General features: G+C 40.0%; 1 protein-coding gene across 2 annotated transcripts; it reads left to right on the top strand.

Annotated features, from left to right (window-relative positions):
* The first annotated feature begins 44,389 nt into the window (after window positions 1–44,389).
* On the top strand, window positions 44,390–143,581 carry GALNT2 (polypeptide N-acetylgalactosaminyltransferase 2). Of its 2 annotated transcripts, none has more exons than XM_030499789.1 (16): window positions 44,390–44,612; window positions 96,388–96,478; window positions 102,231–102,384; window positions 107,865–107,963; window positions 108,527–108,594; window positions 109,490–109,555; window positions 112,895–113,016; window positions 120,323–120,410; window positions 124,244–124,331; window positions 124,880–124,983; window positions 129,757–129,883; window positions 133,879–133,971; window positions 134,177–134,260; window positions 136,170–136,296; window positions 139,321–139,440; window positions 140,664–143,581. In XM_030499789.1, the coding sequence occupies exons 1-16, from the start codon at window positions 44,493–44,495 to the stop codon at window positions 140,817–140,819; spliced, it is 1,707 nt and encodes a 568-aa protein (XP_030355649.1). In that variant the 5' UTR covers window positions 44,390–44,492; the 3' UTR covers window positions 140,820–143,581. The 2 variants fall into 2 exon arrangements, with proteins under 2 accessions (XP_030355649.1, XP_030355650.1); XM_030499790.1 differs by lacking the exon at window positions 44,390–44,612 and adding an exon at window positions 45,172–45,297.
* The last annotated feature ends 598 nt before the right edge of the window (window positions 143,582–144,179 follow it).

Below are 144,179 nucleotides of genomic sequence, written 5' to 3'. Positions count from 1 at the left end.
GCAAAGGTATGGATCAATGAAGTCATTAACAAAGTGACCTTCTGGATAGGGGGGAGAATGCAGAGGGCCTGTGCGATGATGCCCAAGAGTCTTCTTTAAGAGCAGGCTATACAGTAATGACTGATAATGCGAAGAGGGGCAACATATTAAAGAGGCCCTTTACAGCAAGCCCCCTATAATTGAATTTCCAGGAACAAAAGAACTTTTTTCTCTCTCTCATGCCAAGGGTTGTTTGATCTGATACATTGGCAATGTCAGGAGGCTGATTCAGGGAAGGCAGCCGTATTGCTGTCACCATCAGCCCTGGCCCCCTTTCTTCTCTTGCCCTGGGCACAGCTGCCCCTGCCCTTGCCTCCTGCCAGGCTCGGGGCAGCAGCAGGCTGAGCCTTCCTTGGAGGGCAGGCAGAGAAAGGCAAGCTGCAGGTTCCCAGAGAGGACCCGAAGCTGTAAGTGAGGCTTTATCATCAAGCTGTAAACTGGCCCCCACAACATCACCTGGCTGGCTAATATCACACATAATAAATTGAATGAGCACACAAAAATTTACTGACTTGAGCATCTCTGTCCCTGTTATGAATTTACTAAGTGGAGTGAGGTAGGAACCAAATCTCCGTGAAGCAAAGTAAATAAAATACAATTAAAATATAATTTTCTCTAGATTCCTACAAGCCTTTGGGAGGACAAGAGGATCACGAGTATTTGTTTTCCTATGGATTTCCAGTCATACTTTTGTTACCCCATATTACCTACACATACACAGTGCCTGTTTATTTCTTCCCCATTCCATAAAAAAGGGAAAATAAACTGGGGGAAGTCCAATTGCTGAAACTTAATTAAAACAATTTAAAAATGACTTCAGCAATTATCTAACAAATGATCTTTTTGGTAACAGCTGTATGCAGGCAATTTATTAGTTAGTGAAGCCAACCCTGATTTTTAATATGAACAGACTAATTAATCAGCGGTTAACTCTTGTAATGACCAGCTCTGGCATTTAATTATTGCTGTTGCCATGAAGCATAATAGCCTATTTCCCAGGGTTATTATGCAAATTGCGAACAGTGACCACTCTGTGTGAGGTTTAAAGCACTTTCCATGATTATCTCTCATTTTCACATTCTCATAACTTTCTGGAGCACATGCTTTTCCTGATGTGAAAAGTTTCATGCAGTTTTTCAGCTCAGTAGCAGATTTCTGGGAATACTGGAGCGAAATGCCCCAGTTCTTCCAGGTTTTAATCACTGGAGGGGAAAGGAGGAGGAAAACAATGTTTATTTTCCATATTATAAAACTGTTCTACGCACACCTTTTTGAATGGGGCTGTAGAAAAAGAGACCAAGATCTTTAACAGGCAGATGTTGGAGGTATTTATTTAAGTATTTAACTCAGTTTGGCGGTGAGGTCCTGTGCACCCAGCGAAGAGAGGCAGACCCCTGCAGAGGGGAGCTGAGAGCTCTCCACAGCTCAGCAGAAGGCAGAAGCCTAAGTGCAGGCAGATAAGAAAAAAAGCTGTATGTAAGGCTAACAGGAGCAGGCAAGAAACCTCCTGGAGTCCCTGGAGCTCATGAACAGTGGACTAAGAGTGCTTGTGGTTAGAATAAAGGGAGAAAAAAAACCACAGAGATGAACTATTCCTCACCTTAACCTTGGCCTTTCAAAGGCTTCAGGTCAATGACTTAGATAAGAGTAGTCCATTGAATAATAACACTTAAAAGGAGGCACTAATTAAGACATAAAAATATCTGAGTATGCATATCTAGAATATGTATCCATGGATATGGCAAATACACATGGGCAGGTATGCATGTGTGCCTACGGCCAGCCCGTAAATCACCTCCCTGCCCCTCCTCCTGCTCACCCCCTGGGAATTGCCCCCCAGTATGGTTACTGAACCAGCACAGACTCTGTGCACGGGTACCCCAGGGCCACCCCCTTTGCTCCCCCACTGTTACCCAGCCCTCAGCACATTACAGAGTTAAAATTTTTTTAACAGATTTAATAAACCTGAAATGTCCAGCAGCAGATGCCAAATTTGATCAATCTCACTGGAGCTGACAATAAAGAGGTTCACATAAACGCAATGGGGAGGAAAGCAGAGAGAGCGGAGGAGCTGTTAGAGAAGAGGCTAGCATGAAGCAATTGCAGGCAGCAGTCAGCAGGGCAGTAAAAGCTAATAAAACCTTGATGTACAAACCATACTAATCAAAGAACAGGTCTCATACTCGTACCTCCCATCTCCTTGGCCTTCACACAGCACCTGGTGGGAATAGCTTCATTGGTTTGGTAGATAAAGAGATCCCAAGTAAGCTGTACCTGAGCCCACTGAAGCGCAACAACCCTTCAAATCCCTAAAATGAAGCCATGAAATTCCACGAGTTTTTAAACTGCCAGCTCTTCCCAGCCTTGTAGTAGAGAAAAAGCTCGGGGCTGGCTTTGAAGGTCTGAGTCAGCACAGGGAAGGAAAGAAGGGAGGGAAGGAGGGAGAAAGGGAGGGAGGGAAAAGAGTGGCCTTTTTCTGGAGCCCATTTCTGGCCTGTAGACCACCCATGTTAACCTCATGAATGCAAAGGGAGAACAGGTAGGAGTTGCTGTAATGGACTTAGACTAGACATGAATCTGAATTTTTGCCTACCATAACCACCCCTGCCCTATTCTTAGGATGAAGGCACCCAGTCCTCCCTCCCTATCACACAAATCCTTCCACATCTGCAGCCCTCTGTGAGGTTGGCTCACATGTGGGGAAAAGAGAGATTGTTTTCTTAGAGGGCTCATTACATAGGTTAGTCCCAGTCACGACTAGGATTGAACCCGTTTTGAGAAACTTAGCACTGTTCCACCACTGGTGAAGGCAGAACAGGCAGTTTTAAAGCACTTTAAACCCTGACCATTATTCTTGGCAATGAAACAGTTTTTTAGTGGCTCAGCATTCAGAGCTGGGGTTAACCCAGCTTCCACTTAATTCGAACACCAAACCCAGAAGGAAATAGAAGGGCAGCTTTGCTCTTGGCTGGAAACGCACTGTGGAGACAGTTGTTTTTGTCCTGGCTGCTCACACCGCAATAAAGCAACGTATGGCCTGACAGCATGGGCATTTACTAGCCAGTGCTGCAAGCACACATGGGTTGCAAACAGCTGCACACATGCCAGTAAGTGCTCTCTTTGCTGGGGAAGAATTGAAGGCCAGCCCTTTCATCAAGGTCCATGTCTGCCCTCACACTGTTACTGGAGACGACAAGAGAGACTTCGCTGGCATCAGTGGTTTTCTGCAGGTTCGCAGGTTCAAAGGCAGCCTCCTTCTGCAGGGCAGAAACAGGATCCCACAGTGATGGGTCAGACACCTGAATGCTTCACCTCCCAAACATGAGGAAGCAGCTGTGTGGCCTCTGTGTGCCACCATCCCTGGGGAGCAGAGGAGGCAGCCTGGTGTGCTTGAGTGGCTGAGCTGGGCACTGCCCTCCGCAGGTACTTCTCAGTTACCTCAAAGGTTTTATGACCCAGAAGTTTGTTTTCATGGGTGGGGAGAAAGGAAATGATTGCATTATTTCTTGTTTGCTTACCACGGCGTATCTCCAGGAGCACAGATGCTCTTACAGTTCTTGACACCGACAGAGCAAACATTAGTCTGGTACAAACCGTCACATTTTTACTGAGCATCAGGGGGTACCACTCCCCCCAGGTGCTGGCAGTGCCAAGCAGTATTGTAACTGATGTTCACATCTCCCATGAGAAAACGCATGGAAGTAGGACAGCCATATATTGCCTCCAATTTGGCATTGAACTGAAGGCACAGAACAAGCGTAATTTCCACACCAGGCTGGAGATGTAATAGGGAAGCCGTCTAACAGGTGAAAAATGAAGTGGCCCCTGACACAGTCAGCTACTCCCCCCTGCCTATCACAGCCTTCACCACTGCTCCCTGTCGTCTCTGTGTAATATAAACTGTGCTCATTTTGCAAGCTCACTGCAGGCCAAACGACTGTTAATCGCACTTGACTGTGCTTCTGTAATCATCTGCAGGCATTTGGCTTCTGTGCAGGGTATCTCCACGCTGCAGCTGGAATACAGCATTGAAGTAGGTGTCACAATACCCAGACTGCTTGTAGTTCAGGGTGGGCTGCAAAATCCGATGCTGCAGAAGCACAAGCTTCACTGTGGGTTGTCAGTGTTCGCTGGTGGTCTGGGTACCTCCCTGTGCTTTCACAACTGACCACGACCAGCTCAGTCATGTCTGTATGCATCATGGTTACACCTCCTGGCAGTGGGATGGATGTGCCAGAGACAGCAAACACTTGCAGGGGGACCATCTTTTTGATTCATGGTGATGGTCCAGGTTGCTAGCAGGCCCCTTGGAGTTTGGCCAGGAGGGAGAACTCCCTCCCCTGCTGTGGCCTGGCCTCTTTGCCCAGGAGCTGATGCAGTGGGTGCTGGCTGCAGGATAAGCCCTGCAGATGGAGGTGTGGGCAGCTGTGTGCGCTGGATGGGGAGGCAGATGAGTAGCAAGCAGCTTGGTAAGAAAAGACTTGTTCAATAAGTGCACTGTGTTACACGTTCTTAAAGAACAGACATTTCTTTCCTTTTGCTCTGCCTTCCATTTGTGGTCCAGCATCACAGGCATGACTTACTGGCTTTGTGGTCCTGGAGGAGCCCTCTTCTTTCCATAGTGGACCACTTGCCTCACCACCACCAGGGATGTCTTTCCATGGTCCTAAAATTATTTAGATGGGTTTCATCAGCAAAAGAGGATCTCCTTTGAAAGAGATTTTTTTTCTTTAACAGATGTTCCTCTTTATGGTTACCCTATCTTAATACTCCAGTCTTGTTTTTGTAATATTTAACTGCAACCCAAGTGAGTTGCCTGTGCACTTGTTTCATCTCCCAGTGTGCCGTACCTCCTCCTATGGATATTGACCTACATTAAGTGAAAGCAGTCATTTTTTTAACACCTAGTATCTGGAGTATTTGCTGTTTCGATTACATTAGCCCTTAGAAAGACCTCACTGTACTACCTACTGTATAATTAAATGGCTTGGGAACTTGTTCATTTTCAAAACCAAATGCATCCTTAGACCTAGACCTGAATAACTGATGAGCAAGCTAATGTTTTGACTATGGCTTGATTAGACCTTAGCGTTTGAAATAGGTGAATCTGCTTTAGTGATGCTTACACGTTTTTCCTGCCTACTCCTCAGTAGCCATGACACGGTGGAGCTTGATTAAAGGAACATGGATTTCAAAATCGTGTTCGTACACATGTTCACTCGAACTGAATTTGAAATGTTTAAATATGCCTGTCTGCTTTGCCTTCATGCTAATCAATCACAGAGGTGAATGAGCACATTACCTGTTAGCTAGCCAATTAGGCAGCACAGCTCACAAATTCTAAGTAAAATACTGGGCAAGATAGCTGTCCATCACATCTGAAAAACAGATTTGAGGAGTTAATGGTCTGTTCCCAGATATGTTATGAGCAAAAAATTTGCCTAAATGTATAGAATCAGTTATTCACTGTGAACAATTCTCCCAATTTTTCTCATTCAAAACACAAGATAGTTAAATATGTGCCATTATCCCCACTTTTCTAGATTCATGGATCTTAAGGCCAAGGGGGTAATGAAGATCATCTAGATTGACCTTTAGCTTAATACAGGCTAAAAACTGTCTCTGATTATATCTGCATGGAGACCATAATTTCTGCTTGAGCAACAGCACATCTTTTAAAAAGACAGCTAATTATGATTTGAAAACATCATGTGTTACAGAATCTGGTACAACCCTTTAAGCTGTTTGGATAATTACCCTTGTTGCTAACATTTTTGTCTTGTTTCTAAGCTGAATTTGTCCTGCTTTGGCTTTCAGCTATGAGATCTTACTACACCTTTACACCACCAGATTACAAATCCATCTGCCATCAGAAATCCCTTTCATAATGGTGTGTATAAGTCAGGATCTAGTCACCTTTTATCTTCTCTTGAATAAGCTAGAAGCATTAAGCTTCACTAGTCTTTTACTGTACAGCCAGGCTGTCCCATCTTTGATTATTCTTGCAGCTTCCATCTGAACCTTTCCTGCTTTTTGCTTTTATGAGGCAGAAACAAAATTTCCTTAGAATTGCCAAAACCCATAGCTGGCAGTTTCCTGCCTGGGGACTGCATTCAGCCTTGCATAGCTCCAAATTAGGCATTAACTCAGCAAAAGGGTGCGCTGGGCACAGAGCTGAAACTTGCTGCTTGCTGGAGAACAGTGATGGTGGCTTGAGTGTCTCTATTGTATTCAAAGAAGCTAAAGTCCAAGTCAGTAACATAGAAAAACTCTGTAGTTTAAAAGCCCAGATTCATGAAGTTGAAAACCTTTAAAAGCCAAATCATCCTGGAGAAAAATTTAAAATGCAAGACATCACAGTAATACAATCAGTTTTGTTTCCCTGCATCTCAAAAAAGGTAAAGGAGAAGTAGAAAGGTTCAGAGCAGAACAAGAAGAGTGATCGCAGATACGGTGAAAATAATTTCATTCAAGGAGTGATTAAATAGACTAGGCTTTGTCAGATTGGAAGGAAGTCGATTGAGGAGGGAAGGCGAGAGAATACAACTGAAAATGATGCAGAAAATGTGAATGGCAATGACTGAGTGCGGTGATGAGGAGGCATTGAATGAAAAGACAGAGGGAACAAAAAGAGGCACTTCTTTATCCATCCTCTAATCAAACTCGGATGTTTCCTGTCACGTGGGCTGTGTGGCTGCTGAAAGTCCATGCGGATTCCAAAAGTGACTGGGCAAAGGAAAGGAAGAAAGATCCAGCAAGCCCTGCGGGATTCAAAGGTCTCTGCCACCAGCTCAGACCTCTCTGGGGGACACCTAGGGCCCAGGAGGTGTTGAAGGGGAGCCACTGGCTGTGTTTGTGCTGCTTGGTTGTTTGCACTCCAGGCAAGCTGGCCACTGCTGGAGGGTTGCTAGATGGACCTTTGATCACACCCTGTCCAGATGTTCTCATGGTCTTAAAATGGGAAGTGTCATTGGGAATTTTACACAATCGCTTACCGCATGCCCCAAAGCCACACAGCTGCCCAAGAAAGAGGAAAAAAGGTTGTGCCGGTAAAAAGAACCAGGCTGGCTTTAAACAGGCAAATGTAGCTGAATACAAATGCACACACATGCAGAGGGAAAAGAGGTAGTAATGAATATAAATTAGAAGGGTGGGGAACCAGTAAGTGTCTTAGTGAAGTTACAGGACACAAGAAAAGAACCTAAGGCAAGAGAGTGAATGGCAGTAAACCAAAATTTTTAGTATGCCTCTTAATACAATAAGTCCTAACAATGATACTAGTCTATAAAAATGTGTTTTTAATGTAGAAATGGCAAATAGTTTCAATATATCTTGTTGTTCCAAGCATTTTTTTGAAAAGTCTGCATGAAGAATTCACCGAGGGCGAAGATGAAATCTGTTCTCTTCCAACAGTAACTTGGCAATATGCAAAGCAAGAGCTAATAAGCTGGCTGTTTTTAACCAGTAGATCTGGCTGCAGCAAGAGCTTTAAAGAGCTGGATGAGGAGATGTGTGGGCTATTAAAGTTGGTAAATCATGGGAATGCTAGAAATACTTGTTTGCCTGGAGAAACAGAAGATACAGATATTGGTAATTATAGGCATATCAATCTGACATAGTGAGCCTGAGCAAAATAACGTGATTTCATTAACAACAAGGAAAAAAAAGAACCATACAGTAGAATCATAGAATCATAGAATGGTTTGGGTTGGAAAGGACCTTAAGATCACATAGTTCCAACCCACCTGCATGGGCAGGGACGCCTCATACTAGACCATGTTGCCCAAGGCTCTGTCCAGCCTGGCCTTGAACACTGCCTCGGATAGAGCATTTACCACTTTTTTGGGCAACTTATGCCAGTGCCTCACCATCCTCACAGTAGAGAACTTCTTCCTTATATCTAACCTGAACTTCCACTGTTTAAACCCATTATCCCTTGTCCTGCCACTACAGTCCCTAACGAAGAGTCCCTCCCCTTCATCCTTGTAGGCCCCCTTCAGATACTGGAAGGCTGCTATGAGGTCTCCATGCAGCCTTCTCTTCTCCAGGCTGAACAGCCCCAACTTGCTCAGCCTGTCTTCATACAGGAGGTGCTCCAGCCCCCTTATCATTCTCGTGGCTCTCCTCTGGACCTGCTCCAACAGCTCCATGTCCTTTTTATTTTGAGGACACCAGAACTGTACACAGTACTCCAAGTGGAGTCTCACGAGAGCAGAGTAGAGGGGCAGGATCACCTCCTTTGACCTGCTGGTCACGCTTCTTTTGATGCAGCCCAGGATACGGTTGGCTTTCTGGGCTGCAAGCGCACACGGAAGCCAGCTCATGTTCAGTTTCTCATCAACCAACACCCCCAAGTCCTTCTCTGCAGGGCTGCTCTGAATCTCTTCTCCGCCCAACCTGTAGCTGTGCCTGGGATTGCCCCAACCGAGGTGTAGGACCTTGCATTTCACATTGTTGAAATTCATGAGGTTGGCATTGGCCCACCTCTCAAGTGTGTCAAGGTCCCTCTGGATGGCATCCCTTCCCTCCAGCATATCAGTTTAGGCTTAAAGGAAACAAATTGTTCAACACCATCATGGTACCACTTATATTTGTTTGGTGGCAGAGGTGTTGGGGGTAATGTATTCATATTTCTCTCAGGTATTTGTTACTGTAATGAAACTTTTTTTATTGAGAATTATTCAAAGTAACGTCATTTTAAATGGGATTAAAAATATGTTAGCAAACTGGGCCCGAAACCTGCTGTTAGCTGTGGGGCCATCTTTGGTATGCAACTGCTGGCTTTCTTAGCCCGTGCTCTTTAACCCTTGGCTGTATGAAAGGCCTAAAAGCAAACCTACAATTATTGCCAAAGGTTGTGGAGTGAGGATAATGAAGAAGACACACCACTGAGCTGAATAACGCCTTAAAATGCGAGCCTGCAAATACTGTGTGCTTCAGTACAGCCAAAAGTGAAGTGGTACTTGCAGGGAGAAGATGAATAGGCTGCACTTACAAAAAGGGGGATGCTGCCTTGGGTAACAGCAACCCCAGAAAGGACTTGATTGAAGCCTACGTAGCTACACCAAGAACAGAAATCTGATCCTAGAGGTCTCCTCACCCTACAGGTTTAACAAGATCCAACAGTTTGGAGCTGAAGTTACAAGGCTCCATTTTGAGATAAGGTTCACTCTTTTTAACACTGGGAGTTCTTATCCATCTGTCTGCTTCCTAAGGTTTTTAGCAGACTCTTTATTGCTGTAAATCTTTTGTTTGAGAGAGCACATAAAGGTCTGTTATATAGGAGGTCAAACTGGAACAGCCATTTTCACCTTTTACAGTAAATGGACTTTTAGAAATTTCCATATGCCTACTGCTCTCTTTGTGCTCTTTTACAGACCTTCTAGAAGTAACCCATGGAGACCTCAGGAGTCCAGGTTGGCCTACTGATCCCTTCTGCATACCTAACCAACACATTTATATGTAAATGTCTGAAATGGGCACAGTATTACTGTGATAGTTTCACTGGCTTTATACAGATGATTCCTCCACCTTCTTGATATTTCCTTTTGTCCTCCACATAACTATTGCACCGGATGCTCAGCTGCATGTCCAGGCTGATCACAGCCATCCTTTTGAATATCTTGCCATCCAGCTTTTAACGGTCACCATGTTCTTTGTTCCTACAGACATGATCTGGCCCCTACAAACTGCCCAGACTGGTATGTATAAAATGAGTTCTCTCCCTCAGTACTTCATACTCCCTCATTTTTAAGGTCAGATAAAAACATTGTCTTCGATGATTTTTATAATTTATTTCAGATAAAAGTATTAAACACAGCTAGCTTGCAGACTGATAGTAAGCAGAGATCTTTACCGTCCAGCCTAATTCCTGACCATCTAGGAAAACTCTTTGACTTCTATAGGAGCTGGATTAAGATTTGACCAAGCAAAGTATGTTAGGATTTGGATTACAATTTTGTAATTGGTTTTTCCTGCTTAGACTGCTACACAACACTTCTGTCTCAGTTATTTCTATAACAGCAATAAAGGACAAAGCCAGGATTCAATTAAGTCAAAGAATGAAAGGCAGAAGAAATGCTCTTCGGTGGTGCAGGATTATTTCTTTCTGAAGAAGCAGACAAAGTGCCTGTTTCTTGTGCGTGCCTTTGCCAAGCTGAGAAGTTATAGACAATATTGATTTGGTTTCCCAGCTCTTTGGAAGCAGGCACTGGGTGGAGGCCAAGGCGGCTGAAGTCTAAATGCAAAGTCGGTCAGCCTCAATAGGCTGTTCCTTGAGAGAGGGGTCCCTTCTTTTCAGTGTTTGCACCTGTGCATGTTGTGTGCGTGTGAGCATGGAGCTAACAGGAGGCAGCATTGTACGGAGAGCACAGCAGGGAAGTCAAGGGAAGGACACTCCATGCTAGTTCATGTTTCAAGCTCTCTTGCTGGGGTGGCAGGCAGTCCATGGAAACTCTTCCCTTGCTTAAATTTAAGCACTGTGAAAGGGGGATAACATGATGCATGACATGTTGAAGATGGTTGGAGGCTCTAAGTGAAAGCTGAAAAGTAAACAAATACTAAGTTTCATAATGAAATTTCGTAAACCTTTTTCCTGAATTTTGATGGATATTAGCTTTTCGTACCACTTCATGGCTTTGTAAATCAGGAACCGAGACTTTCTTTCTCCAAACATAAGATGACTTAATCAAAATTGATTTGGTTTTTATTTTTTCAGGTAAGCCCTAGAAAATTCCACAATAATTGCTTGTCAGTGGCTTCACACAGGCAAGAACAAATACAACTTTGCCAGCCCTTCTGTGGAAGGTGAAGTCTCCATAATTGCACAGTTTTCTGCCATTTGAAATGTTTCTGCCATGTTTTCTTACTGCTGGGGGGACTTTGATGACAGATCTGGCATTTCTCTATCATAAAACTGGTTGGAAAATGTGAATCTGAATTCTTTTTTCCTCTTTTATAAACAATACAATTTATATAATAACATTTACAAAGCTTATGACTCTATCTGGTTTTTATGGCCTGTGAATGTGGAAAACATGTGCCAAAGCAGAGCAAAAGCACTCCCAGAAATCAATATAATACGAATGGCCCTGTATAGCCAGCTTGCAAGAAAAATGTGATGGTTGACAAATTATTTGCTCCCCATAGTACTCTGGGTTCTTGGCTAACCTCAAAGGTGCATCAGTTAAAGCTCCATGTGGATGGCAGGATTTTGCTCATATCGGCACTGTCTGACCTCTCCATTTCTGCTGAATATCTGTGTCACCTCCTGATTGCTCTCTATGTAAAATAATCCTCCTTAAATTATTTAGATACATATTCCGCCTTCCCCTCGGCTGGTGTTCTAATTCTGGTGAGTGAAATGACCTCAATTAGAAATTCTTGCTTAAACATGCAACATCACAGAAAGGGTTGCAGTTTGTCTTGTCCCTTCTTGCTTTTCTTCAGCCCCATTTTGTATGGTTTTGTTTGTCTGCAACTCATTAGCTCTTGTCATTACCTTCCCTTAACACAGAACTTACTAGAAGATAATTATTCTGTTGGTAAAAAGGAATTAAAAAATACCATAATTAAGTTTACAGTTTTCCTTTTTATATCCTTGGGGAGAGACTATGTTCTCTAATTACACAATCATACAAAACCAGGCCCCATATACACATATATGCATCAACATTTTGTTTGTTTCTTTGTTTCATTAGAAATACTTCCAGTTTATGGCAGCAAAAGTGAGATTGGTGTTATGGCTATTCCTTTGTAGCTCAGAGACTTTTATTGTTGCTCAGGTTACTATACTAATTAAGATGTACAGCATTGCATGTCTCTTAACCACTCTGTTTTAGTGGTTAGTTAAATGTTAGTGATTAAGAGACATATAATTTCCAAATAAGTTTTGCACATTATTCTTGCATCAGAATCAGTAATAATGTGGCTCCAAAAGTAATTGTTTTCTGACAGACAAAGAGAGAACTTCCGCTTTACCGATTCTTGCAAAGAAAATTGGATTTCACTTCAGCATCCACTTACCTATGAATTGTTTTTGTTTGTTTCTTAGAAACCACTTGGCATTTACTCTGAAATTTAATTCTGTGGCCCACCAAAAATCTTATCACGCTTTTATTATTTAATTCATCCATAGCAAATTTTTGGTGCTTCCTCATTCATTCTGTATTATCCCTGAGAAAATCAGGACCGATAGTATTGAACTCTGACCTTCATGTGAACCAAGGCTCTCTCTGTTGGGACAGGCTTTTAAAGGCACCCCTGGCTGTCTCATCCACATGATTTGAAGTTTACTGAGAATCCAGTTCAATTTTACCTCATCTTTCCAAAAGCAAGTTATTTGCTGAAGAAAACCCACATCTGTCATGATTCGCCTCTCAAAAAAGTCTTCTGACTCACAATTAATAAATAATTCTCTCAGAATGTACAGTTTATGGTCCAACTGTTTGATCCCTAATCTCCAATATTAACTGTGGATTAACTCATACTTTCCTGGCATTTTGTATCTGCATCCTACATGACAGGCTCTTTTGCATTCTTTCATTAATCTCAGTAATCTCCAGTTCGTGCTCATTAATACTCACACATGTCCTCCATGGGTTTATTGTTAATATATTTTCTTAACTAATTCAAAGGCAAGGAAAACATTTAGTTCCTCTGTCACTTTTTTTCCCCAAGAGCTCTATTTATCGACCCATTATTTTTCTGTAGTTTTCATTGCTCCAGTATATTGATGACATTTCCTTTCTTTAAATATTTATATGCTTTCTTCTTGGTTGCTTTTTTTCCCCTTTTTGCTATTCATGTCCTAGTGTTTCTTATGTTTCTTCCCACAAACTCCTAAGATTGCTGTAATGTGTTGGGTTTTTTTTTTTTTTTCCTTACCCTTAGCTAGACCATTGTTTCTTTACTGGAATACTGCAAGTATGGCCAAATTCCACCCCGATAGCATTTGTTGGATTTGGCAGATGAAAATCAAACAAGCCACATCCGGCATCACTGTCATAAAGGGATAGATCGCAAAATTAATCTTATATTTACTTCAAATATTTACTGATGTCAAAAGACACCTTTCTTCTTCCTCGTCCCTTTTCCCCCTCCTTTCCCCCATACATTTTTTCTACTGCACATTGCCACATGCTGCACCACAAATACTGTCACCGATATCTGATTCCAGCTGCCCTTTTGCTCCTAACACCAAATACACCTCTGGCACTCATGTTGAAGGTTGCTAGATGAACATGGAGGGTTGCTGCCTTCCCCTTGAGCCACCAGACAGGAGGAGGAAAAAGAAAGAGGACTGCGCACAGAGCTGCTCAGATCTGCAAAAGGCAAGCAACACATTTTCTTCTTCTGGAAGATGTTCATGCTGCAGCTGTTTTCTCTGCATCATCTGGCATCTCAATGAAAATCTTACAAATGTATCGTTTAATGGGAAAAGGGGGTTGGTTAAGATAAGTGCTTGTGGTAAAATCCAGTAAAACAAAAAGGAGGATTTGAGGAAAAAGAAGAGCTCCATTTCAAACTCAGTCAAATGAGCTCCATTTCAAACTCAGCTTTATTTTGTAAAACAATATCTCTGTTTTTCCATCATTTCTAGCAAGTATTCAGGAAGAGTGATGATGGGAGAAGAGATTTATGAAGGAAAAGTGTAGTTTATAGCCAAAGTAAGGGTAGGCTTCCTCACTGACAGCGGCCTTAGGAAGACATTTGAGATGGTAAGAACCCAGCTGCCTGCAGCCTGTTGAATATAACTGTTGTAGAGGTACCTGGTGGGTTTTTTAATCTGTGTAAATTAATTATGCAGGTAAGTGTAGAGATACCAGACCTGAAGGCTGGGTACACAATTATCCACTACCTTGCTGTCCCCACTGCTGGTTACTATGGCTTGTGAATCTGAAATCTCCTCACTGGCAGCGGCATTGTCAGTCAGTTTTGAGAACCTGTGTGAGAGCAGGAGAGACAAACTACATCAGGCTGGTTACACCTACTGCCAGTTTCAGTGTACTTATCATTTTATCACTTTGATTAGCGACAGCGCTTTGAGCCTCCCACTATGGACTGGAGCTCCACTGTGGTACATGCTGTGTAAGGACAAAACAAAAAGAATACTTTACTTTTTCAAGATAAAAACCCATCCACAGAGCAGAATGAGATAAAGGAACAATAGTTGTCAGAGCAATAGTGAAGTGTCAGGGTTATGGGCTAGGGATGTGGGTCTCTGCAGCAGTAGCCTTATGAAAGCGTGAGGGCAGGATTGCTTTAGTCAAGTCAAAGCCAGAGAAATGGATGTTTCACCAATAGAGCTGTCAGATGATGAGTAACAGTAATATTCTCGCTGGGGGATTGCATCATATTCTGTATAATAAATGATACAGAAAGAAAAGAGGGTGGAAGCAAGGGCAGAGCCTTGAAGCCCCAAAAGCTGAAGGAAGGACACAGAAGACCTCCCAGTTGAAGAGATGGGAAAGAAACATGCATGGGAGACAAAAAGAGTGTGGTTGTTTGCATGGAGAGTGATGGACAGGCCAAGATAAAGGAGGAGGAGAAGGGTGGAGCCCTGCAGTCTGATTTAGAACAGATTATTAAGGACTTGACTGTAAATCCCTTGCCAGCTTCTGTCCCTAGTGAATACTGAAAATGTATAATTTCCATGTCCTTGGTTCCCATGTGTGAAGCAGAAAAGGCTATTCACAGCCAGGTGGAATAAGGAGACATCTGCAAGGAAAACAGTGTCATTGACTGAGTGTTGTGACTGTGCAGGAAAGAGGAAAAGGAGGCATGAGAAGCAGATTATTCCCAGCTGCCCAGTGCAGGAAGGAGGGAGCTGTGGGGAGCTCTCCCAGAAGCCAAAAGCAGTGGAAGCAATTGAAAGAGGAAGTGGTGGGAGTCCAAGCATGATGCTGAGGTCACCAAAAGCACATGGAAGAAGAAACATGAGGAAAACAATTGAGATGCCAAAAATATCATTGGCAAGGTCACTGCTGAAATCCACCAAGAGATCAAGAACATCAGGACAAGGAGGGAGAGGAAACGGCAAAACAAAAGAAAAAGAACAGGATCATGCCAACACACCCCTGTGCGTGTGTGGACAGCAGCCCCTGGCTCCTGTGCTGTCTTCTCCAAGGAGGCTGGGCAGAGCAGATGCTGGACAAAGACGCTGGCTGGGGCCAGAAGCCAGCTGGTGCTGGTGTTCAGCCAAAGGCTTGGTTCTGCTGTGATCTCCTCCCTCTGCTGTTCACGTGCCTTGGCCCCCAAGCACACACAATTTTTCTAGCCATTGTGCTTTTTAACCTCATCCTAGATTTTCCACCCGTGGCTAGTGGCACGGGCCTGGTGACATTTATATCCTTTTTTTCCCTTATCTCTGTTTCTTCACGTTTGGATTTACACCACTGCTTTGTGGTGTGTGAGATGGGGAGAGCCTCTACATAATATATGGCAGGCAATACTTATTAAAAAAAAGAGGGAGAAAACGGGGAAGTGAATGATTTGGTACAGCAACTCAATCAGCCAAAACATATTTTACAAAAAAAAACATTGGCAGTCATGTAGTATAATATCACACACTGAGCAAAATCCGTGGCTGTGCATAAGTTAGTGCAGCACCTTGTCAGATAAATAGATTAATGAAATCTTCCCTCTCTACTCACAGAAAAAACTGCTTCTCACAGACTCCCTTAAATCTCTTGTCATTGCCGAACTACCCTTTCCCTTCTCCATGAACTCAAAGGCTGGGGATGAAAAGGCATAGGGAAATTTTGCCAACCTCCAGCTTCATATTTTCTGGCACCAGCATTTAATTATCTCTGCAGACATGTGGCAGGCAAGTCTGTTGCATTACCTTTTTCGTATACAGAGGATAAAATTTTGTGTGGTGATTAGAAGGTGGTACCTGAGGTAAGGTGAGGAGGCTCATTGGCTTTTAAAATGACTGTCTATGTATCAGCAAAAATGTGTACGGCACTTTACACATAAAATCACAAAATCTAACTCACAATGAGAGCTAAATATCTTAAGCCCCAGCTCTGCATCGATTTACATATGGACTCAACTCACTCTGCCTGTACTGCTGGAGGGGAATGGGAAACCTTGATCCAGTAAGCCCCACATGGATGTTTAGAGGAAATCGAGACGACTTTGACATGCTAGGGCTGCAGCTGGTGGCCTGGAGGGGCCTGGGTCCCTTGGCACCGAAGGGTACTTCAAGTAACACCAGAAAGGACCTGATTCCCATGTGGCCTTTGGAGTCTCGCTGGGTGGTGTTGAGCTCCTGATCAGAGGTTTTAGATGCCCACATGTGCTCAAGGTGGCTGGGCCAGGTGATTGTTGGGGCAGTCAGCAGGTACTTGGCTGGCCAAGAGGGTCAGGCTTTCCTCTGGCACTGCTTTCCCTTCCAGGCCACTTTGTTAGCTCAGGGAACAATGATGGAGAGAGCTGAAAAGTGAACTAGGCACCCATTGCTTTCCCTCAGACAGGACCCAGCTGCAGCCTGTACAGTTGTTTTGTCTGCATTCTGGCTGGTTATACTTTCCTAAGCTTAAGCTGCTCATTATTTTAGGTGTCCTAGGTTGTTTAGACCTTGTCCTCCTTCACAGCTGCCCTTTCAGCAGCTCTATGGATTGGAATTGAATTTTCTTTTCTTTGTTCCCTATGCGAGAATAAAAATTGGAGTGTTGTACAGTTCATTCTCATATTTACAAGACAGATGCATGCTGGCAGAACAAGTACCTACACACCTCATCAAGTCCTCCTTGAGGGCTTCCTACCCCTCCCAGGCCCAGTCCATGGCCTCTGCTCTATCATGTCTTTTTCTATGCGGGTCAAAAGGTGCCTCTTGTGGTGATTGCTGCATCTACCTAGAAGATCTGGCTGATGAATGAGTCTGTGACTACCACGAAGCAGTATCTGTAGTTATTAAGAATGTCACACAGAGCTTTGGCAAACAAATCTCAAAAAGGTTTGGTTGGTTTTTGGGTTTTTTTTCATTTTCTTAAAATTTGGGGTTCAGCTTTATTTGAATGGCATTCCACCAGTAGTCTTTTTCCCCTTCCTTTGGAGGAAAAAAAAATGTGCAAAGAAAAGATGTGAAAATGTAAAATGATGTATTTTTCCCTCATGGAGCAAATCAGACCTGAACATTTTTGACAAATTCCCCAATAAGCGAAGAGTGTAAAAATACTTCACAGGCTCTTGCCTAGACAAATATAAAGCAGTGAGCCCAAAGTTTCCAGCTGGGTGGGTCATGTTGTTATTCTGGTGTCAGGATGGGCTGGATGCCAGCACCAGTTCTCTCTGACTGGATCTCCTGCTCCTGCACCATACAGACTACCGCTGTAGATGACAGCCCCTTGTCAATGTATTGCACAAGCACAGGTCGTTTGCAGTGCTTGTCCCCAACCCCAGCAGTCTGTAAAAGCAGACTGAGTGAACATCCATCAGGATGTCTGTAGGTTTACCATATGGTGAGGCTTGATGGGCTTTATGGCTCTCAGGATCACTTCAGCTGCATGGTTGTGCATGCTGTCCATGATGTTCTTGCTGTTCCTGGGGAGTGGCCATCACCACGACAGTTAATGCTGCCTGGTCCTTGTGAACCAGGTTTGGTGCTTGTGGCCTGTATTTGGCCTATATATGAGCTGTGAGTTTGGTACTCCAGATGTGGATGCCTCAGGACCTCTCCAGGTGACACACTAAGGTGCAAGTAAAAGCAATGCAGAATAATAAAAGTGGAAAGGACCCACAACAGTGAGGCATTTGGAGGAAGACAGACTTTGCTGATGGATGTTAGGGTTTTCTTGCCATTACCCTAGGGAGTTAGCTGAATAAGTAGTAGTGAGGAAGCTTGGTCTGAGCAGTACTTGAATTTGCAGGGTGCTTGGCAAGTGCATACTGTGGTAGCCAGTGAATAGTTTCCATATGCTATTCATGTTCGTATTGTTCTTCTGACAGGTGATACCTTTTTTCCATTGAAATGGTATCCCCTCCTTGGCCAGTGAGGGGGAGACGTGGTCTGTTCGAGTTAATTCTGTAATTGCCATCTAACTGCTGACAGAAAGCATTTGGGAAGCTTCTTAAGCAACCTAATGATTTTAGATTGCGTACACCTAGAGGAGCACTCAGCCTTTCCAGTTCTGTTGGTGCGTTAACATGTCATGTAATGAAACTATTCAGCTGAGATTAGAGGAAAGCTGCAGGGGCAGGCAGCGGGGAACTGGTTAGTCACAACTGTGTCTTCCTGACACTTGTATTGCCAGGGTTGCAGAAACAGGCAGAGTGGAGCATAAAATGAGTACATTGCTGATCATTTATTAAACAAAACAAATTGATATTAAGCCATCTAACACAGAGAGTATGATTCCTTCCAAAAAGCAGCTGTTGCAACACCACTCTCATGTTCCAATGAAACACTTTTTTGCCACAAGATTTCAAAGCACGTCCTGGTCTGAGCATTCTCAGTTTGCAGGTAGGAGTCAGGTTGGCAAGGACCGGTTTCCACTGCCTGTGTCCACAACCTGAGAGCAAAGCTGGGACTTCAGCAGGATTTTTGAGTGCTACTTCAGTGCTGTAACTCAGAGGCCATGCTGCATCACTTGCCAAATGGGCAACAAATCATCTGCTTTAAAGCACCCTCTATTCAATGGTGTCTTTTCATTTTGGACAAGGGTTGGCATTTCTGTACAGCATTCCTCAAAAATGCCTGTAGCTCAATAAACTGCACTGGAATTAGATGGTAATTTCTATTCCACGACAGAAGCTCCCCCATGCCTTGTTATTAATAGTTTTCAAATGTTGAAGTTAAGTCAACAAAATTGCAATTGTTTTTTCCCTAATCTTCTGGCCAAGGGAGGGAGTATTTACGCAGATACTGCTCAGAGTATTTGAGAAAATGTTTGTTTGTGGCTTTGAGTAAAGGACTGCAAACTTCCAGCAGAGCCTCCCATGGGTTATTTCACAGTCCTGTGCTTAGGGTAGAGGAGGACAGCCTTCAGCAGCCCTTGCAAGTGCTGGGCAACTTGTGCTCCTGTGAGTAGCTCCCACTAGGTTCAAGGGACTACTTTTGTAAGCACCACTAAAAATTCACATGGGTTTCAGAATTTGCCCGGGGAAGTTTGATAGGGAAAACTCATCAGAGAGTGGAGTGCTTTCTCAGTGCTCCAAGGAGGAAAAATATTCTTTCTTTTGTTCTTTCCTTCCTCCATTTCTTTCCTTCCCTCTTGCCTTCCCATCCTTCCTTGGCTTGCTTTCCTGTCTTTCTCTTCTTTCTTCTTCTTCTTAACACAGATAATTGAAAAACTGTAATTCTGGAATTCCTTTGTCATTGCAGAAGGCACTGAATAGTGATTCCAAAATAGCCCAGCCTTTTCTTTTAATCCATAATTCATCATCCTAAATTGTTGTTCACTCACTGCAACCCTGAACAAAATGTCACAGTCACAGCATAAAGAAAAGAAATCAAGCAAATGGACAAAAGGAAAAGCAGCAAACCCCAAGGCTGTCTGCAAGGAGAAATAATTTTATCCACAAGGCTTTCATATAGGAAATCTGACTTGTGCCATGTATGTCACCATGTATTAGGGGAATGCAGGAGTAGTCTTATCCTGAGATGTGCTGTAGAGCAACTTATTGGGTGGAATAAAATGGAGACAGGGCAGAGAAAGACACTAGAAAATAACTTTCCCCACCAAGCAGGACTGCAGTGAGAAGCCAGGCCTGGCTCTGTCTAGACTTTCTCCATTCAATTGCAGACTCTTACCCAACTGTGATTTGCTCCAGCTAACACCAAAAACTGGCACTGACTGAGCCTGTTGACTCTGCTCCGATCCCTGCGAAATACAGCAGCAGCCATGCTAATGCTGGGAGGGGGGGACAGAAAAGTGGGATAGGACCCAGTGGGGATGGTGGTAGCATCTTCAGACCTCTGAGACCTGTAGCCAGAGCAAAACTTATCAAGCTTCCTCAACACGCGGGGTATCTCGCAGTGCTGCACATACCAACCTGAATGTCACATTAATATGGGATTTCCAGGAAATGCCTTCATCTGGAAGGAATCCAGGGAGAGAGTTTTGTGCCTTGCAACCTTTAGTCTGTCTTCAGCTCTAAGCACATCAAGCTCCGGCAGTGGTCACCTGGAATCAACTCTCTTCCATACCTCATGCAGTGTCACCAGCTTCAGGGCTGGGAGCAGGCAGTCTGAACAGTGTTGCAAGAGGAGACAGGTAGAAAGCCAGTCAGGCAAGAAAAAATTTCAAAAGCTGGAATAATTGAATTAATATGTACAAGTATTTCTGCTCCCATTGACATCAGTGGGGAATTTTACTGCTGCCTTCAGGGGAAGCAGTATCAGGCTCACTTTTGGTAAGGGCGGATCAAAACCAGGGACAGAGCGCTTGTAAATGTGATTGTCCTGTGATTTAAATCTTGTTTGTTTTCTTCAGATGCTCACGCAAGGGTGGTGGAGAAATCAGATTAGAAGAGAAGATTTTAAGGTCCCCCTGACAAGAGAAATAGAATGGAGAAAGTCAAGGGGTTAGTAAATGCAGTTGTTATCCATTTGTCCCACTTATCCCCTTAGGCTTGTGGCATTCATATTAGAGTTGTCCTTTATATACACTGGTTTAAATACTCTGCTCTAAATAATGCCAGAGAAAAAAATATTGATTAAAAACATATTCAAAGCCTTTTAAAAGCTTGCTCAGCTGTGAGAAAGAGGGGCTAAGTCCTTGATCCAGCAAGGTGTTTGAACATATGCCCTGTTTTAAGCATGTGAGTGGTCCCATTGATTTATACTTAAGAATTCTGCTGAAGACGGGTCTTTGGCCTCTTCTTCAGCAATGCAGTTACACACGTGCTTCACTTTTGGCGTGTGCAGTCCTGTGACTTTCCTGAGGAAAGTCACATGCTTGGCTGGTCTGGGACTGAGGGAGAAGGAGAGTCTTCAGGAGGTGGACAGCATTGCAGCATGGCCATGTCTGTGGCTCCGTCACCACCTTTCTCGTGACTGTTAAACTCTGTTCAACTGCTTGTAGCTTTGGGATAAGCTGTAGTGTTGAGAGCGTTTCTCAGGAAAAAGCAAACTTTCACTCAACATCTTGGCACTTAGAGTTCTGGCCTTCGCCAGACATGGAAAAGTAAAGGTGTAGCCAGAAAGTTTAGAGTCTTGAAGAAAAAGATACTATAAAAGTTTGGTTTTAATCAGAGAGAGTAGTTTTGGAAAGTAGAGAGGAAACAACAATTTGGGTCTAATTCTGTTCCTTCTGGCAAAATACTCCCCCCGACCGCATGAGATCATTAGTGTGGCTTTTCTCCAAGCTGATAACACAAGTGCTTGGCTCGTACGCCTTGCTCACATGCTCAGATAAACCCATTGCCAGTTTTGGGGCTAAAAGGGATTTCTCCTTCAGGTCAGCTGCACCAACTTGTTTTCAGCCCCTTCTGCAGGGAGAGCCTGCAGAAGCAAACTTTCTTGGCACTCTAAGTGCCAAGATGTTGAGTGAAAGTTTGCTCTGCTCCCCCACACCACTTGCAGTGGTCTGCCAGCCCTTCTCCTGGGGCCTTCAGTGGGAACGGCTTTTGGTCTTTTACTATGAGGGCTGAGCTTATAATGGGACATTGGGAAGCATCATAGGGCAAGGTGGATCATCTTTCTGCCCCAGGTCCCACGCTACCTTGCCTGTGATGCTGTGGCCTGGGCTCAGAAGTCCCAGGGTCCTCCCTTACCACCCCATGTCTCTAAAATCCAGCTAGCATGTGCATTGTGGCGAGGGAGACTGATTACAAGCAGTAGCTGCTGGTGTGTTGGCAAGTAAATATTATCCCAGTAAGAGGATAAGGTGGATACATACACAGTGTATGGTTTGTCGATTCATTTTGACAGCTGGAATATCTCCTGACTTGCTGTCAATGCACAACCTTGGCTCTACTTTCAAAGCAGAATGAAACCTCTATGAAGAGCACACCACTAAAACTATAGTGAGAGCTGAGTGGCACAGGCAGCTTAAGCAAGCTACACAGAGAAATAGCTGAGCACACTGGGACGCAGGAATGCTGGGGAAAGGATGATGGAGTTGTCTGGGATTCCAGTTCCTTGGGCCCTGGCCCAAGACTTTACACTTTGTTTATACAATAGTAATCCCGAGCACTTCATGTGTTAGGTCCCTGGCGATACATTTCAGGGGAGTTACACTGATTTACACTGCTTGAGGCCTTGGCCTCTATTTTCCGAAGGGTTTTCCAAACTTTGCTAATGAAAAATACCAGAGTGGTCTGATCAGCAAAGGGTTAGGTTGCCATGGTCTATGGGCTGGGGAGTGCAGGGAGGCCCTCTCCCCAACCTCCCCTGGTGCAATCTCTTCCAGCCAACTGAGGGGTGCGGGATGAGATCTGTAGGTATCAAGACACTTGGAATTTATCTGCTGGCTCTCACCCCTCTCAAACACTGTCTGTAATGCACTCAGCTCTCACTTTCAAAAGCTGTGGGGCACCCCTTGCAGGACATAAAGATTCAGTCTCAACACTGGTTAACTCCTTCAGCCCCAAACAGTACCCCAGAGATATTCTCCTCCCTTTGCCTAAATTCAGCTCTGGGAGTGCCAGAAATGAGCTGACAGTGCATTAAAGCATGCAAAATACCATTCCCCAAATAAGATGAAATAAAAGTTGTGTCTTGACTTATTCTGCCTCTTCCTACTGCTGTACAGCTCAGAAACAGAGCACTGCCCTTGCTAGTGCCTACTGGTGGGAGTCATTTGGCAGGAGATAGGAAGAAGGAGAGCCAGTATGACCAGAGAGGTCAGGAGACACCCTCTGCACTGCTGGAGCCTCAGACCTGTCCCCATACCCTAACAGCCCCAGTAGGTCAGCCACAGGCTCCATCTTGCCCAGGCTCCTGTTTCTAACAGTGGTCCAAGGTGGATGTCATGTGCATGACCCTCATCACCATCTATGTCCTTGTCCACAGGGGCACTGTATTCCTTTGAGGTAAGGACCAGCACAAATGGAGATAGCAACTGAGGATTGCCATCCAGGTAAGTGTAATTGACTCTTGCTGTGTTTATGGATCAATGGAGAAAGGGTGTAGGAGAAGGTCTGATGAGAACACAGTATGCAATCTAACCAGAGAGTTTGTATGTGTAAACCATATTATTCATACCAAAACAAGGCTTGATTTTTAATTTTTTCTTTTTTTTTCTTTGCTTTTTTTTTTTTTTTCATCCCTCCTGTCTTCCTGTTACAGGATTGTAAAACCCATTTCCAAACTGGCTTATTTCTTTCCTGTTACTAATAGCAGTGGAAGTGATTTGTATGCCCACTGGGGGAAGAAGTGTACCTGAAAAGAAAAAACATTCATCCTTTCTTCCACCTGTATCTAAACTTACTCTCTTTTCTTCGTCTTTCCCTTGGGGCTCAGACGATGGAGTTACTGAGGTTTCTGGAGCTGCCATGGAAACTGGAAGTGTGTCCAGGCCCAAGAAGAGCCCAGCTTTGCACTGTTCAAAGCAAAAGGTCCCCCTTCTTGTTTCAGGAGGTGAGAAAGGCTGAGATACCGAGTTAAGAACATAGCTTGTCTACGGGCAATGAGGTTTGGTCTGAAATTCACTGCTCCGGTAAGAATTTGTGTTGTGGGTTTTCACCTGGAATTAATTTTAATGATTACATGATGCAAGCTCTGGCAAAACAGAATTTATAATGGAAACACTGGCTTCACATTAGTGGGAGCAATGAGATGGCAGTAACAACGCCTGTGCTTATTTAAGCTTGGGCTATTTTGGAATTGGAAAGCTGAAAGTCTTCCTCAGAGGCCTCAACTCGGCCTCAGGCTGAATCGTGGTGGCAGGTCCCTGGGTAGTGCCTGTCCCTGTGACACAGCTGCCAGGAAGGGAGGCACAGAGCATGGCTGAAAAGGTCCTGCAAAGCCAGCAGTTTGTCCAAATTCTTTTCTGTGCAACCAGTACAGAAAGCTCACCACTAGCACGGAATCCACACTGTGGGAGAAGGGTCAGACTTAACTGAAAAGGAGTTTCGGAGGTGAAACGAATGGCCAGGGAAGGGCTTTTCCAGGCTGGAATATAAGAAGTTAATAGCAAATACTGCACCTGATTTTGGTGGGAGGATTTTCTATGCAAGGTTGGCAAGGGTATGCTAATGACTATCATTAGAACTGGGTGACAACGTACTTCCATGTAGGGTTGCCCAACTCTCTTGCTGTGCTTTCAAGCTGAACATATGTTTTCAATTATTAACATGATTAATGGCAATGAGGTGACCTGAATCCCAATGAGCTCTATCTTGCTATCACGCGCAAAACCCACAATATGGGAATGCTTATGCAGTGCGGAAGTGCATGATTTCCTTCACCAGCAGAGGTATTACAAGGTCCAGGTATCTAACTCTTAGCAAGTTTATAGATCCACTATTAGAGCCACTTGCTGTGTTAAATCCCTGGGCTCCTGCCCTTGCACCTCCAGAAGCATGGAGTGTGGAAAGTGCTAAGCAGGAGCAAATTCATGCTGTGCTATCCCAGATTGGCATGGGTTTTGGTCAGGACTCTGAGAAGGGCTGGGAAACATGAAACCATCTTCTTCCTATCATCATCTGGAACAACGTCCAGAATGCATAAATCTCTGGTTCAGCTGAGACTCTCCCACTATTTTGTGGGACATTCCTGGTGGACAAATTTTGCTAAGGTGTGCATCATTTTCATCCTGCCCTATGTCTTTGGGAAGGGAATAAGGTTTAGGATTTGGAACAAGAGAAACAGACTTGGAAATTCTTGTAGTACTTAGTTCCTCTCCAGCTGCCAGACCCAGAAATCATCATTATACTTGGACCCTTTTCCCCTCATCAACTAAGTCCTGGTCTAATTCCTTCTAACCTAAGTATATGTCGCTCACTGGAATTCTGAAATCATATCTCTGGAAGTGAGCTGTTCAGCTCCTTAAGAAACAGGAAAATGCTTGGGGGAAGCAAAATCGTACAGAGTGAGTGTATTTGCCAATGGACAGAGGAACAGAGGAACAGAGGAACACCCTCCTTCAGATCAACAGAAACAAAGTAGTGCCATGAGCACTGGAACTACTGAAGCCTGCCTTCCCGTTGCCTAGGGTCTGGTGGTTGAATGAAATTTCCCATTTAAATTTTCCTAGGGTTGCTAGACTTTCAGATTTGCTGTCTCTTTCAGCTTCTGTGGATTAAAGTGAGGGTAAGTTCATATTATAGCCTTTACCTCAGTCATGATACAGATCGAGCCTTTCTCCTCTGGATGCATATTTTCATTCATTCTGTAAGAAATTAGCTGTCTCCAGGTAAGCTTGGAGCTGCTAAAAAGGATTGGGATTTCAAGGAGAGAAAGCAGGCAGAAGGAGAATGATTTCATAAATCATTATTTATTTCCATGGGAAATGTGACTAAAATTGCTATACAGGGCAAGCGCAGATGGTTTTTACAGTACCAGCAGTGTGTGCACATGTGTGTATGCAGAGAGATGTACAGTATCAGATAGCATCAAGAAGCTGTGTGACTAAATCTCGTTTTTAGTTTTGAAATATTCTATATATATGTACATATGTGTATATACACATACATACGAATGTCATCTTCCTTTTTGTCTTCATGCATATACATGTGTGCAGTTTTCTGTTTAAGTGTTCTATATATATTTAGGCAGAGTATACAGCATTGTTGAGTAGGCTGGTATACGATTATTTGTTGTACTGCACTTCAGACTTATTCTTTTCAGATTTACCAAATCAAACAGGTTGCATATAAGGTCTCCTGAATTCAGCCGTGGAAAAGAGGGATGTGTGTTAGTGTATGTGAATATGTTTGTGTAATAGGGATGTGCAGCCATACAAAGGTTGTGTTCACTTAGGTGATAGACAGATACCTAATATAAAAGCAGTAAGGGCACCCCAACTAATCACCTATTGCCACCATGATTGCCACAACTCAAGCCTCTGTATACTAGTGAATGGTCCTAAGTCACCTGTTATCCATCTTTCTATGAGTAATTTTATTGTTATAAAACATGAAAATTCACGTCACAGGAATAATCTGCAAATGGTTACGGGTGGTATTTCCATGTGTGACTGTAGCTGGGATCTGTACAAATAAAAACTTGCCTTGTAATAAGCTATGAGTTCCCAGACTGTAAAATACTTGTAATTGGATCTGCACTGAACTGCTGTTTTGCTTGAATGAGCTGCAGTGAAGGAGAGTGGAGTATTACCAGTTAACTAATGGCACGTTAGCAGAAAGCATGGAATAGGCTCAACATAGTCACTGCTACAGGTGTACAATCACATAGAAGCTGCCATCAAACAGTAACAATTTTTGGTAATTGCCAAGCACAGTGAGAGGCAGCAATCCTCTATATTCCATTACCCATTCTCTCAGACATCCGCTCTTGCTGAGGAAGGGATTTAGAAACAGAACCTATATTTAAGGTCAGTTGAAGTCTGAAGAGATTCCAATTTTTCTTTAAGTTGCCATTATCCAGTAATGCACTGCTGCAAGCATCTGGAAGAAGCAAGGCAGGGGGGTGAGCTGCTCTTGTGCTGGAGCAGGCATCTGAAAGCAGAGCATATGCTTTTTGGTCTAGGCAAGGCTGGCCCAAACCGGGGACCTCAAACGAAAGCAAACTGCTGTTTGTGAGAGAGTGTGCCAGCCTGCGGAGCACTTTCCACACCACAGGATGCTCCGCTGGCATCAGCTGGGCTAAAGAGGTTATTTATGGAAGGTCACATGATTTCAAATGGGAAAGAGAAACTGCTTTAGCAAAGGGTGCTGAGGTGTCTCAGGCTCAAGGGAATGTTTTTATGGCTGCCAAGGAAGGTCCCAAGAGAGACCTTCCCCTCCTGTGTCCTTGGCTGCTTCCATGCGGGAGAAAGACACTCCTGTGTTGTAGCCGGGCCTCATGAAGAGGGCTGACTCCCTCACACTTGTCTTGTTTTTCTGTATGTAGCATGAAGCAAATAAAACATGGCAGCCCGGGTTTTAATAGCAGATGCTCATCATTCCTGGGAGATGGGCACAGTTAAAGGTGAGCAGAAGGAATCCACTGTGGGTGCAGCAGTGTTTGTTAGCTGGCACCTAAACAGGTTGCAGGGTTTGTCACCCTATTTTGGTACCCGTTTTTTGCTGCCAAACTTTCAAGAGCCTTGTGCCTTTAAGCCAAATCTCTGTATTTCATTCTCAACATCAGATTAATCTGGCGGTTGGACTTTCGTTTGACCTTGCCAGAACCTCAGTTCTTGAAATATCTGAAGAGGATGGAGAAAGGAGGATTCCCAAAGAGAGGTTTGGGGACTCACCAGCCAGGCTGGGGCACAGTATGCAGTGGTGGTGGGACCACTGAAACCCCAAACCACCCTACTTAGGACTCAGTATCCTGAGACATGGGCTGTGAGTGATGGCAATGAGGAAGGAATGGAGGCTTGCTTTCTCCCACCCCTCCTTTCTGATCCTTTGTATGGTCTGGCAGCCCCTGCTGAGTGGCTGGGGCAGAGCTGGGGGAGCACGGATGCTGCTGCGCCCGAGCCTGCCTTCCTCGTGCTTCAATCACAGCCCTAATTCACTGCTGGAGTGAATTAAGAAAATCTGAATTAGGGGCTCTCTATTTCCAAATGAATGTGTTTAATCTGTCACTGATTATATGTCTAGCTATAGTATTAATAACAATTACATGATATTTTCTTATCATCACAGCAGGAATTGTATGATCCTGTGGTTTTATCCTGCTCCCAACTGAATTCCGTGGGAAATCACCCTTATCTATGGCAGGAGCAAGCTTGAGTCCATTACAATTGCAAATCGTCAGTATCACCCTTCAAGGTGTATACCAAGGGGCTCAGAGGTCCTGCTAGCTCAGGGCAGAGCTTGGCTGTCTGGATGAATTTGCGGGGTTGTCTTGTGATTTCTGCTCCAGTCACAGCTGGAGACCAGAAGCCGAGCTGGAGGAATAGCCGTTACTTGCTCCAACACAGCAATGTTTCTGGTTGCCCTAGGTCAGGAAGCCACCCTTAGATTTTTGCCTGAAGTGCCTGAATGTGAATAGCTGAGATGTCTATTGACAGCAAGGAGCATCCAATCCAAGATACCAATTTGCAATATGAGATGCAGTTAATACCAGCTTGAACCAGCTGGTGTTCATCTGCTTGTCCATTGCCCTGAATTATTTATCTGTTACCCATTGCACAGCATTTTATTGCTTCAGCTTACTCTTTCGTGCCTTGCACTCATTCTCAAAAGAATAGCACAGATCCACAGAAAAATCCCTCATGTCAGTATTCTGCAACTAGAAATTCCTGGTTTCACTGCAGCAGTTTTGAACAACATGAGAAGAAAGGACAATTTTTGGGTAGATGTTGTTCCATCAACATACACTTTTGTGCCTTCTGCACTCATCCAGCCTTTTCATTTCCCCCCAGTCATCTCTCACAAGTAACAAGTGATGCACCACAGTCTGGAAGGTCATCAAGATGCAAAGGTTGGACAGTATGTTAAGAGAACAATCCAGGTATCTTTAACACTTCAGTTACTCCCAAAACACCATCCTTGTGGTTTATGGACCTGCAATATAATCTGCCTGATAATTTATATGCTATTTGATTTACCACAGTCTCAGATTATTGTTTTTATCACCCTGGAATAACTTGTAAAAAGTAACACCTTACTTTGCTGTAAGCTTCCAATGGAACTTTATCTCCCTGTGCTGCAGGCAATGTGCCATATCTAAGGGAATTCTGCACACGAGTAATTTCTGTATATCCTTTTGGTTATGCTTCAGATTTTGTTATCATTATTTATTTATTGAGCATTGCCAATGAGCTCAGTCATACAGCGTGTAGGAAAAGCATGCAGAGCCTGAATCTCAGCCAAGTTAAACTGGCATGTTATGCTCTGGTGAGTCTGACTTTCACCCCCTTATCTTCAGGGTTTACCATGAAAGAGTTTCACGTGGTACATTAGGTACCAAGCTCTTCTTTGTTTCGTTTGTTAGCTGTACATTCAAACACCTTTGGGGATCTGGCCTTGCTGAGAAACTGGGACTTAAATCAGCTGCAGGGGGAACTCCAGGACCTCATTCCTGAATGACACTGGCTGCTTTTCCTTTTATCCCCCTTCTTGCATGATGAAAAAGTGTTGTATGTTATCGGAAGCAAATGCCACAAGGCTTCTAGCACACAATCAGGTCACTTGATGACGTGAGGTGTTGCACAACCAAAAACTTGCATTAACCTGCATTACCTTCTTCCCTGCTTGCACCCCTATATGTTGCTCACCAAAAGGCTGCAAAAGGTGCCACTCACCTGGGGTAAGACTATTTCCTTGTGAGCTCTGCAGGGAGCTGCCAAAAGGCTGTATTCCTTGGCATTTGGCAAACTCTAGGCATACCTAGAGGTATGCTGGGGTATCATGACCTGTAGGGAAGGGGTACCTAAGGAAAGAGGGGGCAGCTCTTTCCACTGCCATTTCTGGATAGCACCATTTCTCCTGGGAAAGCCTTGGGAACATTCCCTCTGGAACTCAGCAGAGTTTCTGCATTACTCAGAGCGTTCTGGAGCAACACCAAATGGGATAACATACAGATGGCTAAAGGCTGCCATGCCCTGGAGTGCTGCCATGATCATGGAGTTTGTGACCTCCCTGCTCTGCCTCTTACAGCTATTTTACTGTGCAAGGATGTGCTGTCCCAGCATAGACCAGAGTCACAGCTCAGCCCCCATATATTCATTAAGGTCCTGTCCAGACTTTGAAGTTCATAGTAAACCCTGCATAGCTATAGTCCTACTGTTTTTCGTACTGAGCTATCATAATACTCTGTGTTCCATGAGCTGCAATTGGTAGTCTGGCTCGTAGTGTACTCATAGCTGGAGGGGTGAAGTACAAAGACTCACCCTGGCTGCAGGGGACATGAGCCAAAACCAGGAGGTGATGGGAAATGGGGAAAATGTGAGGGCTTCTGTGAGGACAATAGCCAAAAGCAGGAAACATGCAAGTAAATAAATCAGTAGGTGGCTGAGGAAACATATGGGTGTAGCATGAAAAGTAGGTGGAAGAAAATACAGAATTAGAGAAAAGCACTGGAAGAGAAGAAAAGAAACGATGGGGAAAAAAAAGAGAATTTTTCTAGGTGCTCATTTTTCTTAGGAGGAGTTGGAAGAGGGAATTGGGGAATGGGAGGAAAGAATAAAAAAATTAAAAGCTCTGAAAGGAAGGAGAAAAAGGAAGATGCTGAAGGATATAAAAGATATTAAAAATAATATGTTGAATTTATGGGATGGGAAAACATAGGCTGTGAATGGATGTAAAAAGCAAGTAGGATCAGACTTTGCTGTCCTTATGTACAACATCCTCCTGTTCAATGTGAATAAGCCAGTGAACCCAGGGGGATGTTCTGCAGAGCAAAGGGCCTGTCTGCAGGAGAGAAGGGATCAGAATCTGGCAGAAGGGTGAGGTAGATTGAGAATTGGATTGCTGAGAAAGTGCAAGAGGAAAAGAAAATCAATGTTACGTGGAAAGGCTGATGCCAGGATGTTGTGGAAACATATTTTGATTTTTCGCTTTCTGCAGCATGACTGCTGAGAGGCGGGAGGAAAACCGGGCAGGTCTGGTGGTTGCTGAATGCTGTGCACATGAGCCCTGTCTTTTGGGTGCAAGTGTGAATCTCCCTATTTAGAAGTTTTCTTGAGCTTTTCTGAGATGGCTAGAACTCACCTGAGTTCATCCATGCAGTGACTTGGTGCACTGGTATATCAGAAGTCCAACAGCGTGTTAGGAGGAAGTTAAGAGTTTACGAGGAGCCTTCCTTTATTCTGACTTAAAATCTCTTTTGTACGAAGAAAGTCTTCTGAAAATACAGGCAATTGCAATTTTTTTAATACTTTCCAAGAAAAGAACTACTTGCATGAAAGCTTCTACATTTCGCTTTACTGCCTTTTCACACAGGTTTGGTTGTCTGTTGGAGCAGGGGGAGGATATTCTCCAACTGTAATGAAAGCAGTGCAGGGTGATGCAAGGGAGATCTCCAGTCTGTTTACCTGCAAGGTTCTCAACCCTGAGGTTGCCATTCAGCTTTACTCTCTGTGCTAATTGCATTGCTGGGGTTTTTGGACTGTGAACAAAATCATTTGTAAGAGCCACTGTGAAGCAGGGCACATCAGCCTGCATGGTGCCCCATCCTCCTACGGCTAAACCATTTCTTATAATTTGAAGTTATCTACCTCACACACGTTGATACTGCATCACCGTCTGCAGCGCCTAACAGTGCAGAGACCCAGAAACATTGCCCATACTACTCCTCACTAAGGCAGGGAGCAGGTGAAGCTATGGTGATAACTTCATTTTCTTGCTGCACAGATACTCCCTGGTGCTCTATTACAAACCTGCATGGAGGAAAGAGCCTGGTCCTTTCCTCCACATCCCTGGATCATAAAACTGTTGCAGGTCAGCACTGCAGTGGGAGAGGGGGAATTTGTGAGGACTGCTGGGCTTTTAGGCTCTGGCAGAGACCTTTGTTTTACAGAGCTCCTTGTGAAGCAGCATTCAGGGGGCAAACTGGAACAATGCTGTGGATTCCTCATTTTCTGAGCCCTGGCAGGCAGGGATGCAGGACTTACGGCAGTTCAGAGCTCACACAGCACCTGCACAGCAGCCTGCGGCTCACGATGGGAGCTGCAGCATCCCACAGCTCAGGCTTTGCCTTCAGCAGGGTTGATCCTAGGGTACAGATTGGAGCCTGAGGGTCTTCACGGACAGCTGAACCCTGAATAAACCTTCTCTGCTTTCAACCACAGTGAGGGCAAAAATCCAGGGTGACCTAGAAAATATTATGAGTAGAGTCCCATATCAGATCTAGGAGTGACTGGAAAGGGGTATGTGTGACCACTTGTGTGTACCCATGCCTTGTAGCTGGAACTGGGGGTAAAGGGGGAATGCAACCCCCTCAGGACTCTTGCTACTAGAAAACCCACATGTACAAGCAGGGAGCAGAATTAGATGATGATAAGAATCTCCTTTTGGAGCTTCCAGAACGACCAACCTAATTACCTGATCTTTCTCACAGGCTACATTCTCTAAATGCCTTATATTCTTGTTACTCTTTTTAACAGCCACCCAGAACTAGTTCCAATACACTAGCTGTGTCTTCACCAGTGCCTTGCAGAGCTAAGTGATTCCCTGTTGCATATGACACTCCCGTATGAGAGTTGCCTTTCAGGAATTTTACCTGCTTTCCTCGTATTTGCTTTGTGTCATACTGTAGCTCTCACATCCTCTTTTTCTTTTCAGTCTTTCCACTCTTCTGTGATTCCTCATTTTGTATTTGTGCATTTGATCTTTCATCTCTTCATGTAGTGCTTTGTACGCACTGTTACTAAATTCTGTCTTGATAGCTTTACACTGTTTCTCCAACACATTGAGATAATTTTGAATTCTGATCCCATCCTCTGAAGTGCTTCCATCCACTCTCACCTTGGTGTCATCGTCCGCAAATTTTATAAGTGCACTCTCCACTCAATCATCTCTGAGGATGGTAAGGAGGCACTGAGCTTGGTAATAAAACATTTTTTTTAAACCTTGCAAAGATAAATAGTGAGTTAAGCTCTGATAAAGAACTCTTCAGGATGAAATAGGAGTGAATATATCTTAGCTCTAGGACTTCTAATCCTGGTTTGTGTGACTAGTTCGTATGTGCTACATACTTGACTAAAGATTGGAAAAACACAATCCTAATTTTTGTGAGGGGCTTTCTTCCTCGACTAGCCTAACTGCAAATGAAAAAGGACACTGGTAAACTGAAGTATAAAACCAGCCAGATTGTATAGCACAAGATAGTACCAGGAAGAAGTTTAGTATTCAGGGAATGTACAGCACTAAAATACTTGTCAGTGTTGCAGTATTCTGACATATAAGTGGGACACATCCGAAGCCTTATCTTTGCCCTCCATTGCCTAGTGCTAAGAATTGGCACACTGACAGAATTCATCTCGCTCAGGAGTCAAGATGTTATAAGAGCCACCTCTAGCAAGAAAAAAAAAAAGAAAGAAAGAGTAAAAAAAAGGAATGGCAACACCTATAGAAGTTTTACAGCCTTGGGTTGTCAATTGCAGCATCTATACTCCTGACAAGCCTGGGAGGTTTTGTCTGAACTCAGAAACGCTCAATTTGCAAACTTGCTCTCTGAGGAAATGTCAAGAAGCATTGGGCGAAGAGGATGCTTTCCTAAGCCTTTGGGATGTTGCCAGTTCTCCCAAATTGCTGTCAACCTTGCCACTGCTTGTATGATTTTACCATCTGTGTAATCAATTGACAAAATATATCTTTTTGCTTCCAGAAGGTATTCATCTTGCCTTCACTTGAAGCTGTCTTTTTCTACATAGGGTTGCTTTCATGCTTGGAGATCTAACTGGAACAATGAGCTGAAAACACAGGAAATTCCAATTGTATCTGTTCTTTATGATTGGTTGCTTTTAGCAAATTTAATGGTTCTGAATGGTGCCAGGTCAACACCCTCTGTATTGATGTTTGAGCAGGTACAGGATCAGTGCTGGCTTTAGTAAGGCTTCCTTACTGGGGAGTATCTCGGCACAGCAGGACTGAGAGCAGTGTACTGGCTCACTTGTGGCCCCTGCAACAACCCACAGTGCAGGTACCTATTACAAGTGCACACATTGATCATAACCTGGGCTGTGGACTCTGATCCACTCTGAGCGGCCTGAGACCAGGCCATTTCACAGACAGCTATTGAAGAGCCTCAGGGGAGCGAGCAGCCCAGCCAGTTCTCTCTGGTGTAGACTGGGAGCTCTGTGTGCTGTTACCAGCTGCCTGAGGCTGCTGGCTCCCCAGCAGACATGTGGGGAGCCTGCTTGTGGCAAGGCCAGTCTGAATGCTTCTGGGCTTTTCTCAAGGAAGCAGAAGAAAATCTTAGCAAGGAGATTTACATGGGAAGGGGGTGACTGGTTACACACTGAAAAGAGGCCTTGGCTGAGCTGATTTATTTATTCAAAGTTTTCTCAGGTCTAGGTAATGTCATTCCCCACAGGGCATGCAGAATAAAAGCACAGCTCTGGCAGGGTTTCCTATGTTGAAGAAGTTCCTCTCTGAAGACTTTATTCTTTTTGGAAGGTGAAACTTCTCCACCTGGTAAATCACAAATGAAGACCTCTGCTGTATTTGCAAGTGTAAGCCCCTTGGTTCTGTATTTCTTGGGATGTCAGAAGCACCTTGGCTCCTCAATGTATCAGTTGGTGCCTCAAGTTCCCACCAGGACCCTGCTTCCTTGGCTGGTGGGGTGAGAGTCCTGTCAGGGTCTCTTGTGTCTCTTGGAGGCCATTTATTTTAAGTTTTTTTCCTGTGCATCAGCACAGTACAATTTTTCAAGAACTAAAAGAATGACATGTGCAAACTGACCCCGACAAGTGCTTGAGATCTGAATCTATTCAGGTCCTTCAAACAGAACCTCCCAACCTTTTCTCCCTCTCTCTTTTCATGAGCAATGATATGAGATCATGGATGATCAAATTCAGCAGCTGAAGTACCAGTGGGATCCTGAACTAACTTGGTGTCCCATTAAATTCTTTGATACAGCTGTACAACAGCTCAATGTTTTAGTGAGTAGAGGGAAAAAACAGCTCTCCTGGGTGTATTGGGCCTGCTGATGGGTTTTTGGCTTTTAGAACAGAAAATCTAACTAAAATAATATTCTTACAAACTGCCTCATTTTTCCTGTTTATTATTGTTACGCAAGCACATGGTATGACTGAAGGTAACCTAGCCAAGAAAGCAGCATAGACAGCAAGGAAATACTATGAAGAGCCAGCATGGAGCACCATGATCTAACACAGCGAAACTCCAGCTGCCAGTTTAATTATTGTTATTTAGTCACATGCTAGGAAACATGTGATTAGTTGCGGCAAGAAAATGCAGTGCCCTTCATCGAACTTAAAAGAAGTCTGCCTGCCAGGAAGAAAGGTGAAAGCTGTGAAGCTGATAAACTGAAATAGAAGCAGGAAAGAGAAAGGTAAAAGCTAACAGTGGTCCTGCTGCAGGTGAGGCTTCCCATTGCATCCAGCCTCTAGCAGAGTCCCATCGAAAAGCAGGGAAGACCATGACACCCAAGCACAGAGGATGCTGTTTTTGTTCCAGCTGAAATCGTGTACCAGTGGCTTGACAGAGCGATGGGGAAGTGTGGGAGCACAGGGAGATAGTGCTTAAGTACAGGGTTTCTCTAGAGCGGACAGGTGTGTGCCTGGCTAACAAGCAGTGACATGGCTCTCTTCCTGATGTGATCCTTGCCTTCAGCTGCAACGGTGTCTGTAGCGTGGAGCCGCCATCCACCTCACACTCTCCCTCACACTCTCGTCAGCAACAGCTCTGGGTCTCAACTGCTCCAGGGCACGTAGCATGCAGGATCCTGAAAGGGCAGATGACTCAGACAAATAATGATTTAGGTGAGGCACTGCTAGGCTTGGCAGGGCTGTGCTGGTTAGAGGCAGGATTTCTGCTCATGGACTACTAGCGTTTCTGCTGGTGCTCCACATGGTGTATGACTGCCAAGGTCAATATAGTGTGTGCACATTTGTCTCACCACTGTCATGCTGTACCTCTGCGGGTACATCTGTGTCCCTAGGCAAGTATTTAGTGAGTTCTTCTGTAACAAGGACACACAGAGAATAGCTGGTAAATGTTTTCTACTGTCAGTACAGCCAAGGATGTTTGTTCCCGTAAGATTGTCCTGGGACATCCATCTAGAGGGGATGACTAAGTGCAAAAGAAGAATAAGTATGCAGTAGAAATGCTGCTTATAAAGATGCGATACTAGTAACAGTTTTCTTCTTGTTCAGCATCACAGAGTTTTCTATCCCCAACATCACAGCAGGAAGCATTCCCCCTCCTTAACAAGTGACACATGAAAGGCTACAGTGCAAAGGCATGTCCCTCATGCTGGGCTTTGTGACACAACCAGTATATGCCTGTACATAACTAAGCAGAGGGCATGTCCTCTCTTTACTGATTCTCCCCTCCTCTTCCTCTTCTTCCTCTTCTCATGCCTTTCTCACTCTCTCTCCCTTCACAAAAGCCTTTATGCTGGCCCTGTGAGCATTTCCATGCACTAAGTCTGCTGTGGTGACAGCTTTTAGGACTGTTCTGTATGAAGTACATATAGATGTGAAGTGCTCTGTGCAAATACCTTCTTTTCCTCCACCGTATATTGCCATCTTTCAGTGAGAGACAAGGCTGTATGGGAAGCCTGATTCTTTTTTTCAACTTACATCAGTTTTAGCCTTGTAGTAACATGGCCTTCTGCAGAGTTACTCCCATTTTACATCAGTGCATGTGAGATGACAATCGGGCAAAGTATCTCCCTCTCGGACTTATGGAAGGAATGACCTTGCTGGAGAATTAGTGAGTCCAGAAAATGTTATTTCAGTGGGGAAGGGCTCATTTACACCTGTCTGCACTGGAAAAATCTAATTTACAAGTAAAAGTAAAATCATTATGTAACCGTCTCTCCATGAGGTACATGTGTCTCTCAGTTCAGAAATAGTTTTGAAAGCTGAAGAAAACAGTGAGTGATACTCCAGCAGAATGAGAAAGGAAAAAGGACCTTAACCTCAGTTCACAAACCCACAGACCTTCAGCTTACAGAACCAGGAAAGAAAGTTGTTCTATTTGCCATTTGACTTCTTGGAAGAAAACACTTGCTCCTCTACCTGAAACTCTTGAAAGAACAAAGGAGACCCATGGTCCATACATGGTCTCTGCAGGGCAACCCCAGTTCCTCTTTCAAATTATTTTGTTTGCGTGATAGGCACTGGGGACAAGTTCATTGTGGTTCAGACATGTTCCACAGAGGGTTGATCTGGCTAATTTCTGTTGGAAGAGTCACAGTGCAAAACTGATTTCTCCAGGCTTGCTGCTTTTTGCCCTGTTTTCAGAAACAATGTCTTTCACGATTTCAACAAATGATGATAAAGGTTTGAAGCCAAAAGGGTCATGAAGGCTACGAATGGGATCAGTTTCCACCCCCTGTGGTAAGTGAGCCTATTTACTGACTGTTCCAAAGCACTGAAAGATTAAATTTGGGAGAAAGCAATATATGACTTCTAGAGGGTATGTGAACCAAAATAGCTGTGAGCATGTCTTTTCCCTCTTACATGAAATATGCTCTGTAGTGTGATATAGAACACCTGTGTAGTTTGTTATAATGATTGTGGGATCCAAACACCAAATTTTGCAAACTGGTAAATATGCAAATGAACATGATAAAGCAACATATTTATTGATGATGTGTGCTTGTGAAAAGACTACTTTTAATTGCACAGTGCAAAATGTTCTTGAGCAATATCCGGGAGTGCAATCTATAGCGCTGATAAAAATATATCACTGCGGTTTATTTGTTTAGCCATAGTTGTAATGCGAAAAGCAGACATGGTGCTAGGGCAGGTATGTGGGGAGTGGTGTCCTTCACTTGGTGCAGAGGAGTCTCCGGGGATGTACAGCACTGCTGACTGCCAAATTGCACTGTGCATAGGAGGAATTGTGTGAATAGCTTGCTATGGGCAGCACACCACTCTTGAGGCATAGGCTCTGCTGTGTGTGCATCTGAGTGGGAGCCAGCAGTATGAACATGGAGAATGACACTTACAAAAAATAAAAAGTATTAATCAAAGACATCTCAGCTGTATTCAGCCCATCCACCATGGCACCTCTGCAAGTAGCTTGTCATTGCCAGCAATTAGGATGCTTCTCCAGAAAACTGGAGACCTGCTTTCTGTTGTCTCAGACTAAAAATGCTTACTTTAACTCCTACTATAAGGGAAGTGGGGGAATAAGTGAGGAGATGTTTTCCATTATTCAGCTGAAACTAAAATACTGTATAGCAAGGAAAGGCTTTCTCTCTGCCTCTCTGAATCTGAATATATCGCCACTGAAGAGAAGCATTTGCAATACCTAGGTCGAGCACTCACTAAGCATCTGGTTCTCCCTGATGTGTGTATAAGAAGCCAGGGTCTGACACTCTAGGGAGCTGGCGATCTGAATCACTTATCAGTCTTTTCAATTCAGACACTGCAGGGAGAGAGCCTGAATATAGTGCAGTAACTTTGGAAAGGCTGTGTCGTTTCCTCATACTCTCACCTCCCCTCCTACCACACCTCCTTCAGTCCTCTTTACAATTTTTTTCTTTTTCCCTTCTCCCACATTCCCCATGGTGAGCTGATGATGGTGCAATTAGCTAGGAAAGACTTCATTTAAAGAGATAAGCAAACCCTGCTTCTGAAAGAACACTTCAACATGGAGAAACCTTTTTCTTGATCTCCAGGAATCTTATTGCAGGGTAACACAGCTGCATTTTCTATGCTTTGCTGTGGCAAAGCTGTATCATAGACAGCCTCAAATTACTTGGCTGTAGCCTTACTGATTTGGATTATGAGTTTGAATAGACAAAGTACCAGTTGAGATTACAGCACCATTGTGTGATGTGTTCACATTTGTCTTTGTTGCTCAAAAATAGACTTTTGTATTATGCATTAGCACATAGTGCTTAACCCTAGCCTCAAATGACTTACAGTACCACAGCTGCACACCACTGCAATGTAGTCTTGCTCAAGAGGAAAGGATGGAATTTCCTGCCCTGTCTTAGACCGCAGATCATCAGTATTTACCTCTTCTGGCAGCTACAAAGAAACCAGCATGACCCCCAGACTTCAGATAAATGCAGTGAAGGAGGATCAGATTACCTCAATCAAAGGTAGGGTTGTTGTTTCAGCAAGTCTTTCCTCACAGCAGATTCTCTCTTTCATCTATCATCACTCTCCTATGAGAGATGCTTCTGAGCTGTATCATATTTCGATATCCGATCATCAGCCTACAGAATGCTGCAGAGGGTTGTTTTGTGCTGCTGAAGTTCAGTCCAACACACTAAGTGACTCAGCTCAGGAAGAATAGTTGGCAATGGGACTGCAGTTTATACTGGCTTCTGCCATCTTTAGCGGGAGGCCTACCAAAGGCTGAGTTGTTCTTTCTTTGTCTTCACCACCCATAGGAAAAGAATCTGTTTCCTCTCTTTGTAGAACTGAACAACTCCAAGGAATGTTGAACCTTAAACTTTATTTAATAGAGAGGAAGGGCTTCCAGATTTGGATCATTTGCCTTGGAAGAGTGAAGGCTTAAGCTGATACTTCAAATCTCTGTGAGAAAATGCAGAGATTACAATAACTGCATCTCATGATGTAATGTGTTGATCAAACTCTAATGGGGAAACAGCATAAAAATCCCTCTGCTATCAGAGGAAGTAGCCATTTCTTTGTGCTTTAGAAGTGAAGATACTACCTCTCGATATCGAAGTCTAGGATGAGATCTCTGGTTCTAAAAGGCCTCAAGGTATTTGAACCTTGTATGGCAAACCCTGTAGTCAGGCAGGGTGAAACACTGTTTTCAAGGTAAAATGTGCATGATACAATATTTGCTACTTGGGGTTTTAACACCTCAAAAAACATTCTTGGAGGGTAACAAGATTTTCTGGAAGTGAGCCACTTTCGAATGCTATTGCCAGCACGTCTGCCTACTCTGGGTAGCATCAAAAACTGTGCTGAAAAATTAAACAAACATAGTTCTTGGCATCTAAACAGATGGGAAAGGACATGTTGACTCCCAAGTTTTTAGCTGAGGAGGTAGTCTGTTTCTCATTGTTACCACTGTGCAGCGAGGAATTGCAAAACACCCACATAGATTTTCAAACCTGCTATCTGCACTTAACCTTTAATCCTACAAGTACTCAGCCATGAGCATGTAATTTTAAACGTCTGAGTAGTCCAACTGACTCCAGTGGGAATACGCACTGAATGAAGTTAAACATTTGCATAAACGTTTGCAGGATCAGTATCGTTCACTACAAACACAATTCTTGCACTACAAACACAAACTCAGCTTGGGCTGAGTACTCAGCGCAAGCTCTCGGGGCATTAATAAACCTATATCCTGTACAGATGTATTTTAAATTTCACATTAATGTGTGATTTCTATGTTATAAACCAGTTTACGTTAGGCTAATGAGTAACTTTTCTCATGAGAGAGGAGGAGTGATATATGTTCTGAAATAACTGTACATGTTTGAAAGAATGTAATCTGAACTGGATCAGCAACATAATAGCCTCTGTGTATCAAAGAGGTTCAGGCATCTTAATTGGATTTTTGGCCTTTTAAAGTTTTTAAACCTATTTTTTGTGTTTGAGACCTGATCTGAAAAGCCTCCTTCCTGTCTTTGCAAGGACAAGATTGCTTGCATGAGTAAGGGATTGACTCATTCCTAAAGGTGAGTACTGCTTTCCATTTGTACTGTCTGAGGGTTCATTGAACCCTGACTAGTTCATTTTGCTCCAGAAAAGGATGAGCAGCTTTTGTGGTCTTCAGTTACAAGAAGATGAGCATTAACACTCTGAATTAAACTCTAGTTGCAGTTGTGTCAGGTTTTATACTCACTCTCCAATAAATTCAGTCAAATTCCCTCTGGTTTACACCCTACTTAACTAGATCACAATTTGTCCTGCTGAAGCTAGGTGTCTGCGCTATAGATCAAAGGCAAAGTTTTGATGATTCCTTCTGCAAATTTCACTCCTATTTGTACTCTCACATGCTTCGTCTCTCTTGTGTTTAAAGTGCTGTGGTTGATACAGAAGCATTTATATTCTGTGAATCATTCTAGCAACACTGCTTTTAAAATATGATAATATTTTCTTTTGAAATGCATGGGAAAATCAATTAAAAATATCTTACATTTTTCTTGAGTTCCTTGCTTTAATTGAAGTGTCTTCTTTTTTTTTTTCCTCCAGTTTTGCTTTTCTGACTAAACACGTTAGGACTTCTGAGGCAAAGAGGTATGTGCACACAAATGCGTTGTAATGGAACAGGCAGCTTTTCCTAGAGTTAAAGCGATGTAACATTTTCCATTCTAAACCTCTGTGTTTTCTGTGGTCTCTGAGATATAAATGATTCAGGATGAAATCTGCCGGATTGGGACTTTGTCCAAATGTGAATATTTTGGAAAGATTTGAACAAAACTGGTTCAGCCAGTTCAGAATATCATGAGAATGAAAAAAAAACAAAACACCCTACAACTTTTCTTGAGCTAAATAGGATTTTACAGCTTTTTTTGAGCATTTCTGTAACTTTATCAGCAGAAGACTGAAAAATGAACTCTGACATGGAAGTAGCCTTCCTTGAAGTAGACATGTATTTGCTTGTTCAAGAAGAAATTAGTTTTGATTTGACTGAGGTATAAACCTTTGAAAACTGTGATTGAGCATGTGCAGTGGATTATTTTGGTAAGCTTGTGAAGCGTGTGGCTACAGAATGATTTTCTGTACATGCATGGCTGGCTAATTTTGCTGGAAAGGGAAAAATCTATCTAAGCACATTGCTAAAATCAGTGAAAATACCTGGGGCTGTGGCGAGACATTTGGAGACCGTCCCAAGATCTTTTAGGCTATGAAAAGAGCAAGAAAAGATTCTGTAGGTTTTATAAGGAGTTCAAAGAGTAAGTGGCCTGCAGAATGGGATTATGGCTCCAGAACTGAGTGCTTGACACACATAAGTATATGTTTTCTGTGGGGAAGCATGTTATGCAGAGCACCTTCTTCCTCAGCAGATCTGCCCAGTGAAGGAATCCCTCAGTAGCAGGGGAGCCACTTCCTCATCTCATGTCTAGCTGATTGTAGAGCTTAAGCGGCAGGAGTTTATGAGTATGTTCACAAGATAGGGCTGCTGAGAGTGCTCTGAATTCTACAGAAAATCTTGCTAATTAAAATCTAGCCTTTGGGGTAGAGTGTGTGTGTGCGCATGTGTGTGTGTCTTTTAAGACCCAGGCACCACCAGTGCTTTTGCAGGAACTGTTCTCACTTGCATCAAACACACTTTGGATAAATCAAAAACTAATCGAGAACATGTGCATGTCTCCTGGCAGCCCACACTCTCCAGTGTACCTCACTTCAATAGGTGCCAGTTATTTGATTCCAAAACTTGTGCTTTGCACAAAGTGGGTGTCTCTCTCCAGCTCCCTTCAAAACCAAGAATCGTAATGCTGAGGTTACTGAAAAAGTCATTTGCTCTGAAGAAAGAGTCCAGAGGAGGCCATGAAGATGACTGGACGGCTGGAGCACCTCTCCTGTGAAGACAGGTTGAGGGAGTTGGGCTTGTTCAGCCTGGAGAAGAGAATGCTCTGAGGAGACCTGATAGCAGCCTTCCAGTACCTAAAGGGGTCTACAACAAATCTGGAGAGTGACTTCTTACAAGGGCATGTAGTGATAGGACAAGGGGGAGCTGCTTTAAACTGGAAGAGGGTAGGTCTAGATTAGATATCAGGAAGAAACACTTTACTGTGAGGGTGGTGAGGCGCTGGCACAGGTTGCCCAGAGAAACTGTGGCTGCCCCATCCCTGGCAGTGTTCAAGCCCAGGTTGGATGGGGCTTTGAGCAGCCTGGTCTAGTGGAAGGTGTCCCTGCCTGTGGCAGGGGTGAGTTGGAAGTTTAAAGTCCCTTCCAATCTAAACCATTCTATGATTCTATGATCTGTTTATTTTACACTTCCTGGATGAATACTTATTTGTGATTTCTTCTTTTGTCTTTTCACCCACCCTATCTCTCCATCAGGGCTCTGGCAGGTGAGAAGGTAAACAGTTATTCACTGAAATCTTTGCATGCCAGACAACTTCTGCCCAGGCAGTGCCAACACTGACATGAATCACCTTCTTGACAAGACTGTCAGAGGGGTTACTGCACTGGTGAGCAGGTGAGCTTTTCATTGCCGTTTCTTTCAGCTGCTGGATCTTTTCCTGTTCTTGCAACAGAATTTCTGCCAGAACCTTGACACATTCTGGCACAGCTTGGGGAGAAGACTTTTATAGAGCCTTTGTAGCTCTGGGCTGGCAGAGGTCTAACATCAGTATAGACAGAAGGAGGACAGAAATGCGGGGTACAGTCAGGATGTGTTGCAGTAAAACAGCCTATTGATAAACATGGTGAGATGTCAGAAAATCTTTAAAAACCAGTACTGTTCTGCTTTGACTGGATACAATGGCTCTGAAATAGAGGTGCTTTTTAGTTGTTAGAGAATGTCTCTTCCCTTCTTAGTTTTGTGTTCTCATTTCTTGATGTCTCACAGTGGGATGAGATAGCAGCAAATGCCGAACAACAGGAAACTCAGTGGTGTGGAAAAAGAGTAGCATGAGCTGTGCATGCACCAGTCAGTGACCCACAGTGAGAGCCAGCAGCAGTGTGGCATTTGTCCTGAGGTGTTTAAGGGTGGAACTGTGTAAGCAGAAAGAAAGGTAATTTTAGCGGGCAATGACCCCGTATCAACAGAGCAGCCTCTGAGAGTGGAGTCCCATGAGGATGAACCTCCTGTGAAAATCCAGGCAGAGACCCCCGAAGTGTGAGGGGAGTGGATGTGTCATCTTAGTGAGAAAGTGGGGTTGTCAGGATCTTGATGTCTCCCCTGAGGCCACGGAAGAATCTCTTAAATAACATAAGGCAGAGGCTTATCAGATGATATGCAGATACGTGTCACACAGATGACACTGGACATCATCCAACACGACTTTCTCACCTTTGAGCTTTAATGAAGACCTGCCTCAAATGACTTCAAGGGCAGCACCTTCATAAAGCATGTTCTCTGTTCCCTGCTGTTCAGCGGGAACAGCAGGGAGAGAGGCAGACAGACGACTTGTGGTGGTCAGTCTGGAGTTTCTGAGGACCTGGGAGCCTGTATAACCCGCCAACATGGGTGGGAATGGAACAACCCAAAAGAGGAACGACCGACACATCAGTGGTGTACGACGGTGCTCGGACACTGCACTGGATGCGTGTGCAGCCCTCGGCGAGCCGGGACCACTCCTCAAGCCAGAGGTCCCGCCGCCGGCGCTGCCCGTGCCGCAGCTCCGCAGGGAGCCCGCACACAGACCCACGGAGCGCGGGTGCTGCCCCGCCGCCGCTTTCGGCCGGAGGCAGGCGGCGGCCCGGGGCCCAGAGCGCACGGCTCTGAAGGCACTCCGCTGGCACGGACCGCCCGGGGACGGCGCAGCCCCGCCGCTTCACGGAGCGGGAGCGTTGCCCCCGCCGCCGCCTGGCCGTCGGCCCCTCAGGCAGCCGCTGGGGAGCGGGTCCGCAGGGTCCGCAGGGTCCGGCAGCGCAGGGTCGGTCCGTGCGGCCGCGGGGGGCGCGCAGCCCCCGGCCCGTGAGCGAGGAGGCGGCGGCCCGGCGTGCTGCAACCATGGCGACGCCGGTAGTCCCGGCCCGCCCCCCGCGGGGCCGGGCGGCGCGGGATTGGTCGGGGGGCGGGCGTTCGCCCTCTGCCCCCTGACCCTGCGCGGCGGCAGCGGCGGCAGGAGCGGAGGCTGCTGCTGGCCGTTTCCTGGTGGCCTGGCGGCGGCGCGGGAGGGAGGGAGGAAGGGAGGAAGGATGCGGCGCAGGTCTCGGCTGCTGCTCTGCTTCGCCTTCCTCTGGGTGCTGGGCATCGCCTACTACATGTACTCGGGCGGCAGCGCCGCGCTGGCCGGTGGCAGCGGCGGCGGGAGGAAGGTGAGAGCCCAGCCCGGAGCCCGGCGCGGGGCGGGCGGGGAAGGTGTGCTCGATCCGTGCCCCGGCGGCAGGGCGGCTCGCACCGGGCCGGGCGGAGGGCGGCGCTGCCCGGTCCTGCGGCGGGGATATCCCCTCACCCCCGCGGGTGGGGGGGCTCTGGCGCTCAGGCGGGGTGGAACTCCCCCCGGCTTTTCCGTGTCCCCCGCCTGTCCGCCCGTCCTCAGCCCGCTTCTCGGAGGCAGATGGCTTCTTTGTGGACTTCAGACCGGTTGCAGCCTCGTCACGTCGCTCCCTGCCCAACTGCGGCCGGCCACGTCCCGGGCCGGGGGAAGTTGCTGTGGGAGGGGAGAACGGGGCGGGCGGGGGCCGGGACTGCGCTCCGGGGACGGCGGGCCCGCCTCGGCTCCGCTCCGCTCCGATCCCCTCCCGGCAGATAGCTTCTACCCCTTGCTCCCTCCCTTCCCTTCCCCCGCCGGCACCGGAGTCGTTTGGGATCGTGTTCCCACCTCGCGAATACGCGAGGGTCCGAGCTGCAAATGCGTTTCCCCCTTTCTCTTCCCTCTTGGATGCACAGCGGTTTCCTTGCTCCTTAGCGCTACGCCTAGAAGATAGCGTTTTCGGATCGGTTTTGCGATGTTTCAGGGAATAGCTGGATTTGTCACGTTTCATGTCTGTGGTGTGGAAGGTCTGTTTCTTCCTTCTTCTTAACGGCTCAGTTCCTAACGTTCAAGAAGTTGTCTATTGACAGTACAGGAGTAAGCTTTCCTTATTCTGTCCATCAACTTATTAAGTAAATTTTTCCATGCGTTGTAGTAATTCATTGATCAGGAAGGTGGCTGGAAGTTAAGTGCATCATAGTTCATGTTTGTGTCAGTCAAAACAGGGTTTTGTGGCATGATGTGGCAAGTGACAACTTTATCCACTAACTAATTAATTATGAGTAAGTATGCTTTTTCCTTTTGGTGGGCTTTTCTCCCCAAAATTAGCAAAACCAAGAGCTTTATAGAAAACGTTGTTCAAACCTTAGATTTTGACACAGGAAAGGAGATAAAGCATCTCATAATTGCATCTTTTTCAGAAAACCCCAAACAAACCCAGAAATGGGAAGAGGGCAAGTGAGTGAAGTGCATCACAGCTAAACAGTGTTATTTGCTAATTAAATGGCAGTCTCCTGTTAAATGAAAAGTAGTGCTTCTTCGATCTAGCAGTGCATAAGAGGAGGAATCTTTTTACATTGCTTTGATGCGGTTTGGTTCATCAGTGCATGTATTTCCAGTAAAAATCTGCTGATGACTGGTTCCCGTGGCAGGTTGTGAAAGCAAATACTTGCGTGATTACTTACATGAGCAAGGGTCTAGAGAATGAGTCGCTGCTCGTTGATAATTGGCGCTCTGTTCTGATGTGCCCTGTTTTATCTTCTCCCTGTAGCTTAGGAATGTGTTCAACAGCAGCTTTTGACATAATATATTAAAGTAAGTGTTAAGTGTGTATTGCTAAATACAAGCTCTTGGTCCTTCAAAGTAGATGCAGTAGCAGAAATAGATCAAGCATGTGATAAAAAGTAAGGCAGTAGCCTAAAGCCTTTCTTGAAGAACCACCAGAGTGTATTTAGAAAGGAAAAGCAATCTTAGGCTGCTGCTGATGTGTAATGGGATAAAGAAAAGCTATAAAAGGCAAATATATCTGCAGATAGGGAAATGTATTTTTAACTCTTATGTTGTGCTTCATTTGGAGTTTCCAGACAGATTTGCAACTTTGCTCAATTCATTTTTACTGCTGGGGAAGCTGCAATGTGGGGATACTGATTTGCCCAAGGTCACCTAGAAGAGTAGGTGAGAGTAAAATAGAAGAGAAACTCAGTTTTTCTGAGTATGAGGCCGGTACCTAATCTACTGGAACCTGCTGCTGTTTATTATTGATATTAGCAGGAGTTTCTATTATGGTTTTAAAATATACTGATACTTGCTTCAGTAGTACAATTTGTTATAATTCTGTGCAAAATTTAGTAAACCTTGCTGGTCTGGGTAATTGGGAGAGTTTAGGAAAGATAATTTAAAGAAAATAGGACATTTGATAGGCCTGAACTGAAGCACAGTGCTAGGACGAAAAATGTCAAAGTTTAAAGTTAGATGGTGGTAAGGAAGAAAGTAGGTACTGTGACCACAAGAAACAAGTGGGGAAATTAACAATTATACGTGCATTGGTGATTTAGGATTCTATTTTCTGTCAGTGAAGCGTAAAATTTAATCCTGTGCCTCAGCGTAGGTTAACAAATGTAAGTAGAGGAAGATGTGTATAATGTAATAGCTTTTGAATCTCAATAAAAGGCTTATTAACTTAGTGTCAGACCCTGGTATAAAGGAAAAACACAAACTGTCTTAAACTTCGGAACAGAAAGCCTACTGTAGTAAATTTCTTGGTGTGTATGACTTCATGTAGTCCGTGTTACTTGCCCACTATTTCAATATAATGGAAACAGAGTTTGTACAGAAGAACATCACTTTTAGTAAACTGAAGTCTCTGCCGTGTTCAGACTATAAAATCACAAAAGCCAGGAGGGGATAGTTCTTCAATTGTGTAAGCAATTTGCATGTAAATTGCAGACCTGGTTATACAAACAGAGTGTTTTTTCCACGAGGATGATTCTTCCATACATAGAGCTAGAGTGTTATCCAGACATCCTGGATGTGTTTAGTACGGCAGTCAGTCCTGTGATACGATAAGCACCGCCAATTCCCTTTTTCTTCAGTAGAGTTGAAGGTGTTTGCCCTTTGCCAGCATTGCACCTGAGTAAGAGAAGAGTGATTATTATTATTTTTTCCCCCTTGCTTTTGTTACTAGAGTAGTGGCTGTGTTCATGTAAGCTTCTACTTGTTTTGGTTCTCTGTTTACAACCTTTCTAATGAGATGCATGGAGCTATTTGAATGCTGCAGTGTGTGGTACAGCCTTGCCCAATTTTTTGGCCCCTGGCAACAGCGCTGGAATCCACAGCCCTGTGTGCAGTACTCTGGCCTGGTAGGAGCTGAGCTGGCGTGAAAGTGTTTAAAGCACACAAGGTAGAAGCTGTCTCATTGGTAAATGTGTGAATAGTAATAACAAAAACATTAGGAAGGTGCAGTGTTTCTCACTCGGGACCTAGGCATAAAACTGTAGTAGAAAGAAGTGATGTCTTCCATGTCTGGAATTTAGGGTGTAAGAACCTTTTTCTTTTTTACCTTTTTTTTTAGATTTATTTCTTGAAAAGAAGAGGAAGGTAGAGTCGAAGCCTTTCTTTCAAAATGTGCTTCAAGGGGGAAGAAGTGTCTTTTTTTTTACTTTCTTCTCGCCTTCAGTGAATGTCCAACTAAAATGATTGTAAGCATGAGAGAGCCATGTTCAGTTCATTCCTTTTCCAGCCACTGAGTTATAGATTGGAAAGAGTGAGTCTGATTCACTTGTGTAAAGGTTAGAGAAACAGTTTGCAGAAGAGAGGCTGTGACACGTAAGAAAGCAAGTTGCAAGCCCTACAGTTGTGGGAATGAAAGAAAATGTGGGCTACTTTTATGTTCACTTAATGTGTTTTATATTAAAAAGGCTTTGGAGTGGAGACTGGAACTTCCCTTCTTTTTGTGAATGAAGTTCCTCACCCACAGCAAAAGTGGTTTATGCTCTGTGTCCCAGGCTTGCACAAAGTGGAACCACTGGTGAAAGATGGGTAGAAAGCTACTCATACCCTCCCAAGCCAAAGTCATCGTGATGCAATCCCCTCTGAAGAGTGTGGATTTGAATTCGTGTATTCGTCACACAAGTCTGGAGTTCTTTAACCACTAAGCTCTTGCACAATAGAGTGACTGGATTGGGGAAGAAAAACCCTCACGCCAAACCCAACAAACTTGACCCAAAACACCTCTGCCAGCCAAAACCCTCAGCTGTTTTCTAAAGAACTTGCTCTTCTAGGCATTAAGGAAGTAGCCCTGTGTAATTGAGCCCTTCATGCAGGACAGAGGAATGTCTGCATCTTGTTGAAAGCACCATATGCTTCACTGCTGCCAAGAGTGAAATCTTCCTAGTTGTACCCTGGAGGGAGACCTGTAGGCAGCAAGGGCATTTACTGTTGAAAGCTAAGGCATCAAGAAAGGCCTGCTAGGTTAAGCCGCAGCTGAGCCAAGGTTTGGACCCTTCTGGATTTAGGTGCCAGAGTACTGACAAGCTTTTGTTGCCATGTAAAGAATGTCAGTTGTTTTTAAGTTGGACCTCTGTCCCTTCCCACCCTGTCTTTGCTATCTAGAGGAGGAGGCTAAAAACAATCTTTCAGTAACAAGAGATGGGTAACTTTTGCCAGTGTTTCTTAAAATTAGAAACTTATCTCTTTTTCATCAACTCTCTCTCCCCCTTTTCCCTCTCCCCCTCGAAAAAAAGAACCCCCCCCCAAACCAACAAAATCAACCCCCAAATCACCTTGAACTGGAAGCTTGTTACTCTCACCAGAGAGTAACTGGGTATAATGGAATGGAGAAATCTGAATAACGGTTAGTTGAGCCACAAGGAGGCAGGCTTTTCCTTTAGAACTGGTTATTGCCCTGTACATAGTGCTTATTTTCCTTTCCGTATTGTGGTTTTGTTTTGGTTTTGTTTGGGGTTTTTTATTATTTTGGAGCAGGCTTTTGATAGGTGGTGTACCATGGAGCTAGCTGAGATGAAATAAAATCAAAAGTAAAAGGTGATACTTTGCCTTTTGTGCATGACTAATTAAAAGTGTCTCCATGACTTTGGGGAAACTAGGGGGAAAAAGAAGCAAGCTTTGTAAGTTCTTGTTCTGCAAGGATAAAACTTTAGAATAACTCCTTCCAGTATATGCAAAGCTTTCTTTTCCTATTTATTGTTTCCTTTTTTTTGAACCCCTAAACTATTTCATTTACTGTTAAATGAGGCTCTTATTGCCATTATACATAATGATGTACATACAGTAAGAGCGCTATGTATGATACAGATTTAGTATTCCTAACCTTCTTTCTAAAGGTTTAAGTAGGAGGAAAAAGGAAATGTCTTTTAACTTCAGATGCATTAGCCTGTTTTTGTCAGAGTATGAAACTGCATAGTGTAACTTCTTATGACTGTTTCTCTCAAGGTGCAGTAAGGCAGTAGAGCTTTTTGGAAGGAGGTTAAAAGTAACCACTCCGATTCTGATTTTTTTTTTTCATCTGAGGAAGGGATTGCCTGGTTTAACTGCTAAATGTTAAGCTTAACTTGCCACATGATTTTAAAATGTAACTTCAGGCCCTTATATGATGTGACATTGGGTGTGATTTCTGATATATTGGTCTTCGGACAAGTGAAAAAAGTTAGCAAAGCTAAAAAAGTCAGATTATCGTGTGTCCTTTCTGTGGCATTCACTTCCTAGAAGGTGCAAGGAGGTAGAAAAGGATGTTCCTCTGTATAACAGGTAACAGTTTCTGCTGATGGATGTTTTTCTTCTCCGCAATTCTACAATAAATGGGAAAGAAATGAAATGCCCAGGCATTTCAATAATAAAGCTGTCCTTCTCTCACTAGGATGTAAATATGAGTCTCCGAAGTTTGTTGTATGTGTATGTTTTTCTTAATATGACATATGTCACTTGACAAAGTGACTGTCTTGGCAATTCAGTCACTTATTTTTGTGGATTACTTAATAAAATTTGAGTATAATGAAAAGACAGTCAGATGCAAATTTTGGGCAGTCTGTTTAGGTCTGTGGTTGTATTGAGCTCTTCTCTTTTAATCTGCTATTTGAAATGCTTCAGTGGGGCTTTTTCCTGTTGATATAGAGGGGCAACGAGAAATTACTTCTTAGCTAGAAGATTGTTGTGTTGTCCCCTGCAACCTGCCAGATTAGAAACTGATTACTCTGGCTTTGGTACAGATGCTATCACTATTGGGTTGCTGTTAGCCAATTTGTTTCATAAATGTAGAAGTAGAGCAGGGCTGTGGTGATGGTAGAAGGGGTTGGGGAAACAAGAATGAATTCTTTGGTAGTTTCATATAAAACATGGTCGTTAACCAGCTTTTCACATGGTTTTTCCCTTTCATGCGGGCATCGTAGTAGCTTGCTGTGCTTTCCCATGTTATTCTGTTGCTGCTGTGGTTTGCTGCTTACTGTGATCTCTGTATACAAAGTTTATAAGCTTTACTGATGTCATTGGACAGAGACAGTTTAAAAATTTACTGCACTAATGAAGCGTGCCATGTACTTACCTGTTCTGTCTTGTTGGTCTGGTGTTTTGAGACATATTGCAAATAAATGCCAGTCATTCTTTCCATGTGTTCTAGATCCTTCCGAAAATACAACATGACAAGTGGTGTAATAGCACTTTTTTCTAATTTAGAAAAGGCACAATATAACCTCATATGAAGTAAAAGACTATTAAAGATCCGTCTCGGTGGTGATTACAGAAATGAAATTATCATCACTTCAGACCAACCTGGGAAAACACCCGCAAAGCTCATTTAAACATATGTTAAGAACTTCAATCTGTTTTCAAAATTACATGGTAATTCCGCATTTTTTTGCTAGAAATCCTGATTATTTTTTCCACTTCAGTCCTTTTAGTCCTTTTCTCTGTGGTTTACAATGTGACGTGTTATCCAAGTGCTTGTGTATAACTGGTACTGTTTTGTTAAGATGGTGGTAGATCAGATGAGATATGCGGTATTGTCTGCTAGAAAACCACTCACAATGACACTCTACTGTAGAATAGAAGAGACACTTTTATATTGGTACTGGGTGTCACAAGAGAATAACCCTAGTTGCAGGCCTAGAAACTGTTTAAAAATAATTCCAGCAGACAGCCTAGGAAATATTTTTGGTTGGCTTTTTGGTGACTACATTAAACTTATAAATAATGTAATATACAGTGTTTTTGGTTAAGTTAAATCTGTTTGAAAAGAAAGCATGAGGACACAGTTGATCCTGTGAAACTTGGGTGATGAGTGTAAGCTGCTCAGAGGAAGTCAATGCAAATGATAAATAAAACTTGTATTTTTGTTTAAGTTGATTTGGCCCACTTAAATCTTTTCTTAATAAAACTCCTCCTTGAGAGTAGTTTAGCTATAGTGGTACAAATCAAGGTATAGCCAGGCATTGTACAAACAGTTTTTCAACTCCCTGGACGTTGATAACCTGTTACTAAATGTGATTTTTATTAGGGCTTGGTGGAAAAGCCATGTATTGCTAATATATTGCCAGCGCCATATGTTTGCAATGCATTGAAATTCTAATAATGAATCTGCAGGAAGCAGTGAGACATTTGCATTTTTTTTTTTGCAGGAAAATGGGGCTGAATGTCATTGCCCGAATATATCGGGATAGTGTGGAAACAGAATATCAGCGTGGGTGTTACAGAAGGAAACACTAAGCAGGTTGTTTTTTGCCATCATGTAATGCAAAGCAGTGGAATCTCTAGTTATATAAATTTTAAAGCCTGGGTTTGTTCTTTCATGCTTTTTATTTTTAAATTATTGCTCATTTTCTTCTCTTCTTTTCCCTTTTATGTAAGCTTTCAAAGTAATAAGGGATGGCTTGAGGAGGGAAGATTGAAGAAAGTTAAATGTCCACATTAAAATGTTTGGTTTATGTGTTTGGGAATTTAAAGACAGAGCATAAAATAGTAGAGAACACTAGATACTGAAGCATTTCATGCTCCCTCTGGGTCTTTAAGGTTCTTTCACAGAAAGCTTCGTATGGTAGACCTCTCCTGCTAAGTGGAAGTGAAGATATTTAAGTGTGTCATTGGTTTTTGTGTGTGTGCTGGGGTTTTTTTTTCCCCCCATTATTTGGACAATGAATTATTTTATGAAACCTGTATGTTGTTGATGTATACCAAGTACTTGCTCACCTGTCATTCTCTAAGTGTTCATTTGCCAAGTAAACTTACCATGAATGAAGCAGCCCTAGACTATTTGTGTCTTGTGGCAGTTGTTAATGATCAAGAAAGTGGAAAAAACCCCTCAGCATCTGTTTTCTTTCTATAAACTGTGACTGATGCATCCCCTGTTGGAATATAGCATATTTTAAACTTCCAAACTTCTGTTGTGGCTTTAAGGTAGGCCTTTTTTTCTTGGTGTATATCAACTTGCATGTTAAAGTTGTTTTTCTTCTGAGGAAAAAAAAATAACTAGTTCATATGATAGCCTTCCACTGTAGCCTGTACAGATTACTATCAGCACTTTCTTTTTTTCCCTGGTTGCCTTGTCATCTAAACTGTTTATTTTCCACACTGTCCCTTTTTTGTACACTGGTTTTGTTTATTGTCACTTACACAAGTTAAAATATGCTAGTCCAAATAGCTCCACCACCTGTCAAAGCACATCTCTCTGAAGGGACTATCCAGGCAGATGTTAGTTTTGAGCTTCACTTACAGAATTCAAATGGGAAAGGCATGAGATAATAAAACAACAGAAAGTCTGAATTTTTAGAGCATTCTGTATATCCCCCAGAACTGCTACATAGTCCATATTAGATGCAATAATTTGGATTTGTCTTCTTTATAACTATGGTCTCTTGTGGAAGTTGTAAAATTGTCATAAAACCTGGGTGCTTTTTTAAAGACAGCAAAGAATACTAGAGATTCTGCTGAGTTCAGGCAGTAGAAAAATGCAATAGGCTGTACTGAGTAACAAATCTGTTCGAAACAAAAAGACTTTATCCAGGCAAAGATTATACAAAGAATTGGCACTGAGCTAATGCTGTTGTGTACAAATTCTCAAAGAACTATGACTTGATGAGCAGAAAATGTTTTCTCCTTGTATACAGTTCCAGATATTAGCCACTCTGGAAATAATCAGCACAGCCAGAATTAGTTTTGATTACTAAAATAAATTTACTCTAGCTGGCCTGTTGGTTTAAGGAGGGTCAATAAATATATCAGTGGATATGGATATATGTTTTAGTGAGATGAAACACTGAGGTTTGTAGATAGCTTGGCTTTTTTTCTTTCTTGCTTCTCTTAAGTGAAATGGAGGACTCTGTTCACTTAAGTACATTTAGGCTCTCTTAAGGCCTTGATAAGGAAAAAGAGAATTTCCTTCTCATTGCTTATTTTGGTAACAAGCTGCTGCTGATCAATTGTGGGCCAGCCTGTATACTTACAGGTCATTGTCCAACCATTTGGAAATGTCTCCATCACAAAACTTTTGCTACAATCGGTGGACCTGCCAGCAATATGGGCTTATTGAATTGCGGTGTATATCTGCTGGAGAGTTTTGCAAAATAAGATTTGCATATGTTGTCCAGACAGTGTAGTAAGTTCTTGTTATGGGTAATGGCACATCATCTGCTACAGGGGAATACACCAGTCCTCCTGGTTACCATAGCAGATCAACCATCAACAGCAACCTTGCTCATTTGCTCCTGTGTTACCTGTTTGGAGCAAATAAGGGGTGTTCTTTAGTCCTCTGACTTGTGTTCTCACAGCACAATGTGTTGCTTTGCCAACAGCCCCCAACATGAAGATGTGCTATGTCCTTTAGCCTCAACAAATGGTGAACTGACTGTTCCACCATGTAGGATAATCATTACCCATATATACTATGTTAGTGAATATTTTTAAAGTTTTAATTAAGGAAGTGTTCCTTCCTGTTCTCCTGACAGAGCATCTAGCTTTTCTGATGGTGAGCAGTAATTGTAGCAAGTGCCATAGGAGCCTGTGAGAGAGCTGGAGCTTGACTCTGTTACTTGGTGCACTTTTAAGAGCCATTCTTAATACCTTTTAGATTGATAGATATCTATTAAAAGCAGTGTCCCCACCCCGCTTAATCTGTGTGCTTTCTGTTAATAAGCACATCTTAAGACCTTGCAGGTCTTGATAGTTAAAAGGCATTTGGAGTCAGAAAGAAGTATTTTAACGAAAAGTAGTGGATAGTGGCCTAGCAAATAGCAGCACTTCTTTGCATCCTTAGGTTTCATACTTAAAGTGCAATTAAATATGGAAAGTTAAGGTGCAGTTGTTCAGTTATTCCCAATACCTTCTGAATATTCTCTAGCAAAAATAAGCAAGAGATTGATCTTGATGTTCACTCTAGCCTAGACCTAAAGTACCTGGCTTCATACACAGCAAAAGCTATTTGCTTAAAAATCCATTTCATTTACCTACTGAGATAACTAATGCAGATCATAGCGGTGTTCTAGGAAGAATACTTCTTACATCTTGGGAACAATAGCTGGAAAATCAACATGATAAAATAGGTCTGCAATCATTTAGTGTTCTCTCGCATGTGTGCTTGCAATCCCAAGAGCCAGAAGCTTAGGTGAAAATTGGTTTTATGCACACGGATGGTCCCAGAGTATGACTTTTTTTAATGTGTTGAGTTTTGTTTTTAAATTTTTCCTTGTTATTCGTTAATGGTTGCAAATGTTTTAAATTGGGCCATGGTTGTGTCTTTATTTAGTGATGTGCGAAAGCAGCTGTGTGGTGGTTTTGGGGTTTCGTGTGGGGTTTTTTTAAGCATGTAGAAATTTTTTTGACAATTTCAACTAGTAAATTTACTAGGTTGGCTGTGTATAGTTTTTTCTTGATAAACTTGGCTGTTGTGGAAAGTCTGGTGAAAAGATGCCACCAGTTGTTCAGGATACTTTTGACTGTTTGTGTTACAGCACTGCTTAGAGTCCTGGTTCTATTATGCAAAAGTTTGTATGGTCTTAACAGGTTATTTCTACACCATGAACTTGGAAAAGGGCTTCCTCCTAGTAGGATTTAGGTATCTGTGAATGTTAGCTGTGGTCTTATGGTGAATTCCCATGTGGTTCTCTCTTGGTGTGGCCTTTCACTCAAAATGAAACCTTTTTGTCTACGTGTAACTCAGTAAGCTCTGTTAGATAATTGGCTTTTATGGATTAAAAATCAGTAATTGAATGGACGTTAAGAAATTATAATATCCCAAGTTATACGTCCTAGGGAAAAGATAGCTCAAGCTTTTCAGTCTTCAGCATTGAAGTGTAATGGGACCTCATTCTGCTAAGCTTAACAGAATGGGGGTCTGGATCTGATAGTAGTCAAGCTATGTAGCGAACCACAGCTAGTGTCTAATCTTAGCGTGGTTGATATTGACCACTTCTAAAAACTCCAGTTCACACATACTCAGTTTTGCTTAAAATTGTGATACTCTGATGTTTGTTTCAAAGAGCAGCTACAGTTCAGATGCAGGGAACAGTTTAGAAATATCATGGCATTTGTTCAGATTAACTGTTATTGTGGCTGTCATCTCGTGATGTTGTTATGCCAGTTACTGAGAAAAGTTTCCAGTGACGGATCTGGATAAGTACGCAAGAAAACTGGTATAAAAACTTTCTGCTACTCACTGAATGTTATGTATCCTGTAATGATAATAAAGGCAGTTTAGGGATGTTGTTAGAGAAGTCTTGGGATATAGGAGAACTTTCGATGTTACTTTCTTTCAGTACTTTACAATGCCTGAACTGATTGCTTTTCAATTGTAAATTGCTCTTTGGTGTGTGTTTTTTAGGGTACTGCTGTTGAAGTGATTTGGTAAAATCTTGTGAAGACTTCTAAAACTGTGTTAAGAAACATTGGGTATTAGTGTACCCATGTACCCAGTTTGTAGTGAAAGCCGGTTCATAATGATGACTAAACAAGGTGTTGGATGTTCGTGGATCTATGTACATGGTAGTCTTCCAAGGTGTTACCTTCTTTTTTAAAAGACATGACTAGCAGAACTTAAGGAGAAACCCTGTACTTAAGATGGCAATTTCTATTAAAATAATCCATAAAAGCACTGAAATTATGGAAATTCTTTGACTCTAAGCACTTGTTTGTGTATGCAGAACAGCTGTAAGCGTCTGCCGTTTGCTTTGATTATTAATACTTTTCAGTTTGAGTGTTGTATGACATCTTATTTTGCTTTTATTCCTAATTCTTGTTAGCTATATGGCTGTATCACTTGCCTCTTGTACTGTCATGATATTTTCCCAGAACATCATGGCACACACTGGTTTTTTTGGTGTGGGGTTTTTTTTTTTTTTAAACTGTATTTCTTAGTTAAGGCAGTTTTTTTAAGTAGAGATCCTATTTTATACAAGTGAGGGTAGATGTAAAACTGGTTTTGGCAAAGCATGTGTGGGTTTTGTTTTTCTTTTGAACTGGAGACAGTGGCCTTTTTGTACATAGTGATACTTTGTTTGCTGCTGTTTCTCATACAAAATTTGAACAAGTCTCACTTTCTTCTTTCTGCCTAGAAGTGTGAGCTTTGCAGTGACGCAGCTAGATATCTGCAGTTTTAAGTGAGTTGAAGACATTTGTCTGCTTTTGTCTTCTGCAGGTTAAAGTACTGCACTCCTTTTCCTGGAGGGAGGTGTCAGAGAGGAAGCATTAAATGATCAGACCGGAAAATGTACTTTCGTGTAAACATCTTATCAGAATAATTAAAAGTTTTGGTTTTTTTCCCTATCTTTTTTTATCAGCTAGCGCTTGCGGATGTCGGTTTTCTAGCTCTGAATTTGTTTAGCTGGCTCTTTTGTCGGCTGAAGGAAGAAGTCTCCAATGGGAGTGTTTTTTTGGAAGTATGTCAGTATAACTGTTCTTCTGGCAACTGCACGATGTTTTCATTTAGACTGTTCTCATGTTCTTACTGACAGCAGGCTGTAGCAGCTGGGATAGCAGCATGTTTGCTTTCTTGTGACATGGTTTAGTTTTCTTTTTCAGGCTTATCAGTTTAAGACAATAATTTTATAGTTTCCATCCCCCTTCACCTCCCCTGTATTTGAATGGCATTTTGCCATTATACAAATAGTGAAGAAAATGGCAATGGAATGATAAGAAGTGCTAGTACTGGCTTCCCTTCTGGTTTTGGAAGTTAGTAGTTGTTTCATGCCTGGATGCTATTTTTTGCCCATAGTTCAATGGTCAAGCAGTCAATTCTCTTATACTCCCTTTGTGAATTCTAGATTTTTGCCAGGAAAACAAAGCTTTTCCCAGCTCAGCCAGTAAACAGCAGTGCTTGCCAGTTAATGCAATGATGTTAGCATTGATAGAACTACTGTTGAGATGGGAATTGTCCCAGTTGTACAGTTTGAATAGGTGGATACCATCGTATGGGCTATATTTTCACTGTTCCTTTGAGTGCTAGCATGTCCAAGTATGTCATCTTAATTTGTCCACATTAACTTTAAGATTAATCCCCTAAATACTTTAGTCGAGAGAATGCTAGTTACTGGCTCATGTCTAGTAAAAATGCAGATGCATCTTTTAGCATGTTATAGTGGGAGTAATTAGTCCCTAACGTGATATTAGTAATCACAGTTTTGGTGTTTACTTATCCTAGTATAATCTATCTCACAGGTAGCACCATGTAGTTTTTCAGCTGTTAACTTCATTCTGCCTTTATTTTTTTTTCTGGAAGTGCACTTCTAGTTCTTATGTCCATTCTGATAATAGTGGTCACTTGTAACATGCGCTGCCCTCTTACTCCTTTGAGGGTTGAAGATGTACAGCAGAAGAGGTATTAGTTCTATCTGCCCAGTTCCTGTGCTGTGCTCTTGGGTTTGTATTTGAATCTCTAGCAGCTGTACTCTTTATATCTTAGTTGAAAAAAAGTACTGTGTAAATAAATGCATGTTCTCTTTTCCCCTGCAACTGTGAAAAGCTACTGATACTGACATGACAGTATTCCTGTGACAGACCACAGAATGTATGGTGAAAACATCTTGGGAAATCTGCTATCTAACCAGGAGCTTATAAAGAGAAAGTTAGATCATCACTTGATTATTTTCCATTAAAACTTTTATGATCCTAGATTTAAGCATTAAATAATTGCATACTGGCAGAATATGGAAAAAAAAGGAGCTCAAACCTTCTGTTTCAGTAAGTAACTTAAACTATCAACTGGCTGCTTCTGTTTCTGATGCCCAACACCGGTGTTTCTGTGGAAGCTGGTCTCCAAGAATCTGATAATTTTCATAGTATCTGGTACACACCAACACGGGTTTTACTTGTGTTCTGCAACAGAAAAGGGAAGTGTAATGATATAGGGTTATACTTAGTTTTAAAAGGCATAGTATCTGTTGTACATAGTTTTCATCAGTCACCAGCAGAGCATCCTGTGTAAGAAAAGGAAGTAATGGGGTGAAGGTAAGCTGTAGGTCAAAAAGCAAAGAAAGGTATGCTATGGAAATGTAGCTGTTTACTTCACTTTTCTCTGTCTCAGAAAATCATCACAAGCCCTAAGAGGACAAATGTGTGTTTTACTAAACTTACCATTAGTATAAAATGTTGCCTGCATTACTTGTTCTCTGCATGAAAGTCAAATCCAGTTGAACTGAAGGAAATCTGGGAACACTACCATGCTGCAGATGTGGTTGATGATATTTATTGTACTAATGGCAACAATGTATAATTTTAGTTATCTTATTAAATTCACTTAGCTTTGAGGCTTACAAAACAATAGTCTCTGCTAGGAATAACCATGAAGTTTTAGACTGAGCTGTTCAGTACACCTGGTTACCAAGTTTACTTGTAGACAAAAACAATTATTTCCTGTTAAGAGCAAACATGAGTGGAATTCTCTTCATGTTTGCTTTGTTGTTTGGGCTGTTGTATCCCCCATGTGACCGTTTAGTTGCTTCTTGACAACTCAGCTGATTTATTGCTTTTTCAGTCATGTTTGGATTTTAATGAAGACAGTTGTGGGTTTTTTTCTTTTTTTTTTTTCTTTTTTTGTAGACTGTGTCTGTTGCCTTCAGATTTGCATTAGCAGAGAAGGAGGCTTCTAGAAATGTAAACCACATCTGTCGTGGTACCACAGTGTCTTTTTTTGGCAGCTATGAAGTATGGTGTGTGTAAAGAAATTAAGTATGTGGTGTAGGAGTGTACAAAACTAAGAAGAAAGATACGACAAAATCATGGTGCTTCATCCTGGGATGCCAGGTGGTTTGGGTTGTACCCACTTTTGGTGGGTACATTTCAAAAAAAAGTTTTACAGAAGTCTGTAAAAATCTGAATTTTATGTGCCACAAACCATGGAAAGATTCAGCCGGGTGGGAGAACCCGCAAGCAAAGTTACTGCTTGAACTGTGGCAAAACTAGGGTACTGAAAATCTTCTAGGAGAAGGGTCAGTTTACTCTGTAACCGTTACCATGACTCCAACTACTGAAATACTGGGTTTAGGTTATCTTTAAAGCTAGAATACATGTCTGAAAGCTAAAATGAACCCGCCTTTTTTTCTGTTGATGGCTGTTTGGGAATTCACAGTAACTTTTGGCAAGTAATAAGTTAGTTCTGGCAAGCATGGGACACCCATGGCTCCCACTGCAGTCAGTGCCTCTCTTCAGTACAAACCAGCTGGTGTTGCTGTGATTTTTTTCAGACTTCCTTTCTTCTCGGGTCATTGCTCCTGCTAGTTATGTGGTACTGGTGCTGGAAATGTCAATTCCTGTCTTAATGTTGCACAACTTTAGTTTATTTCAAAATTGATCAGAAGGTGTTTTGAGAGGAGATCTGCAATTATGAAAGGGAGGTGAAATTGCTAACCTTTTTCCTGTGATTAGGTATCTATAAATTTTAACTTCTTTGCTATTTTACCGTGTGGTTTTCAAACTGTACTTCAATGGTAGGCTCAGGCTGTTGATTGAGAGAGGCTCTGTATTGTGCAACAATGTTCATTTGCCAAAGCTCTGTTTTGCAGCTGCCTTCTTAGAGATGCACTAATTCTGAATGTGTTGCATGTTCAGCATCCCCCTCTGTCTACATTTGTTACTTAAAACAAAACCTGTCTTGTCACGCTGCTGTGAAAGAAATCGGAGTGAAGATTTCTTCTCTTACAACAAGAAATAGGAAGCACCATTTTCCCAAAATATTTTTACCATTTGATGTGTGCTATTTTACTTTATAAACTGTCTGCATTGAGTGCAAGTGGAAAGTATTATGTCTTATAAATCAAAGTTAATTTAATCTGCTTGTGATATTTTTGTCATTGTACTGTTTACTGTCTTTAAGACTTCTTAAATGTGTTGGAACTTGGTTGGTTTTTTTTTTTTTTTGAGGATGGCAAAACGTCTGATTGTCTTTCACATCACCATTTACTCTGTGCTACAGTTTGGATAAGCAGGCATGTCAGAGCCTTCAGTTTTCTGTATAAAGCTGCAGACCAACACCTTTATTTTCTAGATCTCTGGTTACTGGACAGTTGTAGTTGAACATTGTTTCCAAACCAGAGAAATGTTGACCTGAAATGTCACAAAGGTAAGGACATTGTAATAATTTCTTCTATAAAGGACTGATGAAGTAGAGTAAAAGCCATGTGGACAGGACAATTTGTACTTTATTTTTGTCTATAGGAGGAAATGCACTGTTACTGAACTCTCACGCATGATACTATGACCATATGGTCATGATTTATGCATAAGTGTACTGAATTAAAAATTTGAGAGTCTTTTCTCCCCTCCCCCCCCCCACCCCCCCCCCGCTTTCCTCATTGTATAGTGTTAACTAATAGGAATGAAATCTTACTATACGCAATTATTTTCCTTCTTGAGAGTTACAGAAGATGATAACCTTTTGGAGACCATATAGCTCCTTGGAGTCCTTAAAGAAGCATGGTTTTCTTTATAACAAAGGCTGTGTTCTGCAAAGCCTGAACAGCAGCTCCTGCATCAAGTCGTCATAATAAGAAAATCTCAGTGTAAGGTTTAGTAGACTTCCTTTCAATCATTACAGTAGTAGTACAGAGGCTACCAAACTTACAAGTTAAAATTAATGTTCATTTTCAAGATGACAGTGAAAAAAAATCAGCTCTTTGTTCAGAGGGTTAGTTCATTGCTCTACCAAGGAGCTCTGCCCCAGGAAGGGGGCTTTGATTTGGTTTATAAAGATCACAGAATAGGTTCTCATTCTGTGCTGACTGGCTTTCTTTGCATCTGGTAACTTGTTGTCCCTCTGATTTTTCTGTTTTCTCCCTTCGAGCTGATACTTGACTGCTGCAACTAAGTAGCCATGTGGTTCCTGTCTTCATAAATAGTTTTTGGAGTATCTTCCCACAAAGTTATGCTATTTTATTGTTCCAGGTTTTAAAGAATTTGTCTGCTGGTAGGATTATACTGGATTATCTATTTTACAGTAGTGGTTTTTCTGATGCAAACCATACATGTAGGCACTGACGTGGAGGAAAATAGAGTTCTTGCCTGTTGATGTTTTTTGGCCACCAGTGCAGACCAATACCCTTTGGGAGGTAATTATGTAAAACACTATCATAAAACAAGAATAATTTTTTCCCATCTTGCTTAGACAATCCTCGGATTAGTGTGGGAGGGGGAAGTTCAGAAACAAAAAAAATAACATGGTGATTTTCCTGCTGGAGGGAAAGTGTGATACAATGCTGTGCTGATGGTAACCAGAGCCTGAGGAACATAATGGTCTTACAAAAAAACACAGTTCTTCAGAGTGAGAGAGTGTGTGTGCTGGGTGCCGGGAGGGTGGATGGCAACGCTTCAGGCAATTGGATGTTTCAAACTGAACTTAGGTATGAATTTGTATCCAAGATTTTGAATGAAGGTTAACTTGATGTTCACAAGGACATTTTGAAAAACAGTTTCTGCCAGATCTGAATTAGCTGTCATTGTGGACTTTCTTTTTCCAAAGAAATCTGCTCTTGTTAGCAGTCTTGGAGTCTGTGTTTGTGTGGCATGGCTTATCTCCAAAGGCTTGGGAATTTGTTTTTGAAGAGTGGTGATGTAGCTGTTTCTTTATTCTAGCTGATTACAAAATCAACCATCTTTGTTCTGCTCATTCTAATATATTCATTCCATAAAACAGATATAACCCTCAGTATTTTTCCTTGGAGCTTTCCTCGCCTTTGTGACATTTTCAGTTGCTTGACTTGAGGAACTGGTTTTCAAACCCAGGCGTTTGTATTTACTCAGAGGGATATAAAACTTAACGTTTGTGCTTTTCATTTCTGAGATTTGTCCATAGCAGGTACTGAGGACAAGAAAACAGTATGTGAACTGCAGAGAAATGTGCTCTGTTGGTGCAGATTATCAACACAGATGTTATGGGTAGAAATTACCACAATGCAGAAACCCCCTCAAATTTAGCTTCTGATGCTGAAGCTGTACATCAACAGCTAGATTCAGAAGTTGAAACATTACTTGTTACAAGTAGTTGAGAGAGGCTTCTCGATTTTTAAAACCCTATTTAACAACATGGACTGTAAGCTATACCTTTTGTTGTACTTGTGTTCAGTGAAACCAGTCTAAGTATTTGTCTGATGTATGAAAAAAGCAATCTGTTCAGTGACTTTTTTTTTTTTTTTTGAACAGCAACACATAGGAATTCTTGCCTGTCATTTCTCCCTCTGTCCATGTGACTGCTCTGAAGGGTTTTTGCCAATCTGCTGTGGTTTTCCAGTGGAAAGATCAAATTTTTTAAGCAGTCTTTCTTTCCCATTGCCATAATAGTAGTATTGCCGTACTCTTGAGCAGCATGTTTTCTGATCAGAAAGCAAGTCTTACGAAGTACTACATGGGCACTTATCTGTTAAATGGGTGAATAAGTAGTCTCAATTAGTGCAGAAAGCAAATAAACTGACATAATTATTTTGTTAAGAGCCAGATTTTAAATGCACCCAATTCACTGTAATTACTGATTGACTAGTTCAGTAATTGGCCACTTGTGCAGAATGTGCATCTGGTAGCCTCAGATGGCTAGTGGAATGGTTCTCATAGTCCTTGTCTTGAAGTTTTGGGAAATGGGACACTAACTGTCAAGCTGCCACAGACTGACTCCAAAGACAATCATTGTGGAAGTTTCAAAACTAAAGCTTTCTTCCATGGAAGTTTTTTAAAGGAAAAAAGCAGGTGTTCCTTACCCTGTTTCAGAATTTAGTTTCTCAGGAAATACATGTACTGAGGGGAGTGGAATTCTTATATTGAACACAGTATTAGTGCTCTTATGTTCAATAAACTAGTGGTTTTGATAGTTTTACCTGTTATGTTTTTGAAGAATGTGCTTGGAAGAGGTGATTAATTGTTCACAACTGTTATGAGACTGGAAGTTTTCACTAGATATACATTTTTCTTTACTTAATGTTGTCCTTTAAGGGAGTAGGAACAGCTGCTTGTCAGTACAAGATAGGTCTGAATGAAGTCTTTCTTTTAAGTCTCCATATCCAACCCCCAGTATTGTTATTCCCACACCTCCTTCCTCTCATCTAAGGTAGATTGAATTGATTTCTTTTTAACAGATTTTTAGCTATAAATCTTTGTGGTTTTTTTGGGTTTTTTGGTTTTTTTTGGGTTTTTTTGTCATGATGGGAGGAAGAATGTAAGGGGAAGAGAGAGTCTGAAAAGGGATGTTACTGGAATTCAAAGGGAAGTCTGGTGTTGGGCTTTAGATAATTTTCCCAGTGTGTCTTGCTCAGACAATTATGCATGACAGGTATGTTTTTACAAGCAGCTATGAAGTTCTCTTCTTTGGGAGGTGGGAGAGGCTGCATGGATGCATATGTTTTTATTAGTACAATAGTTTGGGGGTTTTGGGTTGGTTTTTTTTGTATTTTTTTTTTTTTTGGTTGGGTTTTTTTTTTTTTTTAATAGAAGTAGTGAATTTCAAAATTCAACGGCTGAATCTCTCAACTAATAGTGAAGATATTTCAGTACTTAAAAGTACAACGGCTTTCCTCCTGGACAATCTAGGTTTCCATTTTCTCCCTGTTTTGGGGGTATGCACTGTGGTAGGTAGCATCTTGTACCTCGTATTTTAGTTTGTCTGGTTAGACTGCAAAGAGCGAGCTGATGAACAACTTCACAGACCCTATGATTTTTGTGTTATGTTGGAAGTTCTTTTTGCTTTGAATCTAAAGAGGCATGTAGTGAAGAGAAAGCCTCACAGCCAGATATCAAATACCCTTTCTTCTTTGGTTTTGCTGTATTGTATGTAATAAGCATAGCCTATAAAAAGCATAAAAGCATTCTGTTATTTTCTTAGCTTCTACGTGCTGTGAAGATCTTTTTCTGGTAATGTGACAATTTTCCTTTCTTATATCCATACTGGGATATGGATAGACTGTGAACTCCCTCTTCCTCATAGCTGGAAATGTCCTAGTGAGTGCCATTGAGAAAGGCTGTTGTAGGTGGAATAAGTCAAAATAATTGCTGTTGCTTGCAAGTTTGGCTGTGCTTTCTGTGAGATTTTGTTGTCGAAAGGACTGTGGGTGAATCCGCAACGACAGTATAGTGCAAGCCCACAGAGCTGCTGCAGCAGACATAGCTAGTACCTTGGATATACAACAACCTGTCTATATTGCAATGGAAATTAAACCTGCTGTTCCTGCTTATGAATGACCGAGTACTGTCAGCCTTGGCTCTGAGGTGAGTAGAATATGTTTTGCTGTTATCTACCACATTAGGGTGGATTACAGTAGGTTTTGGGGATGTAGCTTATGCTGGCAGGAAGACTTGACTCTCTAGTCTGAGATAAAAGACTGCATTTGCATGATAGTACTGCAGAAAAAATACTTAGCAGTAAATGGGAGAAAGGAAATTTTGGAAGCAACAAGGATGTTTGAGGGCTATTAATTTTCAAGTGAAACAAATGACTACAGCTCTTTGTTCAGCTGTGTTAAGTGTGGTGGGTTAACCTTGGCTGGCCGCAAGGTGCCTGCCAAGCTGGTCTATCACTCCCCTCCTTGACAGGACAGAGGGAGAAAATACGAAGGAAACCTTTTGGGTTGAGATAAGGACAGGAAGATCATTCAGCAATTACTGTCATTGGCAAGACAGACTCAAGGAAATTAATTTATTGTCAGTTCATAACAGAGTAGGATAGGGAGAAATTAGAATAAAAGCTAAAACCACTTTTCCCCACTCTTCCCTTCTCAGGCTCAACTTCATTCTCGACTTTTCTACCTTCTTCTCCCTTCCATTTATCATACAACCGTACTGTAAAACTCAGTTGTATTTTAATTTTCTGCTTGTCCAGCTCTCAAGTGAGTGGAAACTCATGACATAACTTCAATGCAGAAATGTAGTGAGGCAAGAGAATAGTCGACAATTCTGGTGCACAGTTCATATACACATTTACAGTGTAGTAAATGTGCAAGCTTGTCTTGCACAGGAACTATGTCTAGGAATAAGGGGCTTCTGTATTATTATTTGTGTAACCATAGATCTTCAACAACTTTGTACATTTTTACTTCAGGTAGTATTGGCACATGCATTAAAAATGTAGATTGCTGAATGAAACAGTAATAATAAGCCTAATAATTGAAGTGTGTGGAAAATCTCAACCAGATATGTTTACTCTGACATTTAGAGGAAATAGAAGTGCAGAGGATAGCACCATTGATATAAAATAGACAACTGCAAGATAATGTAGTAAGTGACCATGTCTCTACCTTTCCATCTGTTAAAGTTTGGTTCCCTTACAGCATATGTCACTAACACTTACATGGTTTTCCAAGAGTTTTGTGCCAGTGTCCTTTATTTTTGTTTATAATTCTGGGTAAGGCAACTCATGGTTTGGAAGCTAAGCAATACTGATGAGGAAACAATCTTCTGTTTTCCTTGTCTCTGTCAGTCTAACTAAAAGCAGCCTTGCTCAGGTGTGAGCTGACTGCTCTGGGCTTTTGCAGGAACCCTCTTTTAATCAGCTTATTAACATTAATAGGTCTACGTGAGCTCAATTACTGTGTATCAATACTTACTTAGCAAGAACAGATAATTTAGTGGGCAATACTACTGGGCTAATAAGAGCCTTTGCTCAACCAAGCTGTTCTGCAACCCATAAAGCAAAGAGGGAGGAAAACAGCAGGAAAGAAGCCCCCAAAAAACCCCAACAACCCAGTTAGGGTTGAAAAGGGCAGGAAAAGAAAATGTGAAAGGGCGTATACCAACACAGCACAGTAGGAATAGTTGCTCTGCTTTAGGAGAGAAGAGTTGGCAGAGTGCAGGGAGTGGGCACTGTAGAGCTGAAGGGAGCAGATGGGTCTTAGCAAAGAGGGTAGATCATAGAATGAATTTAAGCATGTTATTTTTGATCTTGTGCCTTTAAAGTGACAGTGGGTAGACCAAACACCTGTTCTTTATCATCACTTTTTAGGAAATGTAAATAAGCTTAAATGTTAATTAACTTCTAAAACTTCACCTCAGCTTACTTCTAAGATATTTGCTGGTGTGTTTCCTCCATACACAGATGGGGTATTTTGAGGAAAATGATCTTCTTTGTGAAAACACCCCCACAACCCTGACAACCTACTGTAATATAGGACAAGTTTAGGATTAAGTTAACTTAAGAACCAATTAACCTATTTTGGCATTGGTATATATGTAGTACTCATAACAAGTTGGTTGGGTGCATCTCTGTTGTTGATCTGTGTGGTGAAGAGAGGCTGTTTGCTATGTTCCATTGTGATTCTAGGACTTCATCTTCACTTTGTATTTCTCCTGTCAAGGGAGTTTGCATTAGCTGTCAGTCCTTGGAGTGCGCTGTGCTTGTGTAGAAAACGAACTGTGGAGGATCTTGCATCTTTGTTAAAAGTAGAGAACTACAGGTAGAATCTTGGGGTAGGACTTCAGCTTTAGTTTCACCAGGAGGGTGATGATGCTTTGAGCATGCTTGGGCTGTGCCTTAATAATAAATGCTGCAAAACTCCAGATACAGACACAATGCAAGCTTGTACCAAAGAGTACCCCTTTGGCTTGCTAAATCGCTATTGTAGATGCAGCTGGTGTGAGCCACATCTATTACTTCACTGTTAATGTTTTTAACAAGCTGTAATCTGCTTACTGAATGCCTAATTTGTAGAGTCATGGAATAGTTTAGATTGGAAAAGACCTTTAAGATTATCAAGTCCAACTGTTAACCTAGCATTGCCAAGTCCACCACTAGATCATGTCCACAGGTGCCACATCTACACATATTTTAAAATACTTCCAGAAATGGTGACTCCACCACTTCCCTGGGCAGCCTATTCCAATGCTTGACAACCCATTTGGTGAAGTGTTTCCTAATATCCAATCTAAAACTCCTCTGGCATAACTTGAGGCCATTTCCTCTTCTACAATCGCTTGTTACTTGGGAGAAGAGACTGACACCCACCTCACTACAACCTCCTTTCAGGTAATTGTAGAGTGGTAAGGTCTTCCCTGAGCCTTCTCTTCTCCAGACTAAACAACCCCAGTTCCCTTAGCTGTTCCTCATCACACTTGTGCTCCAGACCCTTCACCAGCTCTGTTCCTCTTCTATGGACACACTCCAGAACCTCAATGTCTGTGTTGTAGTGTGGGGCCCAGAACTGAACACAGGATTTGAGGTGCAGCCTCACCAGTGCTGAGGGGAATGATCACTGTCCTGGTCCTGCTGGCCAGACTATTTCTGATAAAAGCCAGGATGGTCTCGGCCACCTGGGCACAAGCTGTCTGATATTCAGCTGTCTGTTGACCAGCACCCCCAGGTCCTTCTCCTCTGCACAGTTTTCCAGCCACTCTTCCCCAAGCCTGTAGTGTTGCATGGGGTTATTGTGACCCAAGTGCAGGACCTGGCACTGAGCTGTGTTGAACCTCATACCACTGGCCACAGCCCATTGATCCAGCCTGTCCAAATCCCCCTATAGAGCCTTCCCATCCTCCATCTGCAAGCTTACTGAGGGTGCACTCGGTCCTCTCATCCAGATCATTGGTGAAGTTATTCAACAGAACTGGCTGCAGTACTGAGCCCTGGGGAACACACTTGTGGCTGGCTGCCAACTGTATTTAACTCCACTCACCACCACTCTTTGGGCCCAGCCATCCAGCCAGTTTTTTTTTTACCTAGTGAAGATTATCCCTGTCCAAGCCATGAGCAGCCAGTTTCTCCAGGGGAATGTTGTGGGAAATGGTGTCAAAGGCTTTACTAAAGTCTAGGTAGACAACATCCACAGATGTCCCAGTTAAGTAAAGCAGAAGGACAGGAAGCACTTCAGAAGTTTAGAAACTTTGTGATGCTAATTGATACTTGACAGGGTCAGATATGGCATGTCCCCTTTTGAAGTTTAAATGGAATCCAAGAAGTCAGGATCTGCCAGAGTTCTTTGTCAGCAAAAAGTTGGTGTTATAATGGTGTTGCTCCTTAGGCTTAATAGTTGCTTCTGTGCTATGACAGTATAAGGCATTCAAGTCCAGTGCTTAATACTGACCATGCTGGTAATCTGTCTGCATTTATTATGTCATTGCATCTCCTGAAATCATGTTACTTGGTATTGTCTTAGAAGGGAAATTTCATGACATAAATTTGAGTCCCAGAAAATGTGTTTTATTTGGTTCCTGACCAAATACAGGATTAAAGGGCATAGTTGAGAACATGAGTCTGGTCCAAACTCATATGTGTTCAGGAACTCCAAACTGCTCCACTTGTTGAAAAGAAAAATGCTGCTGGGGTTAAACCTGGGAAAAAAAGAAAAACCAAAACCCCAAACCCAAAAAACCCACAAACTTGTTCAATAACAAATTCTCTGAATGTAGGCCTTGCATGTTTTCTGTGGTGTTTTTTCTGCATGTGTATTTGTTTTTTCATGAGCCATCGGGGTATACATGAGTATAAGGCTTACAAATTTACATAAAGAAACAAGTGTTGCCTTTTGAATTTGATGTTTGTTTGTGTCTTCAGAAAGTCCTAGCACTGAATTGTTGTGCTAATTTCTATGAAATTAGAACTTTGAGATTTCTGTAAGGTACTGCTAGCAGTGAGCTACACAACTCAAAGTTGCAATTTTTCTAATCATTCTTGATTACATCTTCATTTCTTGCATGTCAGGGGTAATTAAATGTCGACTAATTATAGTGCTTTAGATTTTTGCTGACAAAAATCTGCTTTAGAAAGTGGAAGTTCCTGTTCTAGTTATAGTTGTCTTCTTCCAGCCTATATTTTAACAAATGAAAGTATCACTTGGAGACTGTCTAAGCAAAAATGGAAGCAGTCTGAATCACAGTGTAATTGGCTGCCCTGAAGTACAGTAAGCTATAGAATTAGCTGCCTTGAAATGGTGCGACTTAAGTGTGCGTGTCTTTCTGTACAGAAGTTCTTTTTATATGTGCCAGTTACTTCTACGCTTCTTTTGCTGAAGTCTGGGGTAACAAAGGGTTGGGCCAGGGAAAGTGGGTTTAAATTGCCATCAGTGGGATTTAGAGCATAGAAGAGAATTGGGTGGGTATGTAATGATGTTTCCTTCCAAAAGTTCAACAACGTTATTCTCTGTCCCCTGCCATCCTGAAATGAGGGGGAAACCTTTCCGACCTCTTCTCCCACCACTCTTGAAATTCTAGATATTGAAATTCTAGAAATTCTACTAACTGAATTCAAGTGATGGAAATTTCAATTACATTTCACAAAGCAGCATATGAATTTGTGCTGCACAAAGCTGGAATATGGGGCAACCATAAATGAGAGATCTAGTTGTGAGTTAGCAAGGTAACAGACATCACGCTTTATTGTGGAAAGCAGCTGGCTATGGAACTACAGGAAACAGATTAGAGTTTGAGGATACCTTTCAGAAATCTGTAAGAGGATGAAGTTATGGTGATGCTCTGCAGCATTCTAAAGTGTAAAATTTGCTTTTTGGTAGGCCAGCTGGCATAACTAACTTGCATACCCGAAGTAAGTCTCTAGAGGAGTAGAGGATAAAAGTTGATGCCACTTTTGTCAATGCACTTCTGTGGTGTTCTGTTTGTTAACTTGGCTCATGTTTTCAAGAGTTAAGATAAAAACTGCTTAAGATGCACCTTTAGTTCTCCTGAACTAAAAGATTTTATGGAAATTCAATCATCAGCATCTTATACACAATATAGTGAGTTACAATACTAGAATGTCTTTTTTGGCAAACTCAATATGCCGTAGTATTTCTGTAACAATTTCTAAAAAAGTATCACGTATAGTCTTACAGATTTGAAAAGCTTCTTCACTTACTGTGAATATATAGGGTTATAATTTTAGATAAGGCAAAATATTCTTGCTATTTCTTGTGATAATACTTCTTTAGTTGACTCAGAAAATAGAGAGATTGCAGTGATTTCATGGCAGAGTGACCACAGAAAAACTATTCTTAGTCCTGAAGCAGATCTTGGTTTTGGCTTTTTTTGTTGTTTCGCTGGGAGGCACACTCACAAGCAGTTGTGAAAATCAAACTTTATTTAGCCCACCTAGTGTGTTAGATGAGTATTGATTGTTCTTGAAGTTGATTTAGAAATGTAGCTTGCTGCATGTGTCTGTGATGACTATATAAAATCTGTGAGTCTGTTCTAAATGGTAGAGATTTTTTTAGTGTTTGTATTCTAACCAGGCACCTGGCTGTGTGTGCGTGTTGCCCAGGACATGGGTAGTGCTAGTGTGCTCTCTGAAGCATTGCTGGAACCCTCTACCCCCTGCACCTAGTGAGTAGTGATTTTCAAAGCATCTTTTAATGTCCCCATATTAGACATAGAAAGCATCTTGCTGTGAGTATGAATGCTTAATGGCTTGCTTGTGAAATTCTGTCAGTTGCATTTTCTTTTGATGCTGCACTAGTCAGATCAGTTTTGCATGAGTTGTATCTTGTTTCTGCAGTTTCAGAACTGCACTTTGTCTTCAGCTAACAACCAGCAGAGCCAGTCAGGCACAGATCTGCCACTTTCTGAGAGTGGTTTTGATGATTAAGACTTGATTTGTGTTGCTGAAGTCAAATGCTGTGTTTTCCCCTCCACACCAATCTCCCTTGAGTGATGAGCTTTTGAAACTTGACTTTGGTTAAAACAAGAGATAGGGCCTGATAACCTGGGTGGAAATGTGGCTGAGTTGTTGCAGTTGGGGCCTCTGAACCTGGTGGTTTTTAAATGGAAGGTTACAGTGCATGCAATGTACAGCAATCTGTCTTTCCATTCATATTCCAACCACTTCTACTTTCTTGTCTTCCATGGTATCTAAACTCTTCTCCTTAGTCGTTTCACCCATTCCTTTCTATTCTTTTACTGCAAGAAAGAAATCTGGTGTATGTATACAAACCTCTCTTCCCTTGTTTGACAGGTTATGTTGTTGCTAAGCATACTGGGCATAAAACCATCTGTGTTCAGTCAGTTTCCTGATAACTGCTCCCGAACTCCGATGAATCAGTCTTTTGCAGCTCTTCATGTTTCTGAGGAGTCTCTTAGTAATGACAGTACAAAACAAAGGTTTAGTGGTTTTGAATCTGGACTGTCATTCTCAGAAGCTAGGGGACAGTCACCTCAGTTTCTCCAGGCTCTGGTAGCAGGTGTAGTATCCATGTGAGCCTCTACTCCATCTGAACAGTGGAAGTGAGTGTTTTCTTCAGGGGTACTGGGAAAAAGTCTCTTAAACTGTGTTTCAGCTACAGTTGGTTGCCAGAGTTTTGTAGGTTGCATAGCTTCCCAGATCACACATCTTTTGAACAATGGAGTTCGTATTTCTGTAGTATTTTGTAGTATTTTGGATAGTTTAGAGCAAGAACATTGTGATTTGAACACAGATGCTTCACTGTAAATTTGCTTTCTATTAACTCCTGAAAGATTATCTGTAGAAAAGGACAAATCTAATGTCTGACACTCATAAAGGAAGTTGAGAGATGCCCCGAGACTCCTTGCCTTAATTTGAGGTGATTCTCCTGTTCCTAGTGATCTGCTACTATGTTGGAAAGAAGTTTAGAGGAAATACTATATGATCTAGACAATAGCCCTAGCCAAAAATTACTCGAAATAGAGTAATTTGCTTACCCATTTAAATGCTTTTTGCTAAAGGCTTGTTCTGTACCTTGTAAATTTCTTCGAAGAATAAAGTCTGTAGGAAATAAATTTATAGAGTTATTTGAAGTTATTTGAAGGAGAAGGAAGATGGGCAACACTACAAACATTAATATGAAAAATCAGCAGAAATTGAAATATCTTTTTCTTTTTTGTTTTTTATTTTTTTTTATTTTTAGATGCGATCTGTGCTTTGGTTAAAATTCAGTTGTTCATATTTTGTCTGTCCTCCTTAGTTTTTCTGAGTACTTGAAAACTTCCACAGAAATCATATACCTTCTGAAAATTATTAAACATCAAAGCACCTGTAATCCTGAATACTCCTTGTTTTAGTTCCCTATGTTGTTCCCTTTTCATACTTTATTTACCACAAGTTATATGCAGCTCTTCCTGATCACAACTTTGTGTGAACATACTTAGTTTTGAACTAGCCTGGATGCCATTTCCATGATGCTCTGAAGGAGTTATGTGTTGGTTTTTTTTTAAGGCTGTCAGCTGCAAAATGATGTTTTTGAAAGTGAGTTTAGGCAGGCTGAATAATGAAAGATGTGACTTCTAATGACTGTCAAATTATCTGGTTGGAAAAAAATTTCACTAATTAAATGTGTGAGGAAACATGAGCGTATTCCTACTGTGTCTGTGTCAATAGTGTTCTAGGCTAAGAAGACCCTGGATATTTAACACAAACCTTGACATTTCAGATTATCAGATAATTAGGGGAAAAGATGCACGGAGTCCACCAGTTCAGTGAGGGGAGAAATGACTTTATCCTTTACAGTTAAGTGGAGGAAAATGTTTTCTATTCCTTAATGTGAAGGTGCACTATTCTTAAGCGTTTTGTTCTGCATATATACCTTCTACTAAGGTGCGGCAATTTGTAGTCTCTGTTCTTTGACAAATCTGAGACCAACAGAACTTGATGTTCTACATGTTCTCTCGTTTTAAAAACTTAAAGGGCAGACAGTCATTTTGCAACCAATCCTTTTTTGGGTCCACTTCTAAGATTTTCAGTTGGGCAAGACTTCTCTTGGAAACACTGTTGAATCTAATTTCTTGCTTGCTCTTTCAGTAAAAGTTGTTGGCTTAAACATGTCTTTGAAGTTTGTATCTCTTGAATCTGTGAAATCTACAGTGGTTTGGATTCCTGGTTATGGAAACATTTGTTCAGAGCATGACTGATAAATTAAGTGAAAGCTTCCTTCCTGAGCTTAAACAGGAAAGGACCGTGGTTACTTTTGAAGATTCAGGGGGGCTAGGTTGGCTGGTGTAAAATGTCTCTCTGGGACTTCTAATTAACTTCTTGCAAAGATGTTTCTTTAAATGCACATAGAAAAGGAAATACTCTTTCACTTGTAACTTTCTTCGCTTGTGCCTGCAGGAGAAAAGAAGTAGTAGTTACTTCCAATCTGCCTTGAGAGTAGGGTTTGAAATGCCTTTTATATAAAAGTTTTGTTCTTAGACTTACACCAAATAGGCCTAATATATTGGTTATTGGTGTGTGTGTATGTGTATATGTATCACTAATTTTGTCTTTCTCTTATCTGGGGTCCTGCCTGATATCTTGACTGTATCTAAGTTCTTCCTTTCCTTGAAACTATTGTATTTGTATTTGTAGCATAGTGCTGTGTCTTTTAAAGCCATAGCACTTCTTGTAATCAGGGTGTCTGGAAATGAGGCTAACCCTTGCCACCCCCCCAAATCATTAGCTATTGCGGAGAACTAATAGTCACATGAAACAATGACTTTCATCTTCTAAAAGTGCTATTGAAGTAGCAGCTATCAAAATAGTAAATTAAGTACTGTAATGCAGATTTTATCTTTGCGGTACCTTTCTCTAAATTTGCAGAAACTTACTTCTGCAGAGATCAAGAATTTCTTGTAAGTATGGGAGTTTTTTCTTTGTTAGGATAGGTTGGCTTCACAAAAGTCATCCTTGGAGTAACTGGGAAATTCCTTTCATTGTCAGTATGAACTAATTAGTATCACATTGTTTGGCTTTTAGCACTTGCTAAGTGAAATAAAATTAAATTGCACATGTTTATTTGTTTCCAAAATAATAATTTTGGATGTTTGACAAATGGGCTTGCTTTTGTTCACACACACTCATTCTGGGATAGTTTTCCCATTAAAATGAAAATAAGGCTGCCTATGAATTTAACCAGAAGACTAGCAAAATAGCTTTGTATTTAAGTATTCAGAGGAGCAAGGGTCCAGTTATGTCCTCAGGCGTCTTAGACTCTGTAGCCATGCAAGTTAAGAAAAATCCAATTTTTCATCTTTTGCCATGGTATTTCACTGCTTATTTGACGTGAGGCCATCGCCCTGTGCAAGAACCCATGCTGTACAGTGCAAGATGGGTGGCAAAACTGGCTGCTGGGCTGTCTTCTGCCTTTTATGCTATTTAGTCAGATATTTTTAACTTCCTGTGTGCCAACAAGTGAGTCTGTAGGCCATGCAATGCAGGCTGTCTCTAGGAAGGTGAAGGGTTGTCTATTTTTATTTATCCAGTTGTGTTGATTGCAATGAGGGAGTACATTTTTCTAACGAATCATCTATTGCTGATGAGCTGGTCAGACATCAGGCTAAAGTTGTATTAGTCATGAATAGCCTCCCCAGAGGCGGACGAGGTGCACAGCAAACACAACTGGGGAGCATATGTCCAGGCGCTTTGGGTTTTGAAACTGTTAAATGTCACCAAAACTGCACAGAATTGATTTGGCCAGGCTAAGTGTAGCAGTGGAGCAAAAGCTGATGCTGCTTGTGACTGCAGTAAATTAATGGTAGACAATATAGTTGGAGGAGAGCAGTGTAGTCCACCGTACTTGTTGCTCTTCACCAATTGTTCCTTAAAAATAACTTGATCTGTTGCTCTCTCCCATAGGCTTGTTCACAGAGTAATAGCTTCCTGGCAGAGAGCGCGATTGAGCTGGCAGCTCAGAGCAGGCATATATTGCCAACTTCTGCGTGGTGCAGAGGATGGCCCGTGGCCAAGCAGTGAGCTGTGAACTCTGAGGACAGTTCTTCTGCGGGTCATTGTGAAGGCACTGGAATGAATTCTGCCCAAAACGCAGCCTTTTAAGTTAAAAGGAAAACTACCATTTACTCGAGTTCTTGTTTGCGCTGGCAGATTGGCCTTACATTTTAATTCAGCTCTCACTATTCAGTTAATGCATCAGGAAGATATGAATCATGTTGCAGTACATAGCTGTCATGCCTTCGTTCTGAAGCCGTATAATTCTTTTGAAAAAAATTGTCAGGATTATCTGTTCTTTGTTTAAAAAAAAAAAATAATCAGGGAAAACTCTAAATGTAATATTAAAGTGTGTGTGTGTGTAGAGGCTTCAATGTTGGGAATGTTTTATAAAGACATGCTTAAATCCTCGATGCAGTGCTGAGAAAGTAGATGGCCTAGAATGTATTAACTGCATGGAAAAGCTGGCTGTTGCTTTTACATTTGACAGTTCTGTAATATTCTATTGGCTTTATCTTTAAATAATTGGAATTATGTCTACAGTATGCATTCCTCCAAAGGTTTAAAAACAAAAGTTGAAAATCCTTTTCCTTACAGTCACCTTCTCAAAATGGAAAGGAATGTTACTGGGTAATATTTCTATGTAGTAAATTAGAAAATCCACAGATTTGCGAAGCTATTCTTCAGTCATCTGTAAAGCAGAATTGTCTTAGCAAGCAATGCCTTTATTGGTAGACCAAGAAGTATATCTAGTGTATTTCCACTAAATCTTAATTTAAACAGAGTAGTACTCAGAATGGGAATGCTGTCAACCCACAGATAAGCATTCACACAGAAACTTCAGTGTTAGCATGTTTCTTGCATTTTTCCTATCTTATTTTATAAAGCACTTTTTCTTCTTGTTTACATCGATGAATCTTATCAGTAGTAATTTCATTAAAAATCACTTAAGATGAAGATTCGTTTGTTTGGATATGAATCATTGGTAGACTAATACAAGAACTTGATAAGATCATGAGTGGGAGTAAGAGAAAGCCAAACTTGATTTTCTTGTGCTGCAATGAAACTTGGCAGCCTGAGGATTCTAGACTTTTCATTTCTTTATTAATACATTTGTCATGATGGATGACATGCGGTTTGTTTTGCTAGGACAACAGAAGTATTGACTGCCAGAACAGCTATTTCATTTTCTGTTCTCTCCCTTGTAATGCCCTTTTTTTTTTTTTCTTTTTTGTATAGAAGGAATATCCTTCCATGCAGTTTACTGGTTGTGCAACAAAAAACCTGTTCAGCTAGTAATTTTTTGTTAGCCAAGGACTTCTTGTGCATCTGCTGTGGCATTTGACTTTATCAAAGTACCACGAGGGACCATGGAAAAGGAGAAATATTTTTTTTGTCATATTAATCAGTGTTGCTATGTAAGGTTTTGTAGAACAATGAAGAATGTTATCTCATAGCCTGTGATAGCTTCTGGAAAGGTGGGCTTTTGAAGTGAAACCTGTTTTTACTTTGAAGCAGAAATGTTATGATGGAAATCTGGTTTGTTTCCAACAGATTCTTGTTTTGTTGTAAAAGTTCACTACTTACTGCTCTTAAAAGGAAGAAAGACCTGTTTGAAGCTTTATCCATAAGCAGTAGGCACCTAGAAAATTAATAGGAGAAGTGGCATATTTCAAAATTTTGTACCTGTGAAAAGTGTTAAATATGTGCTGTGGTTTGGTTTTACCCACCCCTTCAGTTTTCATAGGTCTTGTGTGCATGAAATCCTTTTAATTTTTATTTATTTCTTTTTTATTATTATTATTAAATTCTTTTTGTGTAGAGGGTAACATTCTGTTGAGAAAATACATCCCTTCTTTGAGATCAGTGTAGGAATCACTAAAAAGCAAGTGTATTTACTACCAGAAAATTGAATTTACTTGCTAAAATGTCTTGCACATCCATCTGCTGAGTCAGCCTAACAGATGAGATTTAGTAGTTCTTCCAGTGGCTTGAAAGAGAGCAAAACTTCACAGGGCACAAACTCCTTTACTTCTAAGCTCTCTAAGCTGTCAAGAGATTCTCCTTTTGATGATTCAAGCCTGCTACCTTGCCAGGACCATGGACTTCCAATACATTATCCATATACGCTATAACATTTCTGCTACAGCATGCTCTCGGATGTGCTAGCTCTGCCATGTGAAGACCTGGTAAAATTGGTCTAGCAGAACAGACTTTTGCAGAGTGTCTAGGTACACATGCCAGTACTTGCATGCTCTTGAGCTTCAAAACTTTTAGCTGGGTCATAGCTAACACAGCTGTGCAGCTTGGGCTCAAAAATGTGATGTAGTAGTTGCTTGGAGATGCTTGACTCTGCCTTTAGTGGAAAATAAAACTGAAAACTGAAAAGTGGTGCTCTGTTGGCACTTGGTAAGAGATTAATAGATATCTAGATGGAAGGCATGAGAAACTCTGCTTGAAAGTATACTCTTAATAGTTTTCAGTAGTTTCTAGAAGAGCTCTATCCATCAAAGCAGAGCTCTCCTGTTGTCAGTTCAGCAGAGCCATGATGAAGAGCTCCTGGAGACCCACACTCTTCTGTGTCTACCAGTTCTGCTGGTTTGTCTTTATCTCATCTTTATATATGTCCTTAGTTCCTGCTAGTTGAGTCGATCAGTCCACAGGTTAATCTTGGTGGCACTGTGTGTATGGTAAAACCAGGTCTGCTTTTCTACATGTTCAGAACTAGATATCTGAAGCTCATTACCAAAAAGCTTTAAGGGGTTTTATTTGAGCTGTTTTTCAGCAGTAACTAAACGTATTTCCAGCGTGCATGTGTAACACAGTCTTCTGAGTGCTGAACCAATGTAGAAAGTGAATTAAGAATGCAAACTGCAGAAAGTCTGGTGCAAGAGCAGGGAAAACTAATTTTAACCTAGTCCTTCATTTGAAAGCAGACTAGTCCAGTCTATCAGTAATGTGGAGGAGGAAGGTGGTGGTTCTTCCAGTAGCGCTTTCGTTTGGGTTCCCTGATGCTTGGTGTGTTTCATGCTTTCTACGCTGTATATTTTTTTTTCTTTTTTAAAAAACCCTGGCTACAGAAATTCATGCTTTTAGTATTTGACTGGCAATAAAGACATTATTTTCTTCAAAAGGTTACAGGATTTCAGTATTGTTTCTAGAAAGTTCAAAGCCGTGCAGCTTGTATTGATCTTCAAGAAAATCACTGTCATCAGGGATGCAGTTCTCCTTTTGAGGGGATGAAAATGTGAGAACTCAAAGTTAAGTAAAAATAACCAGTATTTTATTTAATCTCCAAAGGAATGATTTTGTGAAGAAAACAAATATTTACTTATATCTGGAGTATGTGTTATTCATACAGTTTGTAGTTTGTAGAGATTAATGATTGAGATTCATTTTGCACTTCACAGCAGGTTTGTTTTTTCTTGATCCTGCTGGTGCAGAGCTCTAGGTTTATTTTAATTTTGGAGAACCATTCCGTATGATCTCTGCTGCCTTCCAGGAGTTTATGATAGAAATAATCCCAAGATGCTTTTCTTTTCCATAATTAAACCTGGGTATGCAGCCTTTTAAAATTTTTTTTTTTTTTTTTTTTGTTCTCAGATGTGTGTTGCGTTTTATGATTAAGCAGTATATTTTCCTTCTCCCCTGCCTCTTTCTCGCTCTAGACTGCTCCAGACCCTTTCTTCTGAAAAATCTCTTAATTCTGCTTCTGACAGTTCTGCAGGTTCTGCATTTCCCCCAGATTCCTTTTTCTCTGCTCTCACTACAGAGTTTCCTGGAATTTAACCCGGACAGATTCAAGTAGACAGAAAGGACTCTACATGGTTAAAAAGTGAGAAGCGTTATCTTTTATTCAGAGAAGAGCCCTCTTTATACCACATCTGAGGGCTGATAGATTATGTTTTCCAGATCACCTTTTGTGATCCTGCCCCATATGCTCACCCTCCTTGATGTGGTCAAGATCTTCAATATGAGGTAGTTGTTTTCAGTGGTGGTGGTAGATCTTCCCCAGAATTATCTCTGAGAATTGCCATCAGGTGTGTAAACTGAGAGGTACTGTGTGTTTTAATCTGGGACAAAGGTCAAGGAAGAATAACCATACGAAATAAAATCTATTATGGAGGAAGTCTCTCTTTTATTTTAAATCACTCAGCATAGAAAAGTGCATAAAAATAAAATCATATCAACAAAATCTTTTAATCCAGAAACTTACAGAGTGCAGGATGGTAGTAAAAATATATTAACATGTAGGAAAACTGGGCTAAGAAATCTAAATTAAACAGGAGATGAAAAATGTACTACTTCAACTTGAAAGTGTTTAATGTGAGAAAATACAGGTTCATCCCTGTGTAAAGGGACACTAAAGAAGTACAAGGTGCTGCTTGTTATTCACAAGACTTAGAGCGTGGTTGCCAGTGAACTATTTCCAAATACTAAATTCAATAGACAAGTCTTGAATAATTGTTATAAGATTTTGTATCCTAGACTTAAAAAGAAAAAAATTACTCTGCTTTTTACTTGCAGTCATTATTCCATAAATACACTTTTACTATTAATTAAAACATTTTTGAAAAGCAGCGCAGAAGGATATTTGAAAATCTAAAAATTGAGTGGCCTTGTTTCTCTTCAGAGATGCTAGCAGCAGTGGTTTGTAGTTAGTGGAATAAACTGCTGCTTAAGACTGAATCAATATTTTCTATTAAAATGAGGTGTTAACTGCAGCATATGAGGTTGTGTGTAAGTTTATCTTTGCCTCTAGTACGTTGATTTCGTAAATGGAAGGTCTTCCTGTGTCCAAAACTAATCAATCAACCTGTCTGTGTGTACTGCTTCAGGCTTACTGTCACCAAGCAGTGAACCAACATTGTTCTCAAAGCTGTTGTTTGTAGTCATGTGTTTAATAAGATGTTCTTACTAATATATCCAAAAAGCATTTAAACTAATAGCCTGATTTAAAAAAAACCCCAAACAACTTATAAAGGTGTCCCTTAACAGAAAATCTATTGTTCCTATTGTAGGTCATGGATTTTAACAATTATTCAATATTCTATTGGTTTTCACAAACTTAAATATGATTTTAAAATTCTGAGTTTCCATTTACGTCTGACAGTTCACTTATCATTAGCAATGGGCCAGTTGTTGTTTTCAGTAACTCCAGCCAATAAAGAGAATTCCTTTGGTAGTAATGAAAGCAGCTGACACAGGAATAAACCCAACAAAAATTTTTGTGCACAAGTATTCCAAACCAAGTTGTTATATTCTTGTACTTATAAGGGAAAATCTTGCCCAGTTGCTTTAATCAGGGCATTTCTTCCTGTAGAAGAAAGCTTAGAGATTACCTTTATATAATCTCAGCATTATTTATAAATATGTGACATTTCAACAAATAGTTATGTGGCCTAAAATGTGTGTTTTTTTTTTTTTTTTTTGAGTGCTTTGCCTTAAGTGCTGATGGTAAAGGAGTCAAAAGCATTAAAAACTGTAAAATTGGTGGTTGCATGATGTGTAGCTTTGAAGCAGTAGCAGAAAATACGTAAACGGTGTTTAGGATTGTTTCAGAGCCAACTTTGGCCATCCCAAATTATAATATGTAGGGTTTTTCAGGTGCACCTAATGCTGACAGCAAGCAACTCCTTTTTTATAATGCCAGCAGTCAAAAACATTTGGAGAAAGTGAAAGGGACAGCCTTGTGAAATACAGGATCAGAACAGGTTTTGATGTTAGATTGAGGAAGTTGAGCTGGCAGCTTTCAAAAGCAATGTAAGAAACCACTGCTATAACTTACTCCTGTTTGTGCTGCAGCTTGATTCAGTGGCACCTGATCAGTCTGAGCATCAAAGAATTCAACTCTGGTTTAAAGGACTGAGCATCCTTTCAGAGGAGAGAAGTGTGAGTGCATGAGTGAAAAGGAAAAAGGGGAAGAAGGTTGGAAGCACCAAGCAATATTGCTTGGGGCTGGCAAAAAGTACCAGATACTTGGCTTTTGGAAAGTAGCATCCAGTAGGTGGAGAAGTTAATAGGTGTCTCCCCCTCCTTTCCCCTTTTAAATTATTTGTGAATGTTGTTTTTAGTGCTTGTGTAAGCTTAGGGGGTTTCATCTTTCAGAATTCTCTTTAGCACTTCATTTTTTTTTTTTTTTCAACTTCAATCTCAACATGTGAATAATGTCCATCAACAGAACAGCACATACTTTTAGAGCAGGTGACCTAATCTATGTCTCTATCTGTGTTTTCCTATAAGTGCAAAATAAATGAGTTTTCAAGGGCTCTACGTTTTTAGTAATAAACCTTTTAAAGTTGATGTTATCTGAAATATATGTATCCAGTAGTAAGAATTAAGCATCAAAGAAATACTTGCTTTGAATTGTTGCTTGGTAGTTCTGGTGGTTTTCTTCATTTTCTTTTCGGAAGTTTTCTTTTTTTCATTTTCTTTAGGAGTGGTTTTTTTTTTTTTTTTTTTTTTTTTTTTTTTTTTTTTAGTATCTGTGTGTGACTGTTTTTTAGACTTCCTCCTTACCCAGAAAACTCATTTGATGGACTGTTCTATCCTTTCCTTCCTTCCTCTTCTCCCTCCTCCAGCTTTCAAATCTGTTTTTCAGTTAAAAATGAACTTCAGTATTTTATCTTTGTCAAGGTCTTTGAAACTAGACAATGTAGCAGATAAGGGCAGATCAGATTATGACTTTGCTGAAGGAACGGCTGTATTGTGAATTGAAATATTTGTAACTCCTTGTGGGTTAAAATTACAAAGCCTAATTTCTCATGGCCTTAGTTTATAAATACTGCTGCTTGCGTAGTTCAGTTATCTATTCTATTCTGTTATCTATTCTAGTCTTACTGAAGTCTTAAAAATGATAGTAAAGCTGCATTTAGGCTGTAGCTCAACTATTAATCTGGCCATGGGAGTCGAATTTAAGGAATTTTGACAGATCATATTTGCTCACTAGTCTAGAAATAGCTTTTGAATTATTAGTCTGTGTAAATGAGAAGTATGGCTGTGCTAGATACAAGCTCTCTGAAGCTTAGTTTCACTTGTATGCTGTGGCTCAATATTTTGGTCCTTTTTTCCAAAATACAAACAAAGTGGGGTAAGAAATTAGAGCAATGTGTAGGTTTTTTTAAGATCTGGTGGCTATAAATTTTGGATAGCATGACTGATCTAAAAATCAAAGCCAGTTGACTAAACATGGTTTATTCATCCCCACTATCCAAAACAAGTCATTAGGAAGATGAGAGTACTTGAGATTTTCTGACTCATGTAGTTTGAATCCCTCCAAGTTTGATGAACAATTTGTTTCTTATTCTCTTCTCTAAATCTTTTTGGTGTAACAAAGTGTTCTAGGACTGAAGAAGTATCCAGAACAGTTGGTTTGGTTTGGGTGTGGTTTTTTGGTGGTGGTGGTGGTGGTGTTTTGCCTTAGAGGATCTAGCTTTCAAGTTTGAGATACTGGATGTCTACAGCTATAACCTGTTGCTCATGGAAATACTGTTGTTCAGCCTTTAAGTGAAAAGACTGGCTGATGAAGCTTGACACTTGTAATGCCTCATTGTGATGATGAATTACGGATGATTTGAAAGAACAACGATGAAGGAAGTAGTTTAAAAAGCCAGTGATCCAATTGTCTTCATGCCTAAATGTAGTATACTGTGTTACTACTTGTTCCCTTCATTCCCCTGTTGTCTGAACTGATGGGGCTGGACAGCTGTTAAAGTGTGTGTAAAGAATGACCTTGCTTGAAGTTCTATGTAAAACGAGATTCTGTATAAAAGAGAGATTAAACAGTGTCTGCAGTCAGTAAAAGTGGAAAATACAGCCATAGCAATCTGATTGCACAGTCTAGTGTTGAAATATCTTTTTTGTGAGATAAGATGTCTGATAAATTTAGTGAACACAGTGGCACTTCATAATGGAGCGTCAGACTGATTTAAAGACAACGATCCCCTTTTTAGCTGGAAAGAAGGTTGCTATCCTGTAGAGATGATGTTCCAGTTAGAAAACAATTGGAAAAAGAGTAGATGAGTCACATTTCAGGTGTGAAGTGGTGTTACTGCTGTGCAAAACTGAGGACCACATCTGCAGTGTATGTGAGGGCATAAATAAGCCCTGTGTTTTCAGATGAATAAAGGAAAGAAAATGTCACTGTCTCAAATCATATTTTGTGGAATAGCAAATACTACAATTCTCCTTTCCCACCACTTCAGCTATTTCATTCTGTCAGTCATTCTCCTACCATTTTAACCGGTACAGAAAATGAAATGAAAAATGATGAGAAATAAGAAATAATATCCTATTAATAACCTCTTTATAGTTATGAGTAGTGTTTTCTTTAAAACTTATTTGTAGTGTTAGATACTCACTGCATTACCTGACTGTATCTTGCTTGATTGACCACTACCGTATGAGTGAGTTAGTATGTTCATATAGAGTAATTAAAGTATTTGCAGCAGTGCTGTGATCTTTCTCAATATTAAGCCTGCTGGTCAGTACAGGTGTCAAACTGGTAACCATTTTCTTAACTGGAGCTGCCTTCTATTGTATAGGCATACATTATATTTCCTGAGAGTCGTGTAGTCCTTACTCTCTTTAAGGACTCTTCTAATCCACGTGACAATGTATTTTTCAGGAAGCTGAACATACCTTTTTATTCTGCCAGCTACATTTGGGAATGCTGCTGTGGCTTGAGTTTAAGGCTATTGATACTACTATTTTTTTCCTTAGTTTTCATGAGATCTTGTTTCTTCTCCTTAGCATTTTTTACCGCTTTTGAGGTAATATATTTCTTAATTTTGTTACTTGCTGCTATGCTATGATCAGGATTTAAACTCTCCACTTGGCAGAGAGCAATTCATCTTTTTTTCCTGACTTCTAGTGGTAGCTCAAATTACTTGTTAGGATTTCTGTTGAGCTTCTGAAAGTGCACTTGGTCTCCCACCCTGTGCCTGCCCCCATTTTTCTACCACAAAGTCAGTCTGCCAGTTGAGTTCATATCTGGCTGCTAATGTGAAAGGGTACTTCTCTTTATGTATGCATGTGTGTATATATTTTTCTGTGCACATATATATGTATATATGCATCTGTGCACATGAATTTAAGGAGTAATTCTCATATCTTTTTTTAGTTTCTGACTTACTTTGGGTGACTTATGACTTGAATGTTAGTATATGGGCGTATCTAGTGAGAGAAGGCACTGTTGAAATTAGTGGGGTAGTACATATTGTGGTAACAGTAGATGGCAAGAGTGACGTTTTGCTATTATCTTCTATATACTATTCATGACTTCCAAAACACATGATGGCTTTTACCTCATATTTTGGCATTTTCCAACACTAAAGCTAATATTCCATTTCCAATTTGGTAGTAAAAAACCTTGTTTGAGCTAATGAATGCTAGAAAATGATAGCTCATAAAATCCTACAGAAGGGTTTAGATTCTGACTTTGAGAAGTTTCTAACAGTTTGAGTTAGGCAGCCTTAAACTGGAATCTGAGTTGGAGTCATCTTTCCTGTTGGAGTCTTTTGAGTTGTTAAATTCCAAGGCTTTTCCTTATTGGTAGGTTTGAGAGCCAGCACAAAAGCTTTCTGTGCTGCACCTGGTTTTGCTGTCATGCTTGGCTCAGCCTTTAGTTCTGGCTTTCCCTCTCTGAGGTCAGTTTCTATGATAAGGGCTCTTTGTGGAGGCTGTGTGAGATCTCCGCTAAGGTTGCACAGTTGGTGACCTCTCCTCTGAGGGACTGCATATGAATAGGCCATAACTTGAGCAGGATTTAGCCTCCATCCTCTTTTTGCTAGGCTTTAACATCCAGGAAGAGGTTTTCCACCTCTTTTTAGTAAGAGGTTAACTCTAGTGTGTGTATATTGTGAAATTGCCTTCCAGCTTGCTGCTTGCAAGTGTGCAGGATTTCTGGGATGCTTCAGTAAACTTCTCAGTCCTTTCTAAACATCTTCCTCTCGGTCGTGAAAACTTGTTTTCCTGTGAAGAGGTTTGTATATTGTTAGCATTGTCTTACAACTGAAGGTTATGTTCTCCCAGGTTTCATAGGTACATCTCAATACAGTGGAAATCTTGAAGGTTTTGCACATAGAACCTAAATCCTATCTAAAGGGCTCAATGTTATATATTTGGTATAAAATTCATTTTATATGAATAAAGCTGCTGCTCCTCTCTGTGCCTCACTGTCTACTTTTGCTCATAGACTTGCTCATCTGCCTTGCTCAGGACTGAACAAACAGGATCCCAACATGAAGGAATGTACTTTCTCAGAAAGGGCAGATAAACTAATTAAGTGCAGTTTGGAGGAGAAGATAGGAGTGTGCTAGAAGCAAAATGCATAGCAGCAAGGCGAAATGCCTGATTTCTTTCCTTGAAGCTGTGGGTCTCTGCGTGTCTGAAATTCTACTGATAGAGTGTTCTGACACTGGTTTTCTGTATTAACATCAGTTTGGGTGTTAACCTTATCAGACAAAAAAACAAGCTTTTTTTTTCCCCAGTTGGTGCCTTATTGCAGAATGGTGCTTTTTAAAGGTATAATGTTGTATAATGTTTGTTCTGTGTTGAGCAGAGACACAAAGATTTGCATTACCTATTTCAGATACAAATCTTAGTACTAAAATTTGGCAGAAAGAGTTTGGAGGAAGTGTATATGTCCCTTATCTCTGTAGTGTATTTCTTCCTCCTCATGCAGGGGTTTGCCTTTCACACTTCTTGTCTGGTTTGTGATAGGCATTTGTTTCAATATGGGATTGGCTATGATTTAGTAGTCCAGAGTATCTCAGATGAATGATGTTTAGGTCTGGCAAAACTGACAGATATTACTGGCAATTACCTGTGTGAATTTCATACTTCATACATATGGAACCTTTAATGGTTGAATGCATTAGTAGATATTTACTGTCAGAATTTTTGCATTATACTGAAACTTTATTCTTTGGACAGTATTTTTAATTAATTTTTTTTTTAAAGTGAGAATCTGCAGTGAAATACTAATGCTAAATAGTGATACTATGTCATGTGCCTAGACCTGCAGAGACTTGTCCATAAATCCTAATGTAGGGATGGAAGAGAAAATATGCAGGGAGTTACAGAAGGCAGAAGTCATCTGTCAAATGCAAGCTGTTTGTAAGGTTATTTAGTTAGAGGAGTTACTAAGTTTTTTTTCAGACTTCTGGGGCTTATGCCATCTGTGTTCAAAGATTGCCCCCTTGAACAGAGGTAGGAGGAAATAATTCCCTTGTTTTTCAGTGTCTCTACTTTCTGAATCTGAAGATTAACCTTTTCCCCTTTTTTAAAAGGTGGAGATTTTAACTCAGTCTCACATTTTGTTTTTCTATTGTTCTCTTAAAGAACAAAGCAATACTTTTTGCAAGCTATGGAAAAGATCCAAGACACAGCAATTTTAATCCCCTTTTCTCAACCTGTCTTTGGTTTCCTTACATGCCAGTGATAACCTTCTGTTAGGGCTGAGAAAATATGGTGTAATGTTGTGTTGCTTCATTGCATCATAACCCTGCAGATCTGATCCAGCAAAACACTCAACCTGTTAACTGCATCTTGTTTTTCTTTTTTCTTCCCTTTGCCTCATCCAGGGTAGTTCTCTTGGATCCAATTTTCAATGTTGTTTTATTATAATAGTCACCTCGTTCCCTTTACTAACAGACTGCAGACACAACTATCATAGCAGTTTTGCCTTTAGATATACTTGTGTTTCTGATAAACATGTATCCTTTTGATGTCAGCTACGTTTGTAGGTTTAAATAAAACAAAATTAAGCTGAAAAAGGTTTCGTTCTAATGGCTTTCTCTTTCTGCTGTCTGTGCTTCAAGACATGTGTAAAGCCATGGGAGTTTTTTTTCTTTCATTCTTCCCTTCTGCACCAGCTGATTCTTGTATTGCAGCTGAGGGATTGCCTACTGCTGCCCTCAGAAGTATATAGATGGAGAATTGGAAATACCTGGATTACTGGAATACTTTAGTATACTTAATTTTTTGAATGCATACATTTTAAGTTGAGTTCTGATTATTTATTCAATCCTTCGCTTTTAATTATTTAACTCCAGTTTCCTGGTCTTCCACAAAATAGTAAGTATTAAAACAGAGCACCATACCCTTTGCTTTCTTTGCTTCCCCCCCTACACACCCTACGCTGTGGTAGGAGAGGTTTATTTTTTTTCCTTTAGAGAGTCAGTCCTATAGCTAAGAGCAAGCAGTGATGAGTTGAATTCAAAGAGGATTAGGGACAGGACTTTGAAATGCAGGCTAATTCATTGGACACTTCTGATATTGTAGAATTAACAAGAGGTGACATTAAATCATGCCTGAGTGTTTGTTGGAGTAATTGCCTTCTTTCAAGCAGAAAAAATTATAGTGGTTTTGAGTGATGGGTGATTTAATGTTGTAACTAAACTTGTAATCCTTTACTTGTAATGGGAACACCCCTTTCAGCACTTTTTTCTCCTGCTACCCTGGCTGCTGCTTCCCTTGCATGAAATACATTGGATAATTTAGTGGCTGATCTTGTGGTTTAAAAAAAAACCCAACCAGTGAAATAATGCATCCATACATCTCCCCAGCTTACTGTCAAGTCAGCCAAATGAATGGGGTCACCTGATCTGCCACACCAGAGTCTATAAGGGGAGAAGCGGGGACAGTCCAGCAGCTCAGGATGGAGATGTGGTGAAGTGTGAACAGCCTCTTTCAGCAGCAGCATCTGGCCTTTAGAGCAGATGACTTGTCAGGGTAAGCAGCACCAGCTACATGCTTGCTTTGCAAAGCATTGCAGCAGTTTAAGATTATATTGTCCTTCTGGTTTCTTCCTCTTGCTGGACTAGTTGCTCTGTGGGATCTTTCGTCTGCTGTAAGTAAAATCAACTGGGATTCTTAAGCAGGGGTTTAGTCTAATCTCATTAATTTTTTGAATGACTAATGGGCCAACCGTATCTCTTGGATCTGAATTGGAGTCTGTGTACTTGTATTAAGCTACTTAAATGTTCAGATTTCACATCTTGGAAAGTGCTCAAGCAAGAAAATGAATGCACACAGTAATTCTCAAACAGGAGCTATGGATGGACTTTGAAGGAAGTACAGTGGGCAGATACTGTTTGTGAATCAAGCCATGCCTTACTTTTTTGGGATCTGTTGCCCTTTTTCTGCCTTTTCTCATTCCAGAAACTGATCAATAAATAAGAATGAAAAAATATTAAAATATTATTTGTAAATATTATAAAGTGTGGGAAAAGCAGTAAGTATGAGATAGGCATGCTGAAATTAATGCTGCTGCCTGAGTACGTACCTCAAAATAATTCTTAACCCATATAAGACGTGATGACAAAATCCTCCCTGGAGGTAGACATACCAATAAGATGCCTTTAACAAGTTGCAAATGATAAAGTTTTGTAATGTTTTCCTGACTTTTCTTTTTTGCTGTTGAAGTTCTTTTTTCCTGGCATATGTATAACAGATCCATAATAAATCACTCCATTCCTTTTGATTGATGATGATTTATGATTAATGTATTCTTGGATTTTTTCCCAATCTAGTGCAACTAAAAGAGCAATGTAAACACCATTGCTGCTGAGTGTGCACTTACTGTGTAAATCATGGAACTATGTGTCTGCACTGACAATAATGTCAGAATAGAAGGCTGTTATAAACATTATTTTAAAAAAACCCATGAATTAACTATCGAAATACATGTATTATCTCCATCAATCTTTCATTTTGGGAAGTAAAACTGAGTGATAATAGACTTAAATGTTATCTTGATTTTAAATAATCATTGCATATGTTTTCTGATGTTTTATTTCCACAGTTTGTGGCATGTAATTCAGACAAGTGAGATTTTTTTTTTTTTTTGAGATATGATAAATGCAACAGGAAATACTGGGTACTGTTTCTGACTCCCTGCTGTCATCCTCAGAGATGTTTATTCACTGCTTTCAAAGTTACTGGTGCATTTGAGAGCTTACTCCTCTGTCAGCCCCAGTACCCTTAAATGTTTCTCCTCCTCCACCATCCACTCTTATGCATGAACCATGAGAAGTAGTCTTAGGGAAAAAAAAAAACCCAACCCAAACCAGCAAAGCCTTTTAATGGCTCCTCTGTATGTATGTAATGGCAGTATTTCTGTTGCATTTGTGTTCTTGCTGGTGTATGAGACATGCTGAGAAAGTTGGGGCTGTTCAGTCTGGAGAAGAGACCTCATAGCAGCCTTCCAGTATCTGAAGGGGGCCTACAAGCATGACGGAGAGGGACTCTTCATCAGGGGCTGTAGCAATAAGACAAGCGGTAATGGGTTCAAACTTAAACAGGGGAAGTTCAGGCTAGACGTAAGGAAGTTCTTTACTGTGGGGGTGATGAGGCACTGGAACAGGTTGCCCAAAGAAGTGCTAAATGCTCCATCCCTGGCAGTGTTCAAGGCCAGGCTGGACAGAGCCTTGGGCGGTATGGTCCAGGGTGAGGTGTCCCTGCCCATGGCAGGGGAGTTGGAACTTTCCAACCCTACCCATCCTGTGATTCTATACGAGAAACTTCAGATAGAGCATTATTTTTGTCTAATCCATTCTGGGTTTATAAAATGTCAGGTTTTATAGTTGTTTTGGTACTTCATATAGTGTGTGTAAGCTCTAAAATATGTATTTTGCCGTAAGTAAAGGTAAAATTTACAGAGAATGTTGGTCACTAAGGCATTTAATTTTGTCTGGAGACTACAGCTTATAGTAATAGGCATTTTCGGAATGTTTTAAGTGTATTCACAGAGAATGTATCTAAACATATTTCCTATATATGCAGCTATGAAAATATAATCTTGATTACTTTTTCCCTCATTTTTTGAGAATGTAAAATAGTCTTTTTGTATGGATGAGGAGGCTGTGTGTCAGTTCCCCCCTTCAGTATTCAAATATATGAAAGAAATGTACCCTTGACAGAACTTTGCTTAGACTGAGTAAAGGAATAAGAATGAAAATTAAATGATCTTTGCTGTAGTAGTTTTAGACATTATGTCTAACAGTGGTAATCTGTTATTGCAAAGTACATACATTTTCTGTGTTTTTTCTGTTTGTTTATACTTCTTGGTGTACCTGGAAATGTCTGTTTTACTAATGCTAAGCAAGTTGGCAATCAAAGGGAGTCAGCATTTGTTTATGGGATATTTCCTGCTCATCTTGCCTGTAAGAAGCAGCATTCCAGGCATTTTCAGACCACTCTTTATCTCGGTTTCCTACAAAACATTTTTGCTGACAAGGGAAGACATGAGTGCCCTGTAACGTAATTACATTAAGTTGCTAGAATGCTTGCTTGGCATGTAGGAAAGCTGGATTCATTTACTTTAGCAAGAGAGACTTGGAATCATGTTTCTGAAGACTTCTTGGAAGGCACCAAGTGAGCATTAGGTTAGAAAGCAAGCCAACATGCTGGATCCTATCCTCTGCTGAAGGGTCTCCTGGGTCAGGAGGAACTGGCACTTCAGAGCCTGCGTGGCTATTCTACAAACACCTAACATGATGTAATTAAAGATTATAAACTGAATTCGGGGGGCATGAGGCAGTGCTGCCAGCAGTAACAAAGAAGAATGGGCTTTGGCTGTGACTGTGGCTTAGGCAGTTGTCTGACTGCTCTGCTTTGAGTCCTTTCCTTAGGTAGCTAAGCTCTGTAAGGAGCCTTCATGCTTGGTTTAGAGACCTGAATTGTAGACGGCATTAAACTGTTGCAATGCCAAGTGCTGCTCTACATAACATCAAAGTGCTTTTGTGTATCTGGCCCCAAGTACATGATCATAACAGAAGTATATGAACTGCTGAAAGAAGTGTCATCTGCAGTGAGAGCACTCCTTCCAAAATCATCAACTAGTTTGCCTGATCTGTACTGCATGATGCAGCAAAGCCTTGCATTAGGCCAGCTGGATCAAATGATGCTCTTTGAAGATGCTGCCAGTATTCAGTTTCCTCTTAGAAAACCATCAATAGAAGAAAATCTGTCTGCAGTTGGCCCTTGGCCATCATCTTAAAAGCAAGTACCAGAACAGATATTAAGCCTTAGCATGTATTTTGTCCCATGAAGTCACATTCCTCAATTATTCTACCTGAGTGTATGCTGCCAAGGCAAGTTGACCTTGGTTTTATTCTCCGTAATTCCCCACTTCATGTATTCTGTGTGAATTTCTTTGAAAAGTTGTGCTGGTACATGGTGATGAGCAAAGCAGTTGGTTCAATGTGTGTCTAGGACAGCTGGATAACTTTAACTTTTGGGTAGCGCTCTCTTGGGTAGCTTGTGAGATGTTTTCATCTGGCTCTCATCTTTCCGTGTAAGAGATGTTGTATAGCTGTCCACGTAGCATGTGGTGCAGTCCTAGCTCCCAACCATCTCCTGTGCCCAAATGTTGCATGTTGTTCAGCATCTGGGTTGTCTGTGAAAGGAATGGCTAGTATTGGAGGCACACTCAGCTCCCATTTAAGATGTTTTCAACCACAAGAGCTTTGCTGAAGTCTGTGTTGACTTGCCACTTGTAAGGCGTGTGATATCTTAATATATCTAGTGATGTTACATGTTGGTAAGTTCTCTTGTTGATAGAAGCCAGTGTAGGATAGAAATCTCTGCCATAATGAGATCTAATACATAGCCGTTAAATGTCAAATCCGTGATTTGAAACTTGAAACTATAATTAAAAGAAAAAAGAAAAGCATTGGAAGACAAAAATAGGAAAAACAGTAGTGGTTTTAAGTGTTTTTTATATAGGACAATACCTAGGGACTTGGATCAGTTTAACATCTCTTTTATTGTGCCAAATGAAATAACAATTGAGAAAATGCTAATTGCTTTGCAATGCTCGTAAGGAATATAGTATTCAATGCAAACAAATATACCAAAACCAGAAAGGTAAGTTGCCTGGGAGGTCTAAGTAACAGTAATAAAATTACCCAGTAATGTACATCTGTGTGTAATTACTGCTTTCTAAACTCAAATGGCACTAGTCTTAAATTTCTTGTTGAATATGGTCTTGTCTTGTTGTAGATGTGTAGAAATGCTGTAAAAATGTGTTTGAATCTTGCTTTGCATTCACACTACCTCATCCTCTCTTTCCCCTCACCAGTCAGAGCAGCTGCAAATGTGTAACTAATCATTTCCTGAAAGAATTTTTCAAGTCTAGTTCTTGAAACTGGATTTTCATCTTGCATCTTTGTCATATCTCAAATTCAATCCACAGTCTTAATTGAGTGGGTGAGTTGAACAGGGAAAGAAAAGTGGTAATAGCAAGGCTTGTAAACTGATGTAGGCTTTCTGAGGCATAGGGAGTTTATTATATCCTGAAAGAAAATGTTGCTGCACTTCAATGATTAATCAACCTAACAAAAAAGTGAAATAAAACCCTAAACCCCCCAAATTTATTCAATATAACCCTAGTGAATTGTGGTTATGGTGTGCAAGTATGCATTAGCGATTTGGTAAGTAAATGTACATCACTTTAGCTTCTGGGGTTTAGGAGTAGCAAAGGTATTTAGATAATCTGATTTAAAAATCACATTTAGTTTAGGTTTATTTGGTACATATAAAACATTATTACGGTGCTGCTGTAAGATTTCCCACTGAAGAGAGTCAAAAGGTTGCAATTTGGTTTCTTTGCATGTCGTCTGGTGCTGAATCAGGAATTAATGGGAAGCAGTGACATGATGTGTAAAATTAATGTATGCCAAATCCCTGCCACATGCACGCTATAGCTAGTGTGTACTTCGTTTGATGTTGCCCTATGTGTCCTGGCATGAGAAAATAACTGCATGATTAATGAGCATAAACGTATTACTCTAGTGGCATTCCATGTGTATCTGATGTTTGCTTACTGTCTCTGCTAGTTTGCCATCTACCTTTTTAATTTTTTCATAAGCTCAAAGTACTTGTCCAGATGTATTTACAGCATTTACGTATTTAGGTTGCAGCCTGATATTGTCAGCTTTCTTAATATGTTAGGAAAATAGTATTTTAAAGTATTAACTACTAATAGTATTAATGTATTAGTAGGATTTTAGTACAGAAAAAAGCTTTAGCCTTTTTTAATTTTTATGCATTAAATCTCCCTTTTGTGCTCTCATGATTAATAGAGCTGTGCCTCCACTTGAATGATTTCAGTTGTCTTCAGTCTTGCCTTGAGCTTAGCTTTTTGTATGACCGACTTTTGTCAGTGCAAGCATTGTTAATCTTATACCAAGAAGATTACTCATCAAATGCAAGCGGCTTCTTAAGATCACGTTAGAAGTTGGGATTTTGTTTTACTCCAAGCAAGCTGAAAAAGCAACTCTGTCCCGTGATTATGACAACATAGGAATGTTATTTGACCCTGTGATTCATTTGTGTATTGCACCAAATTAAAACGCTGAAGCAATTAAGTCAGACATGTAAAGAAAGTGGTTGTACTTATGTTTGTGGTTTTAATGTCTGCTTTCTTCTTTTGTGCACCTGAGTTCTCTGTAAAGGATGTAACATATTGTTTGCCCCTAAAAGGCATGGGTTTCCCACATGGACCCACATGCTTTACTGGGTGAAAGTTAGTGCTTACAACAGAACACCACTTTAGCTACGTAGTCTATTTTAAAAATAATTAGAATAGTTTCTTTTGGAGAAGAAAAATACCACAAACCCCTAGTCTAGGGTGCAAAGGTTTGAGGTTAATAACCCATACTCTCTTGTCCTGGGAGGCAAGTTGAACATCTGGTAATCTGTAAACTTTCATCCTGGCATCTTGACTCACCTCAGAATGTCTGAAGGCTGTACCCAAGTAGTTTCCTAGAAGCCTTACAAAATGGCATTTAGCTATAAGATCTCTAAATCTAACTTCACCTTTGGTAGTTTGTTTGTTTAAAAGAACCACAAACAAAACACAACAACAAACCCCAAAGTGAAAGAACTTGATAAATAATTATGGTTAATAGTGCGTGCTCCTCGGCTAGAAGGATTAATGGAAAGGCAGAGTTTTCCCCTGAAGCTTTAAAGGAGGGAGAGAATGAGGAAGCACTCAATACTTTTCACTTAATTAAAGGAGAAATCCTTGCAATTTTTCTTTTTCCATTACTTAATAGATGTTTTGCATTTATATTTCAACTTACGTAGGTATTTTCTAGGCTCGTTACAGTAATTTGGGATAATGAAGAGCTTTCTGGAAACTTGCAAAACCTGACCTTATTGGGAAGATTCTTCTTCCAGCTCCAGTTGATTCTTGCATTTAAATGTTTCCATAGTGTTGCTATCTTTAATATGGTGCACAAAGCCAAATAACTGGTGAAATACAATTTTCTAGAACCACAGAAAGCTTCTCTTTCAGTGTGGTGGTGGGACTCCATACACAGTGACGGTTAGTTTCCCTCACCAGCATGAGCCATGATAATTTTCTTGAAATGTGTTGTATGCTTTTTGGTAGGTGTTTTGGTTTTCCTTGTTGCTGTCATTTTAAATCTTGAAGTGAAATTATTGACCTTCACAAGCAGTAGCCCAAGGCATGTACCAACCTGGTGAAATGTAGTACAAGAACCTAGACAAATTCCTTTTCTCTAGTATCCTTGATGCACGGTGATACGAAAACCATGCATTTCTAGCATTTAATTTTTAACCGATTTAGTGTTTGGATGACTTTTTTTGTCGGAAAATGATGAACAATAACAAAAAAGCAGTATTCAGTTTCGCATTACATTTCAGTTTTAAAAATCTGATGCCTTTTTTTTCAACACGGTTCCAAATATTAGTGCTTAGTTAATGTAGACACTTAAGCTGAATTTATGTTGGAAAATTCAGACATGCCTGGGGACACACTGAAATGATATAATTTGTGGTTGAAATGTTCCCTAATGTAAGTTTGGCCTGTTCCAACTGCTTACTGTTCTACACAAAGTATTCCCAGATGAGGCTTAGGAACTGGTATGGCAAAGACAGTTTAGAGTGTGCACTTTGTACACCATCACCCTGTTCTGGAGGCTGTGACAGATTCCTAGAAGAGATACGAACTGTTCTGCACTGCTTGGCTTTGTTGCCTGTTAATGTTTTTAGGTGCACTTACTGATTATTAGTATAGGCGTAGTATTGTATCTTCTTACCTGATGTAGTACAGGTGTCTTTAGCAGGGTTGTGCAGATAAAACTGGTATTGTAATTGGGGCTTCTTCAGTGCAGATATAGAAAAGGAAACAGAATTTCCTTTGCCAAATGTGTAAAAGCAACAGAAGCTGATGGCACTTAAATCAGTTGGCTAAGTGTGGTGTGCAAATCAGCATACAGTTGCTAATTACCTTTTTATAAATACTCTCTTCTTTGCTTCTTCCAAATCCATTATGGGATAATTCCAGCCTGACATCTTGTGTTTTTGTGGGAACGAGCATACCAGAGTGTGGGTTTTTTTCTCTTGAAAGAAAAATGAGATTTACAGGTTCAGAATAAATGTTGGAAATAGGAAGACGGGGAAGATGGAACTGTTTTCCCCCTCTCTAAATGGGTATTATCAATACTGCTGGATTTGCAACTCCATAGGAGTTGCCCATGAAGCCCAGAAACGAACACGTGAAAAAAGCAACTTGAAGATATTTTGGAAGTATTTTTTTTAATAGTAAGGCTGCCACTGTAGATATAACTGGTAGATAACCTGCCTTTTCTTTTTCAGAGAAAAAAGGCTGTTCCTTGCTTGAGTAAGGCCTTCTTCAGGCTGTAATGTTTTTGCCTCTGTTGCTCATTTGAATGTTAATTTGTTTTGGGGTTTTTTTTTTCTGGGTTTTTTTTATTTTTTTTTTGTTTTTGTGTGGTTTTTTTTTTTTTTGTTTTTTTTTTTTTAATTAAATGCAGAAGCCTATCTTAAACTTTTGTTCTGGTTTTTTGTTGTTTGGGTGTTTTTTTTTTTTTTTTTTTTGGTTTTTTTTTTTTTTTTTTTGGTTTTGTTTGCTTTTTTTCCAAGGAGTGGAGTAAATTATCCTTTCTCTTAAAATCCAAAGTTAGCTCTCTTAGACCACTTCACAAGTTTAGTATCCACAAAACTTAGTTATTGCTGTTTGCTTTGAAAACAGAAAATCAGATCAATTAAGGAGATTATTTTAAAGATTATGTACTTTTTTCAGGAGGACCCAAATGATATCGACCCCAAAAGGAAAGACGTGCGTGGCAGTGATGGGGAGGACAAAGCACAAAGTGTGGAGACACTACCTCCAGGTATTGCAGTAACATTTGTTATGAAAGATCTATAGCCATAAAACATTTATTATTGAAAGCCATAAAACACAGCAATTGTTCTGATTGTAATCATTCTTTGTAGTTTAGAGGTGCTAGGATTGTTTTAGCAATATGTGCTACTCTATTCTTAAAGCTTCAGATTCCTTACATCTTACCTGCTTCACTGCTCCTTTGGGTTTAAAGCCATAGAGAATGTGACTTTTTGCTAGTACATTTGTAGTGTCTGGCAATAGGTTTGAGGTGACATAAAGCCCCTGGTACAAAAGTAGTCCATTTCTCTTTATGGTCAGTGCTGGCAGGCAACAGACAAGTTGCCTTGGGACTGTGCTTGCGACTGAAGAGTCAGCCAAGGTCCATACTTTTTTAATTTTGTCTAGCTTTTGATGGGGTGGATTTTCCTGAGTGTGATGATGATGTACCTGAATTTTCTCTTACTTGCTTGTTATTTGTCACGTGCTGGCAAGTAAGAGCAACATGATTTTTGTTGTATTTGAGTGAAATTGCCTTGAGGATGAGCTAGGAAAATCAAGTGTTAAGGAATCTTCATTTCATGTGACTGCTTCCATAAACTTTTCCTGCTTAAATGTTTCGCATCAATGAGATTTAATGTGTAGCTAGAATTGACATACTAAGGAATACAGAAACAGTAAAATGGATTTGAGTGTTTTACACTGTATTGAAAAGTTTACCATACAGAGGACAACTTATGGTCAGATAGCTTCACAACATGTTTTACTCTTCTTCTATTAATCCTAACGTTTGGCTTACAAATTTATCTTAGCCAAACATTTGAAATATGATATCATAGGTCTTGAAGAGAGAACTAACCAAGGTAAACTTTCCTTTAGGCAGCTGGAAACTTCTATCTGCAATAATGTGTGAGGTATGATTTTTGTTTTACAGTCTTGAACTCCTGGTACAGAATAAGCTGTTTGACATTCATAGCTATTTTCCTGTAGCCTTTGGCCTACCTTGTCTTAGCTGCTTTCTAGAGAGGGGAAACAAGACTCTGGTTATGTGCGTTTCCTTTTTGGCAAAACTTTTACTTTGTGTATGAATTGGGTAATAAAGCCTAGAAAGCTGAAGAGCCTGGCTTACTTTACTTGGTTTCTGGAAGATCTTTTAAAATGGGGGTTTTTTTCCCTTAACAGAACTCTCTGCAAAATTGTTACTGGGATTATAGGTCAGCCAATCTTGCACCTTCCAGCTACTATTCTGATTTCCTTTTTTTGAATGTTTACATATTCTGGGCCAAGCTGTATACCTTTCCTCTAAGACCTTCCTTTTCCAGTTGGCCCTAAGTAACCATTCAAGTATTAAAAGAAGTGGGAAGTGTCACAAACTGAAAAGGAATGATATCACAAGCTGGAAGGACTGAAGCTAGAAGTAAAATGAAGTGTAAAGTAGAGCAGGCCAGTGCTTTTTAATTTCGTCTGTTGATTAGTAATCTCTTATGGCTTGATTTAACAGACAAGAGAATCATTACTGCAAAGTAGTATGAGAGTCTCAAATCAAACATCAAAGGCTACACGAGCAGAATTATGCACTCAAATCACTATTTTGATTATTTTCAATTCATGTAGGCAAACTTTTGAATCCTTATGGCAGCGAAGCTTGGAATTCATATTTCTGTAGATTCTTTGCACTGTCTTAAAGCTAAATGATCAAATTTTAGGAGGGCTTTAGTTCAAAACTTTCTTGCTTTTTCCACTGAGGTGAGGAGACCTGTAGTTTAGATTTCAGCATTACGTAGAGTGGTATCTTCAGAACTTCTCAGATTTCAGGGACTGCTTATTATTTTTATATTTAAAATGGCTTTAAATAAAGATTAAACTCTTGGGGTTTTTACCTTCTGTACATCAGAGTGTATCTATTCTTTGTCATTTGGTGACTTTTTTATATGCTGCAGAAGTCTACTGTTTTGTGAAAATAGTGATGTTAGCTTTTGTAGTTAGAAAGACTGACCCTGGATTGTCTGCATGGATAACTGAAGCAAAACTGTATAACCAATTCTCTGTAATGACCGGAGTTTCAGCAGTTTAATTAAACAGCTCTTTCTGTTATTTAGTAAAGATCTGGAATCTCTTAATGCTTGTAAAGCAAATTAATCTTATTTATATTAAGTATCCTACTGCATTTAAGCCATATTGAGTAAGAGGAGTACAAGCTATTTAGTGGATTTTTGTATCCATCTATTCCTACTCTTTGTTGCCTACTGCTTGGTTGCATGCAGATTTATCTGCTATGCTTTTATTTTTCTCTTCTGTCTCACTTTGAGCTGCTCTTACTGTTATCTATCTTTTCCCTAATAGATCTGATTCATATTTCACATTGTTGGCAGGGCCTTCTACTGGAGCCAGAATGAGGCTTTGTCTCATTCCTGGCTCCTGAAGCCAAATTCACTTGCTCTTATAATCTGTAGGCTGTCACTGCTTTTTGGTAAATTTAGCCCTGTGAAGTGGTCTCCTTTCTTCTAAGGCTTACTTAATGCTTTCTGGACTAGTGTTGCATTTGCTGGTTTTAAATTCTTGGAAAATGGTAAACAATACATTGAAATGATTTATATCGAGCTCTGCTTGGATGGAAACTGGAATGGAATAAAATACAGCTATTTACTACAGAGAAAAAATACCAAAATGTGCTTCCTGTTTAAAATAAACCAGCTTATTATTTAAAGTAATAGCACTGAATTGCACTATTTTTGTTGATGGCCTTCTCCAAGATTTCGGAGTTAGGGAATACCTGGGACAACAAGAAAAAGTTTCAAAAAAAACTTCAATGGATTTCACCTCTTTCTTTTTTCTACTTAGCTTCTCAGGCTCAGAACAGTCTGTAAAATAAGCAGTTCTTGTCAAAACCAAGTTTAGCACTGCACCATACCCTGTTGAGCTTAAAAGATTAATTTGTTTCTTGTTAGGTTTCAGCACAATGTGTATAAACACATATTTGCTCAAATTTAAAGTTACGAACTTAAGTTTGAAATAATGTAGTTGTGTTTTCCGGTACTTATTCCTCCTGGTAAAGTCATTGAAACTCAGGAAACTATGGAGCCAGCTAACTCCCCAGAAGAAATTAAATCAAATGTGCTCCTATTTGTATACCCCAGGGAAGTATACAACAGAAATAGTACCCATTATTGGAAAAGGTTCGTTAAACCACTTTTAACTTCAAAATAGTTGATAAATTGTCAGAAAGGCAAGCCTTTCAGCAAAAGTAAGGCTGGACAGTATTCTTAGCTATGGATCAGCCTTTCATTTTCCAGCACTTGAGCCGTTAGCGCTTGTAACCATGTGGGCAACCCAAGTTACGTGTTGTAGTTCATAAAGAGCACAACCTGCTTAAGAAGAATGCTTGCAACAGCATCACCCTTTATCACTAATGTGATGCCCTTATGACCTCTTGTGTTTTAGCTACTCTTTCCGCCGGATGGAAGGCAACTGGAGGAGTGGATGGGGGTGGCAGCAGGCATAGCATTAAACTCCATAGGAAGTTGAAGAGTTTGAAAGTTGAAAGTCTACATAAATGCATTTAAAGTGTAGATTATATTTTGTAAAATGCACTAAAAATCTTCATTTTTGGACCAGAAAAGCAGTGACATGACACGTCTTGTATTTAAAAAAGATATTCAACATATGTTCCATGTTGAAGCTATATTACAAATTAGAAGCAAGGGTGATAATGTAGTTTAGTTACCAAGGAGTTTGCAAAGCTTTGGGAAATGCTAAGTGAGAGAGTTATATGGGGAGATGATCTTGTGATCTGTTTCTTCCAGTTTTCTGAATCAAGCCACTCTTGCATTTTGTATAGTTTTGTTGCAAGTGAGGTTTGGTGTCATTTTTGTAAATAACGGTATTGGGTTATTTGTAGAGTAGTAGCTGGCTGGGGTGTAAACTTGTTTTCAAATTAAGTTCCTGGAAATATTTTGAAGAAAGAACTTGAAAGGCTAAGAAAAACTTGGCAATCTATGGGCTACCAACAGCAGCTGGAAAGCTTCCTTTTTAGAAGAGTAACTGGAATTTGAAAATCTGTGTTTCTCCCTCTGGTTATTATCCTGTTGTTTCCCTTCTGGGCTACTTCACCAAGTATATATTGAATGTTCTGCAGTCTGTTTTTGTTTAACTTTCTAGTTCTGGCTTGTGTGTCTGTGCATGGTTTAACTTCTTTAGGATGGTAATTCAAATTCCAGTCCAAGTTGCTTTTGTAGATGAGCTCCTTGGATGATCCTGAGATTGTAGAGGATTTTTAATCAAGTTGGTTGTATTTGTCTGGTTAAACAACAGACAATTATTTTATTAATGATGGAAAGTGTTTGTTCTTTCAATATCAGAATCTTCTAGCAGGAGTTAACACACCATAGTTGGGGCACAGCTTGTGGATAGGAAGCTGTAAATGAGGCCTGCCTTAGTTTCCATACCTGGCAGGGTGAGAGATGGAGCAAAGGTAAATCTTGAAGCATCTGAGCAACGTCTGGCTCTTGTTAATAGCTGTTAGAGTGTATTCCCTCTAGGCATATCAGCTTAGGATATACCTGAGCTATAATATCTGTCTAAAAGCTGAGTTTGGATAGAGTGACATCTCTGCAACCTGCTACTTACTGAACTTAATTAAAAGTACCTCAAAAGTACCTCAAAAATTCGTGAAAACAAGGAATATTAACTCCTCTCATCTGTAATAAAAAGTGACCCCAAAAGACAGCTTTTGCTTTGTAACTTCCCCCCCCCCCCCCCCGCCTTCAATGCCAATGGCATGTTGTATTCATCACAAGATGCACACAGGAGATTCTCATGCACATCTGTGTTAAAACAAGAATGCCTGTGTTGCATTGGAACTTCAGATCTGATTTTGAGTTAAAGGTATACATTTGCTCTAGGTAGCACAGGTCTGGCTGTCAAAGGCAAAAAAGTAAACGTTCAACCAGAGGCAAGAGCTGGTAGTTTTAAGACATTTGTTAAACATAATAGTTGTTTTATACCTGAAGATGGTGGACGTCCTGAAATTTCATTCCTGGTGGCTGAATGTTAATCTGCCACTCTGTGCTGTGCCACAACCAGTCATATAATGATACAGCCCTTGATAAAGAGGGATTAATCTGTGAATCATTTCTGATTGTAAAGGAGATTGCAGTTATGTCATATTGGAGTGCCATGTTTTGCTCTGCCTACATGAAATGCTGTTTTTTGAGAATAATGTTGTCTTGTACTTCTAAAAGGCCCGTTCTTCAAATGGTTTGATTATAACTGACTGTTTTTACTGATGTAATGAGACAGTAAATTAAATTATAATGTCTTTGAAGTCTGGACTGAATGTTAAAAAAATAAATGTTTCTTGGATAACTTTATACCCAGATCATCTGCCATGTTAATGCATGTCTTTATGTGGAGGGTGGTTGTTTTTTTTTTTTTAATGGAAATTGGGGTACTTGGAGTTAAAAGCCAAGAAAAAGCAAACCAAAACAAAAACCTCAAAATTGACAAGATGAGCATAGTTTGGTGATTATTTGTATAAACTGAGATTTGTAAAATTGTTTAATTTTATATTAATTTTCAGGGTGTTCTAGAGGAATTTAATATGCAAAAGTGGCTGTTGATACTACACTGTTAACAATTGAGGTTTAATTGTGTTGTTGGAGAATTAAAAAGCAAGCTGTTTCATCAGTTATGTTTGGATTGCTGAGTGCTGTTCTTTAAATTGAGGAGATTAAATTGGCTATTTTCCTGTTTTTCTGTTGTAGGAAAAGTTCGGTGGCAAGACTTCGATCAAGATGCTTATGTTGGCGCTACTGTGGTGCGATCTGGTCAGGATCCATATGCCCGCAATAAGTTCAATCAGGTAGAAAGTGACAAACTGCGAATGGACCGAAGCATTCCTGACACCAGGCATGATCAGTAAGTGCCAAACTGAGTCATGTTTGACTTGGATTAACTGTTCTGTATGTGTGGCTTTTGAGCAGCAGTGGTTTTTTCTAAAGCAGGAGAGCTCTCCAGCTTTCGAAATGACAGAAACAGTAAACACTGGTGTGATCCTTGGGCAGTGGGTTAAAGAACAGTGAATCTTAATCAAGTTTTTCCCGTTTCCATGACTTCTGTCAGTGTGTATTCTATATCCAAACTGTTGCTGCCTTTCAGTCTCATTTTGTGCTTATCTGATGGCTTTTCTTGGTTTCTACATTTGTAAGTAAGTGTTTTCCACTGTAAGGATGATCAAACAGTGGAGCAGGTTGCCCAGAGAGGGTGTGAAGTCCCTAGGCATAGGGATGTTCAAAGCCTGCTGTAGTTGGCCCTGCTTTGAGCAGGGATTTTGGATTAAAAGACTTCCAGGGGCCGCTTCCAATCTCAGTTGCTCTGTGATTCTGTTCCTCTTAAGTACATGACAGTTGTCACCTCCAGACATAAAGGAATCCATTTATGCACACCCTGGTGAACATAGGAGAGAATTACATTTCAAAATTACTTCAGTTATGCATGAAAACAACTTTTTTTATCAGGCTACTTGTGCAGATTCAGGAAATAGTACATTTCAGGAAAAATTTTCTTGTGGGCAGAGAAGACTCATTTCAGAAAGGGGTTTGAGTGATTGCGGTGATCTCATTTAAGCAGAATTGATTAATATTAAAACAACAGTTGCATTAGGACTTCCATAACTTAAAAATAATAAAAGCAGGTTGAAGTTGGTTTTAAAAATTAGGCAAGCATAGTCTCAAAGCATAAAATTAACCAACTGTGCACAGTTAATATGCCTAACTAATTCTGCAATTAGGAAGAACGTATACCCACCAGGCACCAGAGGGAGAGAGAAAAGGAAGGTACCTGTTTTTTCTTCCATAAAGCTCTTTAATCAGGAATGGCATAGTGAAGGGGATTTGTATAAAAATTCAGGCACTTACTGTGTCATTTTTAAATCCCGCGTATAATAGCATGGGTTTAAGTTCCTTTGAGCACATGATTGGTAGATAGAGTAAAGCAAGTCATGTATAATTTGCATTAATTGAGCAGAAAAGTAGGAAGAATCTGGTGTTTCACTTGTTGCCATGAAAGCACTGAAAAGCATGATACCCACGGTATGTATATTGAAGAGATTGTGAATTTTCTTCATCACACATACTTTTTATGTTTGGTCATATGCCCCCCCACCCCACCAAGATATGCTTTCTAAAATTTTGGAACACGTGTTCTTTTCCCGCAAGAGTAAAGCTCAGCCACCACCTTCTAGAAGCTTCTATAATTCAGATGATATGCTGAATTTGGAACTCTCCTAAATATTTAATAACCTGAGGGGGGGTCTAACAGACAAAAGCCAGACAACTTAAATATGAGATGACAGGAGACAAATTATATTAAAGTGGCTATGTTTTAACTGTTGGTGTTGTGGTTATATCCTGGTCTGCCTGGTTTTTTCGATACATGGAGCTTGGAAAAGAACCCTGCAATTGAGAGAGATTTTTCAGGTTAAAGGCTTTATCTGTGCTGTGATTCTTACTTAGGCTTGGCCATGGAGCTGATTTAAATGCCCATCAGTTTGTAAACGATCATCTTAAAGAGAAAAAACCTACCAAAAAAAACAAAACAAAACCCAAAACAACCCAAACTGAAGCAATCATTCCTGCAGATTTTCCATGATGCTCTCCCTGCCAAGTTGCAATTAATTTTCCTTCTATTTTGGCAAGGACATTCATTATAGAAGCCGGAAAAGTTGCATAGAATATTTGTTTAGGAACTGTCCAATGGAAAGAGCAAGAGCAATAGCCATAGGAAAAAGAAAATGTTGCTGAGGTCTGAGCATGTGACACTTGGAAGCATGTTATTTTCAATAGAATTGGAGGCAACTGGGCTAAGATTAATCTCTCTTGTGGAACTGCTACAATCTTTTTCTTTAAGAGAAGAAACCTGAATGAGAAAATAATTGTTTCTGCTTAAGCAGCTTTTTATTAATTGCATGAATGTGTCTAAGAGGCTGTTTAACTACATAATAATACTATTTAATTGCTGAAATTGTGTAGGCTGTTTAGAAGCAATTTATCAGGATTCTGCATTAGGTATGTAAATGTATGTGCAATTATGAATCTCTTTTACATTGCTTAGTCTTTTCTGCATCAGACAAACTTTTACTAGCATCGGGTTAAGACCGAAGTTTTCTACTTGCTTTTTGTGAAAGCCTGTCAGCAGCACTAGAAGACACTTTGGTTCACCTGTTTCAACTGCTTGCCTTTATTTTAAACAGAAGGGATCCAACATAAGAAAGGAAACAGTGACAGGAGGTCTAAGCAGGAATGCAGATTTTCAGCCCAGCTGATGCTCACAACTGCCACTTCCAGCAACTTTGAGAAAACTCTGGGTTTCCTTCTGTTGCAGTCTGTTGATGAAGGAGTTATCCCATTCATGGTAGATTTTGGAGATCCCGAAAGTGAGTGTCACAGTGGTAATAGGAAACTTCCAGAGTTGTCCTCGTGTCAGTGTAAGATAGTCTCCCAAGTGGGACGAAGGGTGAAATACTCCATGGCTTTTCTGGATAAGTGTCCACCATGCTTATTGCGGACCAGTGGTTTCTGATCACATCTCTTAGCTGATGTGTTGGCATAATTTTGAGAAATTACTGTTGAGTACTTTTAGATGGACTAAGCTGTGTTTTCTTTCTCATGGGGCAATTATTAGAAGTTTCTGACCCTCATACTCAGGGTTTATTCTTAAGTACAGAAGAAACTTTCCTGCTTTTGGTACCCCAGATATCTGTTGAAGTGAACGCTCTCCTTACACTGGCTAAAGTGGATATTTCTGTCAAAAAATGGTTTCAACAAATCGTGGAGGTTTCAGAAAATCTTTTCATTATATGAACAAGTTGGCGACTCAGATTTCTGGGGGAAAGAATGTACTTTTCATTTTTTAACTGATTTTAATGAACTATACTAAGCATTGAAGGTCTAGATTGAAGTTTTCAGTACAAGTTCTATTTTATCCAAATGTATTTTCTCATTCTGCATGTAAAATTAAGTACTGTATCTTGAGGAAGGAAAGTCTAATCTCAGTGCCAGAAGTGATGACATTGTTGCTTTGGTTTGAGTTGTAACTGTGGCACTATTGACACAGCAGAATAGGAGGACTGCTACTATTTCAGTTAGAGCAGGGATTTTCTGAAGAGCCGCGAGCAGAAATACTCAGTGAAACATTCATCCAGTTTTATTTGGAAGCCTAAAAATCTTAATTTCATCCTCAGAAATATGCAGTAGTGCTCTTCTGTGTTTTCTTAAAATTGAGAGGCTTCATTACCTACAGTAATTCCACCCTAAGATGTGCTCCGGCTCAAGTGCTCTCTTCTGCAAAGAGATCAGTATAAGTTTAATGTGACTTTTAAAATCATTCTAATGCAAGTGCTTCATGTGGTAACTGCATGCACGGTAGTCTTGTCCTCTGTGGGCAATTTGAAAGTTAGCAGAAGAAAGATAAAAAAGAGTGTACTTTTTTTGGCATGTCGTGTAGCTGTCTAGATCAATTGCCAGAGGCTCACAATAGAAGTTTTAATTCTTTAGGTTCCAGGAATGCATACACAATGGATTTATTGCTTCAATGCTGGGCACTAGTGGCCATCTTGTATACCTACCATTTGAGAAACAGAGCTGGAGCATCTCTCTTGTGAAGATAGGCTGAGAAAGTTGGGCTTGTTCAGCCTAGAAGACCTTACAGCATCTTTCCAGTACCTAAAGGGGGCCTACAAGAAAGCTGGAGAGGGGCTTTTTACAAGGATGTGTAGGGATAGGACAAAGGATAAATGGCTTTAAAGTGAAAGAGAGTAGATTCAGATTAGATACTAAGAGGAAACACTTTACTGTGAGGATGGTGAGACACTGGCACAGGGTGCCCAGAGAAGCTGTGGCTGCCCCATCCCTGGCAGTGTTCAAGGCCAGGTTGGACGGGGCTTTGAGCAACCTGGTCTAGTGGAAGGTGTCCCTGCCTGTGGCAGGGGGTTGGAACTGGATGAGCTTTAAGGTCCCTTCCAACCCAAACCATTCTATGATATGGTCTTGCTTATCTGACACAGGAATTGTAGAGTTGGCATGGGCTTTATTTTTCTTCAGAATGAGTGAAGTCCCCATGGCACAATAATTTTTTGTTTCACAGCAACCACTAATGTGTGTGATGTTATGGGTGTGTTATATAGAAAACACTATAGGTTCTTGGGACTTCGTAGGGTGGGCAAAGGGCAAGAAGCACATTGCCACCTCACTCTCTGATTCCAGGAAGTTGAAGGTGGCATGGTTTATGATGCATGTTGCAGATGTTAAAACAGGTGTGGAGCAGCCTTTTATGTAGGCAGACACCTAGTTGTAGAAGTTTAGGTAGCAACGTGTGATCTACTTCTCTTCCCTTAAAAGCTGGTTTGATTAATTATGCATGGAGTATAGAATTACGTGCTGAATTTGCTACAGGTGTATTCTGGCTAAGTTTATTCTCTCTGAAGACAACTAGGCCTGTTCAAACTTTACCTCTAATATTGAATAAAGCATATGTGAAGAAATACATCGCTCGTGTATGTTACTGCGTGAATGGTGATTGGTATTGTGACCTGTCAGACCGTAATGCCTTCAGCATAAACTCAATGCACAGTGTTTCCTAGTACTATTCATTTCTAATACAATGAGACTAGTGTATTTCTTAGGTTTATTATCAGTGAATTTAAACAGCTTAACTTTATGTAGTCCTGCAGGAATTAATTTGGGATTTGGTTCTTTTTGTTCTTATATTAACTTCAGGCTACTAGAAGTGATGAAAAATGACTTGACATAGGTGGAATATTTCATTATCTTTATGGTTTGGAAGGATGTGGTTGTGCTTTTAGTTGGCTCAACATTGTCACAGTTAGCTTTGTTTTTCAAATTCTGAATGTTACAATCCTTACAGCTTCTCGCTAAAGCAGAAAACTGTTTTCACCTATGAGGAGGACCAGGGTGCTACAGGAGCTTTAAAAGTAAACGGAGAAGTAGATGCATGCCATTCTAAAGAAGAGACATATGGTAGCCTGTGAACCTGTGCATTTTAATTAAAAATATGCTCATTCACTAAGATTTATTGAATGCTTTTAATGTAATGTAAGTGCTCTGGTTTCATACTCAGTTGCATGAAAGGTATTTATGACATAGCGCAGTGATGATAGTCTGGTGACTTTCCTGAACCTGCCTGTATCTGACACTGACATCTTAGTGTACCAAGACAGTTACCAAAAGTAGCAAAAGAGGAGTTGATTATAATCTCACCTGAAAACAAGGTAATTCATTCTTCCTAGGTAGACATAGTGTGTACGTGAGTTTAATGAAGGCTGTCTGCTACACCTGAAATGTAAATACTGTGTTCAAATTAAAGGGTATTATGTCTTTCAGGTGTCAACGGAAACAATGGCGGATAGATTTGCCAGCCACTAGTGTGGTGATCACCTTTCATAATGAGGCAAGATCTGCTTTGCTTCGAACTGTTGTCAGGTATACCTAAGAGACCTTGATTTTTTTTTTTTTTTTTTTTTTGTTTGTTTTTTTGTTTTTAGATGAAGGCTGTTAATTTATGTCAGATAATGGCTTATGATAAGGAAGGGAAGTAACAATCCATTATGCTTTTCTAACCCATTTGCTGAGGGAAACATGAGTCTTAATTTCATTGATGCCTTCAGTTCTTACACTCTGAAATAGCAATGTTAAACAAAATCTCTCCTCTTAACTACAAATGCATAAAAGTGTGGAACCAGTTATCAGATGATGTTTGGAGGTTGGCTATGTATTTTTCAATGAAAAATCAAGGAAGGTAGATTCTCAGGGGATATTTGACCTGAAGATATCTGGTGCCTCTCTTCACAAACACTTTCCATGAGAATAAGCCAAGAGCTTATTTTTGTTGAAAATGGCATCCTGGGCTTGATTCCACCATGGCTTAACAAAGTAACTGCTTTTATGATGTTGTAATGGAAAATTAAGACTGTTCAGTATTGAATGCCATTTTTTCTTCTTTTTTTCTTTTTTTTTCTTTTTTTTTTTTTTTTTGTCTGTTTCAGTGTCCTTAAAAAAAGCCCATCACATCTTATTAAGGAAATCATACTGGTGGATGACTACAGTAACGATCGTAAGTACATTTACAGGGTCCTTACTTTATTTTGTTTATTCTGGTAAGACTTTCTGTAGAAGCTAGTAGGTGACTGTTGAGAATAGGTTACATGAGTAGGAGTTTGCAGACACTAATCCAAAATCAGGTTTTAATTCTTTCATATCTGTTGTTGTGGAAATGTAGAGTTCCGATAAATGTTTCAGGTACATTTTATTACTTCCTGTTAGCTGAAGGAGCAGAGTGTATAGTTGAAAACAGCCTTGCCATAGTATATTATCTGATGTAAAAACAAACCCCATGGTGCTTGCAGCAAATGTTTTCGTAGCTCTGCTTTAAATGAATGCTAGTCTCCATCAATCTCTTGGAAAAATTCTTACTGAATCTAAAATAAGTCAAGAGTTTATAAGTACTAGGGTGTCACAATACAAACTTGAACAATTGAAATGGACCTCTGAGTAACATTTCTTAAAGGAAGCTGATGTCTATACTTGCATTGCTAGTTTATCACAAGTTTAGGATAGTTTTAAACCTTAATGTTGTTTAAAAAGTGAGCTTTATGATATACAAATAAAACAGTTTAATCCTATTTTTAATGCAATGTAGAAGCTGTCTAAAATAAGCAAAGGGCGTATCACTAAAAAAAAATATTACAAGAATGTAAGCTTGCAAAAAATTAGCTTTAAGTAACATAATGAGAGTGCTAATTTCTTAGCCTTGTAATATTTCTTTATTTCTGGTGAGATATGTAGGTTTGGGTTTGTTTTTTTTTTTTTAAGCCTATATCTTATATTTAACTACTTATGACCATAAAAATTTTCCACTACAAAGCTTTCGGTTTTCTTTGGTAGCTTGTCTTATAGTATCATTCAGTGTTGGATATCAAAGTTGATTTCTTTATTTTTTTTAATTGTAGCTGAGGATGGTGCTCTCTTGGGAAAAATTGAGAAAGTGCGGGTTCTTCGCAATGATCGCCGAGAAGGTAGGCTTCCTCTGTGGGAAGATACAAATTCCGCTGTGCTGCCTTACCCGTTAATCTTCATCAAGCCTTTTAAAGGAACATTCTGCTATGTACATTCCATATTGGGGGGGGTATTTTCACTTTATAAATCAACTTTCTATTGGAAGGAATAAAACCAAATGCATTTGTGGAAGTAAAAACAGTGATTCTGATTAATTCTGTTGTTGTTGTGTGCACAGTTGCCCATTGTTGGCTTTCACAGTGAAAGCTGCCTTGTGAAATTGCCTCTCATCCTCAGCCTCTCCTTCCTCTTACTGTACTGAATCCTCAGTTAAGCTGCTCCCATTGTATGTAAGGTCTCACTATAAACTGTATGAATGTTTGAAATAATCCAGCTTAAAAATAGCGCTCACTATGCCGGGTTCCCTTACTAGAGGTTATTGTAAGAATCTAGTTTATGGACAGCCCAGTGAATACTTTGTTTTGGCAGACTTGAGTGGATTTGAGCTGCCAAGAGGGCTAGGACCAGGTATGCCACATTTGCTGAAGCCATGTAACAAACTCATCTTACACTTCTGTTTTCTATTTGTTGCTTTGTAAATTATGGTTTCATATCACTGAGCCCTTCACTCAACAGTTTCCTGGCTATGGAGCTTAAAGTATTAGATGTAGGCAACTGTTATTCTACAGCTGTTTGAAATAATAACAGAGTTGACAATTGAAATAGCTTACTGAATTAGCAAGTATGTGTTTTGCTTGTGTAATTTTATAAACACTGTGTCTTCTAGGCTGCCAGCCTAGCCTGGGGAGCAGCTAGAAACATCATATTGTCAGAAACTGGAAATGACATGCACAAAACCTGTGTTCTCCCATAGTTAAAGTTATTGCACACTGATGGGTTCTTTGTGTTTAAATACTTAGTTTGGAGTATACTCATGAACAAAGGCTTGTTAGGAAAGCAGGTCTTTTATGACTTGCTATGGTTGCAGTGTTCTGAGCAAGTTAATGTCATTTTTATGATCAGAACATAAAGATGGAATGGAATAGTAATGGAAAAACCAGAATGAAGTAACACTTGTACTAGTTTTTTGTAATTATGAATACTCTGTACTACATATACAGATTCTTACTTAAAAATATGCACCAGTATATCTGAAAATGAAATACGATATGACAAATCTTTTACTATGTCAGAAAATAACTATTTACAGATTAAAGGTAGAGTACTAGTTTATGTGGTATTTTTTGTGAGATTAAGATTAAATTATTATCATGGGACCTTGTGTACTGTTCATAAAGTTTTGCCTAGGCATCCATGTATGCAACCAGGTGATAATTAAAATGCTGTAACATTCCATTTGATTGCTGGCTTGATATGCTTGAGTTTGCTACTTTGCTTTTCATTTTCACTCTAGGCTATCAGGCACATACAAATTACAATTTAAGAGGATCAGTGAAATCAACCAGTGTGTAAGATGCTAAGAGTAACACAGTAGTATGAACAACAGAGGGAAGCAGCGTGTTTTAAAACAAAAATTAAAATAAAGGGATGGTGCCTATGGAGGGGATAACACTGACCATCTTGCTTTCAGAAATGTGATATAGTCTCATCTGTAGGGCCAGAGTTTGTAATGGGAGCAGATGTGTTTTGGAGGGCATGGTAGTCTACAGAATAAATGTTCAGTGGAACCTTCTTGACTCTTTCTGTTCTAAGACCGAATGTGATTGTAGAGCACTCAATGACCCAAGTGGTCATCACCATTTTTTTTACTCCTAGATCTGAAATTAGAAACACTGTTGTGTGTTTTCTGTGGAAGTAGAGCAAGACAGTAGCTTCTATAAGAATGTAAGTTGGAAATAATAAGCTCTGGAAGGAGGAATTGTAAAAGTAAAACAAACTTAGCCGGAGTGCATGAGGATTGGTTTGATGTGGAAAAACTGAACAGAATGGGTTCAAAGGTTGGAATTTGGGAGACAGCATAAAATCAGGGAGGTACAGTTAGCTGCCAATGTACCACAGATAAGGTGTAGAAATACTGCCCAAGAGTACTAGCACAGCGCACATCTACAACAGTGAAGTGCTCACATTTGCAGTAAGAGATAGTACAAGGATCTTGATGAGGCTGTTGCTGGATGCTGGACAGAGAAAACAAGGTTTTCGTCTTGAGCATCTTGTATTCTGTTTGACAGAGTCCAATTTGTAGGTTTTATTTTGTAAAGGGAATAGAAAGAAATGGGCTTGACTCTTAGAATGTTTCAGTTGTGGGGGTAACAACAGATTTAGTGGGAAACAACGTAGAGAGGAAAAAAAAGTAATTACTTGCTCTGGTCTTGAGTGATAATGAAATCGATGAATTTTGAATAGTAGTAGAGAAAAGCAGGGAGGAATTTTGCAAAGAAATTAGAGGAAGCTTGCTATTTTTGTGTACTGATGTGTATGATGGTATGTTCTGGAGTATGTGTGTATGTATAGCAAGGACTTTAAGGAATGGTGAGGTCATCCAATGAACAAATAGCAAAAGAGAAGGAAGGAAGGAAAGGAACAGGGTAAATCAGTGGGGGAATCTGTGTTATTGAGATGTAGAGAAGAACCTTTTGGCTTTTCCAGAAGTTTCTTCCTAAAGAAATATTTTCAAGATTAGATTAAAAAAGACGTGCACCACTTCCCCCTCCCCAAAAAAAACCCAACAAACAAACAAACAAAAAACCAACAAACCAACAAAAATCAAACCAAAACAAAAAACCAACAAACCAAACAAACTACAAAACAAGAGAACTGCAAGAAACACGAGGGAAAGCCAATTGAAAGGGAGGGGTGAGGGGAAGGCTCTCAGACGTGAATGAATTCTTCCTGGAAGAAGTTGATAGAAGAATGAGCACACTGTGGTGAGAACCAAGATGGTGGGTAGCAAAAAGGTGGAGAGGATAAATTAATGATTGTACTTTCCTCAGTCCTGTCATAAACTATAGGAAGGGGGTTTGGTTTTAGGACCAATCTTGAGTAATGTTTATCAGTATAAATACCATTTCCTGTAATGTAATTTAGTGTGAATGCATTTACTATAAATACCAAATAATGTAACACAGCTGTACTTGTGTATCACTTTTTTTGAAAAGATACTTCAATTCTTCTACTTAAATTGATTGAGACCTGTAGACTAGGGTGCAATAGCTTGGAAGCTTGCAGGCTGTTTGGTATGAAGTAATTGTTAACTACCATCTCATTTTGATAATGGAACTTGTGTGTTTGTCCTGTCCGAGTTAGGGTAATTTAATTCACAATTAACTTGGAATGCAATAGGTTCTTACTACGGTGTTTTCCTGAGTAAGTACTTAAAACTTTGTATCTTTACTTCTCAGGCTTGATGCGCTCCCGTGTCAGAGGTGCAGATGCAGCACAAGCAAAAGTGCTGACCTTCCTGGATAGTCATTGTGAATGCAATGAACACTGGCTGGAACCACTTCTGGAAAGAGTAGCTGAGGTTAGTAAAGAATTTTAAAGTAATTTCCTGAAGGAGTAGCTTTTAGATTTTAAAGCCATCTGTTTTATACTACATTAATTTTATGCATTTTTCTAAGGAAGCCTTTTCTCTGAAGTGAGATGATGGAGGAGATCGGAGAATTCAGTGATTAAAACACATTTTTGTTCATTTAATCTGTGAACACAGGAACATAAAATCTGACTATTTATTTCTATCTTTATGAGCAATTCAAATATATGCTGCTTTGGTTCTTTAGGGACCTTCTCAGTAAGTGTCGAAAGTCTTTAGAGGAAAGTATAGTTCTCCTCGACCAATATCATCTCAATGTAATTCAGTTTATCTGAGTATTTGTGCCTCATTGAGATTCAGTGTGATAATAGGAGAGAGGCTGAGCTGCGAAACTAAAATTCTCATGGAAATTAGGAGGGACTGTGGGCTCTCGACTTCTGTGAAAATGACACTTAGTCTGTGTCCCGGAAAAGCAATTGAGAGGATTGAGAGTGAAAGTATAGTATTTTCTCCAGGGATTGGTTATGCATATTAACTTGCTCTGGAAAATCTCAGTTGAAGTGGAAAGTGAATCAAGTGTGATCCCCAAAAGCACTGGGGAACACTCAAGACAACAGGGTTTTTCTTCTTTCTTAATTGCATTCCCTTTCTGGTAAACTCCCCTTCCTGTAAGGGGAAGCAGTTAATTTCAAAATGCTCCTGATCAAAATGGGTTTGCTCTAAGCTACTCTGTCTTGTTAATGACCGGTTCTTTGCTTATCCTACGTGTGTTTTCCTTTGCATTTGCCCCCAGAAATGGGGACCGGGGGGAAAGGAAGGAAACCCCATATATTCAGCATGCCAATAGAGAAGCTATCAATTGATGACTGATTTTCCTTATTTTGTTTGGTTCTGTGATGCTTTAATAGAATCATATATATAAATCATTTAGGTTGGAAAGGACCTGTAAGATCAAGTCCAACCTAGTTAAACTAGCACTGCCAAGACCACTACTGAACCATGTCCATAAGTATCAGGTCTGGATGTGGTTTAAACCATGACAGTGCCTTTTAAATACCTCCAGGGGTGGTGACTCCACTTCCCTGGGCAGCATGTTCTAATGCTTGACAACCCTTTTGGTTAATAAATGTTTCCTAATATCCAATCTAAACCTCTCCTGGGGCAACTAGAGGACATTTCCTCTTCTCCTATCACTTATTACTTGGGAGAAGAGACTGACACCCAACTTGCTGCAAGCTCTTTTCAGCTAATTTTAGAGAGTGATCAGGTCACCCCTGAGCCTCTTTTTCTCCAGGCTAAACAATCCCAGTTCCCTTAGCTGCTCCTCATAAGACTTGTGCTCTAGATCCTTCACCAGCTTTGTTGCCCTTTGTTGGACACACTCCAGCACATCAATGTCTGTTTTCTGGTGAGGAAGCCAAAACTGAACACCGTATTTGAGGTGCTGAGGTCAGGGGGACAATCCCTTCCCTAGTCCTACTGGCCACACTGTTTCTGATAGAAGCCAGAATGCTGTTGGCCTTCTTGGCTGCCTGGGCACACTGCTGGCTCATGTTCAGACAGCTGTCAACAGATACTTCCAGGTCCTTTTCTGCCAGGCAGCTTTCCAGCCTCTTCCCTAAGCCTGTAGTGCTGCATGGGGTTGTTGTGACCCAAGTGCAGGACCTAGCACTGAGCCTTGTTGAACCTCGTACAGTTGGCCCCAGTCCACTGAGTATTCCAGTAATACTGTAAGTTGCCTAAGACATATTAGCAGTTAAAATCCTATTTTGGAGCAGAAATAACTCTAATCAGCTCAAACCTGGACGCTATTAAAGTACCTAGAGCCTACAAAGCCCTTGAGTGTGAGTAACGTGGCATTTCCTTCTGGTTTGGTTTTTTTTTTTTGCTAGTGTACAGTGCTACAGACTCAAAAGGATTGGGGGAATTTCTCTATAACTAACTAGAAAAATAAATTGGAAGGCATTAAATATATTTCAAAAGGAAGTTGAGAATGCCTGCAGGTAAAGCACTAATGGATTCTGGGATTTGGGAACTGTTTTCAGGCCTTTTTGTGTAAATGGTGAATGTAAACCCTCTTATTAAATTGCTGACAGTTTTGTTAGGATCCAGCATCGTATGTGGTACACTTGATGGGAAAAACTGATGCATAGTTTGCTATGTGCAGCAGCTACTTTTTAGCAGCACATGAATTAGTAGATCCTTCAAAATTGACTCCTCACCATTATCACTGTGATACACACTAATTGTGTGTCGTTGAATAGTTTTCAGCTGTATGAGTACAGTTTTCCATTCCTAAAAGTTTGATGTACTGTTAAATAATTGATGTGGAATTTCAATTTACTTTTATCTGGGAAGATTCTCAACCAACAGGCATGGGGATTCATAAAGTAGCTTCTAAACTTTCTGCTTGTTCAAATAATTAAGGCATGGATAGCGTTTACATGTAGTATATGATAGTTCTTTGTTATTTTAAATGGATTGATTTTGCTCACTGTGCAGACAATCTGTTACTTGATGTTAATGGGCAGTGTTTTCTTGATAGTTTCAGTGACAATAAACTGAATAAACGTGAAGTCATTTCTGCTCTGGCCTCAAGGTGACTTTTTCAGGTCAGGGCTAATATGCATTAGTAGAGAATTTTCTGATGCACTGCTGCGTCTATTCTGTATATGGTGGAAGGTGTAGGTTTCTTCTTTTCTCCTTTCGTTCTAGAATTGCCCAGTTGGCATTTAATTCTGTCAGACTTTTGGAGGATTAGTTGTGTGTGTTACAATTTAAAAATTTATAGGTCACAAGAAACACTTCGCATTGAATGAGTTCTATAATACTCTATCTGATGTGCTGTAACCGCTTTAGAAATCTGTGTCTCTGATATCTTGCTTGTGTTAGGAACACTTGAGACATCAAGCTTTCCTCGTCATTTGAATGATGATCCATCCCACAGTTTTCTTCTCTGAGATGATTTCCTGGTTAGAATATTTGTCTATTGACCGTGCTTGTTTAGCATTCCTAGAGGGGCCTGACACTGCTAGGGATTTTTCTTCAGAAATTTGAGCAAAGGCTTAAAGCAGAAGCAACATACATACAAGGTGAATATTTGAGTTCAGACATGTACAGATACCCACATACCCTGGAGCTGGTCTACATTCTCCCTCTTCGTTCCCTCCCAGAGAATGATTTTCTGCTGATTCCCTACAGCTACCTTTTATAGCCTTTAGATTTTGTGTGGTGTGTGTGTATGTGTGTTAAGGGAGATTAATGAGGAAACAGTGGGGGTTAACCCTTTGATTTCCCAAAAAATCAACATAGTAATAAGCATACACAGTCTTGGGAACACTGGTAGCTACTACCTGTTTCATGAACGTTTATATACTTGGCTTTTTCCATTTCAAGTTTCTAATCACTTTGACATTCTATTCTTGTAAATCAGTCGTATGAGAGAAAAAATGAAAAATTCGGGTGCAGAACCGATCTCATCTGTTTTCATAGCATAACTGTAAATCCTGTATCACTTTCAGGAAGGTATTTTTAAACAAAGAAGATATTAAAAGGAAGGAAGATCTAAGATTAAGAAATGAAGTGTGGATCCCTTTTTCATATCTGTCTCAGATTTTTGTGACCTTGAATGAGTCAACTTCTAACTGCCACAATGCTGAAAGGAAAATATTCATATTTTATCTTTAGAGTCTTGTGAAGCTTAATCTTTGAAGTGTCTTGAGTTTGTGGGTTTTGGGGGGGGGGGGAGGAAGCAATGTATGCACAATCTTGAGGATAATTTCTGATGGTTTATGAGAATAATATATAGTAGTCTAACTCTCTAGAGCATGCATGACTTCCTAGTGAAATATTAAGATGAAATTTTCTGCTACAGATTTCCAGGCAGTAGAGACTTGCAGTATTCACAGGCTATTTCTTTCCATTATCTTCATCAAGGCACACATGGTTTTCCAATTGTATTTTCCATTATAAGTTATGGTGTCAACCCCTCAGAAAAATTTCTAGTTCAATCACCCTATGGATAAGTAAGTATCTTCTTGTAGGATAATTTAAAGGGAACAGCTGCTTTTTTGTGTTTTAAGTGAATTAACTCCCTGTATTTTGGAGACCCACAAGCTCTTTTTAGCAGTCTCTGCATTAAGAACTTTGTGGTGTTCTGCAAAGCATCCCCTTAAGAATGTCCAAGTCTTTTGTCTGCTTTGCTGCTGAGCAAATCTATAATTTCAAATCATGACAGGAACAGCATGTTTCCAAGCCAACAAAGTGGGGTTATACAATGAACTTGAATGCTCACAACCTGGGTGTTTGTCTGTCAGAGAAACAAGTGGAAGTTGTTTAAATAATGTATTAGATGTAGCAAGTGGTGTTAGTGTGGTGTTGCACTGATATTGAGAGAACTAATCAGACCAACAGTAAAAGTTTGAGGAAATCCTAAATGTGCAGACGCAGCGTCCTACCCACTTACTCAGCATGGGGGAGGGAAGTTGAAGCCTAATTGAAGCTCTACCTAATGTGACACCTGACAGCTTGGGCAACTTTTACCACCAGGTTCAACTGTACCAAGTAGAACCACTTAAGAAAATGCAAGTATTTGTCAGAAAAGTTTTTCTTAGGCATGGGCATACCTGTATAAGCCATCTCAGTTTCAGCTAAGGAAAGAGGGAGAAAAGAAAGGAAGGATGGTTTCAGTTTTGTAACTCATCCTGATGGGTGTATTGTGAATAATTGGATAGGCTGATAGCTTCTGACTCATTAAATAAAGGAGTTTCCTCTTTCTCTTACTGTATACAGAATGCCTAAAATAAGGTCATGGATGCACCTGAAGTGCTTCAGTGGTGTAGGAGGGCATACCAACACAATTAGTGTTTTGTAGTGAAGGTGTAGTAAATCGTAATTGCCTCTCAACTACAACAGTTAGCAAAATTATATGCTTGCATTACAAACAGGGCTACAGCTAACGGAAGCAGGAGTTAAAGAGGTGATTGATGGAGGAATAGGGCAGGTTGATCTCTTGTCTATGTTTCTAGTTTGCTTTAGACTAAACTTAGTAGCAGACCTGATTAGATTTTATATTATATCCCTCATAAAAGCAGATATTTGTCTCAGGTGGTATAGCCACAGTCATACTTAAAAGGTATGTAGAAATCTATAATGATAATGCTGGCTCACGTTCAGCCAGCTGAATGTGAGCCAGCAGTGTGCCCAGGCAGCCAAGAAGGCCAATGGCATCCTGGTCTGTATCAGAAATATGTGGCCAGCAGGACCAGGGCAGTGATCATCCACCTGTACTTGGTACTGGTGAGGCCACACCTCAAATCCTGTGTTTGTTTCTGGGCCCCTCACTACAAGACACATTGAGGTGCTGGAGTGGGCCCAGAGAAGGGCAGCAAAGCCAGTGAAGGGTCTGGAGAATACGTCTTATGAGGAACGACTGAGGGGACTGGGGTTGTTTAGTCTGGAGAAGAGAATGCTCAGGGAGGACCTTACCATTGTCTACAACTACCTGAAAGGAAGTTGTAGCTAGGTGGGGGTCAGTCTCTTCTTCCAAGTAATAAGCAATAGTACAAGAGGTAATGGCCTCAAGCTGTGCCAGGGGAGGTTTAGACTGGATATTAGGAAACATTTCTTCACAGAGAGGGTGGTCAGGCATTGGAACAGGCTTTCCAGGGAAGTAGTGGAATCACCATCCCTGGAAGTGTTCAAAAACCATATAGATGAGGCCCTCAGTGATATGCTTTAGTGGTGGCCTTGGCAGTCCTGGGGTAATGGTTGGACTTGATGGTCTTAAAGGTCTTTTCCAACCTAGTTGGTTCTACGATTCTATGAGTTGTCAGCTTTTAGCTTAGTCCTCAGTTCAGATTCTCTTGAATTCACTTGGATTCTCTTTTTGGCTAATACAGAAGTTAGTGACCTTTTGCTCACTCAGGCAGAATGACATAGTAAATGCCAACTGTAATTCGGACTTATTAAAATCAGCACAGATTGAATAATTAAGATTCAATAAATGAGAATGGGTGTTTAATGCGCTTATTGGACCAAGCAAAGCATTTGACTAAGAGTTGCTTCGAAGTCTCTTATTATGAGCTCAAGTTATTCTCATACTAGTTAGGTTCCAATCTGTTCTGTATGATACTGATTAGCAAAGTGATGCATTGCTGAACCACTGTTCAGAATATATGTATTGTTGTTTGAAGACATACTTATGAAATAAATTCTAAAAATTGACATGTTTAGGTTGGTATGGTTTTTAGCCACAGGAACTATTTCTCTATAATAGAGATACCAAAATTTCTCCTGTTCAAAACTTTTTTTTTTTATATTCACAGATTTGGTGATACACTGTTCTGAAGTTATCTGTGCTCTTTGAATGATGTTAACTTGTGGAGCTCAAACTTCTATTTTGAAATCAACCAAAATGTTCCATCAAATTGCCATAGAGGTTATGCTTCAGTGTGTAAATGTAACTTTTTTTTTTTCCCCAGTAAGTCATGGAGACAAACTGGCTTAACCATGATACTGCACTTCTAATATTAGATGAGTCTCATTTTTTTTTAGACTACTGATGTCTGTGATCCTATTGGATGATGCATGTGGAGCTGTTGGAAAGATTTTTTTGTTTTGTTTTTCTTAAAATATAACATTACTCAGAGTAGTATATGAGACCATGGGTGGACAGAGAAATGTGGTATCTGTACCACTACAATCTTGGCTGCTGGAGATTAATAGCATTCATTAGTCTGAGGTGTTTTTAGGTTCTCTTTTCTATCTAAATAGCTGGTTGTGAAGTGTGATTCTTCTCGTGTGGTATGGATTAGCATAAACCTAAGACTTTTCTGATTGCAGAAAGGCCTAAGTGTTCCATAAAGGTTGAAATGATAAGATCATAGTATACTGCGTGGCTAGGGAGATTTGCTGTGGAAAACATGAATTGCCTGGATGCTTCTTTTCTTTGAGCTGGTTTAAAAATAAGAATGGAAGCACTGTGTGCTCAACTGCCTTTAGAACTACAAGTTTGCTGCCTTCTTCAAGAGCAAGTCAGAAGAGGGGGATTACTTGAATATAAGTAGCCTAGCACAGGAAAGGTTTCTCAGCCATATTGTGTGGTTTCTCCTTTATGAAGCAGTGCTGAGCAATGCTGTTTGCAGCACTGGCTGTTCAGAGCCACAAGTTGAAGTAGGGGGAGAGCTGGGGAAGACGTGCTAATGAAATCCTGCTGAACTGTTCAACATCTCATTCTGCCTGAATCTTTATATATTGATTTCATTATTTCAATATTACTTTCTAATATTTATTTTAGGACAAGACCAGAGTTGTGTCTCCTATTATTGATGTAATTAATATGGACAACTTCCAGTACGTGGGGGCGTCAGCTGATTTAAAAGGCGGTATGTACCTGTACTGGAATACAGATTTAAAACAGATAAAAGGCATCAAGAATCAAAGCTCATAATCACTGCAATTGTGGAACGGGCAGTTAATGTACTGTTCTTCCCTTTCATGTATGTAGTTTTAAGTTCTGTAGGTCACTTGTTTATAGGTTCGGATTTTAATTGGCCTTACTGTCCTCTGCTTTAAAACAGTTCATCTTTATTATACTAATTCTTAAAAGTTTATGCTGCCTTTTACCAATGTGCAAGACTTGTTCCGATGTCTGTAGGATTGTGTAAACGTGTCAAAATAAGCTTATGGCCAGAGCTTATGATTCTCTTTTTAGATAGGACAGGCTTTCATTGCTTACTAGCTTAGAAGCCCACCAAGAATGCGGTGCCTATGAGTTTTTTTTCAAGATGCTAGTTTCCTTAAAAAATTAAACTCTTCTGAATAAGCAGAAACCTTTGGAATGTGTTTAAAAAAAGAAATGTTTTTGTTAGCCATGATCTGTAATTGTGAAGAGAGTAACATGTGACCATGAAAATTTGTAGTGTTTAGACCTTTACAGTTACAAAATTCTCTGTTAAATTGAGTTTAGAAGTACCTCAGTTTCACTACATCTAGCTAGTGTAAGCTGATGACAGCAAATAGTGAAAAAGACTTGTGAAACCCTCAATAAGAATAAATACATAAATCAATTGTCCCCTCTGCTTTTTCAAGGAGAGGGAGGGCAGTCACACACTAAAATCCTTACTCATTACAGTTTTTTAAAGCTTTTTTCACTGTTAGCAAGAACCTAGCATTTAAAATAGCTGTTCTCAGCCCCCTTCTCTTTTTTTTAAATAATTGTTCCCACAATTCTGGAAACCGAACTGTCTGCATAAAGATACAAGATGAGCCACAATATGGAAATTATACAGAGCTGTTTTCATGCTTTTTCTGAATAGGCTTTCTTGAGCAAGGAAGGAAAGAACAATTTCAAGTCTGTCCTTTCAGTTATTAGTCTCTAACTGGCCACCAAGCATTGTTTCAATAAACTATAATAAAAGCAATCTTTGTGTAATGTTGCATATGCTTAAAGTTCATCAGTGATATGGAAGTGAGAGGTTCTATATCCTTTTAATTAACATTTTGAAATAAGACCTACAGTGCATATATTCACAGTATGCTAATGTATAGTTCCGTGCTATTATCTGTGCGCCAGCTTTATTAAAACCTTAAGTCTTTTACCCAATCTATTCATATACCTAGAGTATGGAAATCTCTATACCATTATGTGGCTCTTATTGTCTGCACTAAGAGGAAGAATTCTTTCAATGAAACCTTTGATTGGTTCCTGCAGGGTTCATGCTCTTTAATTCTTCCCAAGTGAAGTGGGAGAAGATTGAGAGATCATTTCACTTGTTACTGCTTTTCATGCTTCATCTTTGGAACTAAGTTTCCCTGTTTTCTTTCTTTCTTTCCTTTTTTTTTTTTTTTTTTTTTTTAACCATCTTAGTGCTTGTTTTCTCCCCGCATACACAATAGCAATAAATTATTCTTTACATATTTTTTTTAATGTAGCCTCTGTGCTTCTGGATCGAGGAGTGAGAAGCTGTCTTTTTTTTTAATGCTAACAATAGAAATTTTGCGCATACCAGTGTTTAAGGCTATCTGGGGGTCTGTTGAAACATGAATAATAGATTTCTTTTCAGTTCCCAGAGGACAGATTACCATGTTAGAGGCACTACAGCATTTGGCATCTCAGGACACTTTCACTGGGGCCAAGTCTAAACATGGAAACCAAACTATGCTTTCAACCTCAGATACAGTATCTGTGGGGCTGAAGCATGGAGAGTTGAGACAGCTGGGACAGCATTTGTGCCTGCTCTGTTTTGAAAGGGCTTAATCACCCAAGACCAGCAACCTCACAAATGCTACAAACTTTTTAAAGTGGACAAGGCTGAAATAATTCACAAGTCTGGCCAACACTAAATCCGTGCATTTCATGTTACAAATTATTTTTGAGGGGGGATTTGCAGAAGTGTTTATGCTGCTCTGAGAAGGACTTTAATTACTGGAATAAACTGTAGTTAACTGAGATGTAATAATTTAGAGTATGCCCGCAATGCAGTTTACACTGGATAGAATTTCATATTGGTTGTGCACTTGTGTTTAAAAATACTTCTTTTACAGAGTTACTGATATTATCTCATTGAATGCAGATTTTTCCCAGAGTCAGTGAAAATGGAGACGGAAAACTAGTTTTTTTATGGGTAGACAATTCATACACTTGTTCAGCGTTTGTAAGAGTGTAGTGTTCCAAAAGAGACCCCTTGTGTTCACTAGAGTATATGTAACTCTATCTCTACCACTTCTGCTGGAGAACAGTAGGGGTTTTTAAGTTCTCTCAGATGCAAGTAATTTTGCTGGGCATGTGTGATGAAATGCGACTTTTTAACTGCAGGGAAATATTGGAGCTCATTTCACTTTTCATGCTGGAGGCTTTGCAGTACTATAGATTGTAGTAATTTTACAGTTTTGCTACTCGGAGTTTTGGAGTAGTTAGATGGTGTTTCATTTTTACAGTGCAGCAGTTCATAAAATACTCAAACATGGAGAGAAGGAGTTGGCATACATTCTGTAAAGACTGTTCAGGATAATTTCTGTATTCTATGTGTGTGAGATAATATCTTGTGAGTTAAAATGAAAACTGTTTAGTTTTCAACTCTCCGCATCAATCATTACCACATGCTTACGGATGCAGACAGACAGTTTGTAGGACTGTATTTGTTGTCTGTTTACCTTAGCTTTTCCCCCATTTCCCTACAAAGTAATTGCTGTATCTTTATGCTAGAGAAAGAAAACTATTGACATCTGTGCACCAGAAATCTGGAAATCATTCATTACATGACCTCATAGGATCTAAATGTGTTTGGCAGCAGGCAGTCTGTATAAGGCTGATCTGCCTCTCCCAGGTGTACTGTGAGAGGGCTATGGACCTTGCATAGTTTTTAAACAAGTGTTCATGCTTATAGGCATAACCGAGCTCAAAAACCATTATGAAACTGTTTCCTATAGGAAGTTTGTCTTATACCAGCCATGTATCACTGCCTAAAGGAGGTAATTCAAATGGCTGTCAGGTAGAAAGCTGCTGTAGGTGACCTATTGGTCTTGTCTATTCTAGTAATCTTTATGTGCTTCTGTGCTTAAGTCGCGAAAAGACCAGACCAACTGTTGCTATGTGTGCACACATATATGTACATACGTAAGGGAAGTAAGATTTTTGTCCTCTAGTGCTTGCCTCAGGTTTAAAAAATGATGCACATGGAAGCATACAGTGGGAAAGCAGGAAGTTAAATGAATGTTAACAAGAGAAGTGGGACGTAACCTGTTGTGACCTTCATGATAGAGAGCTCCTGCTGATAGAGGACTACCAAGGGTAGTGCAAAAAGCCTGTAAATATAAATATTTAATAAGAGTTGAAATGCAATTGTACAGTAAAGAATGTTGGGAACATTTGTAGTGGTTGGAAGATCTTGATTTATTTGATGTAAGGGTAATGAGACGTATATACGGCTTTTGCTTTGTCACTTGTTGACCGGGTTTCTTACTTTGTGTAATATATGGTGACAAGAGAAAGCAACGTTATTTTGTGTTTGAGATTACTTTTTTTTTTATTGTCTTATCAACTTCTTTACCTTTCATCTGTACTCTTACTTGTTTGTTTTCTACCCAGAAGTTGGTACAAGTTTAAATTTTTCATTTAAATTACAGTTCCCAGTGTTTTCAGTCAACATTATGTTATTACAAGTTGAATGATGACCACAGTCTTTTTAACATCCTACTCTAATATTTTCTTTTGAAGGCTTTGATTGGAACCTGGTGTTCAAATGGGATTACATGACACCAGAGCAAAGAAGAGCACGGCAAGGAAATCCAGTTGCTCCCATAAAGTATGTCCGTACCACCACTACTTCTTCTAACAGCTTGTAGCTTTCCGCTAAAAAAAGTTAGAAATCATGTTCTCTGAGTCTGAAAGTGGATCTTTTACTATAGCTTCTCTAATACTGAAATTTCATTCATATTTATGTAATGTTATGAGACTCTCAGAAATAAAATTATATTTAAAAAAACACTTTAAAGCACACTGATAGACAATTTACCCTTAAAAAGTAGAACTCACTTTGTTTAAAGTTGGTATGTCTTGAGGGCTAAAAATAGAGCATCAGTTTTAGTGTTTTCTTGCTGGCACAAATTGCCACCCTTTACACAAGGAACTTGAGTCAAATGGAGATTCAGAAACTGCCTCAGAAGGTGGTCATAGCACTTCATATGCCATAGAAGTGTGTGCAGACAACATCTGAAGTGTTAGATGCACAATTAGATTTGAAAGCATTACAGCTTCTTTTCAAGGATGTATTAACCTTGAGATGCAAATAATAGTTACCTCCCAGTTCATAGTTCTGTATTTCTTTTTTTTTTTTTTTTCTTGTCTTTTAAGGACACCCATGATAGCTGGTGGGTTGTTTGTGATGGACAAATCCTATTTTGAAGAACTAGGGAAGTATGACATGATGATGGATGTTTGGGGTGGAGAAAACTTGGGTATGTATATTATTTACTTTGGGATCAGTCTTGAAAGTAGGTTTTGTCATTGCCTTTATTGTCATTGCCTTTATTGTCAGAGAGTTATGGTCTTGCTGATTTTGTGCAAGGAGGGTTAAAACCAGAGTTAAAACTTCACATGCATTATTGGCAAAATCTAAAAAGTTCATTTCAATGGAGAAAAATTAAAACGAGGTAGGAATTATGTGCTAAATATGAAAGAATAAAAGTATTTGTTCATTAAGCAGTAATATTTTTACTTTTATTTTTTTGTAATGGACTTCTTGTAATGGCTGGTAAAAAGAATTACTGGATGTAGATGGACAATTGCTTTCAAAACTGCCATCTTGTTTTAATGTCATATCCTCATCTAAAGTTCTGAATTAAAATAGAGTTATGTTTAAATGCTGGCCATCTAAGGCATGTTTTAAGATGTCGCTGAAATTTAATTGTGAAAAGTAGAACACAGGAGTTCGTAAGTTTAATGTTGTTACATACACCTTAAGAAAACAATTAAAACTTACCTGACTGAAGACTAATTTATTTCTTAATAATACCATACTGCCTGGCATCTAAACTCAGTGAGTTTTTTAATATTGTACACCTGCTTTAGCCCTATGAGATAATTATGGTTGAGAAGGCATTTTTGCTCTAATTCCTTATTTTCTGATGTGTCAGTGAGTTGGGTTTAGGGAAGAGGGGAGGAGTGGCTGCGAGAACTTGTGCTTTAGCCATTTCTTCTTTGACCTTGTGGTTAGACCTGTCTTTAGTAGCAGTTGTTTGTTTTTATTTTCTACATTACAGTATTAAACAAAGTTTTCCTCCAGTTAAGACTGGTATATTTGTATTAAGATGAAAAAGATTTGGGAGGAACAGAAGTCTACAACTTCTCAAGACTTCTAGTCTGTCATTAATTCAGTTTTCTAGGGTAGAAATGCATCTCAGACATTCAAAGTAGTGTGTTTTAGAATCAGGCGTAAGTATAGAAATTTTTCTACTGCACGTGCTAGCTGCAAAATCCTAAAATACCTTTAAGTCATAAAAACTCATATGAGTATTTTGAGTTGCTGAAATATGCATATGCATTGAGCATATGCTTGGCCTACCAGGAAATGTCTGCTGTAGACAGCACACTAAGTATGGAGACATGGTAACCGAATGCTTAACACTCCCCTAAGGAACTTCAAGGCTGGAATTGGCATCCTTGCGGTCCAGTCTCTGACCTTTCTATGCAATACCCAAAGAAACCTGTGACGTGTTTTGAACAATTACTTTCTGTGTTTCTTTTTCTCACTGTTTTGGCTGTATATTGCTAAATTGTATTAATATGAATATGATAATTTTTCATTTTTTAAATGTCCTGGAAAGTCATTGGATAAACTTACTACAGCACTACTCGAGTTCACTCTTTTGCCACTAGAGCACTTAAATATTTGATTAGCTGCAAGCATGTATTTGAGTGGCTTTTTCTCTGGAAATTTAGCAGCTGCTTTTATGCTTTGATAATTGAGGCCTTGATAGCAGGAAAGGGCACAAGCAGCAGCTCCCCGCTCAAGGTGAGAAGACTACATGCCAAAAGCCGTTACTGCTGCTCCTGCTGCATTCTGTTCCCCCTCCTCCATGGTAAAGAGGAGATGGAGACTTTGGGGTGCCTTTTCTCTGCTCCTTGAAAAGGCAAAGTCAGTCAGTACAGCAGACAGCTAATGATTTCTTCATAGCTGCCAGACTAACTGATGACAAGTAAAAATCACATGGCATATGATTTAATTGGCAATAAATGACACATGCAGCAGATACCAGAAATCTGTGATGTGCAGTTTAAAATTCAACATACACACTCATCAGGCCTCTTTACTCTCAAGCATATCTCTGTATCAGCAACTTCATGTTACGTGAAGATAACCTGCTAGGTGGACTTGCAAAATAATTCTATATGTTATTTTTATGCTTTATAAAACTTAGCATTTTTCGTTCAAGCATGTGCAGAGCAGCTGTTCGATGAGATTTTGTTCACGTTAGTATAGTGTCAACTTTACAAATTTCAAGATGGACCTGTAGTGTTTTGTCTAAATTAGCTAGGAGAGAGCTTTTGCCACGAAGACCCAGTGCATTTTCAGATTGTTGCTAAATGTGACTGATAACACGTGTTTGCTGTACAAAACATGGATCAAAGTTTGTTCAGTCTGGTCTTGAATTCATAGACTCTAATTCTCAGACTCTTTACAGTGCTTTTTGATAAGCATAGGAGGATTGGAGTACATTGGAGAACTGGGTGGACCATTAGAAAGTTTGGGTCTAATTTGAAAACTTAGGCTTTTCTTAATAATTTTGCTTAAATCAGGAAGCGAGTAAGACACTCCCTGTCTTGTGTATCAATGACACACTACAATGAAATGAGCAGCCTGTTACTGAGAGGTCTCACACTATCTCATGTGATTGAAGAATGTTTGACATGCTGTTTATGCCTTTTAATGAAAAACTGGGTCCACCGAAATTGTTACAATAGTAACACCTCTCCCACTGTTTGAGTATGGCAAAAAACATGTCTTAAGGGAGTTTGTGGGTTCTCTTGAAGTTTCAGTTCCTCTGCATTACTACTCTTTAAAAAAACATGCAGGCTTTTAGAAGCCATGTTGGTGCAAGTAAGAATTAATTTGCTTCTCTCTATTTAGTATTCCTTTGCTGTCTTTCCCATAGAACTATTTTTCATCATTTTCAGTTTTATTTTGGGGATTTTTCAGAATCTAAGGTGTGAAAAGTATACATGTAGGTTGATATTTCTGGGAATTTATGGAGGGAGAATTAATCAAATTAATGTACACAGTAGAAGCGGTTATGCATAATGAAAAGTTGACAAAAGATATTTCTGAATTACTTCTAAAACAAAAATACTTTTTCAATGCCTACATATATTCAATAGATGACAGTGACTTTTTGGATTAAACCTTTAAATGAATATTTTTTTACAAAGAGCAAGCTCTAGGCATGCTGCATTGACCTTTATTTTTAACCAGAATCTCACTTTACCTTATTTCAGAGGTGTGTGTTTCCTAATACTTAAAAAAATCCAGTGGATTTCGAGCAGTTAATCTGCACTTGCTTTTCTAATGCAAACCCCTTTGTCTTTGATCAGATCTCTCTGTCATCTTTCACTAAGCTGTCCTTGCCGAGTGCAGCATCCCCTCAGATTGGGCTATAACAACTGTGTGAACTTTCTAGCAAAACTTCATAAATAATACTTCAAAGTGGAACAAGAAAACTGTTACACCTCTGCTTTCACAATTTGAGCAGTATGGGACAAAATGAACTAGGTACAGGGAAGCCTGAAGTCATCTATATATGTGTAATTTATTCTGGTAGAAACATAGCATTGCTTTTGTTACTAACATGTTCTAAGCCCAAAATAAGAGATGTAAAACTGAAGTCAGTACTGTGAAAAATGTACAGAGACAATGTCATGTTCAGGTGTTTTAAAAATTACTTTTGCCTATTGTCCCATGTTAATTCAACTGGAAAATCAAGACCATAAATTACTGGCAAAGACAATATTGTCATGAATATTTTTGGAGGGTGAGCTGGACTATGTTGACTGCCTGGGATTCATGAATATGCCTAATTGGCCCTGAAGCAGCAGAATTTATCACTGAAGTAAAACAAATAGGAAATGATCCTGGTAAAAGCAAAGACCATTCAGAAGAAAGGCAGTTAACTTGCACCATCAACAGTTGAAATCACAGCACCTTTTTTTTTTTTTGTGTGTGTGTGTGTTTTTTGTTTGTTTTGTTTGTTTACTTGTGGGGGTTTTTTTGTTGGGGGTTTTTTTTTGGGGGGGGAAGGGGTTGTGTTTTTTCATTATTGTTTTTTTTTTAAATGATTATTCCTTTTATCTGGTCAGACAGTCAATAAGACAGGCTCACTAACCTTTGGGTGGTTTTGGTGTTTGGGTTGGTTTTTTTTCTGAATTTAATTTTTGAAGTAATGCTATTTTTATGACGTGTATGTGGGAAGAAGGCTTCTGAGGGAAGGAATGGCACTTAGTGTAACTCATGAAAGGTAGACATGACTTTAGAGCTGCATTATTTGTATATTTATCCATTTTTAAGCTGTGAAAACATAATAAATTACTATGAACAGGCTTGAAATGAAGGGTAGCACTCAGTGTAGACCTTGTCCTCACTAGCTGGAATAACTCACTGGATTGGCTTAGAAGTGTACTGTCCATAATCTTCAGTTTACAGAAGCTGCATCTTTATTTGCTGTCTTCAAATCAAGATTGATTTGATAGAACTCCTTCCATGGATGGTGTTTGTGAGTGTATAGTTATCTGCTATAATAAGTTCGCAGCTCTAATCTATTGATGGGTTTATCATGCCTTGATTTTGTCCACTGTGTTATTCCATCTTTAGCTGAAAATTTTTATTATAAGCTAGATCATAAATTTATCTGTCAAGTGTATCTACTGTTGCTTACCCTTTAGATAAAGCATAGTAATAGTACATATAGACATAACTTACTCTGGCAAATTGCAGCATGGTTTTTGAATTTGGGGAACGCTGGTAACCTCAGCTTTTGCCTCCCAGTTAATAGGATTATTTCTCCTGAGCTTGGAGAATACTGAATGCTCAGATATGCCTTTGTTTATTATAGAATTTCTCAGAAAACTATCTTACTGATTTTCTCAGCCATAATCACTAAAAGCCTTCTCTGTAAATAGTATACTGCAAAATTACAGTATTTGGTGATGTTGGTCTTTCATTCATGTTTTTATTTCAGAGATCTCATTCAGAGTTTGGCAGTGTGGTGGGAGCCTAGAAATCATCCCTTGCAGCAGAGTGGGTCACGTATTCCGCAAACAGCATCCTTACACATTTCCTGGTGGGAGTGGTACTGTGTTTGCAAGGTAACTGTTAAAAGTCTTCAGCTAAATAGCAATGTTTTGGATTTCTTCAGATGATCAGCAGGTGGCAGTAATTTCATTTTAAGGATCTTTTCTTTATAAATATTTGCATATTATCTAGCATGGAAAAATACTAATTTAAAAAAATTACTTTGAGGCAACTACACAGAGAGAAGAACAAGAGAGTTAAAAAAGGGAAACTTCTAATAGAGCCTGAAAATCTAGAAAAGAAGGAAATGCTTAGCTTGGCGTTCTATCAATCTTGAGAAATTTGTGTTTATTTGGTTTTAAAGAAGACTTTATTTTCACAACCGTCTTATAAATCTTCATTTTATAGAAACAGTTTCATCATTCACTAAGAGCCAGAATACACTAAGTTATGAATAGGCTTTGCTTGCTTTTTGTTAATACATGATCAGTATGTGATATGCAGATGATTATGTAGACTCGTTATGGCATTTGTGTCAGTCTGTTGGCAACTTCATTGTATATCATATTTGCCTTTCTTGTGCTATTTTTATAGACCTAAGAAACTGCAGTATTAAGAGTTTAGGTTGATATGCTTGTTAATTTTGCTATTGATAGAATATACAGTGGAAGCTGAAATACTGAGCTACTTCCTCAGTTTTGACTCTACAGAATGAGTATAGCAATTCTGATTCATGTTCATAGTGTTTTCTAAGTAATGTGCATGAAGGTATTGTGTCAGTGTATGGTGGACATCCTGACCAAGGCTGTATCAGTTGTAGACAAGAATCACTATAGGCTTTGGTTTAAAGAATGGGACTTGTTGCTCAGGGGGCCAAAGAAGTACAAGTCTCACCTAAAGATTCTGTGTGTTAAGATCTGGAACTAAAATTGTTCACTTATCCTTGAAGGGATATGGAGCCCAGACTCTATTTAACATGAAGCAACACAAAACACAGATGTATTTAAATTCATAAGAATTTAAAAGCTGCTGATATATTTAGATTCATGTTTCACCTTAGATTGAGGAATCTCTTCACAGTGTAATTCTTCTCTTCCATGCTGATTATCCTGCCAAGATGACTCTAATGAATGTAACAGTCTGCTAAAATAAAGTCACTGCCCTATTCTTCCAGTAGTTACAGTGGGGATTATTAGCTGGTCCCTTATTCTTTAAGATCTGTATTTTATGCTACAGTGAAAAATGAATAATAGTACTTACGGGAAAACAAAAGCTAGCAATGAAATATCCTCTCTTAATACATCTCTATTCCAGTGTTTATAGTGTTTATCAGGAGGGTAGAAAGATCTGCCAAGTAAACTGTATTACGCAGGCTTAGGATGCAATTCACTTAGTTTCATGGTAGGTTTTAAAATCATGATGTCATAGCAATATGTTACAAAAATAAGTAAATAAATTGTCCCATTTTCCCATTCCTCTGCAGTTTTTCCGTCTGGGCTGTTGCCAAGATGCTGTTTTTCTTGTGGTATAACTAGGTACTTAAATATATCTCAGCTGAAAAATAGGGTAAAAGTGTGTCTGTGTGCATGCAAGGGTACAGCAGGCATCAGGAATGCATCTTATTAGCAAGAGTTAAAGATGCTGCATTCATACTGGTATTAAAGCCTTTGGATATTGTTGCAAAATCAAATCTTCATTGTGATTTGATCACTCAAATGTCCTGACAATTGCTATGATAGGGGTTTTTAAAGTCACATTGTGTTTTAGCTGTTTGTGTTCAAAATGACTTTGAAAAGAGATCTTATGTATACTTGAATGGTGAGGCTAGCTGAAGCCTGCAAACTAGTGTCTTGGGTACTTAAATCCCTTTCCAGATCTACCTGTCTCTGCAGGCGGTTTATTACCTGTGTTCTCAGCTGTCCAGCTGTTTTGAATTCTGAAATGCCATTAAAATTATTTGTTTCATTGGAACTATTTTTTAATTGACCTAGAAAGTTGCATATTACTTAAATGCAGGGTTGACAAGTTGTGGTATATTTGAAGACTTTCTCCTCTGTCAGCTTTTTTGGGTGTCAAACCAAGGTAACAGAATGCCTTAAAATCAGTTTTAGCAATGACAGAATGAGAAACCTAAGGTAATGGGATATCCCTGTAATACAGGTATTATCAGATATGTGTAGGGCCATGGTGCCAAGAAACTTGGTGCATGGACTCTGTGCTGGTCTTGCAGCTGGGACTTTTTAGCTTATACTATCATCTGTCCCTTGACTGTATGCAGTTTCTTCTGGAGTGGGTAAGCATCCTGTTTTTAGCTGACTAGTCAGTAAGTGCTGCCTTATGTGCTGCCTTAGCCAAAACAAATGGGTGACTCTGGATGAGAGAGTGGGAGCTCTGTTTCATGAGAGGGGAGACCACACCACACAGCCAGGATGTGGGCAGATACAGCCTATGTCTGGCAGGATTTGTTAGACCGGTATGCACTGCCTTAATATACCACTTCAGGAGAGCAGATAAACCTTGCAGTCACCAGTCTGCTCCATGCAAAGCTACCTCTGATAGCTCAGTGCTAGGTTTCATTAACATTAAGCGCTGAGTGTACCCTACACTGTGTTCCTCAGTACCCTGCCTTCTTTGGGTCTTACTACTTTAGGCAGTTCTCAGCATCTACACAGTTACTGTTTTCCTGTTGTACTAAGCTCGAACTGTTCATCCCTGAGTATGGGGAAGCATGATGCAGACACACATTCTGACCTTGAAAGTGCCTTTGGGGTCATTAAACCCTGGCAAACTGAATAGTTCCTCTCGTACTGCAAAGTCTGGCCCATGGACAAGCAACATGGGCAGGTGTTGAGTGGTTAGCTGACACTCATGCAGGCCTGAGAGACTGCAAGTGAAAGCAAAATGAAATAACTCTCTAATCTGGATTGAATGGGATTTTGCTTACAAAAAAATGAAAGGAATTTTTCATGGAAAAATCAGCCCTCAAACAAAAGATGTTTGTGGTCTGTCTTGTGACTCTTTTCTTCCCTACATCCTTCCTTCTCAGTGACCTGCAAGAACAACTCAATTTATCCTCACTATTTTTTGTCTTTTGAATTGGAAAACCATATTAAAGAAGTTATTGGCTGACTGAGTTTACTGCAGTTGCTTTAGATTAACTTACTGCCAAATGTAAAATAAGCTTCAGAGCACTGCAGTTGCAAGTGAAATAAGGCTTAATTTTCTAAGCATAAAAATGTGAACAATAGAAGTAAATGAGTTTTACATGGAAGCCATGGAAAGGAAAAAGGCATTACCCTCTTGCAGTCCAAAAGGAGATTTAAACAGATCGATCACATAAATCTAGGAATTTTAGAGATGTGTTTGATTGGAAATAAAGCATTTGGGTTAGTGTTTCTCACATTTACTGCAATAATTACTCTCTTGAATTTTAAAGCATTAAAAATATTTTGTAATTACTGGTTCTCCTCTGTTACCTCAGCTACAGCAGACTTGCTTGGTTCATATCCTTAAATGTCATGACAGCTTACGTCTTTCCAGAACTTTGAGTGCTCTGCTGGTAGGATTAGGATAAAGACCGAACATGTCTTGCCTATATTAGCATATCTATTTTCAGAAGTATAAAAAGCATTATTAAATATTGCCAGTTATTGAGATTTCTGTTTCCAAGTAGGTTGCTTGTCCAGGTGAACACTCACTGAATTTGGCTTCTGTCAAGTTACTCTTACAAAAAGAAAAAAACAAAACCCCACAAACCAAATAACAACCTAACGACTTCCATGAAGTTTGCAAAAAGAACTCCAGGATGTTTATTAAATTCTGGATGAAAACCTGAAACAGCGATGAGTGTGGAAAAGACATAAATTTTATTCTAAATGCATTGGTTTCAGTTATGTTACTGTCTGATAGTTTTCTATTACTTTGGTCTTCAATAGGGAATCTTCTGCGTGGCTTGAGGCCGCTGACTATGTAGTACTGGGAAAGATTAAAATCAGCTCAAGGACAAATGATGCGGTTTGATTGCAGCTAGAGAAAATATAACCTATGTGTTTCATATGGTTGTCCCTAGAAATACACGCAGGGCAGCAGAAGTCTGGATGGATGAGTACAAAAATTTCTATTACGCAGCAGTGCCTTCAGCCAGGAATGTACCTTATGGCAAGTAAGTCACAAGTGCTTCTTTGCCGTATTCATTTATTCTTTATGAGACAGCACATTCTGAGGTGAATGCAGTGGTGGCTCTTGTGTTATCTCTTTAAGATACAGTTCTACAGTTCTACTGTTCTTGAATTTTCTGTGTATTCCTTAACATATATGATGACAGCAGCCTGACTTTAAAAACTGCTCCTTTTTTCAACCCCCTCTAGTATTCAAAGCCGAATGGAACTCAGAAAGAGACTTAGCTGCAAACCCTTCAAGTGGTATCTTGAAAATGTTTATCCTGAGTTACGGTGAGTTTTGGCTGAATTGGAGGTAGTATAGAGTTCTCTCTCTCTTTTTTTTCTTTTTTTTTTTTTTTTTTTTTTATTTCTTCCCTTCCCCAGATATCATTTGTTCCTCTTTCTCCTTCCTTGAATGTGAAGCATGTTTTTAAATATTTGTGAAAGCAATGCCTTATGTGGGCTTATTTGCTTTTGGGGTTTATTTAGTTCTGTTTCTAAAGAGCCATTTTTCCCTAGTAAGCTGCTTTTTCTACTTACTGCAACTGCAGCTGCAATAGCAGGTATTTTAGAGAACAGTGTCCAAAGGACTTCATTTATCTGGGCCTGAAGTTAGTCTCCTACACAAGCCGCTTGCTCAAAAGTACACTGTTCTGTATCCTGTTGTCGTCCCTTTAAAGCTTTAGTCTTTGCCTAAGCCCATGCCTGGTTGAGTGAAGACACTGAATCTCAGTACAGTACAAGTAATGGGAGTCAGCAGACAAGAAGGCCTTGTATGTTTAGCAGACAAGGGTAGCTGCCAAAGACTCTAAAAAGGTCAATCATTTTCTCCTTCTGTCTCTTGTTCTTTGTTACTGGATAATCACTAACTTGCAGGGGGGATTGGGGAAGGAAGGGGTAAATGAGGGTTAACACTGCTAACAGTTTTTGTAACATGAATGCATCCTAGCTAATGAAAAATCCTTGAAGAGAAACACTTTTTGAAAAGATAAAAAGAGGTTTGTTCAATAACCATTTAATAAGCCAGATCTGAGACTATAAACTAGTTTGTCTGCTGTCAACCTAATATTGCTAGCGTAATGGTAAAATACTGTGTGTGGCTTATAAGAATGCTTGTTGTTTGGGTTTTGTTTTTTTTTTCCTGGGGGCATTTCATGTCGGTAGAGTCAGGTAACTACTAGAGGCATACAGGCTTGGAATGCAAGAGCACCAGCTGTTACAGTCCTAGTGAAACATGTACAGAACCACATACACTAAAGAGTCTCGTAAACCAGGATGATGCTGAAGAAGTTATTCTTTATTGTCTCTTAAAAGTGCCAAAGGATATTTATTTTTGTTTTATTTGTCAGAAAAAATACATTTTGCAAGCTCTCCTGGAAAATGTGCTACCATAAGCATTATTTAAGTATAATGTCATCTTACTCTATGTCATCTCTCATGTGCTCGTTCTGGTGGGTTGAATTATTATACTTGTTTTATAGTCTGAAGTTTTAAAAGGAGCTAGTACTCCCTTGCTTTACTGTTTGACATGAACTCACGGACTCTACCTCATAGCTGTACTTTGTTAAACAGGTTTGCCTGTGTATTTCCATACTATGAGTTTCATGTGCAATCATTAGAAAATAGAAATCAGCAAAATATTGGTGGGTTTTGATTTTGTTTCGTTTTAAATTTCTAACCCCTTTTCCAATGCTTCGGTAAAAACAGTCTGGAGGAAAAATGTAGAATGTCATATTTCTGCCACAACCTAGCTTGGCTGAAAAAAACAAGAGAGCTTGATGACCTTAACTGATAGCATTCAGCTTGAGTGATCTTAAATGATCATGTTAAATAATTTTAATTTGCTTTTTGTGCTGAGTTTGTGTGTTCATAGAATTGTAGAATGGTTTGGGGTGGAAAGGACCTTAAGATCGTCTAGTTCCAACCCTCCCTCCCCCTGCCATCATGGGCAGGGACACCTTCCACTCCTCATTCTCTGGTGCAGGTCTTTTTGTATTCTGTCCTAAGCTTTCAAGTTTACTCATGTTCAATCAGTTCATGACTAGATAATTGCCTTCCCTCCTCAGAAGATGATTGGGATTTTCAGATAGTAGTCATCATGCATCTTGAACCTGTTATCTTAAAATACTCCAAGTAAAGACAAGGAGTTAAAAAAAATGAAAGAAACAGAATTAAGCAGGTATTTCTGGTTTTATTTTAGGGTACCTGATCATCAAGATATAGCTTTTGGGGCTTTGCAGCAGGGTACCAATTGCCTTGACACTTTGGGCCATTTTGCAGATGGTGTCGTTGGAGTTTATGAATGTCATAATGCCGGGGGAAACCAGGTCTGTATGCCATTATTTATTTTTTTCCACAGTATGTGATGTTTTTATTAAAAAAATAAAGTGAAACTTGTTCAGCTGGTTCTGCATACTGGTGATAGGAAGATGAGCCTGGATCAGTAGATCAGTTATTATAACAGATTGGCTAAATAACTTCTCTCTCAAGTATAATTTTATATATTCAGGATTAGAATCTGAGTCCAGAGATTCATTCGGTGTGCATCAAGATTATCCTCTTCCTTTGTCTTTATTAATATTTGCTTTTACACTAGAGGCCAGTTATTTCTTTCCCAGGAGTTTTATAGTTGTATGGAAAGCTTTTTTTCAATAAATTGTGTTTGATTTGGGGGGTGGGGGTGGGATGGGATTTTTACTTAAGGAAAGATTTGGGTTGTATTAAGCATATGGCCTAAGGTCAGAAAAATAAAAGAATGCTTTACTGTGATACCCTACTAGTCATTTCTAATTTGCAGTAGCAGGCTATAAAAAAAAAATCTGTCTTAAATCCCCATTTGACTCTTCTAGAAAACAGAGTTGTCTAAATGTCATATCCAATTTACTCACAGTAAAGGGAGTGTTTCAGAAAATCCTGTCTAATCCTACTCTTAAACTAATCCCAAATGTGTCAAATCTGTAAATGAGAGCGTTAATTATTTTAAAGAATCTTATTTATGCAGTTGTGACTTTGTTACTGTTCATGAGATATATATATGTATGTGCTCACTATTTTGTGTGTTGCTTTGTCACTAAATTCTTTTCAGAATCAACCTGACTATAAATCAAATGTAAAATTAATGCTTCAAGTACGTCCATTAAAATAGAAGGCTGACCACTTACAAATTTGCTGTTGAACAAGTATCAGAATTTTGCTCACTCTGATTTAAATTGGAAGGGGAAAATCCTAAAATCAGATGAAGCCTCAAATAAAGAACTTATTTCCTGGAAGATAAATCATGTTGATTCAAATGCATTGCCATCATAGAATCATAGAATAGTTAGGTTTGGAAAGGACCTTAAGATTATATACCTGAAGTATGCCTCTTTTCCCTATCATTAAAGAAAATACATTTGGAGAGGCTTTTTCTGCTGCCTTTATGAAATTACATGCATCTTCTCAGAACACCGCAGTGGTTTTTAGGAGAAAGGGTGGACATGTCAGAATTGCTTTGGTGTAGAAACCTTGAAAGTTTCTGATGATGTTATGTATTCTCTATAGATACACAAAGTTAGCTTCCTCTTTCAAACTCACTTCCCCTGAATCTCACCCGATCTTCTGTATGGTTTCTTCTGTGAAGCTGACCTTGACAAAGCAATATACATTTGCTTTGAACAGGTTCCTCTGCAGAGACATTCAGGCAGATTAAGGGCAGACCAGGTTAAAACGAGGTTTTATGTCCGAGCAGAATTCATATTGAATTGGAGGGAATGTTCTTGCAGCCTTTTGATGGAAGGGTAAAGATGAATAAAGCAGTATCTTCAAGACTTTAACTGTCCCTGACTGCAGGGTTCTCAGAGTTTTACCACTTCCCTGGTAGTATTTTCAACTGTTGCTATTCAGTATAAGTCTTATAAAGGGGCCTGCTGTTTCAGAAGCATCTGTAATTCCTGGTAAGCTCTGAAAATAACTTGCTTAATTCTTTAAGTTGTTAAAAGTGGCTATTGATGATTCTTGTTGACATCTTACAAACTGGACAGAACTGAGAAGCCAAGTAATTTTGCTGTCATCTGGGATTAACATATTGAGAGTGAAAAGTTTTCTGCTTAAGGGTTTGGGAGACAAAGGGATACAGAGTTTTCCTGACTTTGCTTTGTTTTGCATAGCTGTAATTATTCTAGTACTTCCATACAATGATACCTGTGCAATGGTGATTACTTGTAATCATGTGGGTTAGAAGTTCTGACTGTTTCCCGAGTATCTGTTCTCAAAAGAATTTGTTATTAAATTTGCTGGTTAGGGTATCAGAAAATAAGTTAAAAAATGACATGGGATTAGTCAATTTATTTCTGAAACACTGATTGCTTGCAGAATAACATTTAAATATAGCCAGGCTTGGCCCTGTGTATCTAGGGTTTTGTATTCTGCAACTCTGAATCATCTTTAGTTTTTTGGAGAAAAGCTGATTGTGCCATTTTAAGTAGTGACGAGCGTGATTTGGGTAATTAGCATGGCTTTAGTTGATAGATCAGCTTATTTCCTCCAAAGGATAATGACACAAATGAAGACCAGTCTGGATCCTGGAGACCAAACTTTGAGGAGAAAGACGTGGAGAGAGTCTGAACACCAGCACAAGAGCAGGCTCTGTGTAGAAGGATGCTGTGATCAAACAAGCTGGGCAGCAGTACATACAGAACAGCTTTTCTTAGCTCTCAATTTGAGTTGCATATTTAAATGTATGTAGAGGAAATTCTATTGTATGTCAAGCCTTTATAACAGTCTCCCTTTACCCTTGAGTTTGGCACTCTTGTATGTTGCTTTCTGGTGGTCTCTATCATATTAAGAACTACTGTTTCCTCACTGTGCTACCCATTATGCATAGTTTAGTGTGTGGGAAGGGTGGCCAGTGATGCTGCAGACCAAGCTTTTAGCGTTTTTATATATTTTTATATATATATAAAATTATATATTTTTTAACATATATATATAAATCTCTCGTACATGGAAGATATGGGGAGGGTGTAATACATGGACAGGGAGAGAGGAATAATACAGCTGGAAAAATACTTGGACAAATATTTTAAGCCTGAGGACCTGTGTGACTGCTCGCTATACTTGTGCGAAACCAGCAGAGGGAGCAAAGAGCCAGCCCTGAGCTGACTTGGGGACACCGAAGCAATGAATGTTATTGTGTCTGAAAAGGAACTTTTTTCCTCTCCTGCTCTATGAGAAGCAATGAACTGTTCTAATATTCATACTTATCTATTAACAAGATTTTAACTTGTGGTATGTATGCAGAGATAGCATGTGTGCCTTGTGCATGTGTTAGTATACGTAATTTTGTATGCTTCTTTTTTTCTTCCTTTTTCTAGGAATGGGCCTTAACAAAGGACAAGTCGGTGAAGCATATGGATTTGTGCCTTACTGTCGTGGACAGAGCACCTGGTTCACTAATAAAACTTCAGGGCTGTAGGGAAAATGACAGCAGACAGGTTAGTATGTTGTGAATGCACTCTGCAAACAGTGGGGAAGGCAAGGGCTGTGAATGAGATGCAAGAACATGCACCGGTCATCATATCTTCTGTTGGTTCTATTCTTCACTCTGTCTTGCTATTGTTTGTGTGTGTAAAGTTAGGATGTGACATCTGGGCAGAGCAGCAGGAATAAGCTTGTGTACTGAGCTTTTCACAGGCCAGTGCAATCTTTTATGTACATAAGGAGGTTTTATCCAAAGAGTGGCTTTTGTAAAGGTTTCACCCAACAGCACTGATGTGTAAGAGTCTTCAACTGCCACATCTGATTCTGAAATAGAATATGTATTCCACAGTGTATTCTTGAAAGGTCTTATTCAGTCAAGTTAGAAGATTATGTAGTATGTGTCTCAGAAGACTGTGGTTTGTCTGTCTTCTTTTCAGATGTGACCTATTTATAACAGCACTAGACTTCAGTTCATTTTCATTAGTGCAGTATTCTAACTTCATCTATTTCCTATGCCTGAGGAAGATCACATTTGCAGAGTCATACCATCTTTTTGATCTAGTCATATAACAATTCATCTCTTTCTGCTAAGTCATCAGTTCTGATCATCTGCCAGCTTTCTTGTGTATCTCCAGTTCTGCAGACAGATAACAAAAATGCTATTCCTTGCTGAAGGAAGAATATTCTTGCCACCTTCCAGAAAAGGAAACTAAGGAAGCAAGATTTTTTTTTTTATAAGGTTTAAAGGCACAATGCTAGAAATACAAAAGAAAGCACTTTTTTTTTTTTTTTTAATCATCCTGTATTTGGGATTTACTCCATCCTTGGCATCACCTTGAGCAAAGAGCTTCTAACAGCACAGATTGACTGGTTGCCTTCTATATAATTGAAAGGTGCCTGACAGATTTCTGTAAAGTTGTCTTCAGTGATTGTGCTTCTTGCTTCTCTATGTTCAGGTTTGTAGTGTTAGGTGGATGGGTTTTGTGACTTATTTTTTTCTTCAGACCGAAGGTTTCACACAAGTAACACAATTTTGTGTATTTTGTATCTATTGCAGTATGTTAGCTGAATGCTCTTATTCAAGGATCATGTAAACTGTGTACTATTATTGAAGTTTTCATGGCTTTCCAAAGCACAAGCCAGGGAAGTTTATGAAGACTTCAAAGGACAGGATGTAGAACTCTTCCTTTTCCTGCTTTTCTAGCTCAATAACTGGGTTATTTTTTTCCTCTTTCAGAAATGGGAACAAATTGAAAGCAACTCTAAACTGAGGCACGTTGGCAGCAACCTCTGTCTAGACAGCCGAAATGCCAAAAATGGTGGTCTCACCGTTGAGATCTGCAGTCCTTCTTTGTCACAACAGTGGAAATTCACACTCAATCTGCAGCAGTAGAAAGACTTACAAGCAAAATGCTGTTTCAATTCAGAGACTTTGGGCAAAGTTTTGATTGAATTACTGATGTATTTCTTAAAACTTTCCACAGAACTTATATACCTCAGTATTCCACCTTTATCTGAAAGTAGGAGAGTGCTGAAGCAGACAGCAGGAATCCAGGGGACTTGGAGCACTGCAAAACTGTCGCTGAACATGACTGCAGCACAATTCCTTCTTGGTGTGAAGACTTCAACGGTTCCTTTCCGTCTTCAGTTACACACTTGCACAGCAGATAATTAACTCTAGGAACAACTGATGTATGATAAAAAAGGATCTGAAGAAACACCTGTGGGGAACAGGGTGTGGGAGGGAGGGTGGGAAAAATTGCTAGGAGAAGGTCATTTGAAAACTCCATTTGCATAGAAATCATGGTTTGTCGTTTCCAGAAACAGAAGTGTCATTTTGAAGGCTTTTTTTTCTCCTGTGTGTACTTGGTAATTTGAATATGAACTTTTCTATGATGGACTCTAAATATAAATATATAAAAGTATATATATTGTCAGCTCCCAACGGTTTATATCAGTTTTCATCATCCTATAATTATCAACAAAGTGATTGACGTATGTATAAACAGAAATTGGATTGGAATGCTAGGAGAGTGAAAGTTTATGAAGGTGCGGATTTTGTGCTGCTGAGTATGATGTCCGTGCTAACACTGGATGCTTTTGCTTTGCAAACTGGATCTACTTCTTAACACTTTGCCCTCACTGGAGATCATGAAACTCAGGAGGAGAAAGAAAATAGCAGAATAAGCCAATGCATCTGCACAGATGATTGCTCTGATTGCTTATTCCAACTTGGAAGTTCATTACATGTGCTCTTGATAACCTTAAACTTGTACTTGATATTTGTGTTAATAATTTCTGTAGTACTTTGTCTTTAAAATACTTCTTCCTTTGTTACAAAACTATATAAACGGTGCAGATCTTCCGTGCAGCCATGTGGGTTCAGCACAGTTTTGTTCTGGCCCTAATGAGAAAAATTAGTCTTAGACTCCCCTTTTGAGTTGTAGAAATAAGATGCAATAGTAATGTCACTGTCGACAGCACAAGATCTGAATTTTAACTTGCAAGGATGAGCAGCTATGTAATATCTCTGAATTGCACTTGCTTAATTTATAGACCTACTACTGGGGAATTTTCTTCCGTTTTGTTTCTTTAAATGGAGCTTTTGAATGGATTCAGGCTCGGCTCTGGGAATCAGCCTGGATACCAGCAGATCCTATGTGTTTTAACCATAGAACCCGTGCATTTTGCAGCTTCAGTCCAGCTGATGTCATTTTTATATTAAAATAATACTGTCAAAGTTAACCCCAACTTTGACCTGTCCTTTCTTATGTTTGCATAGACTATATACTTTTTTATTGAACGCAAATGCTTCAATGAGCTTTTAAAATGAAAATGAAAGGTAAATAAGTACTAATAAGTGAGACAGCAGTGACAAAAATTAGGGTAGACGTGCAGTGCCAGGAAGTGGTTTTGATGAGATGATGGATCTTGGAAAAATGTAAGGGTTGGTCACAGGGAGATGAAACCCACCTGCTGTACTGTAGTATGCCGGTACAGTTACCCTCTGTCTCTGTTCCTGGAAGTAGAGCAGTTCCTGATTTTTATTTTATTTTTATTTTTTATCTCCAGTTTCCTTTGGCTGTATCTCTACAACAGGCGTAGAGGTGGTATTCTGCTGGGCAAAATGGCTTTAACTGTGCCAGCCAATGTGCCCATTCGCGTGTCTGAATTTATGACTTGCAAGTACCGCATATCTTTTCAATGGGGCACTAAATCCAGTTTCTCCCATCCATCATCTGACTTCTTTTATGAATAACTAATACTTCCCCCCCCCCCCCCTTCACAATCCACTGGCTTCAGAACTTGCCTGTTTTAGAGGCCATGCAGTGGATAAACTATTTTTCAGCTTTTAGTCTACCTATCTGTAGCATCTTAACCTAGCTGAGAACTTGAAGAACATGATTCATAAACATTGCAGTAGATTTCTTCATATTATGGAAAAAAAAATGCTGAAATACAGCCTCAGCAGCGAGTCAGTTGTTTGAGGTTTTGAAAAATGAAATTTAAAAGAAGAAAAAACCCCAACCACTCAATTTCTACCATGGAAGTATTTCCATTTGCAACTTTGATCGCAGTAAGAGTAGTACTAACTGAAATCAGCAGTCGCATCTCTCAATATTGACCTGCCTCTTACCTCTGAATCAGAAGTGCTAGTAAAAAATTCATGTTCCACCTCTTAAGTCTTTCATGTCAACCGTTAGTAGGTTGACTATATAAAGTAGGAATATTTTCACTAATTCCCCATGGATGCTGTGCATAGGGGTTTTAATATAGGACCTGTATGTTGTTTTTCTTTGGGAGAATGGAAAAGAAGCGGTATCCTTTTGTTATGTTTACATGACAGTGTGCCAAAGTTACTTACTGTGATTTTAGAGGGGTTTAATGTTGGAGAAATTCACCCATTTGAAAGATAAATGAAAAGCCCTTGAAGCAAATTGCAATGGAGTCTCCTGAGAACTTTTCTTACCGTCTTCAGAGCAAGAATGGTGATACTGTTTGTTTTGCAGATTTTCAAAACATAGTTTGGAAATGGTTTTTTCAGTTGGTTTGAAAAGTCTGCTGTACAGAGCTTGTACTTTGTTCATTTTATAGATGGAAACCATCCTTGAAAAATTGTTTAACTTAAATAAAGAAGAATGCTTTATAGATAAATGTGTGGTGGTTAATATAAGTGAGTAAAACCCAGAAGTATGCCTGGAGCTTGTAGATTGAAGTAGTTTTCAAATGCTTCAGTTCACTTTGTTGCTTCAATAAGTTCCTGTTCTAAAGGTGTGTATTTCTGGGTGTATATTTGCATTTATGAAAAGCATATTTCTATTTTCATAGAATCACAGAATGGTTTGGGTTGGAAGGGACCTTAAAGATCATCTAGTTCCAACCCGCCTGCCGTGGGCAGGGACACCTTCCACTAGAGCAGGTTGCTCCAAGCCCCTGTGTCCAACCTGGCCTTGAACACTGGCAGGGATGGGGCAGCTGCAACTTCTCTGGGCACCCTGTGCCAGTGTCTCACCACTCTCATGGTGAAGAATACATCTATTAGAATATTAGAATATCTATTAGAATATTAGAATAGCTCCTTCTGCTGCCCCATTAGGCCTGATATTCTCAAGACTTGGACTGTCCCTGCCAGACCTCACTGGCCAAGCCTGGCAGGGCCTCCTGCAGCCTGCAGGATGATGGCAGCAGCTACAGTTCTTACAGTTGATGGGGATGCCTGTCCACATCTGCTTGTGTGGTCTTTCTGCTCTCT

Source organism: Strigops habroptila, chromosome 10 (genome assembly GCF_004027225.2).
Source record: "Strigops habroptila isolate Jane chromosome 10, bStrHab1.2.pri, whole genome shotgun sequence".
Taxonomy (NCBI): domain Eukaryota; kingdom Metazoa; phylum Chordata; class Aves; order Psittaciformes; family Psittacidae; genus Strigops; species Strigops habroptila.
The sequence above is the reverse complement of the archived record's forward strand: the minus strand, read 5'-3'. Positions and strand labels throughout refer to the sequence as shown.

Coding starts and splice junctions, on each gene's coding strand:
- GALNT2 (XM_030499789.1), top strand. CDS start 44,493: ATGCGGCGCAGGTCTCGGCTGCTGCTCTGCTTCGCCTTCCTCTGGGTG. Junction 113,017..120,322: donor TTCTGGAAAGAGTAGCTGAG/GTTAGTAAAGAA, acceptor TATTTATTTTAG/GACAAGACCAGAGTTGTGTC. Junction 129,884..133,878: donor AGTGGTACTGTGTTTGCAAG/GTAACTGTTAAA, acceptor GGTTGTCCCTAG/AAATACACGCAGGGCAGCAG.